The 144,179-nt window shown below is 46.1% G+C and overlaps 4 protein-coding genes across 5 annotated transcripts; 2 read left to right on the top strand and 2 right to left on the bottom strand.

The window, feature by feature from the left end:
- Window positions 1–22,981: 22,981 nt before the first annotated feature.
- On the bottom strand, window positions 22,982–116,956 carry LOC129829591 (plexin-B1-like). Of its 2 annotated transcripts, XM_055891369.1 has the most exons (38): window positions 116,501–116,956; window positions 59,033–59,102; window positions 57,829–58,948; window positions 56,786–56,968; window positions 47,917–48,045; window positions 47,497–47,597; window positions 47,232–47,364; window positions 46,808–46,964; window positions 46,588–46,696; window positions 46,389–46,497; window positions 45,326–46,087; window positions 44,398–44,496; window positions 44,167–44,289; window positions 43,904–43,997; window positions 43,655–43,821; window positions 43,408–43,559; window positions 43,197–43,302; window positions 42,939–43,075; window positions 42,594–42,770; window positions 42,275–42,509; window positions 41,385–41,627; window positions 41,101–41,277; window positions 40,737–40,885; window positions 38,703–38,803; window positions 38,233–38,450; window positions 37,866–38,044; window positions 37,660–37,726; window positions 35,948–36,094; window positions 35,606–35,774; window positions 35,290–35,393; window positions 34,863–34,947; window positions 32,254–32,420; window positions 31,968–32,128; window positions 27,629–27,776; window positions 27,362–27,426; window positions 27,001–27,076; window positions 26,783–26,857; window positions 22,982–24,720 (listed from the first exon to the last, which is right to left on the bottom strand). In XM_055891369.1, exons 3-38 carry the CDS (start codon window positions 58,936–58,938, stop codon window positions 24,616–24,618), a joined length of 6,519 nt encoding a protein of 2,172 aa, XP_055747344.1. In that variant the 5' UTR covers window positions 58,939–58,948; window positions 59,033–59,102; window positions 116,501–116,956; the 3' UTR covers window positions 22,982–24,615. The 2 variants fall into 2 exon arrangements, with proteins under 2 accessions (XP_055747344.1, XP_055747345.1); XM_055891370.1 differs by lacking the exon at window positions 45,326–46,087.
- On the top strand, window positions 107,827–108,441 carry LOC129829660 (high mobility group nucleosome-binding domain-containing protein 5-like). Its single transcript, XM_055891502.1, has one exon. It carries the CDS (start codon window positions 107,827–107,829, stop codon window positions 108,439–108,441), a length of 615 nt encoding a protein of 204 aa, XP_055747477.1.
- Window positions 116,957–119,755: 2,799 nt separating the features above from the next.
- On the top strand, window positions 119,756–132,942 carry LOC129829594 (mitogen-activated protein kinase 14A-like). Its single transcript, XM_055891374.1, has 12 exons — window positions 119,756–120,655; window positions 123,080–123,209; window positions 123,629–123,687; window positions 124,539–124,650; window positions 127,953–127,982; window positions 128,084–128,131; window positions 128,361–128,475; window positions 128,630–128,701; window positions 130,612–130,691; window positions 130,825–130,903; window positions 131,390–131,563; window positions 131,758–132,942. Exons 1-12 carry the CDS (start codon window positions 120,537–120,539, stop codon window positions 131,817–131,819), a joined length of 1,080 nt encoding a protein of 359 aa, XP_055747349.1. The 5' UTR covers window positions 119,756–120,536; the 3' UTR covers window positions 131,820–132,942.
- Window positions 132,943–137,650: 4,708 nt separating this feature from the next.
- On the bottom strand, window positions 137,651–143,435 carry LOC129829592 (keratin, type II cytoskeletal cochleal-like). The gene is made up of 8 exons (XM_055891372.1): window positions 142,706–143,435; window positions 140,403–140,611; window positions 140,161–140,317; window positions 139,897–140,061; window positions 139,507–139,632; window positions 139,165–139,385; window positions 138,916–138,995; window positions 137,651–138,798 (listed from the first exon to the last, which is right to left on the bottom strand). Exons 1-8 carry the CDS (start codon window positions 143,318–143,320, stop codon window positions 138,524–138,526), a joined length of 1,848 nt encoding a protein of 615 aa, XP_055747347.1. The 5' UTR covers window positions 143,321–143,435; the 3' UTR covers window positions 137,651–138,523.
- Between the last annotated feature and the right edge of the window lie 744 nt (window positions 143,436–144,179).

The following is a 144,179-nucleotide window of genomic DNA, read 5'->3' as shown; positions in this document are numbered from 1 at the left end:
CCCAAACACATCTGATAGCCTCCTCTCCCACACACATGTGATTTCCTCCTCTCCCACAAACACACACAAACATACGTCTGGTACCCTCCTCTCCCAAACACATGTCTGGTACCCTCCACTCCCAAACACATGTCTGGTACCCTCCTCTCCCAAACACATGTCTTGTGTCCTCCTCTCCCAAACACATCGGGTACTCTCCTCTCCCAAACATACGTCTGGTACCCTCCTCTCCCACACACATCTCGTACCCTCCTCTCCCAAACACATGTCTGGTACCCTCCTCTCCCAAACACACACACACACACGTATAATACCCTCCTCTCCCAAACATACGTCTGGTACCCTCCTCTCCCAAACACATGTCTGGTACCCTCCACTCCCAAACACATGTCTGGTACCCTCCTCTCCCAAACACATGTCTGGTACCCTCCTCTCCCAAACACATCGGGTACTCTCCTCTCCCAAACATACGTCTGGTACCCTCCTCTCCCACACACATCTCGTACCCTCCTCTCCCAAACACATGTCTGGTACCCTCCTCTCCCAAACACATCTGGTACCCTCCTCTCCCAAACACATCTGGTACCCTCCTCTCCCACACAAATCTGATACCCTCCTATCAAGAACACATCTGATACCGTCCTCTCCCAAACACACGTCTAATACCCTCCTCTCACACACACGTCTAATACCCTCCTCTCCCAAACACACGTCTGATACCCTCCTCTCCCCCACACATCTGGTACTCTCCTCTCCCACACATGTTTGATACCCTCCTCTCCCCCATACATCTGGTACCCTCCTCTCCCAAACACATCTGATACCCCCCTCTCCCAAACACACGTCTGATTCCCTCCTCTCCCACACACGTGATTCCCCCCTCTCCCAAACACACGTCTGATTACCTCCTCTCCCACACACGTTATTTCCTCCTCTCCCAAACACACATGTGATTCCCTCCTCTCCCAAACACACGCACGTCTAATACCCTCCTCTCCCAAACACATGTCTGGTACCCTCCTCTCCCAAACTCATCTGGTACCCTCCTCTCCCACACACATCTGATACCCTCCTATCAAGAACACATCTGATATACCCTCCTCTCCCAAACACACGTCTAACACCCTCCTCCCCCACACACGTCTGATTCCCTCCTCTCCCACACACATGTGATTTCCTCCTCTCCCAAACACATCTGATACTCTCCTCTCCCACACACATGTGATTTCCTCCTCTCCCACACACACACACACACACACACGTCTAATAACCTCCTCTCCCAAACATACGTCTGGTACCCTCCTCTCCCAAACACATGTCTGGTACCCTCCACTCCCAAACACATGTCTGATACCCTCCTCTCCCAAACACATGTCTGGTACCCTCCTCTCCCAAACACATCGGGTACTCTCCTCTCCGAAACATACGTCTGGTACCCTCCTCTCCCACACACATCTCGTACCCTCCTCTCCCAAACACATGTCTGGTACCCACCTCTCCCAAACACATCTGGTACCCTCCTCTCCCAAACACATCTGGTACCCTCCTCTCCCACACAAATCTGATACCCTCCTATCAAGAACACATCTGATACCCTCCTCTCCCAAACACACGTCTAATACCCTCCTCTCACACACACGTCTAATACCCTCCTCTCCCAAACACACGTCTGATACCCTCCTCTCCCCCACACATCTGGTATTCTCCTCTCCCACACACGTGATTCCCCCCTCTCCCAAACACACGTCTGATTACCTCCTCTCCCACACACGTTATTTCCTCCTCTCCCAAACACACATGTGATTTCCTCCTCTCCCAAACACACGCACGTCTAATACCCTCCTCTCCCAAACACATGTCTGGTACCCTCCTCTCCCAAACTCATCTGGTACCCTCCTCTCCCACACACATCTGATACCCTCCTATCAAGAACACATCTGATATACCCTCCTCTCCCAAACACACGTCTAACACCCTCCTCCCCCACACACGTCTGATTCCCTCCTCTCCCACACACATGTGATTTCCTCCTCTCCCAAACACATCTGATACTCTCCTCTCCCACACACATGTGATTTCCTCCTCTCCCACACACACACACACACACACGTCTAATAACCTCCTCTCCCAAACATACGTCTGGTACCCTCCTCTCCCACACACATCTAATACCCTCCTCTCCCAAACACACGTCTGATAGCCTCCTCTCCCAAACACACGTCTGGTACCCTCCTCTCCCAAACACACGTCTGATACTCTCCTCTCCCACACACGTCTGATACCCTCCTCTCCCACACACATCTCGTACCCTCCTCTCCCAAACACATGTCTGGTACCCACCTCTCCCAAACACATCTGGTACCCTCCTCTCCCAAACACATCTGGTACCCTCCTCTCCCACACAAATCTGATACCCTCCTATCAAGAACACATCTGATACCCTCCTCTCCCAAACACACGTCTAATACCCTCCTCTCACACACACGTCTAATTCCCTCCTCTCCCAAACACACGTCTTATACCCTCCTCTCCCCCACACATCTGGTATTCTCCTCTCCCACACATGTTTGATACCCTCCTCTCCCCCATACATCTGGTACCCTCCTCTCCCAAACACATCTGATACCCCCCTCTCCCAAACACACGTCTGATTCCCTCCTCTCCCACACACGTGATTTCCTCCTCTCCCAAACACACGTCGAATTACCGCCTCTCCCACACACGTTATTTCCTCCTCTCCCAAACACACATGTGATTTCCTCCTCTCCCAAACACACGCACGTCTAATACCCTCCTCTCCCAAACACATGTCTGGTACCATCCTCTCCCAAACTTATCTGATATCCTCCTCTCCCACACACATCTGGTACCCTCCTCTCCCAAACATACATCTGGTAACCTCCTCTCCCACACACATCTGGTACCCTCCTCTCCCAAACACATGTCTGGTACCCTCCTCTCCCAAACACATCTGGTACCCTCCTCTCCCAAACACATGTCTGGTACCCTCCTCTCCCAAACACATCTGGTACCCTCCTCTCCCAAACACATGTCTGATACCCTCCTCTCCCCCACACGTCTAATACCCTCCTCTCCCACACACATCTAATACCCTCCTCTCCCAAACACACGTCTGATACCCTCCTCTCCCAAACACACGTCTGGTATCCTCCTCTCCCAAACACACGTCTGATACTCTCCTCTCCCACACACGTCTGATACCCTCCTCTCCCAAACACACGTCTGGTACCCTCCTCACCCAAACACACGTCTAACAGCCTCCTCCCCCACACACGTCTGATTCCCTCCTCTCCCACACACATGTGATTTCCTCCTCTCCCAAACACATCTGATACCCTCCTCTCCCACACACATGTGATTTCCTCCTCTCCCACACACACACACACACACGTCTAATATCCTCCTCTCCCAAACATACGTCTGGTACCCTCCACTCCCAAACACATGTCTGGTACCCTCCTCTCCCAAACACATGTCTGGTACCCTCCTCTCCCAAACACATCGGGTACTCTCCTCTCCCAAACATACGTCTGGTACCCTCCTCTCCCACACACATCTCATACCCTCCTCTCCCAAACACATGTCTGGTACCCACCTCTCCCAAACACATCTGGTACCCTACTCTCCCAAACACATCAGGTACCCTCCTCTCCCACACAAATCTGATACCCTCCTATCAAGAACACATCTGATACCATCCTCTCCCAAACACACGTCTAATACCCTCCTCTCACACACACGTCTAATTTCCTCCTCTCCCAAACACACGTCTGATACCCTCCTCTCCCCCACACATCTGGTATTCTCCTCTCCCACACATGTTTGATATCCTCCTCTCCCCCATACATCTGGTACCCTCCTCTCCCAAACACATCTGATACCCCCCTCTCCCAAACACACGTCTGATTCCCTCCTCTCCCACACACGTGAAAGCCTCCTCTCCCAAACACACGTCTGATTACTTCCTCTCCCACACACGTTATTTCCTCCTCTCCCAAACACACGCACGTCTAATACCCTCCTCTCCCAAACACATGTCTGGTACCCTCCTCTCCCAAACTCATCTGGTACCCTCCTCTCCCACACACATCTGATACCCTCCTATCAAGAACACAACTGATACCCTCCTCTCCCAAACACACGTCTAACACCCTCCTCCCCCACACACGTCTGATTCCCTCCTCTCCCACACACATGTGATTTCCTCCTCTCCCAAACACATCTGATACCCTCCTCTCCCACAGACATGTGATTCCCTCCTCTCCCACACACACACACACACACACACGTCTAATAACCTCCTCTCCCAAACATACGTCTGGTACCCTCCTCTCCCAAACACATGTCTGGTACCCTCCACTCCCAAACACATGTCTGGTACCCTCCTCTTCCAAACACATGTCTGGTATCCTCCTCTCCCAAACACATCGGGTACTCTCCTCTCCCAAACATACGTCTGGTACCCTCCTCTCCCACACACATCTCGTACCCTCCTCTCCCAAACACATGTCTGGTACCCACCTCTCCCAAACACATCTGGTACCCTCCTCTCCCAAACACATCTGGTACCCTCCTCTCCCACAAAAATCTGATACCCTCCTATCAAGAACACATCTGATACCCTCCTCTCACACACACGTCTAATACCCTCCTCTCCCAAACACACGTCTGATACCCTCCTCTCCCCCACACATCTGGTATTCTCCTCTCCCACACATGTTTGATACCCTCCTCTCCCCCATACATCTGGTACCCTCCTCTCCCAAACACATCTGATACCCCCCTCTAGCAAACACACGTCTGATTCCCTCCTCTCCCACACACGTGATTTCCTCCTCTCCCAAACACACATGTGATTCCTCCTCTCCCAAACACACGCACGTCTAATACCCTCCTCTCCCAAATACATGTCTGGTACCCTCCTCTCCCAAACTCATCTGATATCCTCCTCTCCCACACACATCTGGTACCCTCCTCTCCCAAACATACATCTGGTAACCTCCTCTCCCACACACATCTGGTACCCTCCTCTCCCAAACACATGTCTGGTACCCTCCTCTCCCAAACACATGTCTGGTACCCTCCTCTCCCAAACACATTTGGCACCCTCCTCTCCCAAACACATGTCTGGTATCCTCCTCTCCCAAACACATCTGGTTGCCTCCTCTCCCAAACACATCTGGTTTCCTCCTCTCCCAAACACATCTGGTACCCTCCTCTCCCAAACACACGTCTGATACCCTCCTCTCCTACACACATCTGGTACCCTCCTCTCCCAAACACATGTCTGGTACCCTCCTCTCCCAAACACACGTCTGATATCCCCCTCTCCCACACACGTCTGATTCCCGCCTCTCCCAAACACATCTGGTTGCCTCCTCTCCCAAACACATCTGGTTTCCTCCTCTCCCAAACACATCTGGTACCCTCCTCTCCCAAACACACGTCTGATTCCCTCCTCTCCCAAACACACGTCTGAATACCTCCTCTCCCACACACGTTATTTCCTCCTCTCCCAAACACACATGTGATTCCTCCTCTCCCAAACACACGCACGTCTAATAACCTCCTCTCCCAAACACATGTCTGGTACCCTCCTCTCCCACACACATCTGATACCCTCCTATCAAGAACACAACTGATACCCTCCTCTCCCAAACACACGTCTAACACCATCCTCCCCCACACACGTCTGATTCCCTCCTCTCCCACACACATGTGATATCCTCCTCTCCCAAACACATCTGATACCCTCCTCTCCCACAGACATGTGATTTCCTCCTCTCCCACACACACACACACACACACACACGTCTAATAACCTCCTCTCCCAAACATACGTCTGGTACCCTCCTCTCCCAAACACATGTCTGGTACCCTCCACTCCCAAACACGTCTGGTACCCTCCTCTTCCAAACACATGTCTGGTATCCTCCTCTCCCAAACACATCGGGTACTCTCCTCTCCCAAACATACGTCTGGTACCCTCCTCTCCCACAAACATCTCGTACCCTCCTCTCCCAAACACATGTCTGGTACCCTCCTCTCCCAAACACATGCCTGGTACCCTCCTCTCCCAAACACACGTCTGATATCCCCCTCTCCCACACACGTCTGATTCCCGCCTCTCCCAAACACATCTGGTTTCCCCCTCTCCCAAACACATCTTGTTTCCTCCTCTCCCAAACACATCTGGTACCCTCCTCTCCCAAACACACGTCTGATACCGTCCTCTCCTACACACATCTGGTACCCTCCTCTCCCACACACATCTGGTACCCTCCTCTCCCAAACACACGTCTGATTCCCTCCTCTCCCAAACACACGTCTGATACCCTCCTCTCCCACACACGTCTGATTCCCTCCTCTCCCAAACACATCTGATACTCTCCTCTCCCAAACACACGTCTGATACCCTCCTCTCCCAAACACGTCTGGTAACCTCCTCTCCCAAACACATCTGGTACCCTCCTCTCCCAAACACATCTGGTACCCTCCTCTCCCAAACACACGTCTGATACCCTCCTCTTCCACACACACCTGGTACCCTCCTCTCCCACACACACCTGGTACCCTCCTCTCCCACACACACCTGGTACCCTCCTCCCCCAAACACATCTGGTACCCTCCTCTCCCACACACATCTGGTACCCTCCTCTCCCAAACACACGTCTGATTCCCTCCTCTCCCAAACACACATGTGATTCCCTCCTCTCCCACACACATGTGATTTCCTCCTCTCCCAAACACATCTGATACCCGCCTCTCTCAAACACACGTCTAATACCCTCCTCTCCCACACGTCTAGTACCCTCCTCTCCCCCACACGTCTTGTACCTGCCTCTCCCAAACAAGTCTGATACCCTCCTCTCCCAAACACACGTCTGGTACCCTCCTCTCCCCCACACGTCTTGTACCTGCCTCTCCCAAACAAGTCTGATACCCTCCTCTCCCAAACACACGTCTGGTACCCTACTCTCCCAAATACGTCTAAAACCCTATTCTCCCAAACACACGTCTGATACCCTCCTCTCCCCCACACGTCTGGTACCCTCCTCTCCCAAACACATCTGATACCCCCCTCTAGCAAACACACGTCTGATTACCTCCTCTCCCACACACGTGATTTCCTCCTCTCCCAAACACACGTCTGAATACCTCCTCTACCAAACACACGTCTGATACCCTCCTCTCCCACACACGTCTGATACCCTCCTCTCCCACACACGTCTGGTACCCTCCTCTCCCAAACACATCTGGTACCCTCCTCTCCCAAACACATCTGGTACCCTCCTCTCCCAAACACACGTCTGATACCCTCCTCTTCCACACACATCTGGTTTCCTCCTCTCCCACACACACCTGGTACCCTCCTCTCCCACACACATCTGGTACCCTCCTCTCCCAAACACACGTCTGAATCCCTCCTCTCCCAAACACACGTCTGATACCCTCCTCTCCCACACACATATGATTTCCTCCTCTCCCAAACACATCTGATACCCGCCTCTCCCAAACACACGTCTAATACCCTCCTCTCCCACACGTCTATTACCCTCCTCTCCCCCACACGTCTTGTACCTGCCTCTCCCAAACAAGTCTGATTTCCTCCTCTCCCAAACACACGTCTGGTACCCTACTCTCCCAAATACGTCTAATACCCTATTCTCCCAAACACACGTCTGATACCCTCCTCTCCCCCACACGTCTAATACCCTCCTCTCCCACACACACGTCTAATACCCCCCTCTCCCAAACACACGTCTGATTCCCTCCTCTCCCACACACGTGATTTCCTCCTCTCCCAAACACACGTCTGAATACCTCCTCTCCCACACACGTTATTTCCTCCTCTCCCAAACACACATGTGATTCCTCCTCTCCCAAACACACGCACGTCTAATACCCTCCTCTCCCAAATACATGTCTGGTACCCTCCTCTCCCAAACTCATCTGATATCCTCCTCTCCCACACACATCTGGTACCCTCCTCTCCCAAACATAAATCTGGTAACCTCCTCTCCCACACACATCTGGTACCCTCCTCTCCCAAACACATGTCTGGTACCCTCCTCTCCCAAACACATTTGGTGTCCTCCTCTCCCAAACACATGTCTGGTATCCTCCTCTCCCAAACACATCTGGTACCCTCCTCTCCCACACACATCTGGTACCCTCCTCTCCCAAACACATGTCTGGTACCCTCCTCTCCCAAACACACGTCTGATATCCCCCTCTCCCACACACGTCTGATTCCCGCCTCTCCCAAACACATCTGGTTGCCCCCTCTCCCAAACACATCTGGTTTCCTCCTCTCCCAAACACATCTGGTACCCTCCTCTCCCAAACACACGTCTGATACCGTCCTCTCCTACACACATCTGGTACCCTCCTCTCCCACACACATCTGGTACCCTCCTCTCCCAAACACACGTCTGATTCCCTCCTCTCCCAAACACACGTCTGATACCCTCCTCTCCCACACACGTCTGATTCCCTCCTCTCCCAAACACATCTGATACCCTCCTCTCCCAAACACACGTCTGATACCCTCCTCTCCCAAACACGTCTGGTAACCTCCTCTCCCAAACACATCTGGTACCCTCCTCTCCCAAACACATCTGGTACCCTCCTCTCCCAAACACACGTCTGATACCCTCCTCTTCCACACACATCTAGTTTCCTCCTCTCCCACACACACCTGGTACCCTCCTCTCCCACACACACCTGGTACCCTCCTCTCCCAAACACATCTGGTACCCTCCTCTCCCACACACATCTGATACCCTCCTCTCCCAAACACACGTCTGATTCCCTCCTCTCCCAAACACACGTCTGATTCCCTCCTCTCCCACACACATGTGATTTCCTCCTCTCCCAAACACATCTGATACCCGCCTCTCCCAAACACACGTCTAATACCCTCCTCTCCCACACGTCTATTACCCGCCTCTCCCCCACACGTCTTGTACCTGCCTCTCCCAAACAAGTCTGATACCCTCCTCTCCCAAACACACGTCTGGTACCCTCCTCTCCCCCACACGTCTTTTACCTGCCTCTCCCAAACAAGTCTGATACCCTCCTCTCCCAAACACACGTCTGGTACCCTACTCTCCCAAATACGTCTAATACCCTATTCTCCCAAACACACGTCTGATACCCTCCTCTCCCCCACACGTCTGGTACCCTCCTCTCCCACACACACGTCTGATACCCTCCTCTCCCAAACACACGTCTGATATCCTCCTCTCCCCCACACGTCTAATACCCTCCTCTCCCAAACACACGTCTGATACCCTCCTCTCCCACACACGTCTGGTTCCCTCCTCTCCCAAACATGTCTGATACCCTCCTCTCCCACACAGGTCTGGTACCCTCCTCTCCCAAACACGTCTAGTACCCTCCTCTCCCAAACACGTCTAATACCCTCCTCTCCCAAACACATGTCTGATACCCTCCTCTCCCACACACGTCTGGTTCCCTCCTCTCCCAAACACACGTCTGATACCCTCCTCTCCCAAACACACGTCTGATACCTTCCTCTCCCACACGTCTATTACCCTCCTCTTCCACACGTCTGATATCCTCCTCTCCCATACATACGCCTGGTACCCTCCTCTCTCCCACACGTCTGATACCCTCCTCTCTCCCACACGTCTGATACCCTCCTCTCTCCCACACGTCTGGTACCCTCCTCTCCCACACGTCTGATACCCTCCTCTCCCAAACACGTCTGATACCCTCCTCTCCCACACACGTCTGATACCCTCCTCTCCCATACACATCTGATACCCTCCTCTCCCACACACGTCTGATACCCTCCTCTCCCACACACGTCTGATACCCTCCTCTCCCATACACGTCTGATACCCTCCTCTCCCATACACGTCTGGTACCTCTCCTCTCCCACACAGGTCTGATACCCTCCTCTCCCATACATACGTCTGATACCCTCCTCTCCCCCACACGTCTGGTACCTCTCCCACACATGTCTGGTACCTCTCCCACACACGTCTGGTACCTCTCCCACACACGTCTGGTACCTCTCCCACACACGTCTGGTACCTCTCCCACACACGTCTGGTACCTCTCCTCTCCCACACAGGTCTGGTACCTCTCCTCTCCCTCACACGTCTGATACCCTCCTCTCCCCCACACGTCTGATACCCTCCTCTCCCACACGTCTGATACCCTCCTCTCCCACACACGTCTGGTAACCTCCTCTCCCAAACACATCTGGTACCCTCCTCTCCCAAACACATCTGGTACCCTCCTCTCCCAAACACACGTCTGATACCCTCCTCTTCCACACACATCTAGTTTCCTCCTCTCCCACACACACCTGGTACCCTCCTCTCCCACACACACCTGGTACCCTCCTCTCCCAAACACATCTGGTACCCTCCTCTCCCACACACATCTGATACCCTCCTCTCCCAAACACACGTCTGATTCCCTCCTCTCCCAAACACACGTCTGATTCCCTCCTCTCCCACACACATGTGATTTCCTCCTCTCCCAAACACATCTGATACCCGCCTCTCCCAAACACACGTCTAATACCCTCCTCTCCCACACGTCTATTACCCGCCTCTCCCCCACACGTCTTGTACCTGCCTCTCCCAAACAAGTCTGATACCCTCCTCTCCCAAACACACGTCTGGTACCCTCCTCTCCCCCACACGTCTTTTACCTGCCTCTCCCAAACAAGTCTGATACCCTCCTCTCCCAAACACACGTCTGGTACCCTACTCTCCCAAATACGTCTAATACCCTATTCTCCCAAACACACGTCTGATACCCTCCTCTCCCCCACACGTCTGGTACCCTCCTCTCCCACACACACGTCTGATACCCTCCTCTCCCAAACACACGTCTGATATCCTCCTCTCCCCCACACGTCTAATACCCTCCTCTCCCAAACACACGTCTGATACCCTCCTCTCCCACACACGTCTGGTTCCCTCCTCTCCCAAACATGTCTGATACCCTCCTCTCCCACACAGGTCTGGTACCCTCCTCTCCCAAACACGTCTAGTACCCTCCTCTCCCAAACACGTCTAATACCCTCCTCTCCCAAACACATGTCTGATACCCTCCTCTCCCACACACGTCTGGTTCCCTCCTCTCCCAAACACACGTCTGATACCCTCCTCTCCCAAACACACGTCTGATACCTTCCTCTCCCACACGTCTATTACCCTCCTCTTCCACACGTCTGATATCCTCCTCTCCCATACATACGCCTGGTACCCTCCTCTCTCCCACACGTCTGATACCCTCCTCTCTCCCACACGTCTGATACCCTCCTCTCTCCCACACGTCTGGTACCCTCCTCTCCCACACGTCTGATACCCTCCTCTCCCAAACACGTCTGATACCCTCCTCTCCCACACACGTCTGATACCCTCCTCTCCCATACACATCTGATATCCTCCTCTCCCACACACGTCTGATACCCTCCTCTCCCACACACGTCTGATACCCTCCTCTCCCATACACGTCTGATACCCTCCTCTCCCATACACGTCTGGTACCTCTCCTCTCCCACACAGGTCTGATACCCTCCTCTCCCATACATACGTCTGATACCCTCCTCTCCCCCACACGTCTGGTACCTCTCCCACACATGTCTGGTACCTCTCCCACACACGTCTGGTACCTCTCCCACACACGTCTGGTACCTCTCCCACACACGTCTGGTACCTCTCCCACACACGTCTGGTACCTCTCCTCTCCCACACAGGTCTGGTACCTCTCCTCTCCCTCACACGTCTGATACCCTCCTCTCCCCCACACGTCTGATACCCTCCTCTCCCACACGTCTGATACCCTCCTCTCCCACACACGTCTGGTACCCTCCTCTCCCACACACAGGTCTGATACCCTCCTCTCCCACACACAGATCTGATACCCTCCTCTCCCACATACAGGTCTGATACCCTCCTCTCCCACACACGTCTGGTTCCCTCCTCTCCCAAACATGTCTGATACCCTCCTCTCCCACACAGGTCTGGTACCCTCCTCTCCCAAACACGTCTAGTACCCTCCTCTCCCAAACACGTCTAATACCCTCCTCTCCCAAACACATGTCTGATACCCTCCTCTCCCACACACGTCTGGTTCCCTCCTCTCCCAAACACACGTCTGATACCCTCCTCTCCCAAACACACGTCTGATACCTTCCTCTCCCACACGTCTATTACCCTCCTCTTCCACACGTCTGATATCCTCCTCTCCCATACATACGCCTGGTACCCTCCTCTCTCCCACACGTCTGATACCCTCCTCTCTCCCACACGTCTGATACCCTCCTCTCTCCCACACGTCTGGTACCCTCCTCTCCCACACGTCTGATACCCTCCTCTCCCAAACACGTCTGATACCCTCCTCTCCCACACACGTCTGATACCCTCCTCTCCCATACACATCTGATACCCTCCTCTCCCACACACGTCTGATACCCTCCTCTCCCACACACGTCTGATACCCTCCTCTCCCATACACGTCTGATACCCTCCTCTCCCATACACGTCTGGTACCTCTCCTCTCCCACACAGGTCTGATACCCTCCTCTCCCATACATACGTCTGATACCCTCCTCTCCCCCACACGTCTGGTACCTCTCCCACACATGTCTGGTACCTCTCCCACACACGTCTGGTACCTCTCCCACACACGTCTGGTACCTCTCCCACACACGTCTGGTACCTCTCCCACACACGTCTGGTACCTCTCCTCTCCCACACAGGTCTGGTACCTCTCCTCTCCCTCACACGTCTGATACCCTCCTCTCCCACACGTCTGATACCCTCCTCTCCCACACACGTCTGGTACCCTCCTCTCCCACACACAGGTCTGATACCCTCCTCTCCCACACACAGATCTGATACCCTCCTCTCCCACATACAGGTCTGATACCCTCCTCTCCCACACACATCTGTTACCGTCCTCTCCCACATACAGGTCTGATACCCTCCTCTCCTGAGTCCCGACACGAAAGACACAATGATAACAGTTATGGTCAACGACTCAATACATGGATGTGTGCCTGAATGATAACAGTCAGGGAAAACAACTCAATACATGGATGTGTGCCTGAATGATAACAGTTATTGAAAACAACTCAATACATGGATGTGTGCCTGAATGATAACAGTCAGGGAAAACAACTCAATACATGGATGTGTGCCTGAATGATAACAGTTATTGAAAACAACTCAATACATGGATGTGTGCCTGAATGATAACAGTTATTGAAAACAACTCAATACATGGATGTGTTACTGAATGATAACAGTAAGGGAAAACGACTCAATAATTTATGTGTTCCTGAATGATAACAGTTATGGTAAACGACTCAATACATGGATGTGTGCCTGAATGATAACAGTCAGGGAGAATTACTCAATACATGGATGTGTTCCTGAATGATAACAGTTTTTTTAAACGACTCATTACATGGATGTGTGACTGAATGATAACAGTTATGTATCAGGGAAAGAGAACATGGCAATAAAAAGTATTATGAGAGTTAGAAACTCTTCTCAAAAGTAAACTCCACCATCGGATATCTACAATGGATACGCTCATTCCCAAGCCTATCAAACGCTTTTGCAAAATCCACGTGACATGTAATCAACTAGACATCATGGGCAACAAACATTTCAAAACACTCTACAAAATGTTTTCTGTGAAGTGCATAAAGTGTAAATGTCCGACTGTCTTAGGCAGCTTGAAAGAGTTTGCATAGGAGAAAATGTGCTCTGGAGTCACAGTGCGCGACACAGTGTTGAATGGACATCTTGGGCAGTTTGTGTTTTTGTGGATGAGGTGGAGGACAGCCAGCTGGGAAGATGAGTGGGTTTCTCAGGCCTGTTGACAGTGTTGGGAGCCTTCGAGTTTCCCAGGTAGTAGTTAAAGATAATGTTATTGTTCCACGTTGCCCTTCAGCCAAGAGACACAGATGGAATTTTAAGTTGAGGAACAATCTTTTTAGCTCCAGACAGAGTTGTTTAGTTGTTTGAGAGTTCATCATATCATCGTGTTGCATTCTGTTACTAAGGGTGAATTTTCTTTAGGCTAAATATTATTGTTCTACTGTAAATACAATGAACCTCTGATGCAGTCTTGATAAGACCAGCTACCACAGTTTTGGGCTTCATTTATGGCCAGCAGTGGCCCGTATGAGTGAGTTACGGGCTAATCTTGGCACAGCATACAGCTGTTAAGCCTCAGTCAGTCATTAGCTGACTGCTGTTCCAATGTGTGGTAACACGAGGAGCAGCCCCACAGACTCAGCTGCCTATGTTGACTGAGACCCAAGCGTGATGCGGAGTGTTTGAAAACTGGGTCAGAAGCATGTCAAATATAGGTTGGATGTCATGGTATCACATAAATCTCTTTACTAGCCATGTTAAAAATAAACCGAGATAAATGTGAACCCTGCAAACAATAATGAATCATTAAGACGTTCCCCATGACATCCCGAAATGTTTGCCTCCTAGTCGATACCCCTAGCATGCTAGTAGATACCCATGGACTTCCAGTCATTGCGCTAGCGCTAGTTAGCCTTGGCTGGCAAAACAACCTCTAACTTCCTTCATACTGGACACAGAGACATAGAAATGGTATCCACAAGTTCATCTGACTGGGGAAGTAGATAAGGGCCTCATTGCCAAAATCACGAAGTATCGCTTTAAAACCCCTTTATCATTTCATTGCTTTACCTATAATGGTATGGGACACCTGGGTCCATCACGTGACAAAAACTTCCAGGGAACCATGATGCAGTCTCCCAAGAACATTCCGGGTCCTTCAGGGGACCATGACACAACATCCCAAGAATGTCCTAAAAACTTCCTCGGGACAAACTGGGAACTAGACAAAACCTCCACGGGACCATGACACAACATCCGAAGAAAAGTCCTAAACATTTCCTTGGGACGTCCCCGGAACAAATCGGGAACTAGACAAAACCTCCTTGTCAAAGAATGTCCTAAAAATATCCTAGGGGACAACCATGGAATATCTGAGGGACCTTTGTCCCCCAGAGAACGTTCCCCTGGGACCATCATGCAACATCCTAGGGGCTAGTAAAATTGAAGTGCTGAGAACATCCTAAAAAGTTCCTGACATGGTCCTCAGTGACATCCTGGGAACATACAGGGAACAAGACAAAGTTCCGACAGAGAACGTTCCCTTGGGACCATCAAGCAACGTTCTTAGAGCATTCTCAGAACGTCAATGGGATAACCTGAAGCCGAAACCCTTAAGGTACCTAATGGGAACAACACCGAATGTCCTCAAGACATCCCCTGTTTGCTGGGAATCTCCCATGAAGATAGGAGAGGGATCCTCAATACTTAGCAGGAACCAAACTGTTCCCTGTAGACATTGAGGTAGGCAGGCTACATACTGTAACTACAACTTAAAACTTAATTAAGGTGCATATCTGGTAAAAACGTTTCATATTTCAACGAATTTCTGCCTTTCTGTATGCCAATTGCAAAACCAAAAAGGAACACATGATCAATATCCAATTTTTGGATTTCCTACCACAGCTACTGTAACTGCACTATACATGCCAACTGAACTAAATCCAAAAACGCTACAACCATAGAGAAAACAGAACGTCAAGGTTACTTGTCATACACCTCAGCAGGGAGTTGAACACTCAGCAACAACAGGACAGGCCCCCTTGACCTTCACTTATCCGACCCAGACCCACCAACCTTTCCCTCTATAACCCAGAATCTTCATTAGCACAACCTCACTTACTTGCATTCATTTGATGTGACCTTTCCACTTTTGAACACAATGAACGTGCTGGCCCTTGTTAGAGGGGAGTGAAGCACATGCCACTGAGGACATGCTGCCAAGGCTATCTGGTTTTCATGAGGTCCGCTTAGACCACCTCATTACAGCAGTCAGCAGACAGGCATACTGAAAGGCCATCTGGTACGGAATATGTCACAATACCTTGGCTACAACAGCTGATTGATTGGCTGGAAGTACAGCATGACAAATAGAGCAATCAGAAAACAGAAAGCTATTGAAAAACCCCACTTTACAGTAAACCACCGGCCAACATGAAGCCACAAACTTCACATTTTGAGACAACGGCACAAGGAGTGTGCTGCCATACCCTGTTGTTCCCTTCATCAAATATATCCACTCCGTGAGCCACTTTCCAAAACTTAGATTAAGGCAGCTCCTGGATTAATTAGCAGGCCCATTGGAAAATCTGTCAGAGAAATTGACCCTTAATGATGTGATGATGCTTCTTATGAACATTAGAGCCACTCTCATGACCGATTGAGTGAGTGACATGATGTTTATCATGATGTTTGAGTGAGTGATGTTTATCATGCTAGTAGCAGCTCTATAAAGGGTAGGCCTAACTACATCTTGACTGGGTCTTGGTGTAGTTTGGTTGCTGCAGGGCACAACAAAGTTTCTCTAGGCTCTAAACCGGAAGCACAGTTCTGCAATGATCACTTTAAATACAAAACCCCAAATTACATTGACATTTGGACCATTTTATTGCATCACATTAGGTTGTCGTTAAATGTCTCATATCAAGCAGTTAGAGAAAGCTTACTTACACCGGTAAAGTACTTATAATGAAATACAAATAAGGCTTGGAGTCAGCAAGGAAAACAAACAATGATAGCAACAGTAATGTCCATGGCATCAATGATGACAACAGTAATGTCCATGGCATCAATGATGACAACAGTAATGTCCATGGCATCAATGATGACAACAGTAATGTCCATGGCATCAATGATGACAACAGTAATGGCCATGGCATCAATGATGACAACAGTAATGGCCATGGCATCAATGATGACAACAGTAATGTCCATGGCATCAATGATGACAACAGTAATGGCCATGGCATCAATGATGACAACAGTAATGTCCATGGCATCAATGATGACAACAATATTGTCCATGCCAACAATGATGACAACAATATTGTCCATGGCAACAATCATGGCAACAGTAATGTCCATGGCATCAATCATGGCAACAGTAATGTCCATGGCATCAATCATGGCAACAGTAATGTCCATGGCAAAAAATGACAGCAATGTAACCTACATGACCAAAAGTATGTGGATACCTAGTCGTTGAACATCTCATTCCAAAATCATTAATAAGGAGTTGGTCCCACCTTTGATGCTATAACAGCCTCCACTCTTCTGAGGAGGCTTTCCACTAGATGTTGGAAAATTGCTGCAGGGACTTGCTTCCATTCAGCCACAAGAACATTAGTGAGGTCGGGCACTGATGTTGGACGATTCGGGCTGGCTCGCAGTTGGCGTTCATATTCATCCCAAAGGTGTTCGATGGGGTTGAGGTCAGGGCTCTGTGCAGGCCAGTCAAGTTTTTCCACACTGATCTCGACAAACCATTTCTGTATGGACCTTGCTTTGTGCACGGAGGCATTGTCATGCTGAAACTGGAAAGGGCCTTCCCCAAACTTGCCACAAAGTTGGAAGCCCAGAATCGTCTAGAATATCATTGTATGCTGAATGCTGTAGTGTTAAGATTTCCCTTCACTGGAACTAAGGAGCCTGAACCATGAAAAAGAGCCACAGACCATTATTTATCCTCCACCAAACTTTACAGTTGGCACTATGCATTCGGGTAGCGTTTCTTGGCATCCATCAAACCCAGATTTGTCCATCGGACTGCCAGATGGTGAAGCACTGCTCCAGAGTCCAACGGCAGGTAGCCTAGAGGTTTGAGTGTTAGGCCAGTAACCGAAAGGTTGCTAGATCGAATACCCAAGCTGACAAGTTAAAAATCTGTCGTTTTGCCCCTGAACAAGGCAGTTAACCCACTGTTCCCCGGGCGCTGAAGAAGAGGGGTTGGGTTAAATGTGGAAGACACATTTCAGTTGAAGGCATTCAGTTGTACAACTGACTAGGTATCCCCCTTTCCCCCAAAGGCGGTGTGCTTTACACCACTCCAGCTGACACTTGGCATTGTGTGCTTCCGGTGAACAGTTCTTGTGATGATGATGCTTCCAGAGGCAGTTTGGAACTCGGTAGTGAGTGTTGCAACCAAGGACAGATGACTTCTACGCGCTAAACGCTTCAGCACTCGGCAGACCCATTCTGTCAGCTTGTGTGGCCTACCACTTTGCAGCTGAGCTGTGGTTACTCCTAGAAGTTTCCACATCACAATAACAGCACTTCCAGTTGACCTGGGCAGCTCTAGCAGGGCAGAAATTTTACAAACTGACTTGTTGGAAATGTGGTATATTATGACGGTGCCACGTTGAAAGTCATTGAGCTCTTCAGTCAGACCATTCTACTGTCAATGTTTGTCAATGGAGATTGCATGGATGTGTGCTCGATGTTATACACCTGTCAGCAACGGGTGTGGCTGAAATAACCAAATCCACTAATTTGAAGGAGTATCCACATACTTTTGTATATATAGTGTACTTTACCGCACACATACCTTATTCTACATTATTAACAAACAGATATTTCCTTATTATAGCTTGACTTGTATGTAAAAACTGTATGTCATTTTTTTTTTGCATCTACAGTGTGTTTTTACATAAAAAATAATAATGAATCCAAAAATAACTAAAAAAATCTGTAATTCATTTTGATGTTTTTGCAGAGGATGTTTTAGTTGCGCAATTTTCTATCTAACTAAGGTGTTGTCTCTCATGTAAATTAAGTTTGAGCTGCTGGGAAAGTCTATCTCACTGTCTATACTATTGAATAGCGAGCAATCACTGCAGCTGTTCAACCCATGTTAATGGAAAAATGGACATTGTCTCTTTTGTAGACGAGACTGACTTTTTGACTAAAATGATCCTATTTACACTTTATAGTCAATTTTGACACTAAAATAACTGTTTCTGACTAATATCGACGCCACATAGGCGTTTTCAAAGGGATTCGTTGCGTTTTAAAGGCAGTCAATCTTTAAGGCAAATACAAAAGATTATTACAAGATTAAAGATTAAGATTAAATACAAAAAAAATGTATACACTTATAAAAAGTACTTTAAATTATTTGTTTTTCAGTCTTTTAGCAAACTATATGTTCACTATCATTATACTTAAACACACGCACTTCAATTGTATATGCTTTAATTGTAATTTAGTAAATTAATTCCTAATTCACTTGGAGTTGTTTTTCAGTTGAAGCATTGATTTTATGAATGCAGTAGAGATACTCTGCGGTAGAGATACTCTGAATGATTAGATATGAAAAGATATGATTAGATATGAAAAGACAACTGACATTTACTCCTGAGGTGCTGACCTGTTGCACACTCTACAACCACTGTGATTATTATTATTTGACCATGCTGGTCATCTATGAACATTTTAACATCTTGGCCATGTTCTGTTATAATCTCCACCTGGCACAGCCAGAAGAGGACTGGCCACCCCTCATAGCCTGGTTCTAGCCTGGTTCTGGCCTTTCTAGGGAGTTTTTCCTAGCCACCGTGCTTCTACACCTGCATTGCTTGCTGTTTGGGGTTTTAGGCTGAGTTTCTGTACAGCACTTTGAGATATCAGCTGACGTAAGAAGGGATTTATAAATACATTTGATTTGATTCGATTTGCTCGTGGTCAAGTACACTATATATAGTAAGTATAGTTTCCAATAATGAGTTTAGAAGTATTTTCTGAATTCCTGTTCAGAAGAGTGCAGAGAAAGAGAAAGTTGACAAAGATAATGACTGTTTATTCCACATAAGGGAACAAGCACAGCTGAGGAACATGCTTCCTGAGAGAATTAATATTTCGTATATCAAGAAAATGTACTTAAATGACAATTTCATCCAAACAGCTTTGGGTATTAGTTTCATTGTTTCATTGGGTATTAGTTTCATTCATTGTTGATATAGTCCCAAAATGTTTTGCATCTCAGCAACCTTTTTTGAAAGTTATTTGATTAGATTTTATTAATTAGGATCCCCATTAACCGACGCCAATGGCGACAGCTAGTCTTAGTGGGATCTGACACATAAAAAGACATTACAGACAAAATACTTGATAATTTACATACATTTAAAAATATTAACATGTAGTGTACATATCAGTACATACACACAACAAGTAGGTCACATGAGGGAGAGACGTTGAGCCGTGAGGTGTTGCTTTATTTGTTTTTTGAAACCAGATTTGTTGTTCACTTGCGTTATATAAGATGGAAGGGAATTCCATTCACTCATGGCTCTTGAATTTGTTCTGGACCTGGGGACTGTGAAAAGACCCCAGGTGGCATGTCTGGTGGGGTAAGTGTGTGTGTGTCAGAGCTGTGTGTAAGTTGACTATGCAAAGAATTTGGAATTTCCAACACATACATTTTTATGAAAACAAGTGACGCAGTCAGTCTTTCTTGAATTTTATCTTACCCTTCTACACACAATACCCCATAATGACACAGTGAATTTTTTTTGGTTGATTTATTGAAAATGAAAGACAGAAATATCAAATGTACATACAGTACCAGTCAAAGGTTTGGACACACCCACTCATTCAAGGGTTTTTCTTTATTTAAAAAAATATTTTCTACATTGTAGAATAATAGTGAAGACATCAAAACCATGAAATAACATATGAAATCATGTAGTAACCAAAAAAGTGTTAAACAAATCTAAATATATTTTAGATTCTTCAAAGTAGCCACCCTTTGCCTTGATGACAGCTTTGCACACTCTTGTCATTCTCTCAACCAGCTTAATGAGGAATGCTTTTCCAACAGTCTTGAAGGAGTTCCCACATATGCTGAGCACTTGTTGGCTGCTTTTCCTTCACTATGCGGTCCTACTCATCCCAAACCATCTCAACTGGGTTGAGGCCGGGTGATTGAGGAGGCCAGGTCATCTGATGCAGTACTCCATTACTCCCCTTCTTGATCAAACAGCCTGGGGGTGTGTTTTGGGTAATTGTCCTGTTGAAAAACAAATGATAGTCCCACTAAGCTTAAACCAGATGGGATGATGTATCGCTGCAGAATGCTGAGATTATCCGTTCACCTACTCTGCGTCTCACCAAGACCCGGCGGTTGGAACCAAAAATCTCAAATTTGGACCCATCAGACCAAAGAACAGATATGTCTAATGTCCATTGCTTGGGTTTCTTGGCCCAAGCAAGTCTTTTCTTCATATTGGTGTCCTTTAGTAGTGGTTTCTTTGCAGAAATTTGACCATGACAGCCTGTTTCACGCAGTCTCCTCTGAACAGTTTATGTTGAGATGTGTCTCTGTGAAGCATTTATTTGGCTGCAATCTGAGGTGCAGTTAACTCTAATAAACGTATCCTCTGCAGCAGATGTATCTCTGGGTCTTCCTTTCCTGTGCCAGTCCTCATGAGAGCCAGTTTCATCATAGCGCTAGATGGTTTTTACGACTGCACTTGAAGAAACTTTCAAAGTTCTTGAAATGTTCCGCATTGACTGACCTTCATGTCTTAAAGAAATTATAGACTGTCGTTTCTCTTTGCTTATTTGAGCTGTTCTTGATATAATATGGACTTGGTCTTTTATCAAATAGGGCTATCTTCTGTATACCACCACTACCTTGTCACAACACAACAGACCGGCTCAAACACATTAAGAATGATAGAAATTCCACAAATCAACTTTTAACAAGGCACATCTGTTAATTGAAATGTATACCAGGTGACTACCTCATGAAGCTGGTTGAGAGAATGCCAAGAGTGTACAAAGCTGTCATCAAAGCAAAAGGTGGCTACTTTGAAGAATCTCAAATATAAAATATATTTTGATTTGTTTAGCACGTTTTTGGTTACTACATGATTCCAAATGTGTTATTTCATAGTTTTGACGTCTTCACTATTATTCTACAATGTAGAAAATAGTAAAAAGAAATAACAACCCTTGAATGAGTAGGTGTGTCCAAACTTTTGACTGCTACTGTAACTATTCACACATACTTTGTAGAAGCAAAGTGAGTCTTTTTGGGTAAGTCTCTAAGAGCTTTACACACCTGGATAATGCAATATTTGCCCATTATTCTTCAAGTTCTGTCAAACTGTATGTAGATCATTGCTAGATATCTGCTTGAAAGACCTGAAAATGGTTAAGTCAAAACTGTAACTCACCCACTCAGGAACATTCACTGTCTTCAGTGTAGATTTGGCCTTGTGTTTTAGGTTATTTCCCTGCTGAAAGATGAATTAATCTCCCAGTGTCTGGTGAAAAGCAGACTGAACCAGGTTATCCTCTAGGATTTTGCCTGTGCTTAGCTCCATTCTGTTTCTTTTTATCCTGAAAAACTCCCTAGTCCTTAACCATTACAAGCATACCCATAGTATGATGCAGCCACCACCATGCTTTAAAATACGGAGAGTGGTACTCAGTAATGTATTGTTTTGGATTTGCCTCAAACATAACACTTTGTATTAAGGACAAAAAGTTAATTGCTTTGCCACATTCTTTACAGTATTACTTTAGTGCCTTGTTGCAAACAGGATGCATGTTTTGGAATATTTTTGATTCTGTACAGGCTTCCTTCTTTTCACTCTGTCAATTAGGTTAGTATTGTGGAGTAACTAAAATGTTGTTGAACCATCCTCAGTTTTCTCCTATTATAGCCATTATTTCCACTCTGTAACTATTTGCCTCATGGTAAAACCCCTGAGCGGTTTCCTTCCTCTCTGGCAACTGAGTAAGGAAGGTCACTTGTTTCTTTGTAGTGACTGGATGTATTGAAAGAACATCCGAAGTGTAATTAATAACTTCACCATGCTCAAAGGGATATTCAATGTCAGTTTTTTTTACCCATCTACCAATAGGTGCCATTCTTTGCGAGGCATTGGATCTCCCTGGTCTTGGTTGAATCGGTGTTTGAAATTCACTGCTTGATTGAGGGACCTTACAGATAATTGTATGTGTGGGGTACAGAGATGAGAGAGTCATACAAAAAGACACTATAGTTGCACACAGAGTAACTTTTATAAGTAGATGTTTACTTCTGAACTTATTTAGGCTTGCCATAACAAAGGGCTTCAATAATTATCGACTCAAGACATTTCAGCTTTCGAAAAACATAATTCCACTTTGACATTATGGGGTATTGTGTGTAGGCCAGTGACAAAAAGATTCAGGCTGTAACACAACAACATGTGAAAAAAGTAACAACAAAACCTGGAAAAAAATCAAGGGGTGTGAATACTTTCATAAAGTACTGTATGAGAAACGATACTTGAACAAGGAGGGATGTAGGGCGGTAGCTCCACCCCACTTACTCTGCAAGTTTCGGTCAAATCTATGGGCCAAATGTCCCCTGCCCTTTCGAATTTCAAAAGATGCTTACACCCTGCTAAATCGTGATTTGTTCAAATAACCAGTGACCTAAAACCTGCGATCCGGAACAACTACAGATAGTTGAATAATGAAAATGTCAGAATGAACAAAATATTTGCATGATAACCAGGCATTTTCTGAACTCTTCCACCACATTTAGTTCTATGAATTGTTGTGTTTGATTACTACCTCCTGCTGCTCACGAAAGCTGTGAGAGCACCTTCTGGTCTGCCAGTGAAAGATAATGTGTAGTGTAGTCTGCCACAGTGCTTGGGATAAAACATTAAGTAGCTGAGATTTGTCTCTGGAGGTTTAGGGTAGAGATGTCTATCATAATCTCAGCATTAGGTCAGACACAATCAGTTTGGCTACTGTAGTAATAGGGAAACATAGAACTGCCTTTAGAAATGCACAACAATTACTTCTAGGTCTAGATTATACATGATATTGGCAAGGAACATTCAAATCATACAGAATTCCAAAGCTGGGTGACCAGTAGGGGCAAAGGTACTACATGAAACAGACTTACATTTGTGTATAGCCAAAAAACACCAATGGGAGTGAAGAGGAGTGAAGACAATACTATCTCTCATTGAGCTTGCCGGAAACATCACACAATGTCTGTAAATGTTAGCTATATAATAAAAAGTAAGACTTAGAAAACGTGATTCAAAGAAACAGGAGGTATTCGATGACAATAGCGCCAATGCACTAACTGCTATTCAGTTCTCTCCGGTGCTCTAAGCTTCATAAACTTCCTCCCACTAAGACTGACTTCCTGTTGCAGAGACTCTGCAGCCATGCAGAGAGTTCAACAGGGCTTTGCTTACTTACTCAGAATAATGTCTATGTATCTACACACTGAGCAGTAGCGGGAAAATGTAGTCAGGTTGCCATGGAAATGTCCTGTGCAGCTCATCAGGAGAATCTATGATCAGGAACTCCACGAGGATGTGGCTATTGAGTGCCCCTCAACCATCTTCCTTCTTTCCTTCCTTCAGTCTGCCAAAAAGAGAGGGAAATCTCACCCTGTATGAAATCACACCCTGTATGAAATTCTACCCTGTATGTTCCTTTCACTGTGTCTTCCTCCTTTTCACACATTTCTTTCATTTGAGACTACTCATCTCAGCAGTTGTCTTCTCCTCAGTGTTGCGGCCTGCCCCCTGTCTCAGGGCCACTCTGTCATCTCGGTGTTGTGGCCTGTCCTCTGTCTCAGGGCCACTCTGTCATCTCAATGTCGTGGCCTGTCCCCTGTCTCAGGGCCACTCTGTCATCATAGGTCAGTGACTTTGTTCTCCACGGCAGCCGAGATCTGCTGGAGCCTGTATCCCAGCTGCATCTTCTGAGCTGTAGAGTCCTCCTCTAGAGCAGTGATGATCTGGGAGGAGGGAGTACCAATAACAGGTTCAAGTAACTGTCCAGTGAAAATCTCACATTTAAAAAAAATGTTTTATTTTTCCCTTTCTTCATTTTTTTACATTCCAAAAACAAACACATAAATACGAATGACAACTTACAGACACATACAAACAATGACTACATCTCATCTGTCCAGACTAGCCTCCTCACACCCCCATCCCTCGTGCATTATTGTTTGTAACTTGGTCTAAAACATTTTTTTTGTCTCAGTCGTCCATGCTATTGCAATATTTAAATCATAAATAATTAGATTTTTCCATTGTGTCAATGATGGGGGATTGATTTACTTCCAAGATTTTAGTATACGTTTTTTCAAGATGAGTGATGAGAAGCTAATCATCCAGACCATTGGGTATCTCACTACACCCTATATGTCATGTCTTGAAATATGCAGACAGATGGATTAAAAGTAAGTTTATATTGTAATACTTCCAACAGCAAACGTTCTAGCTTCTCCCACAACTTCCGAACTTAATGGCATTCCCAGAAAGAATGAATTATTCAGTCTTTATTAGTTTTACACTTTTCCAACATGACTCTGCCGTTGTGCTGTATAATTTGTGAATTTTGTCTTATGTATAATACATTTTGTACATTCGTTTATACTGGAGCGTACATTGCCGTTAACTGTAATTTCATTAGTTATGCTCCAACTCTCCCTCCATTTTATGCCAACATCAGTTCTTTTTAAATATTGGTTCCAACAGTTTATATTGTTTTCTAAGAGATTGTCAGGTGGATATGGTCTGCAAGGTTTGGTAGATCTTTCATCCTTATCTGACTCATATAAGATTCCCTCAAGGTTGCTCTGATGTCCAAAAGATTTCAAATCGACATTTCGTGATATGTAACTTTTAAGTTGCATGTATTTGAAATGATCTACATTGGTCAGTACAAAATTACTTTTTAATCCTGTCATGTATTTTTTTTAATTTTTCGGTTACCAAGTCAATTACGGTTTCTATGCCTTTTGATTTTCATGTGGGCCTATTTCTTGATTCATTCTGAAAAGCTATCCAAGGATTATTCCGTAAGGTTGTGTTTCTAGGGAGTGATATTGGTTCTTGTAAAATATTTTTCATTTTCTTCCATATCGTTATAGTGTTCTTAACTATATGTCGCAAGTAAAAGGCTTGGGTAGTGAGTTGATACAATTCCAAGTCTGGAAGGTTTAAACCCCCCTCAGACTTAAGAAGATGTAAAACTTGTATTTTTATTCTAAGAATTTTATGTGCCCATATAAAGTCTATAATGATCGAGTATACTTTTTTAAAGAATGTCTTCGGTGGGGTAATTGCTATTACCAAAAATAATACAGAAAATTGATACAAAAACTTTGGCAGCCATGCCATTCTAAAGAGGTTTATTCTACCTATAAGATTTTTGGGAATATTATTCAATTGAATTAAATCTCAACTTTATTCCATTACTCAACAATATGAATTATCTTTATATATTTGTTGATTATTGTCAATTATTAAGCATCCTAAATATTTCATATTTTTTGTGGTCCATTTAAAGGCTTTAATTCATCAGTTATTCTTTTCCTTTTTCCTATTGCCATTATTTTGATTATTCCACGTTCATTTTATAACCTGAGATTTTTGAGTATTCTGACAAAAATCCAATAACGTATTATTTGTGTATATTTTTGCTTTAGGATATTTATACAATATTTTTTATTAAATGTATTATTTCAGCTGGAAAGTTAAAAGCGTCCAAAGTTTTGAATAGAAAAGGCCATTCAAGAAAAAAAATGCTTGCTATTTCTTCATAGAACATGATGTCATTCTCAGCGGTCTACTCGCTTCTTTTTAACATACTTAATCAAAACTATTTGGAAGAAAAACTATTTCACTCATATTGTAATTAATTATAGGTCATATTAGAGAAATCTGGAAACACTGGACAGTTACTTTAAGACAGACAATTGCTTTTGTTTATCTCAGCTAGCTTAACGTCTAATGGAAATTACAAGGAAGGGGCTGAAAAGCCTTGATGGATAGAAATGGAGGACTCACCTGATCATAGTACTTGTTGATGTACTTATACAGCTCATGCAGGGCCACAAGGTAGTTCACCTCGCCAGCATAATTCTGTAAAGAAAGAAGGTGGAAATACTCAGTAAAACTTTGTTGGTACAGAACTTCTACGTGATCTATAGAAAAACAACCTAAGACCTACAGCGCAATATTAACCTCAAAACATGCACCAAGGTGTATTTTAAAATGTAACATACTCGAGACAGTTCTGCAAGTGCAGAATTCATTTCCTGGTCGCTGGCAGAAATGGTCTGCCTGATGTCAGCATAGTATCTGAAAGGAGGGGGGGTAGTGAAGGAATGGGAATCTGAGATTATTGCACCCTCCATAATATCCATATGTTATCCATGTCTCATACAACACTAATTCATCAATTTCATGCAAATTAATACATTACAATTCTTCTGACATGAGTTCCCTATATAGCTATGGCAGTGGTGTGTGCTGCCAAGCCGACAGACTCTCCCCAGAAGAATCCCTGCATGCTCAGTGAGCCCGCTCCATGGCACTGACAGATTGGCTGTGCCCTCTCTGCCTTGCCCAGGGTCGTATTCTCACCTCTCTACCATCTGCTTGTACCGTGGGATATCTCTGGCATACAGCAACTTGTTGATAGGAGAGTCCTAGAAGGAAAAAAGAAAATGTTCTACTCAAAACACAGTACGGTTCCATGAGTGTTGAGAACCTGCATGCTCTCGTTCTCTCTCTCTATTCTTCATTCAATCCCCCCTTGGCATCTCTACTTTCCCTTCATTTCTGCTAGACCATCCATTCCCCCAGGCCCTTAACCTCCTCAGTAATGTCTCCTCTCCGTGTTTGTCTCACCCTGCCCAGCTTGTGCTCTGCAATGGTACAGGAGTCCATGAAGGTCTGGGCTATGACAGACAACACAGCGTCCACGTGGTCTGATGCCTGAACGTCGAAGATGAACTGAGGGTTCTTCAGGATGTTAATCCAGAACCTCAGGGGTAAACTGGTGGGAAAACAAACAATTAGATCAATCAATTTAGGAGTCTACAATCTCACCATGTTCAACCTGTAGACCAATGTGCCTCACAGAGTGGAGTCTAACATTCGCAATGGCAGATGTACTTTTGAGAAGATGAGTAATGTTGCCCAAGCTACGTCAATGGGCCACTCGGTGCATTCTGGGCGATTCTGGGACAAGCTCATTCAAGGAGTGAATGGGATTCTATTGAGCGCTAGCTCAAAAATCTAACATTAGCACAAATTTCCTCAACAAGAACTTCAACATTACAAATCTTTTCTGAGATGTGAGATAATAGTAATAATAATGTAAGTAAGATGGCGCAGGAGAAGAAGGCAGACGTTTTATGTGCCTCAACCGATCGTGTTATTTTGTTCGTTTATTTGCGTTGTTTGTAACTTATTTTTTACGTGTTTTGTACATAATGTTGCCGCCACCGTCTCTTATGACCGAAAATAACTTCTGGACATCAGGACTGCGATAATTCACCACGGACTGGCAGAATCCTTTTTTTCCTTTAACGAGTCTGACGAGGCCGACGCGAACGATATACTGCTTTCTCGGGAATAGACCCAGATCCCCGTGATTTGTGTGAAGAGGAGGCGGAGAAAAAGGGTCCGGAAGGTGGGCTGCCTTCTGAGAATTCGTAGGCAATCGAATAAATCCCCACTTCCTTCCGTTCTACTAGCAAACGTGCAATCTTTGGACAATAAAATAGATGATCTAAGTGGAAGATTACACTACCAACGGGATATTCAAAACTGTGATATCTTATGCTTCATGGAGTCGTGGCTGAATGACGACACTATCAACATACGCTGCACAACATACGCTGGCTATACGCTGCACCGGCAGGATAGAACAGCGGCATCTGGTTAGACAAGGTGCGGCGGACTATCTATTTTTGTAAATAACAGCTGGTGAACGATATCTAAGGAAGACTCGAGCTATTGCTCGCTTGAGGTAGAGTATCTCATGATAAGCTGTAGACCACACTATCTGTTTTACATACCACCACAGTCAGAGGCTGGCACTAAGACAGCATTGAATGAGCTGTATTCCGCCAGAAGCAAACAAGAAAACGCTCACCCAGAGCTGGCGCTCCTAGTAGCTGGGGACTTTAATGCAGGGAAACTTAAATCTGTTTTACCAAATTTCTATCAGCATGTTAAATGTGCAACCAGAGGGAAAAAAAAGCTCTGGACCACCTTCACTCCACACACAGAGACACATACAAAGCTCTCCCTTGCCCTCCATTTGGCAAATCTGACCATAATTATATCCTCCTGATTCCATAAAAAATTAAAGCAGGAAGCACCAGTGGCTAGATCAATAAAAAAGTTGTCATATGAAGCAGATGCTAAGCTACATTACTGTTTTGCTAGCACAGACTGGAATATGTTCCGGGATTCCATCCGATGGCATTGACGAGTACACCACATCAGTCATTGGCTTCATCAATAAGTGCATCGATGATGTCGTCCCCACAGTGACCATACGTACATACCCCAACCAGAAGCCATGGATTACAGGCAACATCTGCACTGAGCTAAAGGCTAGAGCTGCCACTTTCATTGAGCGGGACTCTAACCCGGAAGCTTATAAGAAATCCCGCTACGCCCTCCGACGAACCATCAAACAGACAAAGTGTAAATACAGGACTAAGATCGAACCGTACTACACCGGCTCTGACGCTCGTCGGATGTGGCTGGGCTTGCAAACCATAACAGACTACAAAGGGAAGGACAGCCAGGAGCTGCCCAGTGACACGAGCCTACCAGATGAGCTAAACTACTTCTATGCTCGCTTCAAGACAAATAACACAGACACATGCATGAGAGCACCAGCTGTTCCGGAAGACTGTGATCACGCTCTCCGCAGTCGATGTGAGTAAGACCTTTGAACAGGTCAACATTCACAAGGCCGCAGGGCCAGACGGATTACCAGGATGTGTACTGCGAGCATGACAGCTTCACTGACATTTTCAACCACTCCCTGTCCGGGTTTGTAATACCAATATGTTTTAAGCAGACCACCATAGCGTCTGTTCCAAAGAACACTAAGATAACCTTCCTAAATGACTACCGACCCGTAGCACTCACGTCTGTAGCCATGAAGTGCTTTGAAAGGCTGGTCATGGCTCACATCAACACCATTATCCCAGAACCCCTAGACCCACTCCAATGTGCATACTGCCCCAACAGATCCACAGAAGATACAATCTCTACTGCACTCCACACTGCCCTTTCCCACCTGGAAAAAAGGAACACCTATGTGAGAATGCTATTCAATGACTACAGCTCAGCATTCAACACCATATTGCCCTCAAAGTTCATCAATACGCTTGGTTGAGAGCTTCAAGTTCCTTGGTGTCCACATCACCAACAAACTAACATAGTCCAAGGCACACCAAGACAGTCGTCAAGAGGGCCCGACAAAACCTTTTTAGGAGACTAAAAAGATTTGGCATGAGACCTCAGATCCTCAAAGGTTTCTGCAGCTGCACCATCGAGAGCATCCTGACTAGTTGCATCACTGCCTGGTATGACAACTGCTCGGCCTCCGACCGCATGGCACTACAGAGGGTAGTGCGAACGGCCCAGTACATCACTGGGGCCAAGCTTCCTGCCATCCAGGACCTCTATACCAGGCGGTGTCAGAGGAAGGCCCTAAAAATTGTCAAAGACTCCAGCCACCCTAGTCATACCGGAGCGCCAAGTCTAGGTCCAAGAGGCTTCTAAACAGCTTCTACCCCCAAGCAGAAAGACTCCTGAACACCTAATCAAATGGCTACCGAGACTATTTGCATCCCCCCCTTCTTTTACACCACTGCTACTCTCTGTTGTTATCATCTATGCATAGTCCCTTTAATGACAAATTTTTTTTTTACATTACATTTTAGTCATTTAGCAGACGCTCTTATCCAGAGCGACTTACAGTAGAGTGCATACATTTTATTACATTTTTTTTTTTTACATACTGAGACAAGGATTTTCCTACCGGCCAAACCCTCCCTAACCCGGACGACGCTATGCCAATTGTGCGTCGCCCCACGGACCTCCCGGTTGTGGCCGGCTGCGACAGAGGCTGGGCGCGAACCCAGCCCAGCCTGGGCGCGAACCCAGAGACTCTGGTGGCGCAGCTAGCACTGCGATGCAGTGCCCTAGACCACTGCGCCACCCGGGAGGCCACAATTCTACCTAAATGTATATATTACCTCAATTAACCTGTTCACCCGCACATTGACTCTGTACCGGTAACTCCTTGTATATAGTCTCGCTATTGTTATTTTACTGCTGCTCTTTAATTACTTGTTACTTTTGATTTCTTATTCTTATCCGTATTTTTTTAAACTGCATCGTTGTTTAGGGGCTCGTAAGTAAGCATTTTACTGTAAGGTTTACACCTGTTGTATTCGGCGCATGTGACTCATACAATTTTATTTGATTTTAATTATCTTGCTATCTGTAGTATCGTATAGCTTTGGAATCGTAACATTACGTACTTTAAAGAAAAATAGACATTTCTCCACATATACACTGACTTTATGAAGGGACTGTGTTACGATTAGTTTAGCAACTGTGTGACGCAGCATGACAACGTGAACGAGATTGGTCGACAGTTTGCTGTGTGGGGACATTTCTATCTCCTTTCTATAATATCTCTGGCAACGCACCATGCAATGCACCCTAGACTAAAGAGGCAGACAAATAGGAAACATGTGCTGGACCCTCCATTAAATTACACATTTCTCGAGTTAAGAATATCGCAAAAAATATGATCAATGGCTAATTCAAGAGAAAACGTCCTCCTGAGTTATGACATTGGTCAGTATTGATATCTGACATGTATGATAGACGTTTTCACCATCTAAAAGTCATATTCCTATCAACTTCCAGTGTAATGAGAGAGACTTTATCACGGTGCTACGTCACACCGGACGGATTTCTGCCTGCTTGAACACCAATAACTCAGATACACATCAAAATGTGAAATGACCCAGAGAAGAGATAGAACGTCACTCAGAGATGCACAAAAACAATATAACATTCAAAATGGGTGAACCTTTCCTTCAACGACGAGGCCCTGATCTGTATTGGTTGCTGTTATTATAAAAGATAGGAAACACTTCAGTGTTTGCAAGCAAATGAGCCAGTAGTAGTGCTGAGTTATTACCTGTTAGTCTTCCAGATGTGGATGGTCTCAGGGTCTGTGATGTTGTGCTGCAGAGCCTGCTCATCCAGCAGGTCAAAGAAGTACTTGACAGCCATGGGAACTGGCTGGTTAGTGCTCAGGATCACTGTGAACAAGTCATCCACAAACTTCTGCAGTGTGCCCTGGGAGGGAGAGCAGGAAGTTATGGGAATAAATATGTGCAAATGTTGAGTGTAAATTGTTACAAATACTGTTTGTGGTTGAGCCTATGTGTGTGTGGGATTGTGTTGCATGGGCATTCTGGCACCTTCATGGAGAGTAGGCGGGTGAGGTAGATCTCAGGGATGGCTTTGGCCCTCTCTCTCTCCCTCAGGCTGCCACGCCTGTGTTTGGGAAGGTCTGGCTCCTCGTTGGCTTTCACCAGGTGCCAGAGCTTCACACCTCCCTCGTCCCCATCGTCCAACATGGGTGTCTCTGTAAGACAGAGGAACACGCATGGTCATATAGTGCCCCTGCAAGCCATCTCTGACCTAGTCTTGGTAGGTAAGGTCACCCTTATGCAGTTGAAGGGCAGTTTCTTCAGAAAAACACCATTGCTAGTTATACAGTAATCATGGATGTAATTGTGCAGACTCACTCTCTCCAGGAATGTAATCATGGATGTCATTGTACAGACTCACTCTCTCCAGGAATGTAATCATGGCTGTCATTGTGCAGACTCACTCTCTCCAGGAATGTAATCATGGCTGTCATTGTGCAGACTCACTCTCTCCAGGAATGTAATCATGGCTGTCATTGTACAGACTCACTCTCTCCAGGAATGTAATCATGGCTGTCATTGTGCAGACTCACTCTCTCCAGGAATGTAATCATGGCTGTCATTGTGCAGACTCACTCTCTCCAGGAATGTAATCATGGCTGTCATTGTGCAGACTCACTCTCTCCAGGAATGTAATCATGGCTGTCATTGTGCAGACTCACTCTCTCCAGGAATGTAATCATGGCTGTCATTGTGCAGACTCACTCTCTCCAGGAATGTAATCATGGCTGTCATTGTACAGACTCACTCTCTCCAGGAATGTAATCATGGCTGTCATTGTGCAGACTCACTCTCTCCAGGAATGTAATCATGGCTGTCATTGTACAGACTCACTCTCTCCAGGAATGTAATCATGGCTGTCATTGTACAGACTCACTCTCTCCAGGAATGTAATCATGGCTGTCATTGTACAGACTCACTCTCTCCAGGAATGTAATCATGGCTGTCATTGTGCAGACTCACTCTCTCCAGGAATGTAATCATGGCTGTCATTGTGCAGACTCACTCTCTCCAGGAATGTAATCATGGCTGTCATTGTGCAGACTCACTCTCTCCAGGAATGTAATCATGGCTGTCATTGTGCAGACTCACTCTCTCCAGGAATGTAATCATGGCTGTCATTGTGCAGACTCACTCTCTCCAGGAATGTAATCATGGCTGTCATTGTGCAGACTCACTCTCTCCAGGAATGTAATCATGGCTGTCATTGTGCAGACTCACTCTCTCCAGGAATGTAATCATGGCTGTCATTGTACAGACTCACTCTCTCCAGGAATGTAATCATGGCTGTCATTGTGCAGACTCACTCTCTCCAGGAATGTAATCATGGCTGTCATTGTGCAGACTCACTCTCTCCAGGAATGTAATCATGGCTGTCATTGTACAGACTCACTCTCTCCAGGAATGTAATCATGGCTGTCATTGTGCAGACTCACTCTCTCCAGGAATGTAATCATGGCTGTCATTGTACAGACTCACTCTCTCCAGGAATGTAATCATGGCTGTCATTGTGCAGACTCACTCTCTCCAGGAATGTAATCATGGCTGTCATTGTGCAGACTCACTCTCTCCAGGAATGTAATCATGGCTGTCATTGTGCAGACTCACTCTCTCCAGGAATGTAATCATGGCTGTCATTGTGCAGACTCACTCTCTCCAGGAATGTAATCATGGCTGTCATTGTGCAGACTCACTCTCTCCAGGAATGTAATCATGGCTGTCATTGTGCAGACTCACTCTCTCCAGGAATGTAATCATGGCTGTCATTGTACAGACTCACTCTCTCCAGGAATGTAATCATGGCTGTCATTGTGCAGACTCACTCTCTCCAGGAATGTAATCATGGCTGTCATTGTGCAGACTCACTCTCTCCAGGAATGTAATCATGGCTGTCATTGTGCAGACTCACTCTCTCCAGGAATGTAATCATGGCTGTCATTGTGCAGACTCACTCTCTCCAGGAATGTAATCATGGCTGTCATTGTGCAGACTCACTTTCTCCAGGAATGTAATCATGGCTGTCATTGTACAGACTCACTCTCTCCAGGAATGTAATCATGGCTGTCATTGTGCAGACTCACTCTCTCCAGGAATGTAATCATGGCTGTCATTGTGCAGACTCACTCTCTCCAGGAATGTAATCATGGCTGTCATTGTGCAGACTCACTCTCTCCAGGAATGTAATCATGGCTGTCATTGTGCAGACTCACTCTCTCCAGGAATGTAATCATGGCTGTCATTGTGCAGACTCACTCTCTCCAGGAATGTAATCATGGCTGTCATTGTACAGACTCACTCTCTCCAGGAATGTAATCATGGCTGTCATTGTGCAGACTCACTCTCTCCAGGAATGTAATCATGGCTGTCATTGTGCAGACTCACTCTCTCCAGGAATGTAATCATGGCTGTCATTGTACAGACTCACTCTCTCCAGGAATGTAATCATGGCTGTCATTGTGCAGACTCACTCTCTCCAGGAATGTAATCATGGCTGTCATTGTGCAGACTCACTCTCTCCAGGAATGTAATCATGGCTGTCATTGTACAGACTCACTCTCTCCAGGAATGTAATCATGGCTGTCATTGTGCAGACTCACTCTCTCCAGGAATGTAATCATGGCTGTCATTGTGGACGTGTTTGGTGTTCCGGGGTACCAGTGCTACAGTGGCTCCATCCGGAACCTGCAGACCATTTGTGAAATCATGAAATCAAGTTAACAAAGTAACAAAAAGGAGACTTTACAGTGATGTAGTTAGTCATTCTGTTTAAAGGGATTGTTACACATTTCATCTACTTCCCCAGAGTCAGATGAATTCATGGATACCATTTGTATGTCTCTGTGTGCAATTTCAAGGTAGTTTCTGGAGGCATTGCTAACTGATGTTTGTGCAATGACAAAGTCTGCAGGAGCAGCTAGCATGTTATAAGAAAAATGGGCTTTATAGCCAAAATGTCGAACTATCCCTTTTAGGGGGATAGGGAGGGATATAATGTGATGGGATGTGTGGCCTGCTGTGTTTGACCTTGTAATGCTGCAGGGTGTTGAGGCGTTTCCAGGAGCCCTGCACCACTGACGTCAGGTCCTCGTCAGACAGAATCAGGTGACCTGCCGTGCCCGCACGCCACTCTGATCAAGGACACAATACAGAAAATGAAACAGTTCATTATAAATGTCACGACCAAGGAAGGATTCTGTTGGCTTTGTCAATTCTATAGTATGTCCATTAACTTGGATCCATGTTATTTGGCTTGACTTCGACCTGGCATGCCAGGATGGACGAGGATGTCACCTTTTCATATTGAACCGTGAATGATAAGCGAGCTGTAGCGGAGGCTCACCCAGGTGGAGAGAGTCTGTGTGGGGCCTCTGGGAGAAGGACATGCCCTTCCATGCTTGCTCCAGGAGCTTCTCCTTCACCTGGGTTATGGTGTCACAGTCCAGCACCTTGGCAGGAGCCGTCTGGGGCTCGCCAGCGTTGCCTGTCGCTGGCATGAGGACATTCAGTGTCTGAAAGGTTAATGGTGGATCATTATACCACTATCCTGAAAATAGGACTACTTCACCATGCTGCATAACTCCTTCCTTTCCAGCCTCTGCTTTGTAATGCAACAGAAAGCCTTGCATGTAGATGTGTATTTGTGGTAAAGGGACATTGGGGTTTGTGTGTGCTGTGCTCTCACCAGGCTTTTGTAATCTACGTCCTCGCGGAGCAGCCTGTTGTCGTTGAGTGTATACTTGGCCTTTCCTGTCACGACGTCCACCGGTCCCTTGTCCACCTGGTGTTTAATGGCTCTGAACAGCATGTAGAAGGATTCCCCTGCAGTGTCCTAATAACACAACACAGAGACATGGTTCTCTAACGGTCTCTTTAGTAAGGAGACAGGGAGGTGAATGGGGACATGGTTCTCTAACGGTCTCTTTAGTAAGGAGACAGGGAGGTGAATGGAGACATGGTTCTCTGTCTCTTTAGTAAGGAGACAGGGAGGTGAATGGGGACATGGTTCTCTGTCTCTTTAGTAAGGAGACAGGGAGGTGAATGGGGACATGGTTCTCTGTCTATTTAGTAAGGAGACAGGGAGGTGAATGGGGACATGGTTCTCTAACGGTCTCTTTAGTAAGGAGACAGGGAGGTGAATGGGGACATGGTTCTCTGTCTCTTTAGTAAGGAGACAGGGAGGTGAATGGGAACATAGTTCTCTGTCTCTTTAGTAAGGAGACAGGGAGGTGAATGGGGACATGGTTCTCTGTCTCTTTAGTAGGGAGACAGGGAGGTGAATGGAGACATGGTTCTCTGTCTGTTTAGTAAGGAGACAGGGAGGTGAATGGGAACATGGTTCTCTGTCTCTTTAGTAAGGAGACAGGGAGGTGAATGGGAACATGGTTCTCTGTCTGTTTAGTAAGGAGACAGGGAGGTGAATGGGAACATGGTTCTCTGTCTCTTTAGTAAGGAGACAGGGAGGTGAATGGGAACATGGTTCTCTGTCTGTTTAGTAAGGAGACAGGGAGGTGAATGGGAACATGGTTCTCTGACTGTTTAGTAAGGAGACAGGGAGGTGAATGGGAACATGGTTCTCTGTCTCTTTAGTAAGGAGACAGGGAGGTGAATGGGAACATGGTTCTCTGTCTGTTTAGTAAGGAGACAGGGAGGTGAATGGAGACATGGTTCTCTAACGGTGTCTAGTAAGGAGACAGGGAGGTGAATGGGGACATGGTTCTCTAACGGTCTCTAGTAAGGAGACGGGGGTGAATAGAGACATGGTTCTCTAACGGTCTCTAGTAAGGAGACAGGGAGATGAATGGGGACATGGTTCTCTGTCTCTTTAGTAGGGAGACAGGGGGGGTGAATGGGGACATGGTTCTCTGTCTCTTTAGTAGGGAGACAGGGGGGGTGAATGGGGACATGGTTCTCTGTCTCTTTAGTAAGGAGACAGGGAGGTGAATGGAGACATGGTTCTCTGTCTCTTTAGTAAGGAGACAGGGAGGTGAATGGAGACATGGTTCTCTGTCTGTTTAGTAAGGAGACAGGGGGGTGAATGGGAACATGGTTCTCTGTCTCTTTAGTAAGGAGACAGGGAGGTGAATGGAGACATGGTTCTCTGTCTGTTTAGTAAGGAGACAGGGAGGTGAATGGAGACATGGTTCTCTGACTGTTTAGTAAGGAGACAGGGAGGTGAATGGGAACATGGTTCTCTGTCTCTTTAGTAAGGAGACAGGGAGGTGAATGGAGACATGGTTCTCTGTCTGTTTAGTAAGGAGACAAGGAGGTGAATGGGAACATGGTTCTCTGTCTCTTTAGTAAGGAGACAGGGAGGTGAATGGGGACATGGTTCTCTGTCTGTTTAGTAAGGAGACAGGGGGGGTGAATAGAGACATGGCAGGCTGAGAGACTCACCCTCAGGAAGGTAAACAGACACATGGACATCCAGTTGGTCAGCAGCTTCTCCACCACTGACTCAGTTCTGAAACAGGACAACATATTCAATACAAATGTGTCTGATATTGATAAGAAAACCCATCCACAACAGACCTTAGAAGACCTCGCAAGAAGCCTGTCATTACCAAGACTGAGGAGAACATCCTACTGATCATCCACCTCACCTTCGCAGCATCAGTCTGGGGTTCTTGGCCATGTACTGCACCACCAGGTCGTTGAGCAGAGTCTTGAGGATGTCAGTGAAGTACTCCAGCTTCCCATGCAGGGCCACGGTGAGCAGGGAGGCCACGTAGGCCCGGTCCCGAGGCGAAAAGGTGCGCTGCACCTCCAAGGTGTGGATGAACTGGGTGAGAGGGACCCAAAGGGGTCAAAACAGTGACACGGTGAAAGAGGCATTAAATACATGCATTATGATTTTACTATGATATTACTGTAGATGTTTTAGAGTCTGAATGCCATTGAGGTAGTTCGAGTTCAGTCAACAACAAAAGAGACTGGACATCATACTTATTCAGAGTCAGTTGAGGTTACCGTGGTGAGGAATAGTTTGCTGTTGAGGAGGTTGGACAACTGAACCAGCCCCTGCTCCACAGTCTGTCTACGGCACTCCGGCACTTCCAACTCTCGCCTCAGTGGCGACTCCCGGTGGCCAGGGAAGAAAATGCGCTCTGCATACGCCCTGTAGTCCAGGAAGGGGATACCAGAACCCACCAGGTCACTGGAACAGTCCATCATTTCAGTCATCAGGTCTGCATAGAGGAAGAGGGAGGGAAATAAACCACATTGAGATAGAATGAGAATCTTTTTAACAAAAGCATATGTAACCCACACATGAAAAACCCTCCTTATTTAAGTCCACTGTAGGTTTTTGAGATATAAGATGCTGTTATGTTCAGGTCTCTCTTGAAAAATAGATGTTTATCTCAACAAGAATAACAAGGTTAAATATAAGTTAAATAAAGAAATAAAACATTTATATGTGAATTTATTGCTTATCATACCTGTGAACTCCTTCTTGCAGCGGTCCCTCACACTGGTCTCCAGATTCTCCAGCTGAATCTGGACCTTCTTGTAGTCCCTCACGGCCTGTTTGCTCTTCCTCCTGACAGAGAGACATATGGACAGACAGAAGAGCTCACATCCATTATACCGAGCATTACTTTGAACAGATTAAATGGTTTATACTTGGTAGACTACAGTGACTGTGTCAACACCCACCTGTATATGAGCACTATGACGAGGATAATGAGGGCTACGATGGAGGCCCCACCCCCACCTGTATATGACCACTATGATGAGGGTGATGAGGGCTACGATGCAGGCCCCACCCCCACCTGTATATGAGTACTATGATGATGGTGATGAGGGCTACGATGCAGGCCCCACCCCCACCTGTATATGACCACTATGATGAGGATGATGAGGGCTACGATGGAGGCCCCACCCCCGGCTGTATATGACCACTATGATGAGGATGATGAGGGCTACGATGGAGGCCCCACCCCCGGCTGTATATGACCACTATGACGAGGGTGATGAGGGCCATGATGCAGGCCACACCCCCACACCCACCTGTATATGAGCACTATGACGAGGGTGATGAGGGCTACAATGCAGGCCCCACCCCCACCTGTATATGACCACTATGATGAGGGTGATGAGGGCTACAATGCAGGCCCCACCCCCACACCCACCAGTATATGAGCACTATGATGAGGGTGATGAGGGCTATGATGCAGGCCCCACCCCCACACCCACCAGTATATGACCACTATGATGAGGGTGATGAGGGCTATGATGCAGGCCCCATCCCCAGCTGTATATGAGCACTATGATGAGGATGATGAGGGCTACGATGGAGGCCCCACCCCCACACCCACCAGTATATGAGCACTATGACGAGGACGATGAGGGCTACGATGCAGGCCCCACCCCCACCTGTATATGAGCACTATGATGAGGATGATGAGGGCCATGATGCAGGCCCCACCCCCAGCTGTATATGACCACTATGATGAGGACAATGAGGAGGCCCCACCCCCACACCCACCTGTATATGAGCACTATGACGAGGGTGATGAGGGCTACGATGAAGGCCCCACCCCCAGCTGTATATGAGCACTATGACGAGGGTGATGAGGGCTACGATGAAGGCCCCACCCCCAGCTGTATATGAGCACTATGATGAGGACAATGAGGAGGCCCCCACCCCCACCCCCACCTGTATATGAGCACTATGACGAGGACGATGAGGGCTACGATGGAGGCCCCCACCCCCACCTGTATATGAGCACTATGATGAGGACGATGAGGGCTACGATGGAGGCCCCCACCCCCACCCCACCTGTATATGACCACTATGACGAGGACGATGAGGGCTACGATGGAGGCCCCCACCCCCAGCTGTATATGAGCACTATGACGAGGACGATGAGGGCTACGATGGAGGCCCCCACCCCCACGCCCACCTGTATATGAGCACTAAGATGAGGACGATGAGGGCTACGATGGAGGCCCCCACCCCCACCCCCACCTGTATATGAGCACTATGATGAGGACGATGAGGGCTACGATGGAGGCCCCCACCCCCACACCCACCTGTATATGAGCACTATGACGAGGACGATGAGGGCTACGATGGAGGCCCCCACCCCCACACCCACCTGTATATGAGCACTATGATGAGGACGATGAGGGCTACGATGGAGGCCCCCACCCCCACCTGTATATGAGCACTATGACGAGGACGATGAGGGCTACGATGGAGGCCCCCACCCCCACACCCACCTGTATATGAGCACTATGACGAGGACAATGAGGGCTACGATGGAGGCCCCCACCCCCACCTGTATATGAGCACTATGACGAGGACGATGAGGGCTACGATGGAGGCCCCCACCCCCACACCCACCTGTATATGAGCACTATGATGAGGACGATGAGGGCTACGATGGAGGCCCCCACCCCCACCTGTATATGAGCACTATGACGAGGACGATGAGGGCTACGATGGAGGCCCCCACCCCCACACCCACCTGTATATGAGCACTATGATGAGGACAATGAGGGCTACGATGGAGGCCCCCACCCCCACGCCCACCTGGGCCTCCAGGGGGAAGGTGGACTGGACCTGGGTGTCATACTGCACTCTGCCCAGGGAGAAGTTCAGGTTGCCCATCTGGACCTGGGACAAAACAGCGGTGGATTTTAGAGTGGGAGGATTGAAGTGTTTTATACATCTCAACCCCTACTATCACCACAACTATAGTCACTAGATCATCCAGCAACAGCATTACTCATCACATTCAGAGTCACAGGTGTGACTATCCTCCAAAATGGAAGACGTGCCCTCTCTGATTTCCAATTTCAACAGTGGTGACCCAAGGAGTGAGGACGTACAGTGAACTCGGGGAGAGAATCCATGCCCTCCTGCTTCTTGCTGGCCATCACTGAGGGCTGCTGGGATGGAGGCTCACAGTAGAGGTGGTTATGGGTCAAGGTCTTCACCGAGCACACCCCATCCCCGATCAGAGCCACCACCTCCTCCTTAAAGATGGCCAGGTCCAGGTTCTCCCCCTGATTCAGAACAATACTGATATTAGACAAAAACAGACAACACTCATAGGCTCTGAAAAACTGTTGCAGAAGCTGTTATGGTAGGAGAGATGGGATGTAGCAGACACCTCCACAGAGATGATGCTGCCAGGTTTGTGCTGGTAGGGTTTGCTGGGGTCATTCTGGTTCAGTGGGATTAGGATGGGGTTGAGCTCGTAACTGAAAGCCCCGCTGCCCACAGCGCTGAAGTCAAAGTGCAGGTTATCCAGTAGGAAGTCCACCTTGACCCGGGCATTGTGGGCCTCCGTCCCCACGGCAGGCGTAGGGCACAGCATCAGAGAGGAGCTGCTCACGGCACAGTGCGTCTCAAACTGGAGAGGGAGAGATGAGACAGAGGAGTTGATTTATAAACTGGAGAGGGAGAGATGAGACAGAGGAGTTGATTTATAAACTGGAGAGGGAGAGATGAGACAGAGGAGTTGATTTATAAACTGGAGAGGGAGAGATGAGACAGAGGAGTTGATTTATAAACTGGAGAGGGAGAGATGAGACAGAGGAGTTGATTTATAAACTGGAGAGGGAGAGATGAGACAGAGGAGTAGATTTATAAACTGGAGAGGGAGAGATGAGACAGAGGAGTTGATTTATAAACTGGAGAGGGAGAGATGAGACAGAGGAGTTGATTTATAAACTGGAGAGGGAGAGATGAGACAGAGGAGTTGATTTATAAACTGGAGAGGGAGAGATGAGACAGAGGAGTTGATTTATAAACTGGAGAGGGAGAGATGAGACAGAGGAGTTGATTTATAGATCAAGCACATAGAAACATGATATTTTTTGCAGCAAAAAGAGTGAGGATGTTTTGCCCTTTGCTATTTAGGGAAAGCAGTGAATGATTCTCAACTTTACGGTGATACATTACACGACATTATCAAAGAAAAGAGTGTCTATCCCTCAATGGAAGCAAGGAGACAACTGAACATCATATTAAAGGACTCAACGTGCATTTCCAGTTTACCTGTTTGACAACACAGAGCATGTCTTCAGGACAGTCTGGCTCAGGAACTATCCGTCTTTGCCTCTTGAGTGGGATTTCTCTACATCTCACTCTACTCTCTCCGTCTCTGCTGCTCCTCCTTGTCCTCCTGTTCTTCCTCGGAGAGAGGGACTCCAGAGGACTAACGGTCACCCGGATTCTGGGATCCTGGACTACATCCAGGTTTTGTCCGGACACACGTATTAGTCTTCCACCACTGGACACACAGAGAGAAGACTTTAATAACAAAATGGTATATATTTCTGACACAATGTGTTGTGAGTGACAGTGTCCCACCCACCTGAGAAAGCTTTTGGAGGGTGTAGCCATGGTTACGTTAGGGTCTGAGGTGTAATAGTAAATGTCTCCCTCTAGATGGCGGTCTGCTCTACCAAATCGGACAGTGATTCCATGTGCTCCGGTTCTGTTGCTGCCACCAGTCATACATGTAATCTGGTCATCCATGACCTCCGAGGAGCTAGAGAATGAGTTGAACCAGATATCACAACTACTGCTACAGAATATTACAGGGCCTTTATTGAGGAAACTGACAAATTAATTATGAATTCTCTCACATAACGCAGACACCACTGTAAACCACTGTTTGATCTGGTGACTGAATGTTACAGATACGTAAGAGACTCACATGAGGCATGGGACTCCTCCAATCAGCACGCTGACCTCACTGAGGTGTCCAGTCTTCAGGCTCTGGCCCATTACGGTCAACGCAGAGCCCCCAGCCTTGGGCCCCTTATGAGGGGCTATCTCCATCAGAACTGGGTCCTGAGGAGAAGACAAAGGGCATTAGAAAAGAAAACTTGATCAGACTTCATTTGAGGGCCAGTATTGTCCACTCGGCTAGATCAGCATTTTAATAGAAGATAACAAAGTCTGTTATAGTTACCTGGAAGCTGAACCTTTGACCGGAGAATCCAAGTCCTCCTCCTCTCACCTCGACTGAGGCCTGGCCACTCTTCTGTCCCCCACTGGCTGTGGTCTCACACACAATCCTACAGAACAATGGAGGATTAAAGCAGGTTGCTACTCTGAATGCAGATACAACTAGAGATGCAGAATATAGAAGAAATAAACGTTTTTGCATGAGAACAACATACCTTGAGGAGATCTCATATCTGCTGTTGATGACCGTGCAGGGGACACCAGCTAAAGTGACAGAGTTCTGGATGTCTTCAGCTTTCTGTCCCAGATTGGAGCCTGAGATGGTCACCACAGTACCACCATCTACTGGCCCAGAGATGGGCTCCATCTGCAACACAGTCATGGAGAAGTCAACAAACGAGCCTATTTCACTGTCTGAAGACGAAAACACATGAAAGGACAATGACCCAAATCAAGCCTCACAAAGTGGATGACGGGTGCTGGGCAGGACTGCTTGATCTCGCCAGCGCAGGAGTCCCGGAAACTGCATTTGGAACGAGTTCCCCCGCACCACACACAGCCGTACTTCTGATCAGCCGTACGACACCGGCTGCAGTCTGACCGGCCCACAGAGCAGTTAAACAACGTCACTGGAACAAAGAGGATACCAGACGTCAACGACCCAACAGCAGCACAGATCTACATCAATAGTTCTTCTCCTTTGTAACCTACCATGAAGGTCGTCAGCACTATCAATCTGAAAGGTGTCTCTCCTCCTCACATTAATCACGGCATCGTACTCCTCCACAAAGGCAGTATAGGCATACTGCAACAACATGACAAAATAAGTCAGTCTTAGCCGTGAACGTAATCATAGCTTTCCTGCATAGCTGAAATATCACTCTGCAAAAAACATGGAACAACCTACAGACAAACACTGTTCAAATTAACAGCATTTTTGCAATACCACATAATCTGATATTGAATAGAGTGACCTGGTGTAGCTGGCAGGTGATGAAGTAGAGAGAGGGCTGGGTGTCCTCTGTCTCCACGTACGCGTCCACCACCACTGACCGCCCCTCGATGGTCAGGACACACTCATAGTCCAGACCCTCATCCTGATCACACACAGACACACGCACAAGCCAGTAGATGACACACAGACCGCATTTCACACACCACGCACCTGAAGTCAAGTAAACCATCAGCCAGCATTCCTCACCCACCTGGAAGAGGTGAAGGTGGCGTCCCACCAGAGTGATCTTCCGCTCCACATTAACAGGAAGTAGAGAGGAGCCCTGAACCTTCTCCACACACGGGCAGTCCTACTCACATTATAGGACATATGTTACAGGACACACAGGGGACATCAAACGTAACGGCATCCTACATCTCCAGGTGATGTCTCGTCAATTACAGCCATTAAAAGGGCCGTTCTGCAGTCGCTACATACATTTCCTTGACTTATAAATTAATGATATGTACCCTTTTATTCTTGAAAAATATAACTTATAAATGCCTCATGAACTTAATTCAACTGTCGTATCCCATCAGAACCCAAACAAAAGCTTGTTTTACCCCAATGTTTTAAACAAAGTAAGTAAAATAAAAACACTATATAACCCCAAAACATGGCTAAAACTATATTTTTTACATCACGGATGGTCAGTCCATGCATTAATAGCTAAATTTCTCCAGCCCCATTCCTCATCTGTTGACAGACTTTGTTATTGTTTGAAACTGTAATTGCTGCTTTAAACCATATTTACTGTTAGAACAATGAATCCCACTCCAAAATGTTGCTCTATAGTCTAAAGGTCTATACCATGAGATCGAGGAAAATAACAAAGAAACACTGACAAACAAGGTGTAAAAACAAAAAACAGCAGGTTTAGTGTGAACTGAAGACAGCCATGTTCTGATGGCTTGAGCTCCAAAGCATTGCCAGGTGACAACTTCAATAACACTCAAAACACACAACATAATGGTGATGCTGTTTTACACACAACACACATATCATGACATAAATAAGAGGGTAGGAATTTGGGATCAAATTAAGAGTGACCTATTTAACACGATGCAAATGCACTTATCTGATTAAACGCATGTCTTGTACTAGACAGCCACTGGCAGTGGAAGCCCTGGCCCACTCACCAGCAGAGCAAAGGAGCCAGACTGGTAGTCTGGTGGAGACTCAGACTCAGGGTTAGGTGTGAGGGTAAATGATTGAGAGGGCTGGTTTGGTTCATCAACTCCAGAGGGCACTGTGGCAGAGGATGTTGCAGGGTCCATCTTTGTCTCGGTCTCTCCCTCCCCCTTGTCCCATTCCCTGGTCCAGGGGGGTGAGGCTGTACCTTGGAAGGGGGCCAGGGGGATCTCATCCCTGTCAGAGCCAGTGGGCAGGTCCCCTAACAGGGGGACACCACTGGAGAGGGTTGAGGTAGTGTCAGGGGACGAGGGCTCCATCCCAGTGAGGCCAGTCAGTCCAGCAGTACTACTAGGAAACACAGTCTCTAGAGCCTCGGGCCAGTCTAGCAGCTCAACCCTGGTGACTGTTGTCTGCTCTGTTCCGCCAGTAGTCCTGGGGAGACTCCCGTCTCCATCTCCCTCCACTTTGGTCTCTTCTGCGATGGCCCCTGCCTGCAAACTGGTAGTCACTTCCAGTGTAGTCGGAGCCTGGGTGGCCAGTGTGGTTGAAGGTGTGTTGGTGGCAATGTTTTGTGAGAGGGTGGTGGGGACTGCAGTGGGCTCGGGGGTGTTGGGGGGAGTGGCTAAGGGCACTTCCATGCTGGCTGGGACTGGGGGAGTGGTCCTAACAGATACCTTTGTGTGTGGGAGTGTTGGATCAGCCAGAACAGCTGGAGTTACAGTATCAGATTGTTTGGTTGCTGGGGGAGTGGCTGTTGGTGGTTTCAACTTGAGATGGTAACAACATGACCAGAGAAGGAGAGAGGAGGGAACGACAGTAAAACGAGAGGATAGGCAAGAAATATATGCAAATAAGACTGACATCACACAAAAAACGAAACGTTTACAAAAAAAAAAACCTAAAAACAGAGACAATGGAATACGACAAGACATGAATAATCTAACAGTTACCCCAGGGCAGTTACCAGTTTCTCTACAAAGCAAACCTGAATAGGCTGGTTAGTAGATATAGAACGTTCCAGTTAGCAGTCCTGTAACTGCACTGACTGATAACCGTAGGTGGACTTACCTGTTTGTTGTAAATTGTGACTCCCTCATCACAGGAAATGTTCGGGGTGCAGAAGTGCTGGTGAATACACCAGTTACAGCCCCAGCGACTGCTCACACACCCTCTGCACCTGAAAAAAGAGAGAAGACGGAGACAGTGAGAGGTTAACAGGGAGAGAAATACAATGGTATTGAGGTAAAATGTCAGCATTTTAACTTACGGCATGCCTCCAGAGAGCTGTTGGACCACGCCACAGTCAAAGAAGGTGAACTCCCAAGCAGCCACTGTCACATTGAGGAAGCGAAGGGACAGAGGGACGGTGACGAAGTCTGAGTAGGAGAGGACATTAGTAGGATAGTTAACTATGGTGATAATTGAGAATGAGAGTGGAATCATTTTGCATTGTAATGTCCTATTGGTCTCCCACCAATGTCACTCACCTTCTCCTTGGCCAATAAGAGGCAGCCTGCTGGCGTCGGGGGTAGAGCAGGTCACACCAGTGTCTGTGACGTTGGCAGGACTTTCCACATCCTGGTAGAAACATTTGTATGCTTCGCCTTCCACTAGACTGGGCAACCCCTTCACTGAAACATCAATCTGAGAGAGAGACAGAGAGAGAGATAGAGAGACCGAGAGAGACAGAGAGAGAGAGAAAGAAAGAAAGAAAGAAAGAAAGAGACAGAGAGAGAGATAGACAGAGAGAGAGAGAGAGAGAGACCGAGAGAGACAGAGAGAGAGAGAGAGAGAGAGAGACAGAGAGAGACAGAGAGTGAGAGAAAGAAAGAAAGACAGGTATCAAAGGGTATTCATAAAAAAATGTAAAGCTCAAAACAATCACTGTATCTTGCTCTTCTCATGTCTTACATCTGTCTCCACTCCAAGGCTGATGTTATACAGGCTTAGGGATTGGATACTGAGACACTGCTGCTGCTGGTCAAAGCTCCACAGCCACTGGCCCTGCAGAGCCCCCCGACTGCACTGGGAACGCTGGCCACACCTGACATCACAGGGGGATGTAGGGGTGAGGGGTGGAACACAGGTCCAAAGAGAGGAACAAGTGAGAAGTTAACTTCTATTAACTTGACTCTCTGTGGTATAGAATTAGAATATTCAGTTGGTGCTTCCTCACCTGCCCTCCAGAACACACCAGCCACAGTATGGCTCTCGGGCTGAGAGACAGGACTGACAGTCCAGGTGATCTCCACACTCTGCCACCGGCCGCTTCTCCACCTGAAATGTTACCCACATCCCTTTCTTAAGAACAGCTGTACTACAGTATATACATGGACAATGAAGCCGTAGAGGTGCTACAATTGTGTTTCCTAGACAGGCTTTCTAATCTAAAAGGGAGAATGCCAACGGACAAAATACAAAAATACACCTGTACCTACCCTTGATCTACTTCACTGCAGTCCGCCCACCCGATCAAGGAAAAAACGACACGTGGCTAAATCTAGTTGATGATTCCTGCCCTATATTAGGAGAGTCAAGTAGCTAGTGGCAATGTGTTTGAGCTGTGTTTTGCTGTGTGGTGTCCACTCAGACGAACCATTGTGCTGGTCATGATGTAGATGTGCGTCTCCATCTGGTCCAGGAGGAGGTCACTGCTGATGGCTGAGTTGGGCTGGATGAGTATGGAGGAGTACCTCTCCACCCTACCCCCAGAGCCTAGGAACACCTGGAGGGAAGCAGATGGTTACTGTCGTAAACTATCAATCATTTCCAAGTTGGGCTGTGGCCGTCACAAAATTTCGTCAGCCGGTGATTGTCAAGCAAATAACTATTGGTCTCACGGTAATTGACCGTTAATTAACGTAAACACATCTAGCATCTCCTGGCTTCCACACATAACCTACAAGCCACTGATGCAGACCTTTGGAACATCTACATTTTACAAAGTCTAATACATCCATGTAATGTAGCCTACACCTGCACAATAAATCCATTATTTATTTTAGGCAGTACTAAAGAAGCATGATTAATATTTCAGAATAACAGCATACACGGAGTCGTCCTTATGTTAGGTCCTGATGTGGTTATGCCAAATGGCTGTGGGCTACACTAGTTCATTTAGCAGACAAGATTTACTTAGAATTCTGTGGCATTATTTTATAGTATGAAGAATACAATTGAACAAAGCTGAATAAAATAGAAAGGATATGTTCTCCAAACGATTTGAGGGAGTGTGCACATTTTGTGGCATTATAACCAGAGAGGCCCGGCTTCCGAGGACAAGCTCGGCATCAATTGACCCATTGAGCGTAATTTCAGTTTGCTTCAGGTGAATAGGATTGGCTGTTGGACTCCCAATAGTATTTTATACCTCATTCCCTCCTTCAGGGAACACTAGTTCAATATTTATAACTGTACGTTTTATATGTTCTGTATGTGCTGAGTGTGTACTGTACGTTTATATGTAATGTATGTGCAAACACCCTGACGGCACGGAGACAAAATACGTTATACCTCGTTCCCTCCTTCAAGGAACCATAGTTATATTCATAACTGTACGCTCTCTTTTAGACATAAAATCACACCCCAACCCGGCTCAGAGGGTGCCAAACTAGGAGGCCCACGGCAGCCCAAGCACACACAGTTTCCACCGGCTCCAAATAGTGGTTACAGAAGCCACCTTCTTCCCTAATACTTACCCGAGAAGCATAAACTGTCAGATCCCCATATAGGGAACCAGAACCTGCTGCAACTTGGCTTTGTGCACTGACATACTGCCACTGCAGCCCAAGTCCCAAGATCCCACAGTTCCAGAAACAATACTTAACTTGCAAGCCTGAAATGTCAGAACTCGAACAACGAACCGCAAGTCCAAAACAACAGAACACCTGTCGTGACTTGATAAAGCGCACACGCACGCTGCATAGCATCGTCCGGAGTCGATGAACCACGGCAGGCCGAGGGTCAAACCCACAGGGAACTGTGGTAACCCTACTTAGTGCACACTCTGCACACTGCCGCACATCTCGGCAGCCCAAGGCTAAAACCTGCAGGGAAACTGTGATAACCCGGACAAAATGCTGCCTAACATCGACCAAGTCCATAAACCCTACCGGTTCCAAAAAGGCTCACACCGAGACCTGAGGAGTCTGGAATGCCAGAACACACACAAGGAAACGCAAGTCCAAGACAACAGGGCTTCTGCTGTGACTTGATAATGCTTGATAAAATGCTTGATAAAATCCCAAAAGCGCTTGACTGACGCCAAGGCCATGAGCAGGGCAGTCTTGTAGGAATAACCTTCAGGTCCACAGACTCCTTTGGTTCAAACGGAGGTTCATTCAATGTGGAACCGCACCACCATAGGATGAGACCCTGGGGTAGAGCCATCAATCCCTACATGACATACCGAGATGGCTGCCATATAAACCTTCAATGTGGAAAAAGACCCTGCTCAAAAATCTCTTGCAAGAATTTCAAAATGTCCACCAAAAGAGCTCTGAAAAAGGATAAACTCCTTTAACCTGACACCAACTCTCAAACGCAGTCATAATCACGTTCAAGGGTAAACCCGAAGCTGACAAATTCAACCATTCAGGGTCCAAACCCACAGATCCGTGTGCCTGGGACAATAGATCCCAATAACCCAGCCCAACAGGCGGATGATCTTGGGAACCAGGGTTGTCTGGGGCAACGGGGAACCACCAAAATTGACAACAGATCCTCCTGATGGACCCTATCTTCAATGGTCTGAATCAGGTTCACTGGAAAAACGCATAGAGACTTATACGAGGCCAGTGATGTGCCAAAGCGTCCGTTCCCAATGGAGTGCCTAGATCCCTTTATTGAGAAGAACAGACGACAATGTGTGTTCTCGCGATGCATAAGATCTACGTCGACTCTGACGAACCGGTCTCATATCTGGACCACCACCAAGTGGTGCACTCTCCACTCTGTAGAGATGGGACTACCACCCTTGAAAGTAGATCCACACCCGCTTTGAGAGATCTGGGAAGATGCGTCACCCTGAGCAACAGGAAATGCACACTGGTCCATATGAGCAGATAACAGGCCAGAGAGAGTGACCCTCCCGGCATATTGATGTAGCCACCACCATCCTGTTATCACCCAGCGCTGAAACAGACACATCAACAGAAGTCCCAGAGGCACCATATAGAGGCCATCAGATCCAATAACCGCAGGCACAGAGAAAATGCACAAGAGTGCCCAAGCTGAAACCGTGCCAGACAGATCCAGAATGTGACCCTCCTCTTTTGGGACAAAAATATGGTTCAGAACTGAGTCCACCATCAAAGCCATCAAAGCCACGTTCAATACCAATGGTTCACTCTCCCCTGTCAAATCCAAAGCCAGGGCTTGAGGCTGGCCCAGACTGATGTGATCCGATTCACACTCTGAAAACCCTCCAGAGCCATTCAGGGATAGTATATCATCCCAGGAATCCTAACTCTGAACACTGCCAGAGAAACCGGAATGAGCTTCACTCGGCTGGGCTCTACTCTGTCTACCAATCTTCTACAAAAAGTCAGCCCGACTCCCAATGGAAGTTGAACCGAGCCGGAGACAATGGTCACACAACTGGTCTGAGCCAAGGCCTCCTGAGTGTGTTTCCACCCCAGGAAATAGGATAGCACTCGTGGGTATCTTTTAATTTTCATTGTGAAAACCACATGCCCTAGGGCACGGTCAGAGGTTCAAACTTGGCTGGTTATTCTTACCACTACTGGCCATCTTAGTCAAGCAAGGAAGCATTGGCTACACAAGCAGAGCAGAAAGTAGTGGGTTTTTAGCAAACACAAAAACCGATACCAAGACCCAAATCTTGTAACATCTAGGGCAGGGGTTCCAAAACTTTTTAAACTTGCGACCCCATTTTGATATCAAATAATTATTTCAGGACAACAACATGTAAAAACAAAAAGTGATGTAATCCACGGCCAATGTTTACTTTTTTTATGTGACTATGAGTCTATTACAAATCAGTCTGACAGTACTTTAATAACCCCTGTTCTATGAACCAAGTGCGATTTTGGTTATTTTATTTCAGAGTTTCTCTCGCGACCCCAGGAGGGGCTTTCGAGGGCGGGCTCGGCATCTATTGGCCTGTTGGCCGTGATTTACGCTTGCTTCAGGTGAATAGGATTGGTCGTTGACTCCCCATAGTATGTTATACAGAGTGACCGTGTAACAGTCCTGACCTATTTATGTTAGTTTTTATGTGTTTATGGTCAGGGCATGTGTTTTGGGTGGGCAGTCTATGTTATCTGTTTCTATGTTGGTTTCGGTTTGCCTGGTATGGCTCTTGATTAGAGGCAGGTGGTTTGCATTTTCCTCTAATCAAGAGTCATATTTAGGTAGGGCATTCTCACTGTTTGTTTGTGGGTGATTGTCTCCTGTGATGTCTTCGTTGTGTTCGATGTATTCACTTTTGGAGCTGTTTGGCTGTTCGTATGTTTCGATGTCCGTTCCTGTTCGTGAGTTTACGTTTGTCCATGTAAGTGTATGTTCAGGTTGCGTGTACGTCGTTTTCTTATTTTGTAGTTTGTTAAAGTGTTTGTTTTCGTGTCATCAGTTTTTCGTATTAATAAAAAAAGATGGCATATTTCCCTGACTCCGCATATTGGTCTGAAGATCCTTCTCTCCTCACCTCATCTGAGGATGAGGAAAGCGACAGCTATTACAGAATCACCCACCAAAATACAGAGACCAAGCGGTATGGGAATGCTAAATGGAGTAAGGGACAGAAGAAGGAGAAATGGACATGGGACGATGTATTGAATGGAAAAGGTGTCTACACATGGGAGGAGATCCTAGCAGGTAGAGATCGCCTTCCATGGGAACAGCTGGAGGCACTTAGGAGAGCGGAGGCTACCGGAGAGAGGAACCGGAATTATGAGGGAACGCGTCTGGCACGGAAGCCGAAAAAGCCCGTGAGTAACTCCCAAAAATTTCTTGGGGGGGGGGCTAAAGGGTAGTGGGCCAAGGGCAGGTAGGAGACCTGCGCCCACTTCCCAGGCTAACCGTGGAGAGCGGGAGTACGGGCAGACACCGTGTTACGCAGAGCGCACGGTGTCTCCTGTACGTGTGCATAGCCCAGTGCGGGTTATTCCACCTCCCCGCACTGGTAGGGCTAGATTGGGCATTGAGCCAGGTGTCATGAGGCCGGCTCAACGCGTCTGGTCTCCAGTGCGTCTCCTCGGGCCGGCATACATGGCACCTGCCTTACGCATGGTTTCCCCGGTTCGCCTGCATAGCCCAGTGCGGGCTATTCCACCTCGCCGCACTGGCAGGGCGACCGGGAGCATTCAACCAGGTAAGGTTGGGCAGGCTCAATGCTCAAGAGAGCCAGTACGCCTGCACGGTCCGGTATTTCCGGCGCCACCTCCCCGCCCCAGCCTAGTACCTACAGTGCCTACATTACGCACTAGGCTACCAGTGCATTTCCAGAGCCCTGTTCCTCCTCCACGCACTCTCCCTATAGTGCGTGTATCCAGTTCAGTGCCTCCAGTTCCGGCCCCACGCACTAAGCCACCTGTGCGTCTCCTAAGTCCTGTACACACTGTCACTTCTCCCCGTACTAGTCCTGAGGTGCGTGCCCTCAGCCAGGTGCCACCAGTGCCGGTACCACGCACCAGGTATAGAGTACGCTTTGAGAGTTCAGTGTGCCCTGTCCTTGCTCCACGCACTAGTAGGAAGGTGCTTATCATTAGCCCGGTGCCTCCAGTTCCGGCACCACGCACCAGGTCTACAGTGCGCCGTATGCGGCCAGAGCCATCCGTCTCCCCAGCGCCATCTGAGCCATCCGTCTCCCCAGCGCCATCTGAGCCATCCGTCTCCCCAGCGCCATCTGAGCCTTCCGTCTCCCCAGCGCCATCTGAGCCATCCGTCTGCCAGGAGCCTGCAAAGCCGCCCGTCTGCCATGAGCCTGCAAAGCCGCCCGTCTGCCATGAGCCTACAGAGCCATCCGCCAGACAGGAGCCGCTAGAGCCGTCAGCCAGACAGGAGCCGCTAGAGCCGCCCGCCAGACAGGATCTGCCAGAGCCGCCAACCAGACAGGATCTGCCAGAGCCGCCAACCAGACAGGATCTGCCAGAGCCGCCAACCAGACAGGATCTGCCAGAGCCGCCAATCAGACAGGATCTGCCAGAGCCGTCAGCGAGCCATGAGCAGCCAGAGCCGTCAGAGAGCCATGAGCAGCCAGAGCCGTCAGAGAGCCATGAGCAGCCAGAGCCGTCAGAGAGCCATGAGCAGCCAGAGCCGTCAGCCTGCCATGAGCGTCGAGAGCCGTCAGCCTGCCATGAGCGTCGAGAGCCGTCAGCCTGCCATGAGCGTCGAGAGCCGTCAGCCTGCCATGAGCGTAGAGAGCCGTCAGTCTGCCATGAGCGTCGAGAGCCGTCAGCCTGCATGGACCTGCCAGAGCCGTCCAAACAGGACCTGCCAGAGTCCTTCAGCCGGGATCTGCCCCTTGTCCCGGTGTTGCCCCTTGTCCCGGTGTTGCCCCTTGTCCCGGTGCTGCCCCTTGTCCCGGTGCTGCCCCTTGTCCCGGTGCTGCCCCTTGTCCCGGTGCTGCCCCTTGTCCCGGTGCTGCCCCTTGTCCCGGTGCTGCCCCTTGTCCCGGTGCTGCCCCTTATTCCAGTGATGGTCCTTATCCTGGTGCTGCCCCTTGTTCTGGTGCTGCCCCTTGTCCCGGTGCTACCCCTTGTCCCGGTGCTGCCCCTTGTCCTGGTGCTAGCTGTTTATTTAGGGGAAGGTAGGGTTAGGGTGGGCATTAGAAGGGGTAGAAAGAAGAGGGGAGTGACTATGGTGGTATGGGGACAGCGTCCTGAACCGGAACCACCACCGTGGTCAACTGCCCACCCGGACCCTCCCCTGGACTTTGTGCTGGTGCGCCCGGCGTTCGCACCTTGGGGGGGGGGTACTGTAACAGTCCTGACCTATTTATGTTAGTTTTTATGTGTTTATGGTCAGGGCATGTGTTTTGGGTGGGCAGTCTATGTTATCTGTTTCTATGTTGGTTTCGGTTTGCCTGGTATGGCTCTTGATTAGAGGCAGGTGGTTTGCATTTTCCTCTAATCAAGAGTCATATTTAGGTAGGGCATTCTCACTGTTTGTTTGTGGGTGATTGTCTCCTGTGATGTCTTCGTTGTGTTCGATGTATTCACTTTTGGAGCTGTTTGGCTGTTCGTATGTTTCGATGTCCGTTCCTGTTCGTGAGTTTACGTTTGTCCATGTAAGTGTATGTTCAGGTTGCGTGTACGTCGTTTTCTTATTTTGTAGTTTGTTAAAGTGTTTGTTTTCGTGTCATCAGTTTTTCGTATTAATAAAAAAAGATGGCATATTTCCCTGACTCCGCATATTGGTCTGAAGATCCTTCTCTCCTCACCTCATCTGAGGATGAGGAAAGCGACAGCTATTACAGACCGACTGAAAGGCAACTGAAAAAGAGAAGTGACATTTGTGGCTAGAATATGTGGCTAAAAGCAAATTAAAGGTGCATTTGTACTGTCTACAGGATTGTATTAGGAAGAGAACAGTTAATTTGATTGTCAGTCAGTAAATCTAATCTGGAGGATACCAAGACACCTTTTCCTAAGTGAATCATAAGCCCTCAAACTCTCAAATTACCTGAGTTTAATGAGATTAGCATAGATTTGATGTCGGCCTCCATAAGCCGCCAGTGAACTCAGTGCTGTAGGAATCTCTTTGACTTGTCAGGTGGACTCTCAAAACATCTTAGCCAGCTGACACAATGGTTTAGAAACCTGCAGGTGGTACCCACATTGTGTGTGTGTGTGTGTGTGTGTGTTCACGCATGCATTTGCACGTGTGTGTGTGTCTGAATGCTGTTTGTGGAATTTGGTGTACACAGATGAGATAATCCTTCTAAAATGGGTAACTTCAGTGGGCCGCATGCTGAGGGACTCAAAGCCCTCTGTTCTGTTCTGTCTGGGGCTGAGAGGAGAAGGGCTGAAGGAGAAGGGCTGAGGGTGGAGGGATGAGGAAGGCCGAGGGGAGGAGGGCTGAGGGAGGAGGGCTGAGGAGAGGAGGGCTGAGGAGAGGAGGGCTGAGGAGAGGAGGGCTGAGGAGAGGAGGGCTGAGGAGAGTAGGGCTGAAGAAGGCAGAGGAGAGGAGGGCTGAGGGAGGAGGGCTGAGGAGAGGGCTGAGGAGAGGGCTGAGGAGAGGGCTGAGGAGAGGGCTGAGGGAGGAGGGCTGAGGAGAGGAGGGCTGAGGAGAGGAGGGCTGAGGAGAGGAGGGCTGAGGAAAGGAGGGCTGAGGAGAGAAGGGCTGAAGGAGAAGGGCTGAGGGTGGAGGGATGAGGAAGGCCGAGGGGAGGAGGGCTGAGGGGAGGAGGGCTGAGGAGAGGAGGGCTGAGGAGAGGAGGGCTGAGGGTGGAGGGATGAGGAAGGCCGAGGAGAGGAGGGCTGAGGAGAGGAGGGCTGAGGAGAGGAGGTCTGAGGAGAGGAGATCTGAGGGTGAAGGGATGAGGAAGGCCGAGGAGAGGAGGGCTGAGGGAGGAGGGCTGAGGAGAGGGCTGAGGGAGGAGGGCTGAGGAGAGGAGGGCTGAGGGTGGAGGGATGAGGAAGGCAGAGGAGAGGAGGGCTGAGGGAGGAGGGCTGAGGAGAGGGCTGAGGAGAGGGCTGAGGAGAGGAGGGCTGAGGAGAGGAGGGCTGAGGAGAGAAGGGCTGAAGGAGAAGGGCTGAGGGTGGAGGGATGAGGAAGGCCGAGGGGAGGAGGGCTGAGGGGAGGAGGGCTGAGGAGAGGAGGGCTGGGGAGAGGAGGGCTGAGGAGAGGAGGGCTGAGGGTGGAGGGATGAGGAAGGCCGAGGAGAGGAGGGCTGAGGAGAGGAGGTCTGAGGGTGAAGGGATGAGGAAGGCCGAGGAGAGGAGGGCTGAGGGAGGAGGGCTGAGGAAAGGGCTGAGGGAGGAGGGCTGAGGAGAGGAGGGCTGAAGGAGAAGGGCTGAGGGTGGAGGGATGAGGAAGGCCGAGGGGAGGAGGGCTGAGGAGAGGAGGGCTGAGGAGAGGAGGGCTGAGGAGAGGAGGGCTGAGGAGAGGAGGGCTGAGGAGAGAAGGGCTGAGGAGAGGAGGGCTGAGGAGAGGAGGGCTGAGGAGAGGAGGGCTGAGGAGAGGAGGGCTGAGGAGAGGAGGGCTGAAGGAGGAGGGCTGAGGAGAGAAGGGCTGAAGGAGAGGGCTGAGGAGAGAAGGGCTGAAGGAGAGGGCTGAGGAGAGGAGGGCTGAGGGAGGAGGGCTGAGGAGAGAAGGGCTGAAGGAGAAGGGCTGAGGAGAGGAGGGCTGAGGGCTCCCTCACCTCCCCTGGCAACGGCTTTAACAACGCTACTAGACGATGTCTAGCTCCATTTGAGTAGAAGTCTGAAACACTGCTATCTTGATCTAAATCTCATGTATTAACTCAAACATGTATCATAACCTACTGTAACTTGGCATACCTTGTGCAAATTCCCTTTAGAGTCTCCTAAAAAGGCAATTGTGTGCCCCTCCCTCACACTGACAGCCACAGCGGTGAGACGGGCGGACGGGCTGTCCAATACCGCCTCAGCTTCTATGGGCACCCTGCTGGCCATTGGACTGGGGGTGTGGTCAGAGCCACAGGGATAAGCCTTCAGGGTGTTCTGGAACACAGAGAACAAACAATAGACTTCTCTCTAGAGAATGTCCTGTTCACATTATCACCGGAACCTGGTTAGTCATTTCAACAGTATTTCTTCCATTTAGTAATAACTATTCACATCATTGACTCACAGTCTAACCAATCCTCTTAGTTATAATAAGAGGATTAATATTAGATTAGAAGCATATCAAAACTGCAATCTTGCTCCTTTTGATTTTGCGTAACACCCTTAAATCCCTACCAATAAGTCTTCAGCTAACTCCAGTAAATTGGGATGTCTTTTGTTCCAGGACTTGTTTTCTTTAAGACGCATTGTTTACCAAATTAACTTTCTGTTACAATCCATCTGTCCGTCTCGTTGGACTTCAAAGGGCTCCTCCCCATCCTTGTCAGCCTTTATTTAACAGTCCGATAGCTGAGTTGGGACAGTTAGTTTTATTAAAATGCCCCAGGCAAGCAGGCCTGATGAGCTCTGGGCCCAGACTGGAGGTCATCCCGGGGTCGTAAGCCTGCATGGCTACTTCACTCACAGGCATCGGGGATCTCTTGGCTGTTTGACACAGGGTTCGTTAAGGCCCTTTATGTTCCATTGGCCTTCCTCTCTCTATGGCTGTTCTGCTTTAAGCATGGATCTAGTCCACTTCCTGACTGCGGAAGCCAATAAGCATTACAGTGGCGAAGGTAGAGAATAAGTAGGATTTAACTAGATTATAAGGCATTCCATTGCTAGTACCCTGACGTTAGGAAAAATAAGGCAAATGCTTGACATTGAGCAGTGGAAACCTACACTGTCATTTCTTACATTCTGATGAACCAGAGGAATGATGTGAAAGGTTCCATCTGTTCCTCTAAACAACTTACCATGGGTAAGTTGGCACAGCTGGACTTGACCTCGTACTCGATGTAGGCCACGTCCCCTCCTCCCTCCACCCGGCCATCCTGCGTGTAGCACAGGTCTCGTGTGGAGTCGATGTGTCTGTCCAGCTCGTCCAGGGGGTACACACAAAGAGCCGAGTCCTCTGAGGGCCCGTTGGAGGAGCTGGCCCAGGTGGAGAAGACCCCAAGCAGTTTCTCCCCCTCTCTGCCGCCACCCTGACCCACCTGGGCTGCCTGCAGAAGGTTGTAGTTCCTCTCTGGGGAGGAGGTAGAGGAGGAGTGACACACCAGGGGTACCTCTACATAGGAATAGTAGGAGGTGTCATCCAGACACACGCGGGCAGCATACGTACGGTATTCCCGCGTCACAGCCTTAATGTCACGACGATAGAACAAGAAGTACACATGCCCACGCCGAGCGAAGGCAGCTACAAAATGGTGGTCGTACTCCGAAAGCCTTCCCGCCACAGCCAGCTTGGCGGTCTCGTCATATGAGAACACAGGCTCGTGGGCCAGATGGCGTGTGGAGATGGGCGGATGGCTGCTTGTGTAACCACGGCCCACATAGAGCACGGCCCGCTCCCCACCTCGGGGCCCCACCACCAGCCCCACGGTGGACACCCCCGGGCCGTTGGCCGCCACGTACTGGGTATCCACCGGCCTCTCTGTGGAGAACAGCACCTCCTTCACAGAGGTTAGGCTGCGCTTCTGGCAGGTGCCTTGGTGGACACTACCACAGGTGATGAGCTCCATGGCTGAGGGGTCCACCAGGAGCAGCTTATTGTGGTTGGAGGTGTGCCGGGCCTGGGGGCAGTTGGCCTCTGTGACAGGGGGAAGACACTCCTTACTATCAGTCACTGGGCCTGTCCTCTCCTCTTGCTCCAGACGCAGGCCGTCCAACCCGTCCAGTTGGAAGAGATGGTCCCTGGCCCCCACGTAGACCGTGCCTACAGAGGGGTCTGGGTGTAGGACCAGGTGCTCAAATGAAGTGTCATTTCTGGAGAAACGGGGATAAGTGCAGACAGCGAGGGAGCATGTGGTGGTGACCAGGAGGAAGTTGAGCAGGGCTGAGATCAGAGACATCCCAAGTGGCATGGAAAATATTCTACAAAGACAAAGTCAGTCAAAAGATGCTCAACATCAAGTTTGCTATACAATTATATTTCTATACAGTTATACAATGTCTAACCATTTGTGTCCGACGTTAAGCTCAAGTCTCCTCCTCATCCACAAACAAAAACCATTCTTGTTCACTCCACCTGTAGAGAAAAGAAAACATGAAAAGATTATTACAATCTAATATCATCCAATAATGCATCAGGATTTACATTGGTTTGATCATGTTCAAGAACCTGCCATGCAGACACGTTCTCCATGCAGACACGTTCTCCATTTAGACACATTCTCCATTTAGACACGTTCTCCATTTAGACACGTTCTCCATGCAGACACGTTCTCCATTTAGACACGTTCTCCATTTAGACACGTTCTCCATTTAGACACCTTCTCCATTTAGATACGTTCTCCATTTAGATACGTTCTCCATTTAGATACGTTCTCCATTTAGACACATTCTCCATTTAGACACCTTCTCCATTTAGACACGTTCTCCATTTAGACACCTTCTCCATTTAGACACGTTCCCCATGCAGACACGTTCCCCATGCAGACACGTTCCCCATGCAGACACGTTCCCCATGCAGACACGTTCCCCATGCAGACACGTTCCCCATGCAGACACGTTCCCCATGCAGACACGTTCCCCATGCAGACACGTTCTCCATGCAGACACGTTCTCCATGCAGACACGTTCTCCATGCAGACACGTTCTCCATGCAGACACATTCTCCATGCAGACACATTCTCCATGCAGACACATTCTCCATGCAGACACGTTCTCCATGCAGACACGTTCTCCATGCAGACACGTTCTCCATGCAGACACGTTCCCCATGCAGACACGTTCTCCATGCAGACACGTTCCCCATGCAGACACGTTCTCCATGCAGACACTATCTCTATTTAGACACGTTCCCCATTTAGACACGTTCCCCATTTAGACACGTTCCCCATTTAGACACGTTCCCCATTTAGACACGTTCCCCATTTAGACACGTTCCCCATTTAGACACGTTCCCCATTTAGACACGTTCCCCATTTAGACACGTTCTCCATTTAGACACGTTCTCCATGCAGACACGATCTCCATTTAGACACGTTCTCCATGCAGACACGATCTCCATGCAGACACGATCTCCATGCAGACACGATCTCCATGCAGACACGATCTCCATGCAGACACGATCTCCATGCAGACACGATCTCCATGCAGACACGATCTCCATGCAGACACGTTCTCCATGCAGACACGTTCTCCATGCAGACACGTTCTCCATTTAGACACCTTCTCCATTTAGACACCTTCTCCATTTAGACACCTTCTCCATTTAGACACCTTCTCCATTTAGACACCTTCTCCATGCAGACACGTTCTCCATGCAGACACGTTCTCCATTTAGTCACTCGTCACCTCACTAGCCCAGTGAATCAATGGGCCAGCGGGACACCGGAGTCCTCTAGTACAGCTGAAACCCTTCATTAATTAAACAGCTCTCCCCAGTCCTCCCCCTTAAGGAAGAACTTAGTGTAGTGGTCCTACAGTGTGCGACTGTAACCAGTGTTATAAGGATGGGGCATAAGAGGGTGAGGAGGGCCCTAGCTGGTGGACCTGAAGCAGGTGTGCTATGATACTGTAGGTGGGTCTCAGTCAGACCCCTCTTTACTTATTCATGAAGGGATAAGAGGTCTGTTACTTATTGGACAATAACCTCCAGGCCCACTGCCACAGAGGGTGGTTACTTCTTGGACAATAACCTCCAGGCCCACTGCCACAGAGGGTGGTTACTTCTTGGACAGAAACCTCCAGGCCCACTGCCACAGAGGGTGGTTACTTCTTGGACAATAACCTCCAGGCCCACTGCCACAGAGGGTGGTTACTTCTTGGACAATAACCTCCTGGCCCACTGCCACAGGGAGTGGTTACTTCTTGGACAATAACCTCCAGGCCCACTGCCACAGAGGGTGGTTACTTCTTGGACAGAAACCTCCAGGCCCACTGCCACAGAGGGTGGTTACTTCTTGGACAATAACCTCCAGGCCCACTGCCACAGGGAGTGGTTACTTCTTGGACAATAACCTCCAGGCCCACTGCCACAGGGGGTGGTTACTTCTTGGACAGAAACTTCCAGGCCCACTGCCACAGAGGGTGGTTACTTCTTGGACAATAACCTCCAGGCCCACTGCCACAGGGAGTGGTTACTTCTTGGACAATAACCTCCAGGCCCACTGCCACAGGGGGTGGTTACTTCTTGGACAATAACCTCCAGGCCCACTGCCACAGAGGGTGGTTACTTCTTGGACAATAACCTCCAGGCCCACTGCCACAGAGGGTGGTTACTTCTTGGACAATAACCTCCAGGCCCACTGCCACAGGGGGGGGTTACTTCTTGAACAGTAACCTCCAGGCCCACTGCCACAGAGGGTGGTTAATTCTTGCACAATATTACCTCCAGGCCCACTGCCACAGGGGTGGTTACTTCTTGGACAATAACCTCCAGGCCCACTGCCACAGGGGGAGGTTACTTCTTGGACAATAACCTCCAGGCCCACTGCCAAAGAGGGTGGTTACTTCTTGGACAGAAACCTCCAGGCCCACTGCCACAGAGGGTGGTTACCTCTTGGACAATAACCTCCAGGCCCACTGCCACAGAAGGTGGTTACTTCTTGGACAATAACCTCCAGGCCCACTGCCACAGAGGGTGGTTACTTCTTGGACAATAACCTCCAGGCCCACTGCCACAGAAGGTGGTTACTTCTTGCACAATAACCTCCAGGCCCACTGCCACAGAGGGGGGTTACTTCTTGGACAATAACCTCCAGGCCCACTGCCACAGAGGGTGGTTACTTCTTGGACAATAACCTCCAGGCCCACTGCCACAGGGGGGGGGGGGGGGGTACTTCTTGAACAGTAACCTCCAGGCCCACTGCCACAGAGGGTGGTTACTTCTTGCACAATAACCTCCAGGCCCACTGCCACAGGGGTGGTTACTTCTTGGACAATAACCTCCAGGCCCACTGCCACAGGGGGAGGTTACTTCTTGGACAATAACCTCCAGGCCCACTGCCACAGAGGGTGGTTACTTCTTGGACAGAAACCTCCAGGCCCACTGCCACAGAGGGTGGTTACCTCTTGGACAATAACCTCCAGGCCCACTGCCACAGAGGGTGGTTACTTCTTGGACAATAACCTCCAGGCCCACTGCCACAGAGGGTGGTTACTTCTTGGACAATAACCTCCAGGCCCACTGCCACAGAGGGTGGTTACTTCTTGGACAGAAACCTCCAGGCCCACTGCCACAGAGGGTGGTTACTTCTTGGACAATAACCTCCAGGCCCACTGCCACAGAGGGTGGTTACTTCTTGGACAGAAACCTCCAGGCCCACTGCCACAGGGGGGGGGGGGGGGGTTACTTCTTGAACAGTAACCTCCAGGCCCACTGCCACAGAGGGTGGTTACTTCTTGCACAATAACCTCCAGGCCCACTGCCACAGGGGGAGGTTACTTCTTGGACAATAACCTCCAGGCCCACTGCCACAGAGGGTGGTTACTTATTGGCAGAAACCTCCAGGCTCACTGCCACAGAGGGTGGTTACCTCTTGGATAATGACCTCCAGGCCCACTGCCACAGAGGGTGGTTACTTCTTGGACAATAACCTCCAGGCCCACTGCCACAGAGGGTGGTTACTTCTTGCACAATAACCTCCAGGCCCACTGCCACAGGGGGAGGTTACTTCTTGGACAATAACCTCCAGGCCCACTGCCACAGGGGGGGGGGGGTTACTTCTTGGACAATAACCTCTAGGCCCACTGCCACAGGGGGAGATTACTTCTTGGACAATAACCTCCAGGCCCACTGCCACAGAGGGTGGTTACTTATTGGACAGAAACCTCCAGGCCCACTGCCACAGAGGGTGGTTACCTCTTGGATAATGACCTCCAGGCCCACTGCCACAGAGGGTGGTTACTTCTTGGACAATAACCTCCAGGCCCACTGCCATAGAGGGTGGTTACTTCTTGGACAATAACCTCCAGGCCCACTGCCACAGGGGGTGGAAATAAATCACCAAGAGGTTGAAGTAGTCCATGAAAAATACATACAACATACAATTCCATGTGCATCACATTTTATTGAGTAAAACCTACAGGTAACTGACAAAATAAAGGAGAGATCAACATAAAGTTCCTTAATAGGGTGTTGGGCCACCAGGAGTCAGAACAGCTTCAATGCACCTTGGCATGTCTGGAACTGGAGAAAGCTCTGTCCCAGGGGCCGCTCCAGAATCTCCCAGAAGTAATCAATTGGGTTGAGATCTGGTGACTGAGACGACCATGACACATGGTTTACATCATTTTCATGCTCATCAAACCATTCAGTGAAGGGAGCATTGTCATCCTATGGAGGCATATCCATGGTAGCCAAAATTATGGCCTGCCCAGTATTTTTTATACATGACCCTGAGCATGATGGTGACGTTAATTGCCTAATTCACTTAGGAACCACACCTGTGTGAAAGCACCTGATTTCAAAATACTGTATCCCTCATTTATTCAAGTGTTCCCATTATTTTGGCAGTTACCTGTATGTCCAGAATAGATGATTACACAGGCTGCTTTATATAGTTAACAATTCATAATTTATTTATTTTCCTCATTGTTTCTGTGATCAAAAAATACAATTAACATTTAAATGAAATTCTTTAAGAGTCCTGTGTAGTATTTTGATACTTTGTGGAAGGCCGTTAATAAGCATTAAAAACGTTGTGGATGGAACTTCCCGAGTGGCGCAGCGGTCTAAGACACTGCGTCGCAGTACAAACTGTGTTTCAACAAGAAGCTGGTTTGAGACCCGTGCCGGCAGCGACCTGGAGACCCATGAGGCGACGCACAATTGGCCCAGCGTCATCCGAGTTAGGGGAGGGTTTGTAGTGACTCCTGTGGCGGGCTAGGCGCATGCACGCTGACACGGTCACCAGGTGAGCTCCAGAGATGGCCGCCTCGCTTCGCGTTCCGTGCATCAAAGCGGGGACCGAGAGACTGAAAAACAGCTTCTATCTCAAGGCCATCAGAGTGTTAAACAGCCATCACTAACATTGAGTGGCTGCTGCCAACATACTGACTCAACTCCAGCCACTTTAATAATGGAAAAATTGATGTAATCAATTCATCACTAGCCACTTTATATAATGTTTACATACCCTACATTACTCATCTCATATGTATATACTGTACTCTATACCATCTACTGCATCTTGCCTATGCCGTTCGGCCATCACTCATTTACATATTTTTTTGTACATATTCATATTCATTCCTTTACACTTGTGTGTATAAGGTAGTTGTTGTGAAATTGTTAGGTTATATTACTTGTTAGATATTACTGCATGGTCAGAACTAGAAGCACAAGCATTTTCGCTACACTTGCATTAACATCTGCTAACCATGTGTATGTGACAGATAAATTTGATTTGATTTTTCAGGTGTATGGTGAGGTTTATGGTGTTTCCTCCGAGACAAAATGTTTTTTTGTGGATGGGTATCATTTGTATGTATAATAGCAATATTTAAAATGACTAAATCGGGTAATTTTAAATGTTTTGTAAACATTTATTGAAATTTGCAGCGGGCCGGATTCTGGTAAAATGCCGGCAATGACGGCTGAATTCTGGTAGACGGAAACGGGCCGATGTACTTGGGTCGATTCTGGGCAGTCATTCATTTTTGATTCCGGGCCAAGTCCGACACCCGATTCCGGGCCGATTCAATCAGTTCCGGCCCGCTTCAGGGCCAAGAGGGTCGCTTCTGAGCTAATTCCTCATTGCTAGCTGGGTCCCCAGCTTGTGCTCTCCAAATGGACGTTAGCTGTGAGGGCAGAGATGCCAATGCATTGGCTTTTGTTCGATATACATGTTGGGGGATGCTATTCACGAGGACATAATGTTCTGTCTCACGATTCCCGAGCATGAAAAAGCATAGGCGATGTTCAGTGTGCTGTGTGACTATATTGACGATAAACAGATTCCAAGAGATCGAATGCTGGGCTTTTGCAAAGATGGGGCTCCGTCTTTGGCAGAACTGCGAGCAGGCATCTGCACTGTAGTTATGAAAGTGTCTCCCTCTGCAATATGAAGTATTGTATGATACACAGAGAGCAACTGGCGGAAAAAAAGAGCTGAGCACAGAACTCGCGAGATATAACTTCCATTGTAAACTACATCAAACCACATCCACTGCGCGCACATCTGTTCGCAAAACTATGTGGAGTTATTGGATCAGAGTATGACAATGTTCTATTTCAAAGTGAGGCTTGGTGGTTGTCGAGGGAGAGTGTTGGAAAGATTTTTCGGAATTCTAACTCGGGATCTCTGGCCTCTTTCTAGAACGCCGACTTTCATACCTAAAGATCATTGAAGTCATGATTTGACATCGCATTTTTCCGAAGTTCCCAGTTGTCTTGAAAGGACCATAAAACTCAGGGTAGGCTTTAACAGCTCATATCTGTTTGAAGCTGGATTCATTGCTCTTGTCTGGATTAAAACCTAATATCGATCCAGGTTGAATGTGACAGCAGAGATGAGGTGCTCACTCTCAACCACGCCCCCTGACTTTGAGACATACCTCAAGCCACACCCATCTCATTAGTGGTGGTGAGATAAGATACATTATGTCAGACTAATTTGCAGTTGACTGTCATAGTCCCACATTAGAAGTATGTGATGGTGAGTTGTGAAAACAATCAGAAATACTGTTAAAGTTTTTCAACTGACTGCCATAGCCCATAATAAAGAAGTAAACATTGGTTGTTAATTCCATAATTTTTTTCACATGGTTGGGGTCATGAGAATTTTCAAATATCAATATGGGGTCGTGGGCCAAAGAAGACCTAGTGGCCCATGGTACACAGCTGCACTGTGAGGCCTGGGAAGAATAGAGAACACAGCCATGCTACTGGTCTGCTGTCCTCACCTGCTCTTTGACCGGTTGATGTCCCACTGTAGATATTTTTAGTGCAGCAGGAACAATAGTCATGGGAACTTCCTCTTAGTAACAGGAGTAGCAGCGTAGGACAGGACTGGGAAAACGAGAATTCCTTTTTACTAACATAAAAAGGAGCCTAATTTCCAATATTTTCTTTACATCCTATCTCTTGTAGATCATAAGTGGAGTGACCGAACAAGATTCTTCAGATGAATAGCCACTATAGTACTTCTACTGCTACCATCAATCTAAATCTAAGTACTTCTAGAAATGTGGAGTGTCTGCCAAATGCCCAAATTGTAATAACAATGTAGCCCTTAATTATTACTACTACTACTGCTACAGTACAGTTTGTAATGATTAAACACAATGGGAGGAGAGGGGCTCTGGGACAGGGCACGCAGAGCCAACAACCTCCAGAGTTCATGGGCCATGTCTGGAATGTATGGATCTGCCCTGGTGCAGTGCAAAGAACCTATAAATAACTACTGCTAGACTATTAGGCTGTCAACAGCACTGGTGGTCTGACCGGGGTTTTACAATCCCACGACACGACAGCCAAGTCCACTGACGCTCCACTGCTCTAGGCATAGAGACCTCAGGACACTCTCCTCTATGTTGATCAATCATTGAAAACTGCAGGGCATGTTTGAACCTTCAACTCTTAATGACTTGTGACAGGGTTCTAAAGGCTAAGACCCCATAAAAATGAGAGATCAGCAGCGAATGCCTCCAAAAAGACAGGGGTGCGATTATTTTCGGGCGCCGTCTGAATGAAATGGGCCTCAGGCTCGGAGACCTGACATTGTTCTGTTGCTCCTGGCATCTCCCCTTTTGATACACGGCCAAATGGTACTGTACCGTCTGCTTGATTTACGACAGGCTCCGATGAGCACACACAGCCATCATAGTTCATAGTTTCATGACTACGAGGCAAAGGTAGTATCCAACTACAGTACAGTTACTCTAACACACAGATTTTCTGTTTTACAGAAAGCATAAATGTCACAGCATAGGGTGTAGTTGTCAGACTTCGAGGGTCTTTTCTATTGTAGTATATAATACAACATTTTGGTATAGACAAAGATCAATGTAAACGAGCTGATATCAATGGCGGACGTACACACACTTGGCCCTCTGCCATTTCCGTCCACTTCTATAGGTCTATAGCAAACAGCTCTCACATAAAAACACAGAGAGTCTTTCTCTATGTCCCCAGTGTTGAAAGGCGGGGTCTGTGTAGCCCGTTGGTGGGAATAGTGTCCCTTTCAGTCCTTTCTGACCAAGTGGCTTCTCTGACCGGGTGGAGAATAAAGCCAGTTCCTTGTGAAGAGCTTCACACAGTCGGTCTTATAACGGGACCCTTCATGTGGGCCTAGACCTTTCTGATGGTGGTTTGTCAGGGGGAATCAAGGTGCAGCAGAACTAACACAGACTTATTCCAGTTGGCTCTAGAGTCTGAGATCAAGCCAAACACTACACTGGTCTGCCTTATGCACGGTAAAGAGAGAGGGAGAGAGAGAGGGAGCAGGGGAGAGAGAGGGAGCAGGGGAGAGAGAGAGAGCAGGGGAGAGAGAGGGAGCAGGGGAGAGAGAGAGAGCAGGGGAGAGAGAGAGAGAGCAGGGGAGAGAGAGAGAGAGCAGGGGAGAGAGAGAGAGAGCAGGGGAGAGAGAGAGAGCTGGGGAGAGAGAGAGCAGGGGAGAGAGATAGAGAGCAGGGGAGAGAGAGAGAGAGAGAGCAGGGGAGAGAGAGAGAGAGAGAGCAGGGGAGAGAGAGAGCAGGGGAGAGAGAGAGAGAGAGCAGGGGAGAGAGAGAGCAGGGGAGAGAGAGATCAGGGGAGAGAGAGAGCAGGGGAGAGAGAGAGCAGGGGAGAGAGAGAGAGCAGGGGAGAGAGAGAGAGCAGGGGAGAGAGAGAGAGCAGGGGAGAGAGAACGAGAGAGCAGGGGAGAGAGAACGAGAGAGCAGGAGAGAGAGAGAGCAGGGGGAGAGAGAGAGAGAGCAGGGGAGAGAGAATGAGAGAGCAGGGGAGAGAGAGCAGGGGAGAGAGAGAGCAGGGCGAGAGAGATCAGGGGAGAGAGAGAGAGATCAGGGGAGAGAGAGAGCAGGGGAGAGAGAACGAGAGAGCAGGGGAGAGAGAAAGAGAGAGCAGCGGAGAGAGAGCAGGGGAGAGAGAGCAGGGGGAGAGAGAGAACGAGAGAGCAGGGGAGAGAGAACGAGAGAGCAGGGGAGAGAGAACGAGAGAGCAGGGGAGAGAGAACGAGAGAGCAGGGGAGAGAGAACGAGAGAGCAGGGGAGAGAGAACGAGAGAACGGGGGAGAGAGAGAGCAAGGGAGAGAGAGAGAGCAGGGGAGAGAGAGCAGGGGAGAGAGAGCAGGGGAGAGAGAGCAGGGGAGAGAGAGCAGGGGAGAGAGAGCAGGGGAGAGAGCAGGGGAGAGTGAGAAAGAGAGAGAGCAGGGGAGAGAGAGAGCAGGGGAGAGAGAGCAGGGGAGAGTGAGAAAGAGAGAGAGCAGGGGAGAGTGAGAAAGAGAGAGCAGGGAAGAGTGAGAAAGAGAGAGAGCAGGAGAGAGATTATTCCGCAAGAATGATGGATGGAGGCAGCTGAAGGATTATGTATTCATACATAAATGATATATCAGAATAAATATACTTATAAATAGTCATGTGTAAAACTGAAGTATACTGAAAGTGTTCAGACCCCTTGACTTTTTCCACATTTTGATACATTACAGCCTTATTCTAAAATGGATTAAATTACGTTTTTTTCTCATCAGTCTACACACAATACCCCATAACGATAAAGCGAAAATAGGTTTAAAATATTAATAAAAAATATATATTTACATAAGTATTCAGACCTTTGCAACGAGACTCGAAATTTAGCTCAGGTGCGTCCTGTGTCCATTGATTATCCTTGAGATGATTCTACAACTTGATTGAAGTCCACCTGTGGTAAATTCAAGTAATTGGACATGATTTGGAAAGGCACACACCTGTCTATATAAGTTCCCACAGTTGACAGTGCACGTCAGAGCCAAAACCAAGCCATGAGATCGAAGGAATTCTCAGAGAAGGTCCTGCTGAGAGGCTGGTGGTCAGATCCTGTTGAGAGGCTGGTGGTCAGAACCTGCTGAGAGGCTGGTGGTCAGATCCTGTTGAGAGGCTAGTTCAGGTCCTGTTGAGAGGCTGGTGGTCAGGTCCTGCTGAGAGGCTGGTGGTCAGATCCTGCTGAGAGGCTGGTGGTCAGATCCTGCTGAGAGGCTGGTGGTCAGATCCTGCTGAGAGGCTGGTGGTCAGGTCCTGTTGAGAGGCTGGTGGTCAGATCCTGTTGAGAGGCTGGAGGTCAGGTCCTGTTGAGAGGCTGGTGGTCAGGTCCTGTTGAGAGGCTGGTTCAGGTCCTGTTGAGAGGCTGGTTCAGGTCCTGCTGAGAGGCTGGTTCAGGTCCTGTTGAGAGGCTGGTGGTCAGGTCCTGTTGAGAGGCTGGTGGTCAGATCCTGCTGAGAAGCTGGTGGTCAGGTCCTGCTGAGAGGCTAGTTCAGGTCCTGTTGAGAGGCTGGTGGGCAGATCCTGCTGAGAGGCTGGTGGTCAGATCCTGCTGAGAGGCTGGTGGTCAGATCCTGCTGAGAGGCTAGTTCAGGTCCTGTTGAGAGGCTGGTGGGCAGATCCTGCTGAGAGGCTGGTGGTCAGATCCTGCTGAGAGGCTGGTGGGCAGATCCTGCTGAGAGGCTGGTGGTCAGATCCTGCTGAGAGGCTGGTGGTCAGGTCCTGCTGAGAGGCTAGTTCAGGTCCTACTGAGAGGCTGGTGGACAGGTCCTGTTGAGAGGCTAGTTCAGGTCCTGCTGAGAGGCTGGTGGTCAGGTCCTGTTGAGAGGCTAGTTCAGGTCCTGCTGAGAGGCTGGTGGACAGGTCCTGTTGAGAGGCTAGTTCAGGTCCTGCTGAGAGGCTGGTGGTCATATCCTGTTGAGGCTGGTGGTCAGATCCTGCTGAGAGGCTGGTGGTCAGGTCCTGTTGAGAGGCTGGTGGTCAGATCCTGCTGAGAGGCTGGTTCAGGTCCTGCTGGGAGGCTGGTGGTCAGATCCTGCTGAGAGTCTGGTGGTCAGATCCTGCTGAGAGGCTGGTGGTCAGATCCTGCTGAGAGGCTGGTGGTCAGATCCTGCTGAGAGGCTGGTTCAGGTCCTGTTGAGAGGCTGGTTCAGGTCCTGTTGAGAGGCTGGTTCAGGTCCTGTTGAGAGGCTGGTTCAGGTCCTGCTGAGAGGCTGATGGTCAGGTCCTGTTGAGAGGATGATGGTCAGGTCCTGCTGAGAGGCTGGTGGTCAGGTCCTGTTGAGATTCTGGTGGTCAGGTCCTGCTGAGAGGCTAGTGGTCAGATCCTGTTGAGAGGCTTGTGGTCAGGTCCTGCTGAGAGGCTGGTGGTCAGGTCCTGTTGAGAGGCTGGTTCAGGTCCTGTTGAGAGGCTGGTGGTCAGGTCCTGTTGAGAGGCTGGTGGTCAGGTCCTGCTGAGAGGCTAGTTCAGGTCCTGCTGAGAGGCTGCGGGACAGGTCCTGTTGAGAGGCTAGTTAAGGTCCTGTTGAGAGGCTGGTGGTCAGATCCTGCTGAGAGGCTGGTGGTCAGGTCCTGTTGAGAGGCTGGTTCAGGTCCTGTTGAGAGGCTGGTGGTCAGATCCCGCTGAGAGGCTAGTTCAGGTCCTGCTGAGAGGCTGGTGGACAGGTCCTGTTGAGAGGCTGGTTCAGTTCCTGTTGAGAGGCTGGTGGTCAGGTCCTGCTGAGAGGCTAGTTCAGGTCCTGCTGAGAGGCTAGTTCAGGTCCTGCTGAGAGGCTGGTGGACAGGTCCTGTTGAGAGGCTAGTTCAGGTCCTGTTGAGAGGCTGGTGGTCAGATCCTGTTGAGAGGCTAGTTCAGGTCCTGCTGAGAGGCTGGTGGACAGGTCCTGTTGAGAGGCTGGTGGTCAGATCCTGTTGAGAGGCTGGTGGTCAGATCCTGCTGAGAGGCTGGTGGTCAGGTCCTGTTGAGAGGCTGGTGGTCAGATCCTGCTGAGAGGCTGGTTCAGGTCCTGCTGAGAGGCTGGTGGACAGGTCCTGCTGAGAGGCTGGTGGACAGGTCCTGCTGACTCTGCTGTGGCCACAGCACCAGGACAGGAGTCAACTACTCCAACCAAATCACAGACAACACTACTGACTGTGGGGTTCTTCGGGGAATGATCTGAGCAAAATTTGAACATTGAGGAGCGTGTGAATGCAGAAAATAACAAAGTAAAAACACATTCTGTCTTCCTGGATTTCTATCTGTCTTTTACACTCTTTCCTCTTTTCTCTGCTGTGAACTTTAAAGACCAAACCAACATGATCAGGTTGACCAATCCATTTGCAAGTGAAATATAGTTGGCATTTAGCAGTTCGGCCACAAGTGTTCTGCAGAGTAGAAGTAGCTACAATGGAAGTGAGATTAACGAAGAATGTATGTTGTGTGTTGCCATCACAGGAGGCTGAAGAGGGGGAGAAACAGGCTTATTCATGCATTTGTGCCCTGGCTGCATCCCTTACCACCTACTGCATGTGTTATTACATCTCTGTAAGTGGAGGCTGCTGTGGTGATAATAATGGCTGGAATGGAGTCAATGGAATGGTATCAAACACAGGGACACCACATGTTTGATACCATTCCATTGACTCCATTCCAGCCATTATTGTGAGCCGTCCTCTCCTCAGCAGCCTCCACTGATCTCCGTCACACAAAACAGCCTCTCTTTCATATCGCTGAATAGACTGAGAAATCCCTTTGTCATTTGTGGTTGTCTTGACAACGTCCCGTGGTTGGATGAAAAGAAAGTCTAGCGTCAACTCATAGGCAATTAAATTAGTACCAACTGTACATCCACTGATGCTTCCCTGACAAAATAATTCATGGTTAGGTTGATGGGATTATAATTTAAGAATAGAGGTCATGGTAAGAAACGCTACATGTGCTGCATTGAATTATTCCCCTCACTTGACGAGACATTAGTACGTTTAAACAAAAAGTACACCAATAAGAATGATTTTCGATACACCATGCAAGCAAAAGCTATTTGTTTCCGTAATCTGGGAATCTACAAAGATGGACTGAAAATAACAAGACACATTTTTCATAGAGGAGTGAGGAAACTTAATAAACAAGCGCTCAGCAATTCATAAGTAAACATAGGCAACAGCAGAGGGGCCCCATGAGCCTATAAGAACAGAGATACATTGCACTCCTCCCTCTCCTCTTCCTCAGTGACTGGTATCACAGGCGCCTAGCAGAATGCCAACTATTTGTTTAACGCTTGGCAGTGAGGACTTCTCCCAAGCTCTGGCCTAGAGCAGTGTGGATGAATGTATATTCTAACAAAACACTCCACTACTGGGGAATGTAAAATGGGGAAGCTTTAGTTTACTGGCAATAGAGGCCTCAATGACTAGGGTGGCAGGTAGCCAAGCGGTTAAGAGTGTTGGGCCAGTAACCGAAAAGTCTCTGGTTTGAATCCCTGAGCTGACTAGATGAAAAATCTGTCGAGGTCCCTTTGAGAAAGGCCTTAATTGCTCCTGTAAGTCGCTCTGGGTAAGATCATCTGCTAAATTACTAAAATGTAAAATGGAAGCACTTACATTGAGTGCACACGACATTAGAGACACCTTCCTAATATTCAGTTGCACCCCCTTTTTCCCTCAGAACAGCCTCAATTCGTTGGGGCATGGACTCTATGCTGGCCCATCTTGACTCCAATGCTTTCCAGAGTTGTGTCAAGTTGCCTGGAAGTCCTTTGGGTAGTTTACCATTCCTGATACACATGGGAAACTGTTGAGCGTGAAAAACCTGCAGCGTCACAGTTCTCGACAGTCAAACCAGTGCACCTGGCATCTACTACCAAACCCCGTTCAAAGGCACTTAAATATTTTGTCTTGCCCATTTACCGTCTGAATGGCACACATTCACAATCCATGTCTCAATAGTCTCAAGGCTTAAAAATGATTCTTTAACCTGTCTACTCCCCTTCATCAACACTGATTGAAGTGGATAAAGGATCATATCTTTCACCTGGATTCACCTGGTCAGTCTGTGTCATGTAAAGACTAGATGTTCCTAATGATTTGTACACAGAGTGTGTACTTTGGCCTTAAGTACTCTGAGTAGACATAGGCCAGTCAGCCAAAAAGCCTATTCAGTTCAGCCTATATTTTATTTTCAAGAAGAAACAAGCACATCTCTGCTTAGTATCATGGTACTCCCTGTCTATAGTCAGGTTATTTTCTACTCCCTGTCTATAGCCATGTTATTTTCTACTCCCTGTCTATAGCCATGTTATTTTCTACTCCCTGTATGTAGCCATGTTATTTTCTACTCCCTGTATATAGCCATGTTATTTTCTACAACCTATATATAGCCATGTTATTTTCTACTCCCTATATATAGCCATGTTATTTTCTACTCCCTGTCTATAGCCATGTTATTTTCTACTCCCTGTCTATAGCCATGTTATTTTCTACTCCCTGTCTATAGCCATGTTGTTTTCTACTCCCTGTATTTAGCCATGTTATTTTCTACTCCCTGTATATAGCCATGTTGTTTTCTACTCCCTATATATGGATATAGCCATGTTATTTTCTACTCCCTGTCTATAGCCATGTTATTTCTACTCCCTGTATATGTATACAGCCATGTTGTTTCAGGCTTGTATTCTGAAAAATGAGGAAGTAAGAGCAGTCTGAATGAGTGGACCCTAAAGTGTCACAGAGCTTTTAAATTGACAACGTTATTGTCCGGTTGAAATATTATCGATTATTTAGGCTAAAAACAAACTGAGGATTGAATATAAACATCGTTTGACATGTTTCTATGAACTTTACGGATACAATTTGGATGTTTTTGTCTCCCTGTTTTGACTGCGTTTGAGCCTGTGGATTACTGAAGAAAATGCGCGAACAAAACTGAGGTTTGAGATTGATACAGGATTAAGATTGATACAGGATTAAGATTGAATCCTTCTACACCGGCTCTGACGCATCGCCGGATGTGGCAGGGCTTGAAAACTTTTACGGACTACAAAGGGAAACCCAGACGCGAGCTGCCCAGTGACGAGAGCCTACCAGACGAGCTAAATGGCTTTTATGTTTGCTACGAGGCAAGCAACACTGAAGCATGCACGAGAGCACTAGCTGTTCTTGATGACTGTGTGATAACGCTCTCGGTAGCCGATGTGAGCAAGAACTTTAAACAGGTCAACATTAACAAAGCTTTTCATCCAAAATTCCGAATGCTGCCCCCTACCCTAGAGAAGTTAACTTGATGCGGATGTTGCCTGTAATCCATGGCTTCTGGCTGGGAGATGTACGTACGGTCACCCTGTGGATGAAGTTGTCGATGCACTTATTGATGAAGCCGATTAACGAGGTGGTTTACTCCTCAATGCCATTGGATGAGTCGTAGCATCCGCGACATCTGACCACTTCCGTATTAAGCGAGTCACTGGTACTTCCTGCTTTAGTTTTTTCTTGTAAGCAGGAATCAGGAGGATATAATTATTGTCAGATTTGCCAAATGGAGGGTGGGGGAGAGCTTTGTATGCATCTCTGTGTGTGGAGTAAAGGTGGTCTAGAGTTTTTTTTTACTCTGGTTGCACATGTGACATGCTGGTAAAAAATTTGGTAAAACGGATTTAAGTTGGCCTGCATTAAAGTCCCTGGCCACCAGGAGCGCTGCTTCTGGATGAGCATTTTCTTCTTTGCTTTGGTCTTATAGAGTTGGTTGAGTGCGGTCTTAGTGCCAGCATCGGTCTGTGATGATAAATAGACGGCTATGAATAATATAGATGAGAACTCTCTTGGTAGATAGTGTGGTCTACAGCTTATCATAAGGTACTCTACCTCAGGCGAGCGATACCTCGAGACTTCTTTAATTATAGACATCACGCACCAGCTGTTGACAAAAAGACACACACCCCCAACCCTCGTCTTACCAGACGTAGCATCTCTGTTCTGCCAGGAGGCATGGAAAATCCCGCCAGCTCTATGTTATCCGTATCCGCCACGACTCGGTGAAACCTAAGATGTTACAGTTATTAATGTCCCGTTGGTAGGATAATCGTAGGTCATCAATTCTATTTTCCAATGATTGCGTGTTACCAAGTAGAACGGAAGGCAGTGGGAGTTTACTCGCTCGCCTACAGATTCTCAGAAGGCAGCCCGATCTGCGTCCTCCTTTCCTCCGTCTTTTCTTCATGCAAATGACGGGGATTTGGGTCTGTTCCTGTCACGTCTGCTCCTGCTCTCCCCTTTGTCAGTTCCACTGCTCTGTTCCCTGCTGATGCATTAATTGTTTTTCTCTTTTTTACCCTTGTGCCGATGCTGTTCCTGTTTTGTTCCATGTCCGTTCCTTATTAAATGTTTGACTCCCCGTACCTGCTTCGTCTCTCCAGCGTCATTCCATGTAACAGTTCCCGGGAGAGCAGTATGTCCTTCTCGTCGGACTCGTTAAAGGAAAAATCTTCTTCCAGTTCGTGGTGAGTAATCGCCGTTCTGATGTCCAGACAAAATGGGGGCCGAGGGGGGTCTATAACAAATGGCAACGGTGAGAGACTTGTTCCTGGAAAGGTGGATTTTTAAAAGTAGAAGCTCGAATTGTTTGGGCACAGACCTGGATTGTATGACAGAACTCTGCAGGCTATCTCTGCAGTAGATTGCAACTCCGCCCCCTTTGGCAGTTCTTTCTTGTTGGTAAATGTTATTGGTAGGGATGGAAATGTCAGGATTTTTGGTGGCCTTCCTAAGCCAGGATTCAGACACGGCTAGGACATCCGGGTTGGCGGAGTGTGCTAAAGCAGTGAATAAAACTGTGGGAGGAGGCTTCTAATGTTAACATGCATGAAACCAATGCTTTTACGGTTACAGAAGTCAGCAAATGAAAGTGCCTGGGGAATGGGAGTGATGCTGGGGGCTGCAGGGCCTGGGTTAACCTCTACATCACCAGAGGAACAAAGGAGGAGTAGGATAAGAGTACGGCTAAAGGCTAAAAGAACTGGTCGTCTAGTGCGTTCGGAACAGAGAGTAAAAGGAGCAGGTTTCTGGCCGCGGAAGAATAGATTCAAGCCATAATGTGCAGACAAGAGTATGGTAGGATGTGAGTACAGTGGAGGTAAGCCTAAGCATTGAGTGATGATGAGAGAGGTTTTGTCTCTAGAGGCACCATTTAAGCCAGGTGTGGTCACCGCATGTGTGGGGTTGGAACACAAGGGTTAGCGAAGGCATACTGAGCAGGGCTGGAGGCTCTACAGTGAAATAAGACAGAAATTACGAACAAACAGCAATAGACAAGGCATATTGACATTAGGGAGAGGCATGTGTAGCCGGTGATCATAGGGTCCAGTGAGTAGCTAGACAAGCTGGAGGCACGGTAATTCAGACAGCTAGCAGGCCGGGGGTAGCAGCAGGCTAGTTGACGGGCCTCAGGGGGACGTCGCAACGGGAGAGCCTGTTGAAACTCCCTCGGACGGTTACGTCGGTAGACCAGTCGTGATGGATTGGCGGGGCTCCGTGTCGGCAGCAAAGGGTCCAGGCCAATTGGCAAAAGAGGTATTGAAGCCCAGGAATTATCTGATGAATTTCTTCGGCTAGCCGGGAGAAGGGCCTAGCTTAGGGCTAGCTCCAGGCTAACTGGGGCTTGCTTCGGGACAGCAACCCCCGTGGACGGTTACATTGGTAGACCAGTCGTGAAGGATAGACGGGGCTCCGTGTCGGCAGCAAAGGGTCCAGGCCAATTATCAAGAGAGGTAATTGAAGCCCAGAAATTGCTTGATGGATCTCTTTGGGCCTAGTTCAAGGCTAGCTCCAGGCTAACTGGTGCTTGCTTCGGGACAGAGACATTAGACAGGAGTAGCCACTCGGATAGCAGCTAGCTGTGATGATCCGGAGTAAAGGTTCAGAGTGGTTGGAATCCGGAGATGTGGTAGAGAAAAGCAGTCCGATATGCTCTGGGTAGATATCGCGCTATGCAGACTGGCAGGAGTTTCCCAGGCTGAGGCTGGCAGATGTTCGAGTTAACGGTGATGACCGCTAGCAGTGGCTAACTGACTACTAGTTGGTAGCTAATTAGCTGCCTAGCTCCTGAAAGGGGTTCCGGTTCAAAAGTGTAAAAATAGCAGGTCCATACCACATTGGATGAGGCGGGTTGCAGGAGAGTATGTTCAGTCCGTAGATGGCCAATGAGATTAAAATATATATATATATATATGAAGAAAAACGATATATACAAGGGACGGAACAAGACAATCAAAACAGATATCCCACTGCTATGCCATCTTCAATCTAAGTTTGAGGAGTTCGGATCACAAAGAAGAGCATTCGTGAGATGCAGAAAAAATGAAAAGATGCTGGAGGAGTGCTTGACACCATCTGTCAAGCACGGTGGGGGCAATGTGAAGTCTGTGGGTGCTTTGGTGGTGGTAAAGTGGGAGATTTGTACAGGGTAAACGGGATCTTGAAGAAGGAAGGCTATCACTCCATTTTGCAACTCCATGCCATACCCTGTGGATGGTGCTTAATTGGAGACAATTTCCTCCTACAACAGGACAATGACCCAAAGCACAGCTCCAAACTATGCAATAACTATTTAGGGAAGAAGCAGTCAGCTGGTATTCTGCCTATAGTGGAGTGGCCAGCAGTCACCAAATCTCAACCCTATTGAACTGTTGTGGGAGCAGCTTGACCGTATGGTACGTAAGAAGTGCCCATCAAGCCAATCCAACTTGTGGGAGGTGCTTCAGGAAGCATGGGGTGAAATCTCTTCAGATTACCTCAACAAATTGACAACTAGAATGCCAAAGGTCTGCAAGGCTGTAATTGCTGCAAATTGAGGATTCTTTGACGAAAGAAAAGTTTGAAGAACACAATTATTATTTCAATAAAAAAATCATTATTTCTAACCTTGTCAACGTCTTGACTATATTTCCTATTCATTTTGCAACTAATTTCATGTATGTTTTCATGAAAAACAAGGACATTTCTAAGTGACCCCAAACCTTTGAACGGTAGTTCCCTCAAAACTTGAGACATTTGTGGCATTGTGTTATGTAGCCTTCTATTGTCCCCAGCACAAGGTGCAACTGTGTAATGATCTTACTGTTTAATCAGATTCTTGATATGCCACACTTTGGCAATGGAGAAATGCTCACTAACAGGGATGTAAACACATTTGTGCACAAAAATTGAAAGAAAGCTTTTTTCCCCCAGTTCATTTCAGTTTATGTGACAAAACAAGCAATTATCGTGTATCGAATCATTGTACCATCTAAACTGCTGTGAAATATATTTTCCAAAACCCAACATTTTCAGGTGTTTGAAGCTGGTGTAGAAAACCGAAACTTAAGAACGGGAAGCATAGAAAAAGCGCACATAGAACAGATCTACCGCTTCTTAGACTTGCTTTCTATGAGAATGACAGGTTTATAACACACATTTCTATGTGAAGTTGGTTGGGTCACCCAAAAGTTACAAAGCAGCTTTAAACCTTCTGTTTTAATACGAAACTGTACAGAAGCAAGACCAACTACAGTGATCTTGCTTTCAGCCCCATAGTAACTGATGCTTCTGGATCTACAGTCCAATCTCTTTAGTGGTCTGTAGCTAAACCAAAAGAGAAAAAAACTTGGCCAGATTACCTCATAGGCATGATTGTGTATGCAAAGACTGTTACTTTCCTCACACGTGTTTCATCGGTTACCAGAGGCATCATGCAGAAATAATCTCTAATGGTTAAAGGTCCTTTGAGAAGCGTTCCAAATTCACTTTTCACTTTGGACTAGAGACCTGCAAAATAGGACTACTCATGGAGGATTGCAATCAAATGTACCAAGTACATTGGTCAAACTATAAAAACATGTTTCTAAACTGATGATCAGCTAAACTGATGTAGCTTTGCAATGTGTTGTAATCCTTTTTTTTGGTAGAAAATACACTAAGCTACATACTCTCATTAGACACATGATGGAACTTTGACGCTTCACAACGTGGCAATAATTCAGTAACACTGTTGAGAAACATACCACACTGAGGAGTGACTGAAAGTGGAGGGGTTGTTTCAATATGGGAAAGATGCCATAGAAGGTCAGCTTCTATGAAAGAAATACATATTTTGACGTTGTTTTCATTGTTTATGCTCTCATAAAAATCATAGCATAAAAGGATCCCCTTCCAATTTGTTTTATTTTAGGCAGAGTCAGGCAGGTGAGAGCTGTCGTGGCCTTCTGTTCGTGTGCGAGGTGACAGACAGCTTAATTTAAAAGATAACGGCCACCCTCAAGACACCCATTCCTTTTCCCTGGCACATTGTAATTGGGAGAGAATCAGAGCAGGCCTCTATGAGTGGGAGGTCTTCAACTGTCAAATGGTTAATAGAGTGCACTCTCTCTCTCCTAAGTAGAAGCCACACACACACACACACACAGACAACACACACACAACCCCTTTCTCTTATCCCTGACAGAAAACCATTAATGATTAATGTGCAGAGCTTGCTGTGTTTAACGCAAAGGTGCTTGATTGTGACCCGAGGACAATTAGGTGATGAAATCTAGGATCGAACCTGCAGAAGAAGACAGTGAAAAGATCTTCACTGAAATCCATGACATTCACATCTTTCAATAAAAAAATCAACTGCTTTCTGTAGATGTATGATACAAAGTCTTATGATCTTGAAAAACATGGCATGGAGTCGGGAGGGGTCAGACCAAGCCGGGCGCTCACTCCCCTGAGGTGCTGAGACAGTCTGCTAACAGGACTGACACCTGGGGTCTGCATTAATCATTGATCAGACTAGTGTGAGGGAGTGGATGGGCTTTAATGGGATTTGCAGAGGGTTTAACTCCGCGTTGGTGTATTAATCATCAAGGCAGTGAGTCAAGTCTACCCACACAAAAAGGCCAAGCAAAACTCACATGGTCAGAGAAAAAAAATCCCTGCATACTGTAGATACTAACATCAAAGCATAGCCCTAAATACCGGTATGCTGCCAACGCCAGATCAGTGAAAGATAAACAGTGCACCACGGGGACTGAAATGCCATGGTTAGTTAGGTACACTCCTCTTCCACGCCACTCCTCCCTCTTCACCCCCCCCCCCTCCAAAACAACACCCAGTGTAAGCAAACATTAGCCCAGCAAGATATAGTACTACTCTTTCTTTACGCCTTCACTGCTATAGCGTACTGTATGATGTACTGTAAAAAATATTGTAGAGGAAGACCAAAATAAAATGTCAGCCTGCTTTATTCTTCTAGGGCAGCTAGTCATGGGAAAGCCCAGGCACCATACCAGTGTCTGGACTTTAGCAGAGAGTGAGCTGACGAAGAGTTTTGCCACGGCCATAACAATACAACAGAGGGAGGTCTGGGCTGGCGTCACTTCTAGGGCTGTGGCGGTCATTACATTTTGTCAGCCAGTTCTTGTCATGGAAATAGCTGCCGGTCTCACGGTAATTGACCGTTAATCACAGTTTTTCTTCTGAATGCTTAAACACTAACAGTGATTCTTGAAGCACTATCTCTGAAACCATTAACGCTTGTAGCCAATTCAATTACCAAGTGTGCCAATCTGAATGCATGTTCTCTGCTTACACTCAGTTTGCAATTTAAAAACACACTTATAGCAAAACTGTAAACATTGGTCTCTACATTGCTACACTATTTTGCCAATTGCCTTTCCACATCGACACATGTGAAAACACTTTTAGATAATGAGTTCACTTACAAATCTGAGCTTGAGCACTATAAATAGGCCACAGGTAAACATTTGGATTGGACAACAATGGAGGCCAATATTGGACAGAGAGTAAGAGGGGTGAGAACTAGAGGAGGACGAAGAGGAGGAAGAAGAGGATGAGGAGGTGAAGAAGTAAGAGGAGGAGGAGGAGAAGGAAGATGTGAAGTAAGACGGGGGAGAAGGAGAGGAGGGGAAGAGGAAGGGGAGTCAGGAACGCAATAACTGATGAAATAGAGTGACTGTGGTTGACCATGTTGTCAACCATGGGATGAGCATGAGGGAGGCTGGGCAACGGGTTCAACCAAATTTGAGGCGCTATACTGTTGCATGTATCATCTGGATATTTCAAAATGAGAACCGGTAAGTAACTGCAAGTGCTGTAGTCTTACTGGTACAGTCATATGTACTGTACTTTCATAATGAGAAGGATCTATCACTAAAACCATTCAAATGCTTTTACAGAACTGCAAGAAAACCAGTATCTGGTGGAAGAGGTTGACAGTTTACCCCAGTGCAGGAGACCCACATTGTAAATATGGTCATTGCAAATAACTGCATCAGACTCCGAGAACTGCAGGACCACATAATGGTAGATAACACCATATTCCAAAACATCAACAGAGTGAGTCTCTGCACTGTCTCGTCTACTGAAACGCAATATAATTACGATGAAGCAGCTGTAGAGAGTCCCTTTCAAAAGAAACTCAGACAGTGTAAAACAACTGAGACATGAATATATGCAGGTAAGCTATACTATCCTATCATTGGTAGTGGATCTGGAAGTGTATGGTGCTACATCATATTGACTGATCCCTGTCTTTTCGTACTGTGCTACATTGTTTTGTCTTGTCTCTTCCAGAGAGTCATGGAGCTAGAAGCAGATGCTACCGTCTCTTATGACCGTTAAGACCTTCTGGACATCAGAACTGGGATTATTCACCGCAAATTGAACAAGTTCTTCTTCAATGAGTCGCACGTGAGGGATATACTACAGACTAGAGGTCGACCGATTAATCGGAATGGACTATTAGGGCCGATTTCAAGTTTTCATAACAATCGAAAATCTGTATTTTTGGACACCGATTTTTTTATTCATTTATTTTTTTACACCTTTATTTAACTAAGCAAGTCAGTTAAGAACACATTATTCTTTTCAATGATGGCCTAGGAACAGTGGGTTAACTGCCTTGTTCAGGGGCAGAACGACAGATTTTTACCTTGTCAGCGGGATTCAATCTTGCAACCTTACGGTTAACTAGTCCAACGCTCTAACCACCTGCCTCACGAGGAGCCCGCCTGTTATGCGAATGCAGTAAGAAGCCAAGGTAAGTTGAAAGCTAGCATTAAACTTAACTTGTAAAAAACAATCAATCAATCAATCATAATCACTAGTTAACTACACATGGTTGATGATATTACTAGTTTATCTAGCGTGTCCCGCGTTGCTGTCACGGACGTCGTCACTGAAATAACAGGACCAAGGTGCAGCGTGGTGAGAGTACATTTTCTTTTAATGTTATAAATGTCGCCAACAAAACAAGAAACAACAAAAACTAATGTGAAGCTGACTAGGGCTATACAGGCCACTAACACAGACAACTACCCACAACTAAGGTGGAAAAACAGGCTGCCTAAGCATGATTCCCAATCAGAGACAACGATAGACAGCTGTCTCTGATTGAGAACCATACCCAGGCCAAAACATAGAAATAAAGAAACTAGAATGCCCACCCTAGTCACACCCTGGCCTAACCAAAATAGAGAATAAAAGCCTCTCTATGGCCAGGGCGTGACAGTTGCATATAATCGATGCGGTGCGCATTCGTGAAAAAGGACTGTCGTTGCTCCAAATTATTTGGCCACTTAAGTTGTGATACAAACCTTAGTCACAATCAAAACATATAGGCCTATGGGCTAAGCTACATGGAGGTGTGTGACTATGATTTGAAAAAGTCACCAATAAAAGGCATGTGCTGTTTCTTGCCTTACTGCACACAAGCTGGGCATCATTCACAAGTGATAATATATAATTCACAAGTGATATGCTAGTATTCTCACCCATCACACTATTCTTGATTTAATCTTCTCTTTACATATACTCTATATTATATATTAGTGAAATTAGTTTTGATTTAGAATGGACCATTACCATGCACCCGTCTCGGAACAGGGGCAGGGGGGGAAATGCATATAATCTATGTGTCACGATCGTGTGGGAGTGAGACGGACCAAAACGCAGCATGTGGAAAATAAGCCATCTTCTTTTATTTATGAAGAAGGTAAAACGAAACAAAACACTTACAAACTAACAAAACAACAAACGACCGTGAAGCTATAAACGTAGTGCACACACACACACACACACACACACACACACACACACACACACACACACACACACACACACACACACACACACACACACACACACACACACACACACACACACACACACACACACACACACACACACACACACACACACACACACTACAAACGTTCAACATAGACAATTCCCCCACAACAAACTAAAGCCTATGGCTACCATAAATATGGCTCCCAATCAGAGACAACAGAAACCAGCTGTCTCTAATTGGGAACCCATTCAGGCAACCATAGACTTTCCTAGACAACTACACACAACATAGACACAGCTAGACAACTATACTAAACATAAACCCAACTACTCTAAATAAACCCCCTAAACCTTACAATCACCCTGGACACTACAAAACCCACATAAATACCCATGTCACACCCTGACCTAACTAAAATAATAAAGAAAACAAAGAATACTAAGGCCAGGGCGTGACACTATGCACTTAAATAGCAAATGGAGGACTCTTTCCCCGTGGTTCATTGTCATGCAAGCCAGGTAGGTTATACTCTTGTTGTAAAGAGAAGCAATGTGCTTAATATTAGGAAAGTTGAGAAATATAATACAGTAGGCCTAGCCTATAGAAAGCTGATGGGATCCTTCTCGTTTAATTAGAGGCCCTCAAAACTCACACATTTTCTCACGCAATTGCATAGCCTATAGAAATGTTTAGCCTATAGCAACATGAGCTCATGGGCTCTCATGAAGTGTTTGATTTGATTTTCAGTTACATTTGCATTGATGTCAGAGTGATTAGAGTGACAATGCTGAGTACCAGGCAGTTAGCAAGTTTGGTAGGCTACTAATGACCATCAGCAACATCAGAGCTTGGAGAAGCCTAGTTACTGTGACTAAACGGTCATGACTCATGACTACCGGTGTGGCGGTAATACGGTCACCGTATCAGCCCTAGCCACCGCTGAATCTCTGAATAACGATCCAAATCACCAAACTGTATTGTGACCCAGTCCGAATGCTTCATTAATGAGGATGCTCAGACTGCTGACTGAGATTAATTTGTTTAGTTAGCAGACTCTTTCTGAGCCACAATCCCTCCTCGCCAGGACTCTCAGAGCTAATCCACACAGATCTTTACTGGCAATTCATAAGCATTTTTCCTGAATAGAATTGCCTTCTGGGATTGCTTTTCCCTTGATGTACTCAAATAATGTTTTGATGAGGGACCGTTCGGTTAACATAATGACAATTTACAGAAAAAGTGCATACAGAACTTTTCAAGAATACAATATCTTTGCAGGTTGGTAACGTAGTAAATGTTTCAACTTGGATGAAAATATAACTATATTAGCTATGATGTATATATATATATTTAAAAAACTGAATACATTCAATGAATGACAGAATAACTTAGATCTTCTGGACATCCAAATTCCCAGTTGTTACTGTAAATTCTTCAAAACGCTGCTTACTACTGTAATGCCATACAATAGCTATGAATGATAGGGCCAACATGTAATTCCTCTTGGTGAGGGGATAGCCTCTTGAGCCCAGGGATCTCTGCTGGGGCCTTTGAGGCAGAAGACAGGCTGAGTGCTCCGACTAGTTCTCACAGTTATTAAGCCAGCTAGCTACCCTTCATCCCTTTACCCCCCCTACCTTTCACCCCCCCATACCACCAACCCCCTAACTCCTACCCACCAATTCCTCAGTCCTATGAGAAGCAGGTTTGATTCTGCTCTGGGCTCTCTGTGGGTTCTCCTCTCTGAATTAAAATTAACATATTCCCTCTGTTCACAGGTTAGCAAGATTCAGGATCCAAAACAAATGATTCAATCCACTTTTCATGATAAAGTTGGAGAAATTCTACTAATTGCAATTATTCTAATGTTTCAAATCAAAACAACAATGCTGCATATTAGTCTAATGTGCATATTAGCCTATAGCCACTCCATTCATGCATAAGCTGTAAGGAAGTGTGTGTGTAGCTGGTGTATAGGAGTCAGGCGCAGGACAGCAGATATGAGTAAATAACCGTATTTTACTCAACATATAATAAATGCAATACAAAACAGAGCCCACAATAACAGACCTTCCTACATAGACACAATCACTCACAAACAAACATGGGGGAACAGAGGGTTAAATAGTGAACAGGTAATTGGGGGATTGAAACCAGGTGTGTAAGACAAAGACAAAACAAATGGAAAATGAAAAGTGGATCGGCGTTGGCTAGAAGGCCGGTGACGTCGACCACCGCCCGAACAAGGAGAGGGACCGACTTTGGCGGAAGTCGTGACACAAGCTGAGTTGTTGGATTCAATTAGTGAGCTGAGACATCTGACATTGGACCCCGAGAGCCATATTGATTGGTTCAGGGTAACCAGGGTCAAACTGTGCACCTGGAAAAGAAAATATACAAAGGAGAGAGGAGGAGAGGAGAGGGGCCAAGGGAGACAGGCGGACGTGGCTTTTGGACATGTCACTGAGTGAAGGTGAAAAACAGAACCTATTTTTGTTGTAACAAAGGAATATTGGAAAACTCTCAGTGAGTGTGTGAGTTGTGTGGGTTGTTCACTGGATTCCTCCTGACATTCATGATTTCTTGTTAATGATTTGTTATTATTATTTGTGTACTTGTTTGACATTTTTACTGCACTGTTAGGAGCTAGTAACAAAAGCATTTCGCTGCACCCGCTATAACATCTGCTAAACTGTGTAGGCAACCAGTAAACTTTGATTTGATTTTGAGTGAGTGTGTGCACGTGAATGCTTGTTTGTGATTGCACGTGTATTCAAAAAGACTGAGAGAGGAAGAGAGAAATGTGGAGGGGGTGAGAAGGGCGTGAGGGGTAAACCAGCAGCTGGACAAACAGACCTGGTCAGACTGAGGCACGTCTCAGAACAGGAGAGAGAGGAGAGGCCACTGAATGCCCTGGAGCGACCAATTAAAACACAGCCACCATGGGGGCTGCGCTCCTTCTCAAATTGCCATTACACACGCTGAGCTGAACGCGAGGTATTAAAACAATATGCTGCTTGTAGGGAGCGCAACACGGGGAGGCTCATCTGTATAAACACTGAGAGAACACTCCTCCTGGTTAGAAGACTGTTGCCACAATGGATGGATTGTATGGCGCTACTGTGTGGTCACAATGCATGATGGGGCTACAGCATCGGCATGTACAGTGCATGTACTACAGCAAATCAGATATTATTTTGGCATCTGGCAACATATCCTCTTGCTTGTGGTGGGATTCCATGTCGCCAGCTAACGCTCATCCAATAGACTCCACTTTTGCAAACGTATGACATCTCCGAAATGTCATCCAATGTCTAAAAATGGTGATAGGCAACAAGCTGTGTGAAAGTTCAAAGTTACATTTCTGACAATGTGTGAAATTAATGCTGTATTAAAAGTGATATGGAAACATTTACCAGCCTAATTGGCTCTGATTTAGTCAGCAACAATGGCCACCCACCCAACCCTCCCTCCCCAGGTAATCTCTAGCTTGTCACGTCCTTATGTGTAATGTTTAACAAGGACATCTGATGCTTGGTACAGTGTGTTCCTCTTTTTCCACATCAGTCTCCTCCACGGTGGCAGAATGAAACTGAGCCATCTACTTTCTGATTAGCCAAGTTTAAAGCTGCTGCTTTCAAGGAGCGGGACACAAATCCAGACGCTTCTAAGAAATCCCGCTACGCCCTCCGACAAACCACCAAACAGGCAAAGTGTCAATGCGGGACTAAGATCGAATCCTACTGCACTGGCTCTGACGCTCGTCGGATGTGGCAGGGCTTGCAAACTATCACGGATTACAAAGAGAAACCCAAGCACGAGCAGCCCAGTGATGCAAACCTACCAGACGAGCTAAATGTCTTCTATGGTCGCTTCAAGGCTAGCAACACTAAACCATGCATGAAAACACCAGCTTTTCTGGATGACTGTGTGATCACGCTCTCCGTAGCTGATGTGAGTAGAACCTTTAAATAGTTCAACATTCACAGGGCCGTAGGGCCATTACCAGGACATGTACTCAGAGCATGCCCACATTTTCAACCTCCACCTGACCCAGTTTGTAATACCCATATGTTTCAAGAAGACCACCATAGTCCCCATGCCAAAGAACGCCAAGGTAACCTGTCTAAATGACTATCACTCACATCTGTAGCCATGAAATGCTTTGAAAGGCTGCTCATGGCTCACATCAACACCATCATCCAAGACACCCTGGACCCACTCCAATTCGCATATCGCCCCAACAGATCCACAGATGACGCAATCTCTAGTACAGTGCCAGGACAACAACCTCTCCCGCAATGTGAGAAAGACAAAGGAGATGATTGTGGAGTACAGGAAAAGGATGGCCGAAAACACGTCCATTCACATCGACGGGGCTGTAGTGGAGCGGGTCGAAAGTTTCAAGTTCCTTGGTGTCCACATCATCAAACTATCATGGTCCAAACACACCAAGAAAGTCATGAAGAGGGCACGACAATGCCTTTTCCCCCTCAGGAGACTTGGTATTGGTGTCACGATCGTGTGGCGGATTGACGGACCAAAATGCAGCAGTTGGAAAATAAGCCATCTTCTTTTATTTAACAACACGAAGATGAACACGACACTTAAACAAAATAACAAAACGACCGTGAAGCTACAAACGTTGTGCACATACATACAGGCTACAAACGTTCTACATAGACAATTACCCACAACCAATGAGAGCCTATGGCTACCCTAAATAAGGCTCCCAATCAGAGACAACCGAAATCAGCTGTCTCTAATTGGGAACTCATTCAGGTAACCATAGACTCTCCTAGACAACTAAACATACATAGACAATACTAGAAACATGTACTCCACACAAACCCATATACTATACACAACCCCTTTACCATAAACAACACCCAAAACCAACAAAACAAAAACATTCCCCATGTCACACCCTGACCTAACTAAAATAATAAAGAAAACCAAGAATACTAAGGCCAGGGCGTGACATAACCCCCCCCTTGAGGCGCGAACTCCGGGCGCACCATACACAGTCTAGGGGAGGGTCTGGGTGGGCTTCCATCCACGGTGGCGGCTCCGGCTCTGGTCGCGGTCCCCACGTCACCACAGTACCTAAACACCTCCTAGGCTTCCTCCAAACGACCCCCCTCCACATTAACCCCATTGCATTAAAGGGCAGTTCCGGACTAAGGGACAGCTCCGAACTAAGGGCCAGTACCAGGGTAAGGGGCAGTACCAGGGTCAGGGGCAGTACCAGGGTAAGGGGCAGCACCAGGGTAAGGGGCAGCACCAGGGTAAGTGGCAGCACCAGGGTAAGGGGCAGTACCAGGGTAAGGGGCAGCTCCGGACTGAGGAATGGCAGCTCCGGACTGAGGAATGGCAGCTCCGGACTGAGGGACTGCAGCTCCGGACTGAGGGACGGCCCATGGCTGGCTGACAGATCTGGCTGCTCATGGCTGGCTAACGGATCTGGCTGCTCATGGCTGGCTGACGGATCTGGCTGCTCATGGCTGGCTGACGGATCTGGCTGCTCATGGCTAGCTGACGGATCTGGCTGCTCATGGCTAGCTGACGGATCTGGCTGCTCATGGCTGGCTGACGGATCTGGCTGCTCATGGCTAGCTGACGGATCTGGCTGCTCATGGCTGGCTGACGGATCTGGCTGCTCATGGCTAGCTGACGGATCTGGCTGCTCATGGCTAGCTGACGGATCTGGCTGCTCATGGCTAGCTGACGGATCTGGCTGCTCATGGCTAACTGACGGATCTGGCTGCTCATGGCTAGCTGACGGATCTGGCTGCTCATGGCTAGCTGACGGATCTGGCTGCTCATGGCTAGCTGACGGATCTGGCTGCTCATGGCTAGCTGACGGATCTGGCTGCTCATGGCTGGCTGACGGATCTGGCTGCTCATGGCTGACTGACTGATCTGGCTGCTCCTGTCTGATTGGCGGCTCTGGCAGATCCTGTCTGGTTGGCGGCTCTGGCAGATCCTGTCTGGTTGACGGCTCTGGCAGATCCTGTCTGACGGACGGCTCTAGCGGCTCCTGTCTGGCTGGCGGCTCTAGCGGCTCCTGTCTGGCGGACGGCTCAGTGGGCTCATGGCAGACGGGCGGCTTTGCAGGCTCATTGCAGACGGATGGCTCAGATGGCGCTGGGGAGACGGATGGCTCAGATGGCGCTGGGGAGACGGATGGCTCAGATGGCGCTTGGCAGACGGGCAGTTCAGTCATCGCTGTGCAGACGGCAGACTCCTGCCGGCTGAGGCGCACTGTAGGCCTGGTGCGTGGTGCCGGGACTGGTAGCACCGGGCTGGGGACACGCATCTCAGGGCTAGTGCGGGGAGAAGGAACAGGGCATACTGGACCCTGGAGACGCACATTAGGCCTAGTGCGTGGTGCCGGAACTGGTGGTACCGGGCTAGGGACACGCATCTCAAGGCTAGTGCGGGGAGCAACAACAGGGCACACTGGACTCTCAAGGCGTACTATAGGCCTTGTGCGTGGTACCGGTACTGGTGGTACCGGGCTGAGGACCCGCACATCAGGGCGAGTACGGGGAGAAGGAACAGTGCGTACAGGACTCTGGAGACACACAGAGGGCTTGGTGCGTGGTGTAGGCACTGGTGGTAATGTGCTGGAGACACGCACCACAGGGCTAGTACGTGGAGGAACAACAGGGCTCTGGAGACACCCAGGAAGCTTGATGCGTGGTGTAGGCACTGGTGGTAATGGGCTGGAAACACGCACCTCAAAGCTAGTGCGAGGAGCAGGAACAGTGCGTAAAGGGCTCTGGAGACGCACCTTAGACCTAGTGCTTGGTGCCGGAACTAGTGGTACAGGGCTGGGGACATGCATCTCAGGATGAGTGCAAAAAGTAGGAACAGGACACACCGGGTTGTGAAGGTGTACTGGAGACCTGGTGTGTATAGCCGGCATCAAATCTTCCGGAACTTTAACACGAGTTTCAGGCTGAGTACGAGGAACTGACACAGGTGGCATCGGACAGCTAATACGCTCCTCAGGGAGAATGCATTGCATACTCTGCCAAACCAACAGCTCTCTCTCTTCACTCTCCTCCAATTTCGTCAACAACTCTTCGAATGTCTCATAATCTCCCCTTCGTTCACTCTCCTCCAATCTGTCCAATAACTCCTCGACACACTCAGACTCACCCCTCAACTTCGCCGACTGCTCCAAGTGCCCCCCTCCAAAAATTTTTTTTTGCTGTCTCTTGGGCTTCCTCCCGTGTCTCCGTGCTGCCTCCATCTCTGCCTTGGGGCAGTGATATTCCCCTGGCTGTGACCAGGGTCCTCTCCCGTCTAGAATTTCCTCCCATCTCCAGAAATCCTGTGTAGGTAGGTCCTGTTGCCGTCTTCCATGCCACTTGGTCCTATGGTGGGTAATTCTGTCACGATCGTGTGGCGGATTGACGGACCAAAATGCAGCAGTTGGAAAATAAGCCATCTTCTTTTATTTAACAACACGAAGATGAACACGACACTTAAACAAAATAACAAAACAACAAAACGACCGTGAAGCTACAAACGTTGTGCACATACATACAGGCTACAAACGTTCTACATAGACAATTACCCACAACCAATGAGAGCCTATGGCTACCCTAAATAAGGCTCCCAATCAGAGACAACCGAAATCAGCTGTCTCTAATTGGGAACTCATTCAGGTAACCATAGACTCTCCTAGACAACTAAACATACATAGACAATACTAGAAACATGTACTCCACACAAACCCATATACTATACACAACCCCTTTACCATAAACAACACCCAAAACCAACAAAACAAAAACATTCCCCATGTCACACCCTGACCTAACTAAAATAATAAAGAAAACCAAGAATACTAAGGCCAGGGCGTGACAATTGGTCCCCAGATCCTCAAAAAGTTCTCCAGCTACACCATCGAGAGCATCCTGACCGGTTGCATCACCGCCTGGTATGGCAACTGCTTGGCATCCGACCGTAAGGCGCTACAGAGGGTAGTGCTTATAGCCCAGTACATCACTGGGGGCAAGCTTCCTGCCATCCAGGACCTATATACTAGGCAGTGTCAGAGGAAGACTCAAAAAAAAATCAAAAACTCCAGTCACCAACGTCATAGACTGTTCTCTCTGCTACTGGACGGCAAGCGGGACCGGTGCAAAAAGTCTAGGTCCAAAAAACAGCTTCTACCCCCAAGCCATAAGACTGCTAAACAATGAATCAAATGGCCACCCAGACTATTTGCATTGTACCCCCCGCACATTGACTCCATACCGGTACCCCCTGTATATAGCCTCATTATTGTGTCACTTTTTTTGTTGACTTCCATTTATTTAGTAAATATTTTTTAAACTCTATTTTCTTAAAACTGCATTCTTGGTTAAGGGCTAGTAAGTAAGCATTTCACAGTAAGGTCTACACCTGTTGTATTCACCACGTGTGCGTGACCACACACGACTTCAACACCATCATCAAGTTTGGCGACGGCACGACAGTGGGAGGCCTGAGAGACCTGGCAGTAGGGCTGGGCGCTATAACAAATTCGTTTGATTAATTCAAATGTATATTTTTGCGCGATATTCCAAATATCCGTATCTATAGTTTGTTATTTTTTGTTTTTTTTATGAGTGTTTATGTCTGCTTGTTCTCCTGTTGTATTTTTGGTCTCATCCAGGGTTGCCAGAACTAGCACAATGACCACTCAAAACCCATCCAAAATATTTTCACACAGCAAGAGAGGAGTAGCCACATTTTTCCAATAAACTTCTTTTCAATTACTTTTTCAAGCCAATTGAGAAAAAAATATCTACGTAACTAGTAACGATGTTAGAAGCAAAATTCGGTTTTCATCAAAATAATGATTATTGCGAACTATGACTTGACTTAATAAACACATTTCTAAATGTCGCAAGAGAAAAGATAATTTGCCCTTATTAAACTCGCCAGATCAGGTTCCATCAATGGATATCGACTTAACTAATTTGACTGCTATGATTGAGCAATAGGGAACGGGGGGGAGGTATGGTACAGTCGTTCTTCCTTTAAAAGTTGCAGCGTACTGCAGCACAGCTTGCATGGTGCCGCAGAATTCTATGGCACGTTATTTATGTGTCAACCACTGTTACCATTAATGCTAGTTTGACCACCAAAGGGCATCTTTGAGAAGCATTTGATAGCCTTCAATATAGTGGCTGTACTAAAGAATTTAAAACCTTTTTTGTACGAACATAGTATATGGGACTGATTTTAAGAAATTTTGCTTAATTAATTTGCTTAATATTATGGTGTTTCTATTCCAAGAAAGACAAAAAACCCTCTGGGTTTCCATTAAGATGGATCGGATAATATGGCGTTGTACAACGTGACAGTAGGCTACAGTACTGGGCAATTTAGCTAAAGAATCTCCGTGTCGTGCAGGCACGCGGGAGACCAGGGTTCAATTCCCCGACAGGGAGGAAGGAGGAGGCTGTCCTTTTAAATAAGAATTTGTTCTTAACAGGCTTGCCTAGTTAAATAAAGGTTACACTAAGAGCATAACATTTCTACACCATAACTGTAGTCTAACCAATACTCAAACTGAGATTCAGTGAAAATAACAATTATTTAACAAGACCAGTCCCCATGCTTGTCTCAGAGCAGCGTGAAATGGTACTACAATAGTTGTAGGCTATTGCTTCAAATCCTATTACTTATAACTTCAATATGCTCTTTAAATAAATAAGATCTACACCACTTTTAACAGCACATTACTCAACACTAGTGAGACTCATGTCTCCTACGGTAGGCCTACAGTATATCGAACAATATGACGTGACTCTCCTCCAATAATTACCTAAATTTAAACCAAAAGCCGCCTCATGGGTCTCCCGGTGGCGGCCGGCACGGGTATCGAACCTGCATCTGTAGCAACACATTTTGCACTGCGATGCAGTGTCTTACACACTCGGGAGACCCCATCCACAAAGTATCAAAATACAGAGAGGTGTTGGTAAAGGTATATTGTCCTGCTAATAGCCCATAATGGGCTATTATAATACTGTACATGGTGTCCAGGTCAGGATAACCAAAACATTTATTTATTAAATACTATAAGAAAGAATGTTGGTACTTATTTATCTTGATCCAAAGCCATGAATGAGTGAGTCACTCAGCTTTATGTAGGTGCCGGGCTATATGACTGTGCCATCAACTTGATAATATATAACGGTATTTTGGAGGTTAAAGTGAGCGATTGTAATCTCAATGAAGGCCAAAATAATATTTCTAAAGGCTAAAACATTTATTTCTGTTTTTAGAGGGAGAGAAATGCTGGGCCAAATGTGCGCCGCCCTATGGGACACCCATAATAATAATAATGCTTTGTGTTGTATTATTTGTTTTGTCATTTCTGGTGGATTAAACTGAAATTGCAACCAATCACGGCCGTTTGTCATACAGCCAACCTAACTAAGAAATACATTTGACGATAGAATTCTCCCCCTACCCTCCTTCTTGGCAAGTCTATTGTCCAGCTACCTGCTAACAGTCATAATTGTGCTGTACAACGTGACCGTGTGTGTTTGAAAGAGTATTTTCCAGTAAGCAACAATTTGTTTTCCTTCATTAGACAACTTTGTTCCAATATTTCTGTAATTCAGTGATATTTATTTCCATAGTAATTCGTTATGGATCCATAACTAAATAAACATCGGCATTTTGAAAGAGTATTTTGTCACTATTTTATTAACGAAAGCATAAAGATGCTGATGAATAAATACAGTACTGTACAGTATATGCTTTTACATTTGGATAATAAAGCATTTAAAGCATTTTGAAGATATAAGCCACCTGCATTTGTTTATTAGGCTATAGTAGAACAACATAACGGTCCGGACGGCCCTTGCTGTGCCTGGTGAGCAGTTGGTCAAGTTCTGTTGTCAGAAGAGGAATGGAAATGTCAGGGTGAAACTACGACCTGATGAACCCGCCAGGTATGTTGACTCTGCCTGTCTGATGTGAAGTTCCAGAGGTCACAGGTGTGCCTGGCATGGATTGTGACTCCATCTCGTTCCTCGCCCTCTTCAACGTGTCATTCTCCGCCTGACTCTCCGCCAATACCGCCTGGCTCTGGACCAATGCATCAGCTGTTGCCTGTATCTCTGCACTCAGATAATGTGTCTCTTTCTGCTGGTCTACCTTCAATGACTCGATCTCAGTCATCAAAGTTTGAATCTGATCCATGTGCTCCTTCTTCAGATGAGCAGAATGGTAAAACCCTGAGCCGCCATCGATTACAGAGGCCTACGATAGAAACGGTAGATCAATAATGAATTAAAAGTGACTCCAGCACACAAATGCTGTGTACACATTTTAAGAATCTAGAAAAACTAACCGCTTTCTTGGCAACCATGCGTTTTTTCATTGCGGCCCGTTGTCCAGCCCTTTGTCCACTGATCTCCACGGATGGTTGTCGGCATGGCTGTATGCTCTGCAAAAACCCGTTCGCGTTTTTAGTATACAATATATTATTTTTTTAACCTTTATTTAATGATCAATTTTATTGCACAGTATGCCTAAACAATGATAGGCTATATACATTTTTTTTATATGAAAATGCACTGAAACCAAAATACCATTATTTTTGGTGATCCTCTCAGCTCCGGCTCATTTTCAAGTCCTCTCATGGCTATGGTCCTAACCCTGGAACGGGTAGCACCATAGAAAGAAGCTGGCTTTATGAAAACAATGTCCATTTTGTCTGTTCTCTTTGGTCGCAATGTCATTTTCTTTAGATAAACATCTCGTTTTTGATTGGTAATTGTGTTGAGGGTGGAGTTTGGTGAGGAGTACTGGAAAGGTGAGACTTTCACACCTACAGTAGCCAGGCTATGAAGAGTATTGTCCTGCTAATCGGGCTACAGCTGTCCATCACTACTGTAAATAAAAACACAGCATCTTGTTTACATTCTTTATTGTAACCACAATGTCACAAATCATTTGAATCTATCTTTCCAATTACTTTTAGAGTTTGCGATTTACAAATGTGTGCTTTTCATGTCATTTTTTGTTAAATCGAGTTTGGTTTTAAGTATAACTTTTTAGTGACGCCTTTAGTGAGAGGTCTAATGCTTTAATATTTAATAATATCTGCCCTCCGAATTCATATCTAAAGGACATTTTCACACCATTATTAGTTACATTATGTTAGTTTGAACATGCAGACTGGCACTAAGAACAGCAGGAACGTTTCCCTAGTCAATTATTAGTGCAATGCCCCGTAAAGTGTTTCTCTGTGCTACCCAGTAGGACCAATAAACCACGGCTCACAGCTGTATCCAGGCACTCCGCGTTGCATCAGGCTTAAGAACAGCCCTTAGTCGTGGTATATTGGCCATATACAACACCCCCTCGGGCCTTATTGCTTAAATAAATCCCTTTTGTGCATGTGCATAACTATAGATAAATCTGACAGGAGAGTTTGAGTGATGAAAGTTGGACAGAGGATCTCAAAATCTCTGCGCAAGAAACACATGGATGAACTTAAAAAAGAAGAGTGTTCGGCTATTTTCTGGCCATTGTGCCATTATTATGTGCCAGATGTTGAGACTACAAACTTATAAATGGCCCATTTGCGAGATTGACTTGTCATTTCAATAGACATAGGCTATAGACTAAAATCTGGGTTTATGATTGTAATTCAACATTGCCATGGATTGCTTAGATAGATGCAGGTAGCATATAGCCCCTGATAGGACTACATCTTCAGATAGGCTACAGTAGCCTGGGCAAAATGTAGGCAAGATGTAAACTGAACAATTTAGCAGCTTGCTTAGTTCAAATTAACAGACTAATTTATTCAACATGAATAGCGAGGTGATTTTTAGGTAGGAATAAGAATTGATTGTGTTTGGCAATAGCCGCTGGAATAACCTACTAAGGATTGGGTCGTAATTTCAAATCACAGAATAAAATATTGATAGTATACAGTTGAAGTCGGAAGTTTACATACAATTAGGTTGGAGTCATTAAAACTCCTTTTTCTTGTTAACAAACTATAGTTTTGACAAGTTGGTTAGGACATCTACTTTGTGCATGACACAAGTCATTTTTCCAACAATTGTTTACAGACAGATTATTTCACTTATAATTCACTGTATCACAATTCCAGTGGGTCAGAAGTTTACATACACTAAGTTGACTGTGCCTTTACACAGCTTGGAAAATTCCAGAAAAGGATGTCATGGCTTTAGAAGCTTCTGATAGGCTAATTGACATAATTTGAGTCAATTGGAGGTGTACCTGTGGATGTATTTCAAGGCCGACTTTCAAACTCAGTGCCTCTTTGCTTGACATCATGGGAAAATCAAACGAAATTAGCCAAGGCCTCAGAAAAAAGATTGTAGACCTCTACAAGTCTGGTTCATTCTTGGGAGCAATTTCCAAACGCCTGAAGGTACCACGTTCATCTGTACAAACAATAGTACGCAAGTATAAACACCATGGGTGTCACGACTTCTACCGAAGTCGTTGCCTCTCCTTGTCCGGGCGGTGTTCGGCGGTCGACTTCACCGGTCTTCTAGCCATCATCGATCCACTTTTCATTTTCCATTGGTTTTGTCTTGTCTTCCCACACACCTGTTGTCAATCCCATTCATTACCTGTTGTGTATTTAACCCTCTGTTTCCCTTCATGTGTTTGTCAGAGATTGTTCGTTGTCAAGTGTTGTGTTGATTGTGTATAGGTGTGCGAAGGGTCTTCGTACCCAGATTTGTTTTATGTTTTTTCCGTGAGTGTTATGGAGCAGATTACTGGGACTTTAATTAAAGTACTCCATTCTACACTCTATTTGACTCTCCTGCGCCTGACTTCCTCTGCCACTTATACACGCCATTGTGACAATGGGACCACACAGCCGTCATACCGCTCAGGAAGGAGACACGTTCTGTCTCCTAGAGATGAACGTACTTTGGTGCAAAAAGTGCAAATCAATACCAGAACAACAGCAAAAGACCTTGTGAAGATGCTGGAGGAAACATGTACAAAAGTATCTATATCCACAGTAAAATGAGTCCTATATCGACATAACCTGAAAGGCCGCTCAGAAAAGAAGAAGCCACTGCTCAAAAACTGCCATAAAAAAGCCAGACTACGGTTTGCAACTGCACATGGGGACAAAGATTGTACTTTTTGGAGAAATGTCCTCTGGTCTGGTGAAACAAAAATAGAACTGTTTGGCCATAATGACCATCGTTATGTTTGGAGGAAAAATGGGGAGGCTTGCAAGCCGAAGAACACCATCCCAACCGTGAAGCACGGGGGTGGCAGCGTCATGTTGTGGGGGTGCTTTGCTGCAGGAGTGACTGCTGCACTTCACAAAATAGATGGCATCATGAGGCAGGAAAATTATGTGGATATATTGAAGCAAGACATCAGTCAGGAAGTTAAAGCTTGGTCGCAAATGGGTCTTCCAGATAGGCAATGACCCCAAGCATACTTCCAAAGTAGTGGCAAAATGGCTTAAGGACAACAAAGTCAAGGTATTGGAGTGGCCATCAAATCCCTGACCTCAATTCTATATAACATTTTTGGGAAGACCTGAAAAAGCGTGTGCGAGCAAGGTGGGCTACAAACTTGACTCAGTTACACCAGCTCTGTCAGGAGGAATGGGCCAAATTTCACCAACTTATTGTGGGAACTTATTGTGGGAAGCTACCCGAAACGCTTGACCCAAGTAAAACAATTTAAAGGCAATGCTACCAAATACTAATTGAGTGTATGTAAACTTCTGACCCACTGGGAACGTGATGAAAGAAATAAAAGCTGAAATAAATCATTCTCTCTACTATTATTCTGACACTTCACATTGTTAAAATAAATTGGTGATCATGACTGACCTAAGACAGGTAATTTTTACTAGGATTAAATGTCAGGAATTGTGAAAAACTGAGTTTAAATGTATTTGGCTAAGGTGTATGTAAACTTCTGACTTCATCTGTATATGTGAACGTAATATGTTTTTCAAGAACAGCCTGTGTTTATTCTCTGTTATCGTCAATCTATTGTGTTCAAACATCTGATCGGCAATTGCAATAGCGCTTTGATAACTTCCAATTTAATTAACTAAACATGGCCATTAATAATTGCACAATAACACAAGGATACAACAACAATACAGGCTATTTATTCAATCTGTTTACCAGCTCCAGGTAGTCTACACATTGATTTGCAATGACTCCAATGATATAGTTCTTTCAACATATTTATTGTATCAAATGGTAGTCTACAGTAGCCTACAATGGCACATTAATTAATAGGCTACTTGATGGCCAACAGATGCAAATGTATCCTATCATTCTCCACATTTAATGTCAGATTAATTTCCCCCATAACAGAGAGGGAGTACCATAACTTCCATTTCAAATTTCTACTTGCGCAGCCCCCAAGAACACTTAACGTAAACTCACCCCATTCAGTACAAATGTGCGTAACCGCGACATTCAAACGAGGCTTCAAAGAAAACTAATGGGACTGTAGCGACTGTGTCGACTTCAAAATCGGGGGTGTGAACTAGGTTTCTATTAAAGCGTTGATCGACATGGTAATAGCTCTATAGTATTGGAGAAAAGTTGAAAAAACTGACCCTCCGTTACATCTTGACGTGTCATGTCGTAACGTACAGCACATATAAAGCAACTATTTCTGTCTTACAATCTCTCTCCACCAGGTGTAGCACTTCTCTCATCGTTTAAAAACAAGAAATGTACAGTGACGGGGGGAAAGGGGGGATACCTAGTCATTTTTTTTGGCATCATTGCATGCGATCATCGTTCTCAAAGCCGCTGTTTACTTCTAAGATCACTTTAGCACCGCCCTAAAAACACGATTCAAATTCGACACAAACCTTCAAATAGGTATGTAACGACACATTATATAAACTCTTTATAGTGTTTTATTTACATTTTAGAGGCGATAAGGTGATAAATTGGACAGATCGAGTGAAAAAAGCAATTTTCCCACAGGACATCTCTCCTTCTCACTATAACGTATTAGTTTCGCTTCCCCACCCGCCATTTTTAAAAAGACCCGAAGGAGCTCATTGCCTTCTTGAATTATACAGAAACTGGCAGCGTGAAGGTCTCGGCATGAATTATGTTGGAAAGGGGAGAAATGGTGCTTTACAATGGTATTGAAATTACAGTTGATCTGGAAGTATTACGTTTTTGGGGCGCTAAAATAAGGTCAATTGTACGGACCAAGGCGATGTACGAGTTTACGTGAGTTTACGTTAGCTTGATACCATTTTCCATAAGCAAAGTCGACATTAGATTAGAATGGAGTTTAAAACACCACCGAGCAAACATATCTAATGCTCTCTTGTGCACCTAGACTTTTCCCAGTGTTTTATCGCCGTTATTTCCTGATGCGCATCGGTTTTAGCGTGTTAATGTTTTATGGAAAAACGGTTGGGGGAAAAATGGCGTCGCTATAATGACAATCTAAATAGCCTACCTACAACTCTCACTCATGTGACTCAGCCAATAGTGGACAAAGCTGCCTGCTGCAGTGTTCTCAACACACACTCCCCTCCGGCCCATCCTCCGGCCCACCCTCCAACACATCCCACCACTCACTCAGCAACAGACTGCCTCACTACCTGAGAATCAGCAGCAGCAGGTCACAGTGCATTCAGAAAGTTTTCAGACCAATTGACTTTTTCCACGTGTTTTTAAGGTACAGCCTTATTCTAAAATGGATGAAATTGGGTTTTTTGTCATCTACACACAATAGCCAAAAATGACAAAGCAAAAACTGTTTAGTCATTGTTGCAAATGTATAAAAAAAATGGTAATATCACATTTACATAAGTATTCAGACCATTTACTCAGTAATTTGTTGAAGCACCTTTGGCAACGATTACAGCATAGAGTCTTCTTGTGTATGACGCTACAAGCTTGGCACACCTTTATTTGGGGAGTTTCTCCCATTCTTCTTTGCAGATCCTCTCAAGCTCTGACAGGTTGGATGGGGAGCATCGCTGCACAGCTATTTTCAGGTCTCTCCAGAGATGTTCGATCGGGTTCAAGTCTGGGCTCTGGCTGGGCCACTCAAGGATTTTCAGAGATTTGTCCCGAAGCCACTCCTGCGTTGTCCTGTTGGAAGGTGAACCATCGCCCCAGTCAGGATCTGAGTGCTCTGGAGAAGGTTTTCATCAAGGATCTCTCCGTTCACCTTTCCCTTGATCCTGACTAGACTCCCAGTCTCTGCCGCTGAAAAACACCCCCACAGCATGGTGCTGCCACCACCATCCTTCACCATAGGGATGGTGCCAGGTTTCCTCCAGACATGACGCATGGCATTCAGGCCAAAGAGTTTAATCTTGGTTTCATCATGTGCCTTTTACTGAGGAGTGGCTTCCGTCTGGTCACTCTCCCCTAAAGGCCTGATTGGTGGAATGCTGCAGAGATGGTTCTCCTTCTGGAAGTTTCTCCCATCTCCACAGAGGAACTCTGGAGCTCTGTCAGAGTGACCATCGGGTTCTTGGTCACCTCCCTGACCAAGGCCCTTCTCCCCCGATTGCTCAGTTTGGCAGGGAAGCTCTAGGAAGACTCTTTGTGGTTCCAAACTTCTTCCATTTAAGAAGGATAGAGGCCACTGTGTTCTTGGGGACCTTCAATGTTGCAGACATTTGTCGGTACCATTCCCCAGATCTGTGCCTCAACGCAATCCTATCTCTACGGACAATTCCTTCGACCTCATGGCTTGGTTTTTGCTCTGACATGCACTGTCAACTGTGGGACCTTATATAGACAGGTGTGCACCTTTCCAAATCATGTCCAATCAATAGAATGTACCATAGGTGGACTCCAGTCAAGTGGTAGAAACATCAAGGATGATCAATGGAAACAGGATGCACCTGAGCTCAATTTCGAGTCTCACAGCAAAGGTTCTGAATACTTATGTAAATAAGGTATTTCTGTTTTTTTTTTGTGAAGATGAGCAGATAGATTAGATATAACTTTATTATGTGGATCACATTTTCATCTTCATAAACCCTCAGGCATCCAGACAACATAGTCCTGTCAAGAGGAAAGACAAAGACATACTTATTTTTTTTTAATGCCTGATTCCTTCTCTAGTAGCGTTGTGGTACTAGGCCTACATCATTATTCAATCGATCAAATGTATTTATAAAGCCCTTCTTACATCAGCTGATGTCACAAAGTGCTGTACAGAAACCCAGCCTAAAACCCCAAACAGAAAGCAATGCAGGTGTCGAAGCACGGTGGCTAGGAAAGACTCCCTCCCTTGCTGTGCTTAGAAATGATAGAAAACACATTAAAATCTTCAAATGCTGTCATCTAAAACCCAAATAGATAGTCTGTAGTCTCTTTCTAAACAGCAGCAATTAGAAAGGTCAATTACACACAATTGCCTAAGTTAACGTTCAAGTGTAAAAAAGCCAGAACACACTGGGCATTGTCTTTCAATGGGAGTTTTCCAACTATTAACTTAAGTTTTGGGAAAAAACTCAAAGCTTAACCCACAACAAATCCTCACGGACAACACAACGTTGCAGATAATGAGAGCTGACAGGGATATGGCTCCCTGGAGCATGTAGCTGGATCACCAGAGAGTTTTTGCCAAGTTTTACAGGGAGAAGCAAGCGGCAGAGCTGTGACTGAACAGAGAGAGGAGAGGTTTAAAGTATTAGACTGAGCTGGAGGATCTGTTAGCTTTGTGTGGCTCACTTCCCCCTTGACAAAGACAGTGTGGTCTACTGTACCTTCCCCTTGACAAAGACTCTGTGGTCTACTGTAATACTGTACCTTCCCCCTTGACAAAGACGGTGTGGTCTACTGTAATACTGTACCTTCCCCCTTGACAAAGACGGTGTGGTCTACTGTAATACTGTCCCTTCCCCCTTGACAAAGACTCTGTGGTCTACTGTAATACTGTCCCTTCCCATTGACAAAGACTCTGTGGTCTACTGTAATACTGTACCTTCCCCCTTGACAAAGACGGTGTGGTCTACTGTAATACTGTACCTTCCCCCTTGACAAAGACTCTGTGGTCTACTGCAATACTGTACCTTCCCCCTTGACAAAGACGGTGTGGTCTACTGTAATACTGTACCTTCCCCCTTGACAAAGACTGTGTGGTCTACTGTAATACTGTCCCTTCCCCCTTGACAAAGACGGTGTGGTCTACATTAATACTGTCCCTTCCCCCTTGACAAAGACTCTGTGGTCTACTGTAATACTGTACCTTCCCCCTTGACAAAGACGGTGTGGTCTACTGTAATACTGTACCTTCCCCCTTGACAAAGACGGTGTGGTCTACTGTAATACTGTCCCTTCCCCCTTGACAAAGACTCTGTGGTCTACTGTAATACTGTCCCTTCCCATTGACAAAGACTCTGTGGTCTACTGTAATACTGTACCTTCCCCCTTGACAAAGACGGTGTGGTCTACTGTAATACTGTACCTTCCCCCTTGACAAAGACTGTGTGGTCTACTGTAATACTGTCCCTTCCCCCTTGACAAAGACGGTGTGGTCTACTGTAATACTGTCCCTTCCCCCTTGACAAAAGACTGTGTGGTCTACTGTAATACTGTACCTTCCCCCTTGACAAAGACGGTGTGGTCTACTGTAATACTGTCCCTTCCCCTTGACAAAGACTGTGTGGTCTACTGTAATACTGTCCCTTCCCCCTTGACAAAGACGGTGTGGTCTACTGTAATACTGTCCCTTCCCCTTGACAAAGACTCTGTGGTCTACTGTAATACTGTACCTTCCCCCTTGACAAAAACTGTGTGGTCTACTGTAATACTGTCCCTTCCCCCTTGACAAAGACTGTGTTGTCTACTGTAATACTGTCCCTTCCCCCTTGACAAAGACTGTGTTGTCTACTGTAATACTGTCCCTTCCCCCTTGACAAAGACAGTGTGGTCTACTGTAATACTGTCCCTTCCCCCTTGACAAAGACTGTGTTGTCTACTGTAATACTGTCCCTTCCCCCTTGACAAAGACGGTGTGGTCTACTGTAATACTGTCCCTTCCCCCTTGACAAAGACGGTGTGGTCTACTGTAATACTGTCCCTTCCCCCTTGACAAAGACTGTGTGGTCTACTGTAATACTGTCCCTTCCCCCTTGACAAAGACGGTGTGGTCTACTGTAATACCGTACTTCCCCCTTGACAAAGACAGTGTGGTCTACTGTAATACTGTCCCTTCCCCCTTGACAAAGACGGTGTGGTCTACTGTAATTCCGTACTTCCCCCTTGACAAAGACAGTGTGGTCTACTGTAATACTGTCCCTTCCCCCTTGACAAAGACGGTGTGGTCTACTGTAATACTGTCCCTTCCCCTTGACAAAGACGGTGTGGTCTACTGTAATACTGTCCCTTCCCCTTGACAAAGACGGTGTGGTCTACTGTAATACCGTACTTCCCCCTTGACAAAGACGGTGTGGTCTACTGTAATACTGTACCGTCCCCCTTGACAAAGACGGTGTGGTCTACTGTAATACCGTACTTCCCCCTTGACAAAGACAGTGTGGTCTACTGTAATACTGTCCCTTCCCCCTTGACAAAGACTGTGTGGTCTACTGTAATACTGTCCCTTCCCCCTTGACAAAGACTGTGTGGTCTACTGTAATACTGTACTGTTCTATGAAAAACAAATGGTATTCTATACCTAGCTACCTAATTAGAAACACATAACAATCTCCTTCTTGTTTCCATACCCCCCTGCTGTCCCTCTCCCGCAACTTTGACTTCCGCTCAAGGGTCCCCAAGAAGTATTTCCAATAGAGGGTAGACTGATGAAGGAAGGTGCTGTGACTGCGAGTTAGGTCTTAGATTTATAAAGGTGTTAACTGTTCATTTAAGTACAAGCCTCTCGTGCGATCCTCTACTCTGCTCCTACCATAATGGCTTTAATTTTGGTCTCTGACAACCATGTCATTTTCTTTGGGATCAAAAGGGTGTAATAGCTGTCGCTTTCCTCATCCTCGGAAGAGGTGAGGAGAGAAGGATCTTCAGACCAATATGCGGAGTCAGGGAAATATGCCATCTTTATTATAAATACGAAAACTGATGACACGAAAACAAAACACTTTCAAAACTTACAAAATAACAAAAACGACGTAGAACGGAACCTGAACATAAACTCACATGACAAACGTAAACTCACGAACAGGAACGTACATCGAAACAGACGAACAGCCAAACAGCTCCGTAAGTGAATACATCTAACACAACGAAGACATCACAGGAGACAATCACCCACAAACAAACAGTGAGAATGCCCTACCTAAATATGACTCTTGATTAGAGGAAAATGCAAACCACCTGCCTCTAATCAAGAGCCATACCAGGCAAACCGAAACCAACATAGAAACAGATAACATAGACTGCCCACCCAAAACTAACGCCCTGACCATCAACACATAAAAACTAACATAAATAGGTCAGGACTGTTACAAAGGGAATGTTTTTGAAGTTAATTACTTGCCTTTGACTCTGAGCTCTAAGCTCAAAATCATTCAAAACATGCAAAGACAAAAACATATAAATATTTTTTGTTATCTTGCTTTCCTTGTTGCTGAGTTTTTCCCCTCTAAATATCTAAACAAACTGGCCAGTCAGTTATTGGGTGACCCAAATGTTGTGGAGACATAGCCAGTTTGGGCCAGATTGGGCTGAGCATCAAGACTGGGAGGCCTGTGGCATTATCTTTAAACCAAGCCAGAGTTCAACTTAAAATGAATGACTCTTTAATTTTTTCCTTAATCAAGGGACAAGGGATTTAACTAACATCTGAAAAAGAAACTCTCTGTGGAGAATCTCATAGCAATTCCTATGACGTTACTGAAACAACCCTCCAAAACAACGTGGCAAGGCAGGGAGGTCATTTAAATATTAGCACTATATTCCAATATCGAGCCACAGCTACATCATTGATGAGGAGGATTTATCACAACCTGTCAATGTGCTTCAGGCAGTTAGATATGGGAAGTAGAGAGAGAGAGAGAGAGACTAAAGCAGCTTGACAATGGTGCAGGACTCTTAGCCTTTGTTTCCAGTGCAGAGTTCCTCTTCCTCAATCTCATTGTCTGGGGTAAAGGGGACAAAAGCAATCTCCTATCTACCCAGACTCTCTCCAAATCTCATTCCCTACTAATTAAGATGAGAAACAAAAAAATTGTGAGAAGCCAAGCTGACTTTGCAATAGACCACTCTGTACAAGTGCAGTAATCCCATATCCATTAACTCGATTGGCAGATGGATAAGATGAAGACGCTTGGAGGTTTATGTTTGATCAATCAATCCCCCCCCAAAAAAACACACCTGACAAATGTTCAGAAGGTATTGATCATAGGCTGGTTTTAATCATTACTTGTGTGAATATAACTTGATGCCTTACTGCATAAACGCCATTTGTCAGTGATGTCATTGAAAGTCGAGACCACAAGAGTCCACTACAGGGATGTCTTTTAGCAAGGGAACGCTAACAACTGGGAATGACAACATGCATAGCTCAGCTGGGCTCACAGGCAAGTGTCCAGAGGGAGGGAGGCTGTTCCACTAGGGCACAATAACCACCCCTTCCATTTCTGGGGCTTCCCATGTGACTGAATAGAGGCATGATAGAGGGGGCATTTTCAGCTGACTACAACACTTATTAAAGCTTAAATGACCGTTTTGAATAAATGTCAACAGTGTCAACGTGGATCACAGGGACATTATTAATTGACATTCACTGTAGAACTTGAACTGCCTTTATATAAAGCCGAGACGGAATACAGCATAGGATGTGATGACACCAGAATACAGTGGAAAAACAGCCAATAAGAATATTTTATGTCATAATAATTATTTCTTAACTTATCATACCACCTGAAAGCTCTTGGTGTTTTCCAGGGGTTCAACTTTGGTTTTAGAAGTGGGGAGGGGCATCACTTTTTTAATTAAACATTTTTTTAAATGTATCCAGTCGGATAAAAACTGCAAACAACCGACTCTTGGTGGCATCCGATTGGTCCTAAAGCACACCGTTGCCTCGTTTCATATCACATTCCAGTGATACAAATGTGGGGGGGACAAAAATGCAATTTCAGAATATGGGGGGAGGGGTGGGGGCGACCTTGGTGTTCTCTATGTGTGTTTCCACAGTCTCTAAAATCACCTGTTTCCAAAGGCCAGAGAAAGAACAACAAAACGCCAGTAACTTCCCACTGAGGACACACTGGTTGAATCAACATGGTTTCCACGTCATTTCAATTAAATAATGTTGAACGAACGTGGAATAGACATTGAATTTACGTCTGTGCCCAATGGGTTGGTCTCCAGAGAGTGCTCCTCTTCAAAATGCTCAAGACAACAGGGAGGGTTCTCTTCAACCTGTCCATCACCAGACCAGACCCCAGGGAGGGTTCTCTTCAACCCGTCCATCACCAGACCAGACCCCAGGGAGGGTTCTCTTCAACCCGTCCATTACCAGACCAGACACCAGGGAGGGTTCTCTTCAACCCGTCCATCACCAGAACAGACCCAAGGGAGGGTTCTCTTCAACCCGTCCATCACCAGACCAGACACCGGGGAGGGTTCTCTTCAACCTGTATATCACCAGACCAGACCCAAGGGAGGGTTCTCTTCAACCTGTATATCACCAGACCAGACACCAGGGAGGGTTCTCTCCAACCCGTCCATCACCAGACCAGACACCAGGGAGGGTTCTCTTCAACCTGTATATCACCAGACCAGACACCAGGGAGGGTTCTCTTCAACCCGTCCATCACCAGACCAGACACCAGGGAGGGTTCTCTTCAACCCGTCCATCACCAGACCAGACACCAGGGAGGTTATAGAACATAAGCACTGTCCCTAGATAGGCCAGGAGACGAAAAACCTCATCATGGGTAAGCAAAACACAGAAGATGCTTACAACTATTTATTAGGAAGCCAAACCAAATGGGCACAGCCTCAGAGGAGGATCAGCAGCCGGCGTGTGTTCCAACTTCCACACAGTGACTTGCAAGAAGGAGAGGGGAGCCATGAAGGAGAGGGGAGCCATGAAGGAGAGGGGAGCCATGAAGGAGAGGGGAGCCATGAAGGAGAGGGGAGCCATGAAGGAGAGGGGAGCCATGAAGGAGAGGGGAGCCATGAAGGAGAGGGGAGCCATGAAGGAGAGGGGAGCCATGAAGGAGAGGGGAGCCATGAAAGAGAGGGGAGCCATGAAAGAGAGGGGAGCCATGAAGGAGAGGGGAGCCATGAAGGAGAGGGGAGCCATGAAAGCAAAGGGGAGCCATGAAGGAGAGGGGAGCCATGAAAGAGAGGGGAGCCATGAAGGAGAGGGGAGCCATGAAGGAGAGGGGAGCCATGAAGGAGAGGGGAGCCATGAAAGCAAAGGGGAGCCATGAAGGAGAGGGGAGCCATGAAAGAGAGGGGAGCCATGAAGGAGAGGGGAGCATTGAAAGAGGGGGGAGCCATGAAGGAGAGGGGAGCCATGAAGGAGAGGGGAGCCATGAAGGAGAGGGGAGCCATGAAAGCAAAGGGGAGCCATGAAGGAGAGGGGAGCCATGAAAGAGAGGGGAGCCATGAAAGAGAGGGGAGCCATGAAAGAGAGGGGAGCCATGAAGGAGAGGGGAGCCATGAAGGAGAGGGGATCTATGAAGGAGAGGGGAGCCATTAAGGAGAGGGGAGCCATGAAGGAGAGGGGAGCCATGAAGGAGAGGGGAGCCATGAAGGAGGGGAGCCATGAAGGAGGGGAGCCATGAAGGAGGGGAGCCATGAAGGAGAGGGGAGCCATGAAGGAGAGGGGAGCCATGAAGGAGAGGGGATCTATGAAGGAGAGGGGAGCCATGAAGGAGAGGGGAGCCATGAAAGAGAGGGGAGCCATGAAAGAGAGGGGAGCCATGAAGGAGAGGGGAGCCATGAAGGAGAGGGGAGCCATGAAGGAGAGGGGAGCCATGAAGGAGAGGGGAGCCATGAAGGAGAGGGGAGCCATGAAGGAGAGGGGAGCTATGAAGGAGAGGGGAGCCATGAAGGAGAGGGGAGCCATGAAGGAGAGGGGAGCTATGAAGGAGAGGGGAGCCATGAAGGAGAGGGGAGCCATGAAGGAGAGGGGAGCCATGAAGGAGAGGGGAGCCATGAAGGAGGGGAGCCATGAAAGAGAGGGGAACCATGAAAGAGAGGGGAGCCATGAAAGAGAGGGGAACCATGAAAGAGAGGGGAGCCATGAAAGAGAGGGGAGCCATGAAAGAGAGGGGAGCCATGAAAGAGAGGGGAACCATGAAGGAGAGGGGAACCATGAAGGAGAGGGGAACCATGAAGGAGAGGGGAGCCATGAAAGAGAGGGGAGCCATGAAAGAGAGGGGAACCATAAAAGCAGAGGGGTGCCATGAAAGAGAGGGGGGACATGAAAGCAGAGGGCATGAAGAGACCCTTTTGCCTAACAAGAAGGAAACTATGCAGGGCTTTCACATGTGTTAGCGTTAGCTAATGAATACCCCATCCTGGGTGGGCTTAGTGATGCGATGAAGAGCAGACAGGGAGTCGGCTGCTTCTGAGATCTACATGGTAACAGTAATGTACACTCCCCCTGTGCAGTGCATCTAGCTACAGGTCTGACTGACAGATGTAATTACCAAAACAGCAGGATGTATGTTCATCATTATCAGTGACATCACATTGTGGTGGACATCATATTATGTCACTGTATCAAATCAGATCAAAACCTTTTGACTGTTAAACACCATAAGTGTTACAAACAATTAGCAGACATTGTATTTCAATACTTATAATATTCCTTAAATATTTCTCACGGTGATGTTCTGAGCAGTATGTCCAAAGTGGTGCTCCCTGGTTAGTGCCCCCTGGTTAGAGCTCCCTGGTTAGTGCTCCCTGGTTAGTGCCCCCTGGTTAGAGCTCCCTGGTTAGTGCCCCCTGGTTAGAGCCCCCTGGTTAGAGCCCCCTGGTTAGAGCCCCCTGGTTAGTGCCCCCTGGTTAGTGCTCCCTGGTTAGTGCCCCCTGGTTAGAGCTCCCTGGTTAGAGCTCCCTGGTTAGTGCCCCCTGGTTAGAGCCCCCTGGTTAGAGCCCCCTGGTTAGAGCTCCCTGGTTAGTGCCCCCTGGTTAGTGCCCCCTGGTTAGAGCTCCCTGGTTAGAGCTCCCTGGTTAGTGCCCCCTGGTTAGAGCTCCCTGGTTAGAGCCCCCTGGTTAGAGCTCCCTGGTTAGAGCCCCCTGGTTAGTGCCCCCTGGTCAACCTTCCATACCATCATAAAGCACACCCTCAGCACAAGAATGCACCATGAGACCAGAGCAGCTGCTGCTAGAGTGACTGATGGGGTGGAAGCCCCAAATACCTCCTTCCAATCACCAACCTCTCAGATCTGCCATCCATCCCCCAAATATCAAGTTGCCCATCTTCTCCCCAACGAATCTTTCTTGAAGTAGATTAGTAGAAGATGTGTCATTCTGTCTAGATATGCTTGGAGTTCTTTGACCCTCTCTCTTTCTATTGCCACGTCTCTGTCATCTAGGGCTGCGCTAGTGTTTGTTCCACTGTGAGAATAATTACTTTAGATACATCTACTGCTGCTACAGAGGAAGACAAGTGTCAATCACCTTTGCAATGCTACACTTGTACTGTGGCTTGGATCTCCACCAATCCAAGATGTCAACCGGCTGTGTCTCTGGGGCCTAGCATACAAGTCTACACAACAAGTATGAAGAGGATGAGGAGGAATGGCTAGACCAGTTGGGCAGAGCCACAAATGTCAAAAGCACCATTAATGGTCATGTTACATGTGAACAGCTACTTTTTATGATCTCAGGACATACTTGTTTGCAACAGTCACTCTGGGTAACCCCCTACTCCTATTTCAAAAGGGCCGACAGATCTCTCCTCTGTCTACTTGTTCTCATGTTGACAAAATCAAAGGGGTTCGCCTACATCCGTAACATGACTGTTATCAATCAAAACAGCCTATCTATGTAGCCTGTAGATGACAGCCACCCTTCTATTGCTTGTAAAAATAGCTTTTTACAGAAAGCATCAGTCACAAAGCAAGACTGATATAGGAACTGTTGTTGGAGTGTTTAATTTCATCTGCCTGAGAAGTCCTAGTGCCTGCAGACCTCCTGAGAGGTCCTAGGGCCCTCCTGTCCGCCTGAGAGGTCCCAGTGCTTGCAGTTCCCCTTGAGAGGTTCCAGTGCCTGCAGTGTGCCTGAGAGGTCCCATTGCCTGCAGTCCGCCTGAGAGGTCCCAGTGTATGCAGTGTGTCTGAGAGGTCCCAGTGTATGCAGTGTGCCTGAAAGGTCCCAGAGCCTGCAGTCTGTTTGAGAGGTCCCAGTGCCAGCTGTCTGCTCGAGAGGTCCAAGTGCCTACAGCATTAGATTTTTTCATCCCTGTTACCTGCAAACTTGACATAGGCCTATGGATCAAATAGGCAGACAGTTTCGAAGACATAATCAAAAACACACAGCAATCCAAATCGGAGACTTATCCCAGGTGGTGCCCATTGCCAGCCAAGGAAAGTGAGCCCACAATTCTCAACCAATCAGATGGCAGGGATTTTAGAGGAAGCAAAGATGGCCTGAGCTGAAGCCACCCACACAAATGATAAAGCCTTTTACCAGGGACTCCCGAGTGGTGTAGTGGTCTAAGGCACTGTATCGCAGTGCTAGCTGCGTTACTACAGATCCTGGTTCGATACTGGGCTAGGTTGCAGCCGGCCGTGACCGGGAGAACCATGAGGCGACACACAATTGGCCCAGCATTGTCTGAGTTATTGAGAGTTTGGCCGGCCGGGATGTCCTTGTCCCATCGTGCTCTAGCGACTCCTGTGGGGCTGGGCGCATATAAGCTGCCACGGTTGCCCAGTGTACAATGTTTCCTCTGACACATTGGTGCTTCTGGGTTAAGCGTGCATTGTGTGAAGAAGCAGTGCGGCTTGGGAGGGTTGTGTTCCGGAGGACGCACGGCTCTCGACCTTCGCCTCTCCCGAGTCTGTACGGGAGTTGCAGCGATGGGACAAGACTGTAACTATCACTTGAATATGATGAAAAAGGGGGTAAAAAAACAACATATTTTTACCAGACATTGTGTCTAAGAGGGGAATGAGACTGTTCCCCCTTGCAAACCAATCATATCGCCCCACACTTTTGCACAGTGATCTGAGGGTAATGAGATATTGTGCACTTGGACTAGCAGATGGCCTGCTATTCAAGAATGTCCGTCTGGGTTTTGAACAGCAAAACAAGTGAAAGAGTGTGTAAGAGATCAAAGGTCATGCTCATGGCCATTGTACTATAAAGTCTTCTGCTAGTGATGTCACTGGGCTAGGTTAAAAAAATTATGGTTAATATATACACTGCTCAAAAAAATAAAGGGAACACTTAAACAACACAATGTAACTCCAAGTCAATCACACTTCTGTGAAATCAAACTGTCCACTTAGGAAGCAACACTGATTGACAATAAATTTCACATGCTGTTGTGCAAATGGAATAGACAAAAGGTGGAAATTATAAGCAATTAGAAAGACACCCCCCAAAACACGAGTGATTCTGCAGGTGGTGACCACAAACCACTTCTCAGTTCCTATGCTCCCTGGCTGATGTTTTGGTCACTTTTGAATGCTGGCGGTGCTCTCACTCTAGTGGTAGCATGAGACGGAGTCTACAACCCACACAAGTGGCTCAGGTAGTGCAGTTCATCCAGGATGGCACATCAATGCGAACTGTGGCAAAAAGGTTTGCTGTGTCTGTCAGCGTAGTGTCCAGAGCATGCAGGCGCTACCAGGAGACAGGCCAGTACATCAGGAATGCAATTGTTACATGTTGCATTTATATTTTTGTTCAGTATAGATAACTAAAAAAGCTAGCCAGCTACCTAGCCCTGTTGTCGTTATAAGCATGACTAGTGTGGGTTGACTGGCCCGGGTCCAACCATCATCCCCCAAATACAAAAACTGTCTTGTAAATTAGGGGGATTTTAGATGATGACGCCTAGCTAGATACAGTGCCTTCAGAAATAATTCACACCCCTTGGCTTTCTCCAGATTTTGTTGTATTACAAAGTGGAATTAAAATGGATTTAATTGTAATTTGTTCTTACCCATCTACACCATAATGACGAAGTGAAAACATTGTTTTTAGACATTTTAGCAAATGTACTGAAAATGAAATACAGACATTTCTAATTTACATACACTGCTGTTCAGAAGTTTGGGGTCACTAAAATATGTCCTTGTTTTTGAAAGAAAAGCAATTTTTTGTCCATTAAAATAACATTAAATTTATCAGAAATACAGTGTAGACATTGTTCATGTTGTAAATGACTATTGTAGCTGGAAACTGCATATTTTTTATGGAATATCTACATAGGCGTACAGAGGCCCATTATCAGCAACCATCACTCCTGTGTTCCAATGGCATGTTGTGTTAGCTAATTTGGGGTCACTTAGAATTCACACCCCTCAGTCAATACTTTGTAGAATCACCTTTGGCAGTGATTACATGTCTCTAAGAGCTTTCCACAACTGGATTTTGCAACAAATGCTCATTATTCTTTTCAAAATTCTTCAAGCTCTGTCAATTTTTTTGTAGATCATTGCTAAGCAACTATTTTCAGGTCTTACCAAAGATTATCAAGCAGATTTAAGTCAAAACTGTTTAAGATTATTGTCCTGCTGAAATGTGAAATAATCTCCCAGTGTCTGTTGGAAAGCAGACTGAACCAGGTTTTCACCTAGGTTTCTTTTTTATCCTGAAAAACTCCTCAGTCCTTAACAATTACAAGGATATGTAACAGATGTGAAATGGCTAGCTAGTTAGCGGTGGTGCGCGCTAATAGCGTTTCAATCGGTTACGTCACTCGCTTTGAGACCTTGAATTAGTGGTTCCCCTTGCGCTGCAAGGGTCGTGGCTTTTGTGGAGCGATGAGTAACAATGCTTCGTGGGTGACTATTGTTGATGTGTGCAGAGGGTCCCTGGTTCGCACCCGGACGGGGGGAGGGGACGGACTAAAGTTAAATTGTTACACATACCCATAACATACTGCAGCCACCACTATTCTTGAAAATACGGAGAGTGGTACTCAGTTATGTGTTGTATTGGATTTACACCAAACATAACACTTGGTAATCAGGACAAAAAGTTAATTGTTTTGCCACATTTTCTGCAGTATTATTTTTGTGTCTTGTTGCAAACAGGATTCACGTTTTGGAATATTTGTATTCTGTACAGGCTTCCTTCTTTTCACTCTGTCAATTAGGTTAGTATTGTGGAGTAATTACAATGTTGTTGATCCGTTCTCAGTTTTCTCCTATCACAGCCATTAAACCCGGTAACTGTTTTAAAGTCACCATTGGCTTCATGGTGAAATCCTTGAGTGATTTCCTTCCTCTCTGGCAACTGAGTTAGGAAGGATGCCTGTGTCTTTGTAGTGACTGGGTGTGTTGATACACCATCCGAAGTGTAATTAATCACTTCACCATGCTGAACTGGATATTCAATGTCTGCTTTTTTTAACCCATCTACCAACAGGTGCCCTTCTTTGCGAGGCATTGGAAAACATCCCTGGTCTTTATGGTTGAATCTGTGTTTGAAATTCACTGCTCGACTAAGGGACCTTACAGATAATTGTATGTGTGGGTACAGAGATGAGGAAGTCCTTCAAAAATCATATTAAACACTATTATTGCTCACAGAGTGAGTCCATGTAACTTATTATGTGATTTGTTAAGCAAATTATTACTCCTGAACTTATTTACGTTTGCCATAACAAAGAGTTGAATACTTTACAGCTTTCTATTTTATTAATTTGTAAAAATGTTCGAAAAACATAATTCCACTTTGACATTATGGGGTTTTGGGTAGGGATGCACGACATACCGGTGAACATATCGGGATGTCTAGTTTAACGCCAATGTGCAAAACCGATGTCAAAGCTGACGTGCATACTTATATAACGTAGGTACATGGCGTGATGACGCCACGGAAAATTTTGCACTATATGTGCAACACAGCATTCCTAAACTAGCCCACAATGTATGCTGTGTGGATCAAGCAGTCAACAAGTCGAGCAGTCATTTGAAAGAGTAACAACATTTCAGCAAGACAACTCAAAGGCGAAACCATTAAAGCCAAGATAATGAAATTCATTGCCCATAACAATCAACCATTCTCTGTCATGGGTGATGTTGGCTTTTGCCGACTGGTTGAGCACCGGGACACACTACCAAGTGTGCTATTTTTCAGATGTTGCCCTACCGGAGTTACACAGTAATAGCGTCAATGCTATTAGCTTCACGACATTCGGACATATGGAACGCCATTTGGGTCTTTGCGTGTCAGAAAAGATACAGTAGCACTGTCAAAGCTGTACAAAAAAGTCTGCAAACAAGCAAACACGGGCCACGAACGATGTGTTTACAATACCGCGTTGGTAATAAAGCATCATTTTTTCGACCGCAACTTCTGGGGTAGCTAGCTTTAGCTTGGTACCTGGCTAGCACCAATACAACCAGCCTGAAACAGTTTATACAATTTAAAAAAAACATTACAATACATTCACAGATCGTGTGCCCTTGTAAAAAATGTATGAACGTGTTAAATTATTATGAGATGTACAGTCATATTCAGATCCTGATTGGTCAACAAGCTTATTTGACGTGTCAAATAGTGTTATTTGACTTGAATCTTTTTTAACAAGCAAAGACCCAAATGGTGTTCCACATGGTTTAAGGTAAGGGCTAAGTTTAGCATGAGGATAAGGTTTAAGGATAAGGATTTGGGCTAGAGTATACACTATATGCAAACGTATGTGGACACCCCTTCAAATGAGTGGATTCGGTTATTTCAGCCACACCCTTTGCTGACAGGTGTATAAAATCAAGCACACAGCCATGAAATCTCCATAGACAAACACTGGCAGTAGAATAGCCTTACTGAAGAGCTCAGTGACTTTCAACGTGGCACCGTCTTAGGATGCCACCTTTCCAACAAGTCAGGAGCAACAACGGCTCAGCTGCAAAGTGGTAGGCCACACAAGCTCACAGAACGGGACCGCGGATTGCTGAAGCGCATAAAAATCGTCTGTCCTAGGTTGCAATACTCACCACCAAGTTCCAAACTCACAGCTTTAGACAGTAGGAAAAGTTTGACTGTTTGTCCCCAAGAGATTGTGACGGCAGGTGAAAATGGCATTTGAAACGTCACACAACACATCCAGTACCGTATAACAGGTGACAGTGGAGCCCAAATGTGTGGGCTCCATCAATTCCTGCATCAAGAAAGTAGAATGGACCTATATGGCTAGCTACACATTGTAACATTGATAATGTGAATTCTTCCATAGAACTGTTCCACCTTAGCTAGTGGAAAATCCCGGCATCAATTTTTCAACTAACCTTTTCTTGGCAAAACTTTCTTTGTTCTCGACTTGGAAGAAACTTGTCTCATTAAACGCCTGTGTTCAGTTACAGGCCGAACTCCAAAAAACATATTCAGAAAGATATTAAATCCACTTTTTGCACCAACTGAGGAATTCCCTCGCCATTTTAGCTGCCAGACATCTTGCATTTCCCAACATCTTTGCAGGAACTAGTTGTTTCATTGTGACTTGGCCACATGTAGTAGATGACAGAGCTTCACACCGTGCGACCAAAAACAATGATCTACACAAATGAAAGAGGCATTTCTCACTCAATACAAAAAAGTGGATTTAATATTTATTCTCTGGAGGTAGTTTTCCACATCTGCAAATGGGACATTATTTGTCTTTTTACCTAAACATGCAAACACCATCAGATTGAATTCATAGCAAGCAGTGCATTGGAATGACATTAAGATTAACTGCAATGACATTGATTCTCATGTAATGGGTGGCCAAAATAACTAACTGAAAGTCACACCCCTAATAAGCCACCAATATGACCACATTGAAGCATATGTCACTGTGCTTCTATTGCTATATGCACCATGCCACCGCCTACTTCAGTTGTTCATTTAGCAAACAAGACAGCTCATGATCCAGTGCCTTAATCACAGTCAACACACCTATATTTTTAGCTTTAATTCATCATTTTCTCTAAGCCTCATGGCAAAATGTGTAGAATAGCATGAGATAAACTATTGAACTGCACATTTTTCTCTTTGCACCATGGCAACATGTGTAGAATTTTTGGTTATCATGTTTCTTTACACACATTTCTGCAGGCCCACCCACTGGCAACGCTACTGCTATAACAAATCATGCCACCTTCCTATCTGAATGTGGAAATCGGTTAGATTTGTAACCACCAGCTAGCTGCACAACCATTCTAGTGCAGTTTCATTCAAATGTGTTTAGTAGTCTGAATTGTCAAGTTTGTTTCTTCACTATTACATTTATTAGGCACTTCAGACAACTTTTCTTGTAATTATTTTCTTAAATACACTCTAATTAAACTGTATTCTTACCTTAAATAGCGAGAAAAGGTGTCTCTGTTCTGTCCAAAAGGAGGACCGTTACTTCCACTTAATCCAAGCGTCTGCGTTTGTTTTACTCAGGTGCTCCTTCCTGTTCTTTACCTGGCAGCACTTTGCTCGTTGTTATGTGGGTACATTCGTTGTGTCTTTAAGGATCCCCACAGCTGACCATCCGCCTGGCTGTGCGCACGAGGAGTTCAGAGGAACAGGCATAACAAGTGGGGCACCTTCTGTTTTTGTGGTTTGATAACGCAGTAAATGTATGACATAGGCCTACGTTTTGTCGAACTTTTACAAATAGCTTCCATGCTAAATAATAATAAATAAATAAAAATGATTAATATTTTTTCCCTATTTGTAATTATTTAATGGTTTACCAGATTCCCAATAGGCTATGTATCCCCTGCCCAAAATATTAGTGATTGTCACCACCACAGACATATTTAATTATCAACAACAAAGAACGGTATGAATTCACAGTTCCAGGTGGTAACACAAGAGGCAATTCATTGATAACGTCACAACACCCTCTCTCAGCATTTCTGTGATGTAGACGTATGTTAGATGAGCCTCCTCTGGTGGTTGCCAGTGGGACTGAAAGCAGTTAGAAAAAACAAAACAGACTGGATTACCACTAATAATTGTATAGCATGACTTTCATTCTTTATTGTGTATGAGCCATTTTTGTCTACATATGTGTCTACCTTTGGGGCGCAGGTAGCCTAGTGGTTAGAGCGTTGGACCAGTAACCGAAAGGTTGCTGGATTGAATCCCTGAGCTGACAAAGTAAAAATCTGTCATTCTGCCCCTGACCACTGTTCCCCGGAAGGCTGTCATTGTAAATAAGAAATTGTTCTTAACTAACTTGCCTAGTTAAATTAAATGTAGATTGTGTTCTGTTGTTGTATGTCCACTATATGATGGGGTCAGTGGTCACATGTTTGGAGGGAATTGGCTTTTCTTGTTTGGGCAAAAGACCATCCTCTTTCCTCAGTGACCCGGAAACCGTTAAGTTGACGAGTGGTCGAGCTGTGTGTCAATTTGTTAGTAATCAAATGAAAGAGTTTCCTCCCCTCCTCGATAGTCATCTTTCATCGAGGATACTCATGTATCCAACCGCAGAAGAGTTTTCAAATCTGCCACACCCCCTTTGAGTCAGCTTTTGTTTTGTCAGAGGGGAAAAACATGAACACGTTTAAAAACAATATGCTACTTAATGTTTTATCTGTAAAATGTCTTCCACAGCTAACTTAATTCCTTTTGATCACTTTATACATTCATTTTGGGATCCACCCCTGTAAACATAATTTGCCTAATGACACGTGAATGGAGACTGACCTTTTTCAAAAGGATGTGAGAGAGGACAGAAGAGAGGATGCGAGGAGTCGATCAAAACCAATTCAGATGCTCCCATAGAGAGTATACGACCCAATCCCTAGTGGACCCCTAAGCTCTATACACTTTTGTTTTTTGACAGTAAACAATATGGTAGCAGCTCCACTTTGCACTCCGATAGGCTGGCTGGAAGTTTCACCATATTGCTTCTACCAATCCAATACTCTCAGATCTCCACAAGTGCATGGTGGTGTAGGGTTGATTTGGTTCCTTCCTTTCCATCTACAGTAGGTGCTCTAAGATCTACACAATGTGTCTACTGTAATTATATCTGCCTGTATGGAATTATTGGTATATTTTTATCTTTGCTGCTAAAAATGGCCAAAACAAAAAGACCAAAGATGGATGCTTGGAAAGAGATTATTTTGCACGTATGAACATGTTGCAATCCCACCTTTGCTAGAACGGCTATCAGGAACCTTTTGAATAGGTTAGCCTCTACATCTTCGAAAACGACTTTTCAGATAATCATATTACAGGGACTCAAATGAATAATTCAACATTCTCAGAAGTGCCCGCACTTGTAGTCCGTCCCACTACAGTAGGCTTTACGCTAATAAGGTCTATTTAACAGTGTCCAGCAGTATGCTTTATGACCAATAAGATCTAATTGACAGAGTGTCCAGCAGTGTTCTTTATGACCAGTAAGGTCTATTTGACAGAGTGTCCAGCAGTATTCTTTATGACCAATAAGGTCTATTTGACAGAGTGTCCAGCAGTATTCTTTATGACCAGTAAGGACTATTTGACAGAGTGTCCAGCAGTATTCTTTATGACCAGTAAGTGTCTCCCCAACTCCGGCTGCTGGTGGTCAATTCAATCTGAACATTCAGATGACAAAATCTGGGCTGGTTTTGAATCAATAACTTGTTGTATTTGTTTTGTTGCCAGGAGTGTCCACAGGATGCCCATATTCCACAAATGTTCATGTTATAAGTCCCATAGTAAATCATTTAATGAGCTCAGACAAAGGTCTTACAATAGTAATCAAGGCCTGAAGGGGTGTGGTATATGGCCAATATACCACGGCTAAGGGCTGTTCTTTAAGCACAACGCACCACAGAGTGCCTGGACACAGCCATTAGTAGTGGTATATTGGCGATATACCACAAACTCTGTGCAGCCTTATTGCTATTATAAACTACTTACCAACGTAATTAGAGCAGTAAAAATAACTGTTTTGCCATACCCGTGGTATACGGTCTGAAATGGTGCAGCAGGTAGCCTAGTGGTTAGAGCGTTGGACTAGTAACCGAAAGGTTTCAAGATCGAATCCATGAGCTGACAAGGTAAAAATCTGTTGTTCTTAAAAAGGCAGTTAACCCACTGTTCCTAGGCTGTCATTGAACTTAAAAACGTGTTCTTAACTGACTTGCCTAGTTAAATAAAGGTTAAAAAAAATATGGCTTACAGCCAATCAGTATTCAGGGCTCAAACCATCAAGTTTATAATGTACAGTATGGATTTTACAGTAGCCTTTGAGTTGTAATACTCAATACATGCTAGTTATGTCATTAGCTTTCTGTACAACGGACCAATCGAAAACTGTAACTGTGATCTGTGTGACTCCATTAATAAGTGTGCAATCTGTGCATGACAGAGATTTTCCCAGGAACAAGACGCCTTACTCATACCTGATCTCACACACAAACAGAGATTTTGCTAGGAACAAGATGCCTTATTCATACCTGATCTCACACACAAACACAAACCTTTTTCTTACACATCTGATTGAACAGAAGAGCAAGAGGAATTTGGCAGCCTTTGGTAGCATTTAGACTGGTGCTACAAAAAGAGAGGAACGTTAAAGGCTATAGATGTGATGTTTGTGAGTATCATGAATGAGCACTGTTGAAATGCTTTAAAAGAGATTCCTCCATTTTTAACCCCCCGAAATTGTTTTACGTAGTGTTGCTTTAACTGTATAGGCAATCAGAGATTAGTTTATGTTGATGATTCAAGACGAGAGGATGTTTACAGAGCCTCTGACAGGTGACTTTACACATTGCAGTGCAGCGGAACGGACGGGATGTGGTGTGTTTGTAAATTCAATCTGAGGTGCCAGAGTGCGCTCAGATTGCTCTCTGGACATTCATAAATTCAGAGCATTGTCAGATTGTCTGTTCAGACCATTGGGTTCTCGAAGTGTTCAGAGCGCAGATTGGACGCTCTGGCCTAGGAGTAGGGTTGATCAGAGCGTTCTGACCTTACAACGGCAGTCAAGCAACCAAGCTAACTTGGCTAGCATGCTAACTACTTCCAGACACAAATAAGAAAACACCTCACTGACCATTTTACTCGCCCTAGCAGAGATGATTAGGCTGTTTTCATGTTATCCAGCCGTTGGTGGTTGTAACTGTGCTGCTGGCAATAATTGAATTACGCTTTTTTGCCGACATTTACTGACACTGGCCATATTCAGAAATTCAGCAGTTATTCTGCGCTCTGGCACACTCAGACAAGAGCTCTGAAATCGTAATAGATAACCAGAGTGAATTTTACGAACGCACCCTCAGGGTGGGCGTCTCCCAGCTACCTTTGCTTACCTGTCATGTTAAAATCTTAAGGCCATTACAGATTTCCAATAGGTACTGCACTGGTTTGAACTAAAGGGACATTTTGTATTGACAAAATGGAATCGCCCGTGAAGAAAGGTTTCCTTAGACTGGAAATACAGAAAACAACATGGGAGGTTCCGGAGCAATATACCGCACTGAAAGCTGTTGGCTCAGGTGCTTACGGGACAGTATGGTGAGTTGACTTTGTGAACGGTCAGTGCAGTCCGGGATTCTTGGGACATCACTACCCTAAACCCTAACCCTAACCTTAACCCTTACGCTAACCTTAACCATATCCCTTACCAAATCATATCCTTAACCCTTACCCTTAACCATTTTAAATGTAACCTTCAATGGGGGTAGGGATATCCCAAGGATAGCACAAACCCTTTGGGTGAAAGGGTAATTATTGGCAGGCATTGCAGGAATAATGTCACGCCAAACCAGCATGTATTTGTATTGTTTAGAATATACCTCTGTATAAATACAGTTGTTCTCAATCTCAGTCATTGCAAAAATATGTAGAAAATAAAAATAATGGAAGGAACAACTTTCCCTTAACCTATAATTGCTTATTTATTTTCAATAAAATGCAAACGTCTACATTATTGGATTTTGACAGTTATTTTGTTGCATTTGTTCAATACTGAATAGACTAGTCATTGCTAACAGAGGCACTATTGTATTGCCTCAAGCAAATAAGCAAGTTGAAGCAGGTTTCAAGATAAGACAAGAATTTTGCTCTCCCAACCTGGAGCAAGCCCCGTAATCTTGAAACACAGTTTTACCTCTGCCAGATATAGGTCATATGGAATGTCTGAAATCAAATGTTATTTGTAGGACTACAGATAATAATTTGTCAAACTCTGACATAAAAGTCAATCAAAGATTTTGCAGTCTTTGATGACTTGGTATTGAGAGTAAATCACTGGAGGTTGGTGACACCTTAATTGGGGAGGATGGGTTCGTGGTAATGGCTGAAGCGGAATTAGTGGCATGGTATCAAACACGTCATTCCATTTGCTCTGTTCCAGCCATTATTATTAGCCGTCCTCCCCTCAGCAGCTTTCACTGGAGTAAACCATTCTATCTATTTCCCCCACAGTCTGTTGCTATTGAGAGTAAACCATTCTATCTATATCCCCCACAGTCTGTTTCTATTGAGAGTAAACCATTCTATCTATATCCCCCACAGTCTGTTTCTATTGAGAGTAAACCATTCTATCTATATCCCCCACAGTCTGTTGTCATTAAGAGTAAACCATTCTATCTATATCCCCCACAGTCTGTTTCTATTGAGAGTAAACCATTCTATCTATATCCACCACAGTCTGTTGTCATTAAGAGTAAAACATTCTATCTATATCCCCCACAGTCTGTTTCTATTGAGAGTAAACCATTCTATCTATATCCCCCACAGTCTATTTCTATTGAGAGTAAACCTTTCTATCTATATCCCCCACAGTCTGTTTCTATTGAGAGTAAACCTTTCTATCTATATCCCCCACAGTCTGTTGCTGTTGAGAGTAAACCATTCTATCTATATCCCCCACAGTCTGTTTCTATTGAGAGTAAACCATTCTATCTATATCCCCCACAGTCTGTTGCTATTGAGAGTGAACCATTCTTTATCCCCCACAGTCTGTTTCTATTGAGAGTGAACCATTCTATATCCCCCACAGTCTGTTGCTATTGAGAGTAAACCATTCTATCTATATCCCCCACAGTCTGTTTCTATTGAGAGTGAACCATTCTATATCCCCCACAGTCTGTTTCTATTGAGAGTGAACCATTCTATCTATATCCCCCACAGTCTGTTGCGATTGAGAGTAAACCATTCTATCTATATCCCCCACAGTCTGTTTCTATTGAGAGTAAACCATTCTATCTATATCCCCCACAGTCTGTTGCGATTGAGAGTAAACCATTCTATCTATATCCCCCACAGTCTGTTTCTATTGAGAGTAAACCATTCTATCTATATCCCCCACAGTCTGTTGCTATTGAGAGTAAACCATTCTATCTATATCCCCCACTGTCTGTTTCTATTGAGAGTAAACCATTCTATCTATATCCCCCACAGTCTGTTGCTATTGAGAGTAAACCATTCTATCTATATCCCCCACAGTCTGTTGCTATTGAGAGTGACCCATTCTATCTATATCCCCCACAGTCTGTTGCTATTGAGAGTGAACCATTCTATATCCCCCACAGTCTGTTTCTATTGAGAGTAAACCATTCTATCTATATCCCCCACAGTCTGTTGCTATTGAGAGTGAACCATTCTATAACCCCCACAGTCTGTTTCTATTGAGAGTAAACCATTCTATCTATATCCCCCACAGTCTGTTGCTATTGAGAGTAAACCATTCTATCTATATCCCCCACAGTCTGTTGCTATTGAGAGTAAACCATTCTATATCCCCCACAGTCTGTTGCTATTGAGAGTGAACCATTCTATATCCCCCACAGTCTGTTGCTATTGAGAGTAAACCATTCTATCTATATCCCCCACAGTCTGTTTCTATTGAGAGTAAACCATTCTATCTAGTCTGAGACATACATGTTATATCCAGCACTAATGTACTTTTACTTCTGACCTTGTCTCATTTATTAGTTCTGCTATTGACCAGCAGACCAAGGAGAAGGTGGCCATTAAGAAGCTCTATCGTCCATTTCAGTCCCTGATCCATGCTAAACGGGCCTACCGGGAACTACGACTGTTGCGCCACATCCAGCATGACAATGTAAGTACTTGTTACCTACTATTATAGTGGGACATCTGAGATGAGCTCCCCTAGACAGAGATTCCAGTCACTCAAAAATGTAGCGGCTTTTCATTACAATGCAGTAATTGTCATTCTACAGTACTTCACATCAGAATAATTTGCAGTCCTATGGACACTATTCAGCATCCAGTTGTATTGCCTTGCCTCTTTCCTATGTGTTTATTTATGTTTAGGGGAAAGGAGTAGCAGCCCTTATGGGTCAGTGTTTTCACTCAACACTTCACAGTGCACAGATTCCTAGAGAACTGTTCATCAGGCCCACTTGTTCTGTTACGGGTGATGAATAAGTCTTACTGCAATGTATAATGTGCGTGTGCTCACTTATCGTGGGAATAAACCCTTCCTTTCCTCTCTTACTCCCTGTTGTTTTCCTCAAGGTGATCTGCCTCCTCAATGTCTTCACACCTGATTTCTCCCTGGAGAAATTCCAGACATTGTGAGTGGTGAGCTGTGAACAGCATTCCTCTGTCAGTTGTCTCAGCTTGTTGAGACAGGCTGCTCAGAGTGTATCTTGGACTTTTAGTTTCATAGTGTGTGTTTTATGTTTGTGTTCGTGTGTGTCTGTGTCTGTGTGTATGTGTGTGTGTGTGTGCTTGCAGGCGTGCAGGTTTGTTCATGTTTGTTTGTGCTTGGGTATGTGATATCTTCTCTTATCTGAGATAAAACATAGATTTGATGTCTGGTTTAGGATTCTTACTATGAGACACAGTATATGATGTACCTTGCATTGTTTTGTCATATTATTATACACTTGTAGCACTTAGTTGTAGGAGATAGAATGAGTACATTATGTTTTGTATCATTCCATTTCCCTGCTCGTATTCTCTGTCACAGTTACATGGTGATACTGTTTGTATCTGGCTACTGCCCCCCCCCCCCCCCCCCCCTCTCCTTCATGTCACAGGTACTTGGTGAATCTGTTTGTATCTGGCTACTGCCCCCCCCCCCCCCTCTCTCCTTCATGTCACAGTTACATGGTGATACTGTTTGTATCTGGCTAATGTCCCCCCTCCTCTCTCCTTCATGTCACAGTTACATGGTGATACTGTTTGTATCTGGCTAATATCCCCCCTCCTCTCTCCTTCATGTCACAGTTACATGGTGAATCTGTTTGTATCTGGCTAATGTCCCCCCCTCCCTCTCTCCTTCATGTCACAGTTACATGGTGATGCTGTTTGTATCTGGCTAATGTCCCCCCCTCCCTCTCTCCTTCATGTCACAGTTACATGGTGATGCTGTTTGTATCTGGCTAATGTCCCCCCCCCCTCTCTCTCCTTCATGTCACAGTTACATGGTGATGCCCTTCGTTGCTGAGGATCTCGGTAACATCATGAAGAGGAGGAGATTGACTGATCGCGTCATCGTTTACCTCTTCTACCAGCTTCTATGTGGCCTCAAGGTGTTTGCTACCACTCAATAAGTTTATACACAGTGTCACGCCCTGGCCTTAGTATTCTTTGTTTTCTTTATTATTTTAGTTAGGTCAGGGTGTGACATGGGGAATGTTTTTGTTTTGTTGGTTTTGGGTGTTTTTTATGGTATAGGGGTTGTTGTATAATATATGGGTTTGTGTGGAGTACAGGTGTCTAGTGTTGTCTATGTATGTTTAGTTGTCTAGGAGAGTCTATGGTTGCCTGAATGAGTTCCCAATTAGAGACAGCTGATTTCGGTTGTCTCTGATTGGGAGCCTTATTTAGGGTAGCCATAGGCTCTCATTGGTTGTGGGTAATTGTCTATGTAGAACGTTTGTAGCCTGTATGTATGTGCACAACGTTTGTAGCTTCACGGTCGTTTTGTTGTTTTGTTAGTTTGTATAGAGTTTTGTGTCGTGTTCATCTTCGTGGTGTTAATAAAAGAAGATGGCTTATTTTCCAACTGCTGCGTTTTGGTCCGTCAATCCGCCACACGATCGTGACAGAATTACCCACCATAGGACCAAGCGGCATGGAAAGCGGCAACAGGATCTACCTACACAGGATTCATGGACATGGGAGGAGATACTGGATGGTAAGGGGCCGTGGGCTCAACCGGGAGAATATCGCCTTCCTCGTGAAGAGCTGGAGGCAGCTAAAGCCGAGAGGAGGCGATATGAGGAGGCAGCACGGAGACAAGGCTGGAAGCCCGTGAGTACAACCCAAAAATTTCTTGGGGGGGGCCTTAAAGGGAGTGTGGCGAAGTCAGGTAGGAAACCTGCGCCTACTCCCTGTACTTACCGTGGAGAGCGAGAGTACGGGCAGACACCGTGTTACGCAGTAGAGCGCACGGTGTCTCCTGTACGCGTGCATAGCCCGGTTCGGTACATTTCAGCTCCACGTATCGGCCGTGCTAGACTGAGCGTTGAGCCGTATGTCATGAAGCCGGCCCAACGCATCTGGTCACCAGTGCGTCTCCTCGGGCCGGCGTACATGGCACCAGCCTTACGCGTGGTGTCCCCGGTTCGCCTACATAGGCCGGTGCGGGTTATTCCACCTCCCCGCACTGGTCAGGCGACGGGGAGCATAGAACCAGGTAAGGTTGGGCAGGCTCGGCGTTCAAGGGAGCCAGTATGCCTGCACGGTCCGGTATTTCCGGCGCCACCTCCCCGCCCCAACCCAGTACCACCAGTGCCTCCTCCACGCACTAGCTATATGGTGCGTGTCTCCAGCCCTTTACCACCAGTGTCTAAACCACGCACCAAGCCTCCTGTGTGTCCCCAGAGTCCTGTGCGTCCTGTTGCTGCTCCCCGCACTAGCCCTGAGATGCGTGTCCCCAGCCCGGTGCCACCAGTCCCGGCACCACGCACCAGGCCTACAATTCGCCTCAGCCGGCAGGAGTCTGCCGTCTGCACAGCAATGACTGAACTGCCCGTCTGCCATGAGCCCACTGAGCCGTCCGCCAGACAGGAGCCCACTGAGCCGTCCGCCAGACAGGAGCCGCTAGAGCCGCCAGCCAGACAGGAGCCGCTAGAGCCGCCAGCCAGACAGGAGCCGCTAGAGCCGCCAACCAGACAGGATCTGCCAGAGCCGCCAACCAGACAGGATCTGCCAGAGCCGCCAACCAGACAGGATCTGCCAGAGCCGCCAACCAGACAGGATCTGCCAGAGCCGCCAACCAGACAGGATCTGCCAGAGCCGCCAACCAGACAGGATCTGCCAGAGCCGCCAACCAGACAGGATCTGCCAGAGCCGCCAACCAGACAGGATCTGCCAGATCAGTCAGCCAGCCATGAGCAGCCAGATCCGTCAGCCAGCCATGAGCAGCCAGATCCGTCAGCCAGCCATGAGCAGCCAGATCCGTCAGCCAGCCATGAGCAGCCAGATCCGTCAGCCAGCCATGAGCAGCCAGATCCGTCAGCTAGCCATGAGCAGCCAGATCCGTCAGCCAGCCATGAGCAGCCAGATCCGTCAGCTAGCCATGAGCAGCCAGATCCGTCAGCTAGCCATGAGCAGCCAGATCCGTCAGCTAGCCATGAGCAGCCAGATCCGTCAGCTAGCCATGAGCAGCCAGATCCGTCAGCTAGCCATGAGCAGCCAGATCCGTCAGCTAGCCATGAGCAGCCAGATCCGTCAGCTAGCCATGAGCAGCCAGATCCGTCAGCCAGCCATGAGCAGCCAGATCCGTCAGCCAGCCATGAGCAGCCAGATCAGTTAGCCAGCCATGAGCAGCCAGATCCGTTAGCCAGCCATGAGCAGCCAGATCTGTCAGCCAGCCATGGGCCGTCCCTCAGTCCGGAGCTGCAGTCCCTCAGTCCGGAGCTGCAGTCCCTCAGTCCGGAGCTGCCATTCCTCAGTCCGGAGCTGCCCCTTACCCTGGAGCTGCCCCTTACCCTGGAGCTGCCCCTTACCCTGGTGCTGCCCCTTACCCTGGTGCTGCCCCTTACCCTGGTACTGCCCCTTACCCTGGTACTGCCCCTTGCCCTGGTACTGCCCCTTACCCTGGTACTGGCCCTTAGTCCGGAGCTGTCCCTTAGTCCGGAACTGCCCCTTAATGCAATGGGGTTAATGTGGAGGGGGGTCGTTTGGAGGAAGCCTAGGAGGTGGTTAGGTACTGTGGTGACGTGGGGACCGCGACCAGAGCCGGAGCCGCCACCGTGGATGGAAGCCCACCCAGACCCTCCCCTAGACTGTGTATGGTGCGCCCGGAGTTCGCGCCTCAAGGGGGGGGTTATGTCACGCCCTGGCCTTAGTATTCTTTGTTTTCTTTATTATTTTAGTTAGGTCAGGGTGTGACATGGGGAATGTTTTTGTTTTGGGTGTTTTTTATGGTATAGGGGTTGTTGTATAATATATGGGTTTGTGTGGAGTACAGGTGTCTAGTGTTGTCTATGTATGTTTAGTTGTCTAGGAGAGTCTATGGTTGCCTGAATGAGTTCCCAATTAGAGACAGCTGATTTCGGTTGTCTCTGATTGGGAGCCTTATTTAGGGTAGCCATAGGCTCTCATTGGTTGTGGGTAATTGTCTATGTAGAACGTTTGTAGCCTGTATGTATGTGCACAACGTTTGTAGCTTCACGGTCGTTTTGTTGTTTTGTTAGTTTGTATAGAGTTTTGTGTCGTGTTCATCTTCGTGGTGTTAATAAAAGAAGATGGCTTATTTTCCAACTGCTGCGTTTTGGTCCGTCAATCCGCCACACGATCGTGACACACAGGCCTTTAAATAATGGTATTACCAATGTGAAAATGAAAATGATTCATCACAAATGTATATTTTTCTATCCCTTAGTATATCCATTCTGCAGGGATCATTCATCGGGTTTGTATTAGGTTCTTATCAATATACATGAAACACATTTCTAAGTACTTTTGAGTGAACAGATCGTATAACATCGTACAATACTTTGCTTTATTTTTTAGGACCTAAAACCTGGCAACCTCGCCGTGAACGATAACTGTGAATTGAAGGTAAATAAGAACTGGGCAACAACCTGCATGTCCATGTATACTGCACTGTTCATTTTATAACCTTCAGACAGTGAGAGAAATGTAATGTACTTGATTTAGAAAGATGCCACACTGATGTTTAAAGACTACACTTTATTGTTTGATTGTTGTGATTAAATATAAGCCTCTCTTTTAATAACCTTTTCCTCACTTTTCCTTCACATTCCCTCGCTTTCTCTTTCTATCTCAGATCCTGGACTTTGGTCTAGCGAGACATGCAGAGAGTGAGATGACGGGCTATGTGGTGACACGCTGGTACAGGTCACCAGAGGTCATCTTCAACTGGATGCACTATAGCCAGTCAGGTGACCTATCGCCAACGCACAATGAAGACCGTTTCATATATTTGGGCTCCACTTTCCTTGCATTGCAAACACTTCTGGGATTATCTTACTCTTGCACTATTGGCTCATTGGTATCTCATGTGTTATATATTCTGTGTGTCTGTCTCCCTCTCAGTGGACTTGTGGTCAGCAGGCTGCATCTTGGTTGAGATGATCACAGGCCAGGTTCTGTTCCCAGGCAAAGACAGTATCCTCCAATGTTCCCTCTGACACTTCCACTGTATAACTCACTCATTCTACATAAACTCAAACACATAGATTCTGTACCCCATCCAGTGTATATTAATGGTGTACGTATCATTTAGTTATCTGATGTACGTATCATTTAGTTATCTGATGTAGTTATCACGTAGTTATCACGTAGTTATCTGGTGTAGTTATCTGGTGTAGTTATCTGGTGTAGTTATCTGGTGTAGTTATCTGGTGTAGTTATCTGGTGTAGTTATCTGGTGTAGTTATCTGGTGTAGTTATCTGGTGTAGTTATCTGGTGTAGTTATCTGGTGTAGTTATCTGGTGTAGTTATCTGGTGTAGTTATCTGGTGCAGTTATCTGGTGCAGTTATCTGGTGCAGTTATCTGGTGCAGTTATCTGGTGCAGTTATCTGGTGCAGTTATCTGGTGCAGTTATCTGGTGCAGTTATCTGGTGCAGTTATCTGGTGCAGTTATCTGGTGCAGTTATCTGGTGCAGTTATCTGGTGCAGTTATCTGGTGCAGTTATCTGGTGCAGTTATCTGGTGCAGTTATCTGGTGCAGTTATCTGGTGCAGTTATCTGGTGCAGTTATCTGGTGCAGTTATCTGGTGCAGTTATCTGGTGCAGTTATCTGGTGCAGTTATCTGGTGCAGTTATCTGGTGCAGTTATCTGGTGCAGTTATCTGGTGCAGTTATCTGGTGCAGTTATCTGGTGCAGTTATCTGGTGCAGTTATCTGGTGCAGTTATCTGGTGCAGTTATCTGGTGCAGTTATCTGGTGCAGTTATCTGGTGCAGTTATCTGGTGCAGTTATCTGGTGCAGTTATCTGGTGCAGTTATCTGGTGCAGTTATCTGGTGCAGTTATCTGGTGCAGTTATCTGGTGCAGTTATCTGGTGCAGTTATCTGGTGCAGTTATCTGGTGCAGTTATCTGGTGCAGTTATCATGTAGTTATCTGGTGCAGTTATCATGTAGTTATATGATGCAGTTATCATGTAGTTATATGATGCAGTTATCATGTAGTTATATGATGCAGTTATCTGGTGTAATTATTATGTAGTTAGTTATCTGGTGTAGTTATCGTGTAGTTATCGTGTAGTTATCTGATGTAGTTATCTGGTGTAGTTAGCGTGTAGTTATCTGGTGTAGTTAGCGTGTAGTTATCTGGTAGTTATCAGGTATTGTTATTGTGTAGTTATCAGGTGTAGTTATCGTGTAGTTATCTGATGTAGTTATCTGGTGTAGTTAGCGTGTAGTTATCTGGTGTAGTTAGCGTGTAGTTATCTGGTGTAGTTAGCGTGTAGTTATCTGGTGTAGTTAGCGTGTAGTTATCTGGTAGTTATCAGGTATTGTTATTGTGTAGTTATCAGGTGTAGTTAGCGTGTAGTTATCTGGTAGTTATCAGGTATTGTTATTGTGTAGTTATCAGGTGTAGTTAGCGTGTAGTTTGCGTGTAGTTTTTATGTAGTTATCAGGTGTAGTTTTTATGTAGTTATCAGGTGTAGTTAGCGTGTAGTTATCATGTAGTTTGCGTGTAGTTTTTATGTAGTTATCAGGTGTAGTTTTTATGTAGTTATCAGGTGTAGTTAGCGTGTAGTTATCATGTAGTTTGCGTGTAGTTTTTATGTAGTTATCGGGTGTAGTTAGCGTGTAGTTATCTGGTGTAGTTATCAGGTGTAGTTATCCTGTAGGTATCTGGTGTAGTTAGCGTGTAGTTTGCGTGTAGTTATCAGGTGAAGTTATCTGATGTAGTTATTGTGTAGTTATCATTGTGCAGTTGCACTAAGTACAACACCAATCATGCAATCAGACTGTTCACTGATCATTGCTGTAACTATTTTGCTTGAAACGGTTTCCACTGTCTGCCTTTGTGTGTCTCGACCCCCTCCTTGACCGTCCTGTTCAGGCATTGACCAGTTGAAGAAGATCCTCCACGTAACAGGAACACCACCGTCCTCCCTGCTGCAGAAGATGCAGAGCAAAGATGTGGGCCTACTGTCATCTCAGTCTAATGGCAACTATTCAGCTTGCAATGATTCAATGTAGCTTGGTGTTGTGAAGTCACAAGTTATGGTCAGTATGGGATTGACAGTTGAACGTTGTTGGTATTGTCTTGCAGGCTCGTTCATATGTGCAGGGTCTCCCTATCCAAAAGAAGAAAAACTTTAAGGAAGTCTTTCCCTCCTTGGATGTAAATGGTGAGTTGGTCTATCTATCATTATTTTGCCAATGGGACATCCTGCACGGTGGTTATGAATATCCAGGTGTTCAGTGATGTTTTTCTGCTTTGTATTGAGAACAGTTGAGGGCTGTGATGACTCTACTTCATGCTCTATTTCCTATTATAAACTGGGTGGTTTGAGCCCTGATTGCTGATTGGCTGACAGCCGTGGTATATCAGATCGTATACCACGGGTATGACTAAACATTTATTTTTACTGCTCTAATTACATTGGTAACCAGTTTAAAATAGCAATAGGGCACATTGGGGGTTTGTTGTATATGGCCAATATACCACGGCTAAGGCCTGTATCCAGACACTGTTGCGTCGTACGTTAGAACAGCCCTTAGCCGTGGTATATTGGCCATATATTGGCCATATACCACACCCCCTTGGGCCTTACTGCTTAAATGCCTACCTCTCTCTCTCTCTCTCTTCATGTCCTGTGTGTACCTCTGTCCAGCGGTGGATCTGCTGGACAGCATGCTGCTGCTGGACCCAGACACCAGGATGACAGCTAAAGAGGGCCTCTCACACCCCTACCTCTCTGAGTTCCATGATCCAGAATCTGAACCCAACTCCCCACCGTACGACGACTCCTTTGAAAGCATGGAGCTTGATGTGGGAGAGTGGAGTAGTGAGTATATCTTACCTATGACTGATTACCTTGTTCTACATGTTGATGGGATTGATCCTGAATTACCCACTGCTTTTAGAGCCCTACACTTACAATTCTGCAAAGTTTCTCTTTTAGGAAATTCAATTCTAAAATACTGTATGGTGTGCTTCATGTGGTAAAATTCAAAAAAATATTTACTCTTTTCCTGTTAGGTCTGATCCACATGGAGATTATGACTTTTGACCCCAGAAACCCCAGTGCCACTGCAATGTAGTGGACAGACACAACAGAACACTGGCTCCCCCATGGCTCCATCTTATAGAAAACATCACATTTCACAACATGGTTTTATGACTTCATGAAACATGATACTGGAAAGAATGGCGCCGAAGGAGATGGTTGTCGTTTTACGTTCCCGTAACTAATTGTGCGATTGTTTAAAAGCATTGTTGGTTAAGGGCTTGTAAGTAAGCATTTCACAGTAAGGTCTACACCTGTTGTATTCGGCGCATGTGAAAAATACAATTTCATTTGATTTGATGTCATCATTTTTATGGATCCCTCATTTAAGGGTAGGTCATGGTTTTAACTTGTTTTAAGGTATACATTTTCAGAATGCTTTGTAAATGCATATGAATGATGTACAAACTTTTAATATATTAGTAGTATTATCATATTAAATATAGTAACGTGGTAATCGACCACACCATTTGCATGTTTATCCAATTGGCTACAATCTATGTATGAACAATGTTTTTTATCATGACTGAGTAAAATCTCACACCTCAAATCAATCTCATCTATGAACACATTTTCATCTCTGACTCAAGTAGCATTTTCCAAAATGAAGCATGTTTTGGTATCTTAACTGAAAAATGATGTTTGATGCTAGAACACTAAATCTCAATCAGTAGATCCACATAGTGGACAGTAGGCGGCACATGTTCAGTATAATGTAGAATGTTCTCATGCTGCCCTTTTTTGTGTGAACGGGTTAGATAGGTCAAGTTATCATTCCAGTTCTGTTACAGCAATGGTGTTAAGGTAATAAGTAAAAAATACTTTAGGGTACTACTTAAGTCATTTTTTGGGGTATCTGTACTTTTCTATTGATATTTTTGACAACTTTTACCTTCACTCCACTACATTCCTGAAGAAAATAATGTACTTTTTACTCCATACATTTTCCCTGACACCCAAAAGTACTTGTTACATTTAGAATGTTCAGGCAGGACAGCAATATGGTCCAATTCACGCGCCTATCAATATAACGCATTGTCATCCCTACTGCCTCTTATCTTGTGGACTCACTAAACGCAAATACTGCATTTGTAAATTATTTCTGAGTTTTGGAGTGCATCCCCTGGCTGTCCGTAAATAAAAAAACAAGAACATTGTGCCATCTGGTCTGCTTATTGTAAGTATGATAATTGAGTACTTTTTTCACCACTGTTACAGTAGATGTACGTGTGTCTTATGTTAGTTAAAGTTGTCTGCCTGTATCCCACCTGCTGAAATTGAAGTAGACTAAATTAATTTAAATTTAATCAGATTTAAATTTAATTTAAATAAAACAGTACTACTGCTTTTTTATTTAACGATTCACTAGCATTCCAAAAAAGAAGGCAATATGAATGTTTGATTGTATTGTTTTGGGTGCTATGAATGCTATCCTAATTTCCTCAGAAAACATCCATACATGGTTAATATTTTTTTTATAGTAAAGAAATGTAACACAAGTTCACACTATCTAATACTGTCAGATTCATTGTAAATCCCATTTAAAGGGACAGTTCATCCAAATTTCACAATTATATTGTTTTCCTTACCCTGTAAGCAGTTAATGGACAAGGTATGACAGCAATCATGCTTTGTTTATTTCTTTACCTGGTCACTATTTCAAATGCTAAGTTTTCTGCATTTTTGGCTCAAATCCAATGCAAGTCATTGGTACCTATATTATAATTGTTGCTAGCATATCATCTATAAGAAACGTCAATGAGTTGCGATACATTTTTACATGATTCGGACATGAAGCATAAACATGCTAATATAGGTACCATTGACATGCATTTAATTTGTGCTACAAATGCTAAAAAGAAGCTTTTGAAACAGTGGGTACGTAAACAAAACCAAAGCATGGACTACGGTCATACCTTGTCCATTGACTGCTTACACAAGGCAAGAAAACAATGTAATTTTGTAATTTGGATGAACTATCCCTTTAATAACTTGGTGGTTAACTAGATTATAGTGAGGATAGATTCCTCTATGTTGTGTTACAGGCCTTGACGATGTGTCATTACATTTGGCTATTTTGTGGTTTGAAATCTAATCCTTCACAAATCAGCTCACACTTTGACATTGCAAAGAGCCGTTCACCTCTTATGGCATCTTGTTTTCCTGGTTGCTAAAATTCTAATAGTTCGCTTAATTTCAGTTTTTGTGGCAAAACAAGAAATAATCATGTAGAGAATCATTGTACCATATAAACCGCTGACATATATTTTCCATAAACAAATATGTTCTATTTTCAGCTGGTGTACAAAACCAAATGTAAAAGACACAAAAACAAAACTCAGGAAGCATAGATCTATCGCTGTTTAGACTTGCTTTCAATGAGCATGACAGATCTGTAGCATGTACGCTGGGAGTCAGAAAGCAAGTGGAGGTGGTGAGTTTAATAATAAACAGACAATATGCCACTATAACAACCACGACTCATGTATAGACATGACACACATAGTCAATACTGCCTGGAGACTGGAACTAAGGGAGTGACAGATATAGGGGAGGTAATCAGTGAAGTGACGGAGTCCAGGTGTGCCTAATGATGAATGCCAGGTGCGCGTAATGATGAGTGTCAAGTGCGCGTAATGAGGAATGCCAGAGGTTGTAATCTGAATATTGGGAAAAAGGCCATTTCTAAACACGTCGCGAGCCATTCTTACTAATCTGTTCGAAACCCCGTTAGGATTTAAGTACAACTTTTGTATTACTGAATCCTTTAGTGAGAGGGTCAATGCTTTCTTATCTAATAATTTCAGCCCTCCGAATTCATATTCATTATATAAATTGTCATGTTTAATTTTTGATCTTTCTTGCTGTTCCAAATCCAATGTAATATTTTTGTTCATATATTTTTTTTAAACAAGTTGTTTGGTGTAGTCAGGGCCATAAGTAAATAGGTCAACTGGAATATGACTAAGGATTAATCAGGGTGATTTTTCAACAAATACACAGGTATTTACCTTTCCATGGAAGCAAAATCCTATCTATTTTTGATAACTTTCTGTAAAAATGTATTGCAGTTCGATTGTTTCTTTCTTTTGGATGTAAATACCGAGTATGTCCACTTCACCGTCGGACCTTTTTATTGGTAAACTACACGGTATATTTTTTTGCTATCTAATACGTAATATGGTACAGTTATCATACAGTTGAAGTCGTAAGTCGGTTAGGACATCTACTTTGTGCATGACACTGTCACGTTCCTGACCTTATTTCCTTTGTTTAGTCTTGTTTAGTTGGTCAGGACGTGAGCTGGGTGGGCATTCTATGTTATGTGTTTCTATGTTGGGTTCATTTTCAATTAGCCTGATATGGTTCTCAATCAGGGGCAGGTGTTTTACGTTTCCTCTGATTGAGAACCATATTACGGTAGGCTGTTCTCACTGTTTGTTTGTGGGTGATTGTTCCTGTGTCAGTGTTTGTGCCACACGGGACTGTTTCGTTCGTTCGTGGTTTCCTTCCTGTTTGTGCGTTCTTTCCTGTTCGTGCGTTCTTGTTATATGTTCTCAAGTTCAGGTCTGTTAACGTCGTTTATTGTTTTGTAGTTTATCAAGTGTTTTTTCGTGTTCGTCTTTCTTTAATAAATCATTATGTATTCAACCCACGCTGCATTTTGGTCCGATCCATGCTCCTCTTCAGACGAGGAGGAGGACGAGCGTTACAGACACAAGTAATTTTTCCAACATTTGTTTTACAGACAGATTATTTCACTTATACTTCACTGTATCACAATTACAGTGGGTCAGAAGTTTACATTCACTAAGTTGACTGTGCCTTTAAACAGCTTGGAAAATTCCAGAAAAGGATGTCATGGCTTTAGAAGCTTCTGATAGGCTAGTTGACATCATTTGAGTCAATTGGAGGTGTACCTGTGGATGTATTTCAAGGCCTACCTTCAAACTCAGTGCCTCTTTGCTTGACATCATGGGAAAATCAAAAGAAATCAGCCAAGATTTCAGAAAAAACATTTTAGACCTCCAAGTCTGGTTCATCCTTGGGAGCAATTTCCAAACACATGAAGGTGAAGAAAAAAGGAAACACTGCTCTTTCCTTCACCTTGTTCAACTGCTGCAAAAAAGATTGCTCAGATGTGCAAGTGGCTTTTGAATGTCAAACACTTGAAGGTACCACGTTCATCTGTACAAACAATAGTACGCAGGTATAAACACATTGGGATAACGTAGCCGTCATACCGCTCTGGAAGGAGACACGTTCTGTCTCCTAGAGATGAACGTACTTTGGTGCGAAAAGTGCAAATCAATCCCAGAACAACAGCAAAGGACCTTGTGAAGATGCTGGAGGAAACAGGTACAAAATTATCTTTATCCACAATAAAACCAGTCCTATATTGACATAACCTGAAAGGCCGCTCAGCAAGGAAGAAGCCACTGCTCCAAAACCGCCATAAAAAAAGTCTGACTACTGTTTGCAACTGCACATGGGGACAAAGATATCGTTATGTTTGGAGGAAAAAAGGGGAGGCTTGCAAGCCGATGAACACCATCCCAACCGTGAAGCACAGGGGTGGCAGCATCATGTTGTGGGGGTGCTTTGCTGCAGGAGGGACTGGTGCACTTCACAAAATAGATGGCATCATGAGGTAGGAAAATGATGTGGATATATTGAAGCAACATCTCAAGACATCAGTCAGGAAGTTAAAGCTTGGTCACAAACGGGTCTTCCAAATGGACAATGACCCCAAGCATAACTAAAAAAATGTGTGCGAGGAAGGAGGCCTACAAACCTGACTCAGTTTCACCAGCTCTGTCAGGAGGAATGGGCCAAAATTCACCCAACTTATTGTGGGAAGCTTGTGGAAGGCTACCCAAAATGTTTGACCCAAGTTAAACAATTTAAAGGAAATGCTACCAAGTACTAATTGAGTGTATGTAAACTTCTGACCCACTGGGAATGTAATGAAAGAAATAAAAGCTGAAATAAATCATTCTCTCTACTATTATTCTGACATTAGACAATGTTAAAATAAAGTGGTGATCTTAACTGACCTAAGACAGAATTTTTACTAGGATTAAATGTCAGGAATTGTGAAAAACTGAGTTTAAATGTATTTGGCTAAGGTGTATCCAGAGAGGTAAGAGAGATTATCTAGATCCTCTTTGAGGCTGTGTAGGGTTCCAAATTGCAGATTTAAAAGAAAGCATGACCACTTTGTTTTTAAGCCTGTGGCAGCAGGTAGCCTAGTGGTTAGAGTGTTTGGCCAATAACCGAAAGTTTGCTAGATTGAATCCCTGAGCTCATAAGGTATAAATTTGTCATTCTGACCCTGAACAAGGCAGTTACCCACTGTTCCTAGGCATGTCATTGAAAATAAGAATTTGTTCTTAACTAACTTGCCAAGTTAAATAACGGTAAAATAAACATTTCTATCCCATTGATATTATTGTTGTATCTAATTTTAATAGCTAGCATTTCAATGGTCATAATAAACACATATGCCGATAGCGGACAACCTTGTTTCACTCCTCTTGACAGTTTAATACTTTCTGAGAAGTAGACATTTTTTACTATTTTACACCTGGGGTTACTATACTTAACTTTAACCCATTTTATAAGAGAATCTCCAAAATTGAAATAGTCCAGGCATTTATATATCAATTCTAGTTGTGCTTTGTCAATGGCCTTTTCAAAATCAGCTGTGAATACCAATACAAATACAAAGAGTTAATTTACAAGTAAGTTAACTCTTTGTGAACTTTAAAAGTGTGGTTGCTTCTAGTAACCCTATCAGCCCTGTCAGTAATGTCATTGTGTCTATGTAGAACAGATATAGTAAGAAGAGAGAGTGAACACAAGTATTTTATAGAACTCCGATTTATTCACAATGTTTTGGTTGTACATGATCAATAACATTCAATAAATCTGGGTGTACCAGTCAGAATGAAAAGAAAAACAATGTTTGCAAACATCAGTGGAGAACCCATTGTCCCTATGATAGGGAGAGTTAAGAGTTAATGCTAGATTATTTACCTCAGAGCAAAGGGCGACACTTTAGTATGGCTGCTTATGTTGATCTCCTGGCATTCCCCACAATGCATAGCAATATGGGGGCAGCGAAGCAGTGGGGGTGGGGGGTTGGGAGGGGGGAGGGGGGTGTTCTCTGTACTTGTTAACTGTCTCAACATTGAGTGAACAGCATGGCACCTCTCTGCCAGGCCCATTTGGAGGCTATGTGTGCAAAGGGAACCTACTGTTGCCTTATGAAGATGCACTGTCACAGCACTGTCAACCAATACTGTGTCTACATGACAGGCACCATCCAGCAACTAAAAGACAGCCAGGCTGAATGTGGAGTGAGCAGACTCACTTCTCTGCTGCCGGTTCTTACTATCTCTCTGCCTCCATCTTTGTTGGTGTATGTTCTGAATCTGTGAGGGACAGGATACTCAGCGCAGGAATAAATCACATGAAATATTGGGCTGGAAAAGATCTGTCAGCTGCATTCAAAGTGCATCCTCTGATGTGCATCCAGTATTTCCTATCAGCCAGTAACTATGGGGCATACGCAGCTAAGAAGGGGGTCAAACCACCCTGGGTTATAGTGTAGATCAATAGATGCTCTGTGCCTGCATGTAACAAGAGGAGTTTGTAACTTGCTTTGGTTGTCGAGGAAGAGAGGGAGAGGAGGAGGTGAGGGGGAGGTGGGGACAGCCAGACAGACTTCTGTGTTTAGAAGCGTCTGGATGAGGAGGTCATGGAGGAACGGGACATGGAGACACTACCACCGCCGCCGCTCATGCCGTAGCCACTGCCGCCGCCGCCACCGCCGCTCATGCCGAATCCACTGCCGCCGCCGCCGCCGCCGCTCATGCCGAATCCACCGCCGCCACCGCTGCTCATGCCGAAGCCGCTGCTTTTCATGGACATGCCACTGCCACCGCCATGTCCGAAGCCACCTCCACCGCCTCCACCACCACCACCCATGCCGAATCCACCGCCGGAGCCTGGGAGAGGAAGATGGAAGGGGTGAAGTCAGTACTTGGACTAATCAGACCGAATGTCTTCACTGTTATCATTTTCTTGTCTAACTGAATTTAAATGCACATGTATGAGGTTCTTACCGCCGCCGCCACCACCACCGCTGCTGGAGGTCTGTACGTGGATGGTTGCAATTCCACCTCCAGTTCCACCTCCGGTAATCCTTTGAAGAGATTCATAGATTAGTTGACATGATCACTAAGCATATACTACAGTGAAAGAGCTGACTTCAATTAAAAGATTTTCAATTACTTGTGTTGTGCCATTACCTTTCCTCTCCATGCATTTGGTACATTTTGTTTCACTATCTCTTTATTTGATCGTGTAATTACCTGCTCTCCTCTCCTTCCAGTAGTTTCCTGTAGGTGGCGATCTCAATGTCCAGGGCAAGTTTGACGTTCATCAGCTCCTGGTACTCGCGCACCTGCCGGGCCATGTCCTGCTTGGCTCTCTGGAGGGCTTCCTCCAGGTCCTTGATGCGGAGCTTGGCGTCCTTCACCGCCATCTCCCCGCGCTCCTCAGCCTCGGCGATCTGGTTCTCCAAGTTGGCACGCTACAGGGTAAAAGAAAGACAAGATCAGAAATCAGATTGATATTTTCACTTAATGGAATATTAGTGTCGTGCCAGACATGATACTATTTTGAATTGGCCGTCATTTGCCAACCTACTGTACCTGTCCTTTGACGTTTTCGATCTCGTTTTGGAGACGGCTGATCATGCGGTTCAGCTCGGCCATCTCTGCCTTGGTGTTTCGCAGATCATCACCATGTTGTCCTGCAGAGGACTGCATCTCTTCAAACTGGAGGAATAGAGGATTGGCCCAGGCATGAGTCAGTGTGAAGCCTATATGTTATTATGTACTGTACCTAATTAAAGGAAATCTATAGAAATCAGTGGAGGCTGCTGAGGGGAACGGAGCGAATGGAATGGCATCAAACCATGTGTTTGATGTATTTGATACCATTCCAATCATTCCACTCCTGCCATTACTACGCACCCATCCTCCCCAATAAAGGTTACCACCAACCTACTGTGATAGAAATATACTGAAGTCTCCTCATACCTTCTGCTTGTACCATGACTCGGCCTCGGCTCTGCTGCGGTTGGCGATGTCCTCATATTGGGCACGCACTTCAGCCACGATGGAGTCCATGTCCAGGTTACGGCTGTTGTCCATCTCAACCACCACTGAGGTGTCCTTGATCTGTCCCTGCAGCTCACTCAGCTCCTGGAGAGAGAGAAGCACATAGGAGGAAGTCAGGAAAGCCATAATGTGGATTTTTTTTTTTCAAATGTAAAGCTTATTGTATTTTGACATGGTCCTCACCGCTTCATAGATGGCCCTGAGGAAGTTGATCTCATCCTGAAGGGAGTCAACCCTGGCCTCCAGCTCAACCTTGTTCATGTAGGCGCCATCAACATCCTTCTTGAGGAGGACAAACTCATTCTCCACTGAGGCACGCTTGTTGATTTCATCTTCATATCTACAAAAACACATTGCATATGGTTATATGGGTTCAGCATTTAGGACAGTTAGAGCATCCATACAATGTCTGGTGTCAAACTCACTTGTTCTTGAAGTCCTCCACCAGACCCTGCATGTTCATCAGCTCTCCTTCCAGCTTGACCTTCTCTCCTCCCAGGCCGTCCAGCTGTCTGCGCAGGTTTGCGATATAGGCCTCGAACATGGCGTCGATGTTGGAGCGGGTGGTGGTCTGGTCCTGCAGGAGGCTCCACTTGGTCTCCAGCATCTTGTTCTGCTGTTCCAGGAAGCGTACCTGTGTGTTGTGATGCAAATAGAACAGTTACAATCAGGTGTCATATTTACAACTACAACCAGGGTTGCACACATCTTCCACTGCAGAATACCAATCCGGGTTATGTAATATTATATCACCTTGTATCATGTGATGTAGAAGCCACCGTGCTTCTACATCTGTATTTCTTGCTGTTTGGGGTTTTAGGCTGGGTTTCTTTATAGCTGATATAAAAAGGCCTTTATAAATACATTTAATTGATTGATATGCATTGCCATATGAGTTGCCTTGGTAACATCTCCCTGGCAACGTTAACTTGTGTATTTATTTTGTGTTTCAAGACTTGCATTCACTTAGTTAATGAAGACGGTATGCTTGTAGCTGTTTATTGAGTCTCAGACAAAGCTGCCATACACCTACACCTTTGTATAAAAGGACTGACTTGCACACACAGCCCTCTGTGGGCCCTTGTTGGCAGGTACTGAGCTGAGTTCTTCCCTCAGGGCTGGGGCGGACAGGAAGACATCCATCCACTTTATATCTCTCTGTACTATAAGTGTGTTCTGTTCTATTGAGGTCATGTTGCCTTGACTTGCCATAACCTGAACAAGTTTCAACAGTTTCCTGCTTACAGAAGATTCCTTCCATGTGAGGTACATGGGCGAGGCTGCACATCCCTGAGGAGGGAGGGAGTCTTAGCCTGCCACACCCGAGCCAATCCTCCCTTATTATCACCAATGGCAAGCCCCAGCAGATATGGCTGGGTTGCCCCGCCTTAGCCTGAGGTGGAATAGCCTAGTGAATGAACTTGCCTGCTGCCACACCCTGTAATTATAAGACATTATTCTACAGAATCTGAGAATTACCTGCCTGAGGGCATTTACTGTCCTGTTTGGGTAAAACAACCCACTTGGCAAAGTCTTCATTGATTTACATTTGGTTGAGTTATGGAATTAAGGGTTTATTAAATACAAATGTTTTGCAGAAGAAAGACAAATGAGATGACTGAATTTGATCTGTTCAACCATCCAGAAAAAAAGCAGTTCTGTGTCTGTGAAAAGATGAAAAGATGCATTTTCACTAACAGGGTGAGGCTAGGTGATTTCCATCACTCCCTTGAGAAGATGTCAGATCTTCACTATTGTCCATACCGTCGTAGTCTGAAATATTAAAGTATTTAGGAACAACCTCTAACACAACTTGCTGTTTCAGACAGATTGAAAAAGTATATTATTAGCCATATTAACTTCAAACATGTGCAGGTGTGTCTCTGCCAGTTGTGAGGGAGAGATGGGAGAGAGGAGAAACTCTCAGGTGCACCATCAGAGACATAGCATTCTATTGAAAGCCAGTGAGTCCCTTCCTGCTGCCATGGGAATGGGGCTATAACATGATCCCTCACTCCACTCAGAGTGGGCCCGTGGTTATAGGATCCGCCTGGGCTAGGGTTTCCAAACTCACTCCCCTCTAACTCACAGAGCCAGGGCAATTACAGTCTAACAAAACTACTCAAGCAGTGATGCGCTTTCAGTTTCAATGCAACAGGCTGCACATTGGAACTTTGACCACCTGTGACAAGGTGATATGCCCCTGTTTATACATTAAGGTAAAGGATACACCCTTGTTTTTACATTAAGGTAGAGTATATGCCCGTCTATACATTAAGGTAAAGGATAAGCCCCATGTTTATACTTTAAGGCAAAGGATACAGCCACTACAGCATTCAGTGTATTTGTTTTCACAGCCAGTCCTAACTGGTTCCTATATGGTTAGGATTTCAGGGTGTTGCATAATGAGTGGCTGTGAAATATTTAATGAGCCTTACAATAGCGTACAACAGACACAGTCTTGCAGCTATTCAAGTGTGCTATTTGCAACCTGTACCATAAAACAATATCCCAGCCATCAATTACTATTGCAGATACTTCTCAGTATCTCTTTGCAGTGTCTGATTTGTAGTATACTGTATATGCATTCTGTCTATGCTGGCATATGGTAGATGATGATCAATGCAGTATATTTCATTTACTTAGACAGGCCCATAGTTATGGCATACTTAATACTTTTAACATCCTGTTAGACGGAAGGGCTTTCAGAGAATAGAACAGTACTGACCTTGTCAATGAAGGAGGCGAAGCGGTTGTTGAGACCCTTGATCTGTTCTTTCTCTTGGGTACGGACGGTCTGGATGTTGGGGTCGATCGCCAGGTTGAGGGGGGCTAGCAGGCTTGTGTTGACTGTGACAGCTGTGATTGGGGCGAAGCCGCCGCCGCCGCCACCCATGCCGAAGCCTCCACCGCCGCCACCCAGGCCGAAGCCTCCACCGCCACCGCCCATGCCAAAGCCTCCACCACCGCCGCCCAGGCCGAAGCCTCCACCGCCGCCGCCCATGCCGAAGCTTCCACCTCCACCGCCACCGCCCATGCCTCCGCCACCGCCCATGCCTCCGCCACCGCCCATGCCTCCACCACCGCTCATGTAGCTGTAGCTGGAGACTCCTCCACCACCACCACCGCCCATGCCGAAGCCTCCTCCACCACTGCCGCCTACAGAGCGTCTAACCGACGAGCTGCTCATACGGCTGGAGCCCATGGGAACTGCTGAAGAGGAGAAGCTGGAGAAGCTCTTCCTCACACTACCGCCGCCGCCGCCACCACCGCCGGAGCTGAATCCTCTGCTGGAGCCGAAGCCTCCGCTCATGCTGCCACTGCTCTTGTAACTGATGCTCATGGCTGCAGCTGTTCTGGTCCTCTGATGGGGGTAGTAGAAATGGTGAGACAGAGAGGATTAGTGGAGCAGGTGATCTCACTAAGAGGAAAGTCAAGTCCCTCTGAGTGACTGCTCTCTGGAGGCGGCTGGCTTATATTTCCCTCTCAAGGGGTGGGTCTGCATGGTACAGGGCTCCTCCCCAGCATCTGCCTGCCTCCTAGTTCTCTCACCTGCAGGCTGAGGGGTCGGAGCGACCCAGCTCGTCAGACGGGTAGCCGCTGTAAACTAATCAGGCTTCCGGCACACCCAGGTACACACACAGAGAAATGGCAAACCCATTCAGTTATTTCCGGGGGAGAGGGGGAAGGGAGGTTTCTCAGAGTCATTACTTTCTCATGTGTATTAAAGACTAAATGTTCATCACATAATTTAATCTGGGGTTTTGTGCATGGTGATATCCAAAAGGTCAGCTACTCTTTGCACGATTGAGCAAAGACTAATATCTGCATGGACTGTATAGGATAGGATAGCCGGTTGTGTTGTGTTGGAATTGTTGAATGTGTAACGTTTGCTGAAGAGACTGTACCACGCTTCTTAATCTCTAATCAGAAGAGGCTAGCATCTCACTCATCCTCACGGAGACAGAGACTACAACTGTCTGGAAAACACAAACACTTCTCTGTTCCCTCTACTCAATGCCTCACTCACGGATACACAGACTGGATTGGTCGTCCGGGAGACTGGTCCTATCAAAATGCCTAAGAATAGTTCAGTGTTTTGTTTACATTTATCATTGTTTGTTAGGATCTGTGACCTTTTTATTTACAGATTGATGAATCCCTAACTACATTGTAGGTTTCATCTTTGCAGCACTACTGTA

This window comes from Salvelinus fontinalis, chromosome 31 (genome assembly GCF_029448725.1).
Source record: "Salvelinus fontinalis isolate EN_2023a chromosome 31, ASM2944872v1, whole genome shotgun sequence".
NCBI lineage: Eukaryota > Metazoa > Chordata > Actinopteri > Salmoniformes > Salmonidae > Salvelinus > Salvelinus fontinalis.
The sequence above is the reverse complement of the archived record's forward strand: the minus strand, read 5'-3'. Positions and strand labels throughout refer to the sequence as shown.

Coding starts and splice junctions, on each gene's coding strand:
- LOC129829591 (XM_055891369.1), bottom strand. CDS start 58,938: ATGCCACTTGGGATGTCTCTGATCTCAGCCCTGCTCAACTTCCTCCTG. Junction 41,278..41,384: donor GCAGCATCATCTCTGTGGAG/GTGTCTGCTACA, acceptor GTTCTGAATCAG/GGGGAGAACCTGGACCTGGC. Junction 38,045..38,232: donor GCAAACTATTCCTCACCACG/GTAACCTCAACT, acceptor CCTCTCACCCAG/TTCATCCACACCTTGGAGGT.
- LOC129829660 (XM_055891502.1), top strand. CDS start 107,827: ATGAAGGAGAGGGGAGCCATGAAGGAGAGGGGAGCCATGAAGGAGAGG.
- LOC129829594 (XM_055891374.1), top strand. CDS start 120,537: ATGGAATCGCCCGTGAAGAAAGGTTTCCTTAGACTGGAAATACAGAAA. Junction 124,651..127,952: donor AGCTTCTATGTGGCCTCAAG/GTGTTTGCTACC, acceptor TCTATCCCTTAG/TATATCCATTCTGCAGGGAT. Junction 127,983..128,083: donor CTGCAGGGATCATTCATCGG/GTTTGTATTAGG, acceptor TTTATTTTTTAG/GACCTAAAACCTGGCAACCT.
- LOC129829592 (XM_055891372.1), bottom strand. CDS start 143,320: ATGAGCATCAGTTACAAGAGCAGTGGCAGCATGAGCGGAGGCTTCGGC. Junction 139,386..139,506: donor TCGAAAACGTCAAAGGACAG/GTACAGTAGGTT, acceptor TTTACCCTGTAG/CGTGCCAACTTGGAGAACCA. Junction 138,799..138,915: donor CGGTGGTGGTGGCGGCGGCG/GTAAGAACCTCA, acceptor TTCCTCTCCCAG/GCTCCGGCGGTGGATTCGGC.